This window comes from Sorex araneus, chromosome 5 (assembly GCF_027595985.1).
Source record: "Sorex araneus isolate mSorAra2 chromosome 5, mSorAra2.pri, whole genome shotgun sequence".
Taxonomy (NCBI): Eukaryota; Metazoa; Chordata; class Mammalia; order Eulipotyphla; family Soricidae; genus Sorex; species Sorex araneus.
The window spans coordinates 21,473,607-21,613,755 of NC_073306.1; the positions used below are offsets into that span (position 1 = coordinate 21,473,607).

The 140,149-nt window shown below is 59.2% G+C and overlaps 2 protein-coding genes across 4 annotated transcripts; one reads left to right on the forward strand and one right to left on the reverse strand.

Moving 5' to 3' along the window:
- Positions 1 to 27,950: 27,950 nt before the first annotated feature.
- FAM151A (family with sequence similarity 151 member A) lies at positions 27,951 to 40,740 on the forward strand. The gene is made up of 8 exons (XM_004607314.2): positions 27,951 to 28,044; positions 29,094 to 29,234; positions 34,358 to 34,510; positions 35,882 to 36,041; positions 37,868 to 38,092; positions 38,598 to 38,737; positions 39,474 to 39,611; positions 39,930 to 40,740. The coding sequence occupies exons 1-8, from the start codon at positions 27,951 to 27,953 to the stop codon at positions 40,604 to 40,606; spliced, it is 1,728 nt and encodes a 575-aa protein (XP_004607371.2). The 3' UTR covers positions 40,607 to 40,740.
- On the reverse strand, positions 40,606 to 89,209 carry ACOT11 (acyl-CoA thioesterase 11). 3 transcript variants are annotated; one of them, XM_055140213.1, is made up of 16 exons: positions 89,087 to 89,209; positions 64,200 to 64,410; positions 63,123 to 63,192; positions 55,917 to 55,977; positions 55,162 to 55,260; positions 54,734 to 54,869; positions 53,114 to 53,270; positions 51,696 to 51,815; positions 48,955 to 49,099; positions 47,358 to 47,413; positions 46,206 to 46,272; positions 45,993 to 46,076; positions 45,290 to 45,423; positions 42,349 to 42,480; positions 42,137 to 42,263; positions 40,606 to 40,895 (listed from the first exon to the last, which is right to left on the reverse strand). In XM_055140213.1, exons 1-16 carry the CDS (start codon positions 89,201 to 89,203, stop codon positions 40,740 to 40,742), a joined length of 1,872 nt encoding a protein of 623 aa, XP_054996188.1. In that variant the 5' UTR covers positions 89,204 to 89,209; the 3' UTR covers positions 40,606 to 40,739. The 3 variants fall into 3 exon arrangements, with proteins under 3 accessions (XP_054996188.1, XP_054996190.1, XP_054996191.1); XM_055140215.1 differs by lacking the exon at positions 89,087 to 89,209 and adding an exon at positions 84,317 to 84,435; XM_055140216.1 differs by lacking the exon at positions 89,087 to 89,209 and adding an exon at positions 64,696 to 64,976.
- Positions 89,210 to 140,149: the final 50,940 nt, after the last annotated feature.

The following is a 140,149-nucleotide window of genomic DNA, read 5'->3' on the forward strand; positions in this document are numbered from 1 at the left end:
TCTGTCAACTTTTGTTACAGTATTTCAATTTTAAATCATGTTTTGTTTTATTTTATGGGTCTTCTTTTCAATTTTGCCACATCTGGTTAAGTGCAGGGCTCACTCTTTACTCTGAACACAGAGATCACTCCTGGGGTGCTTAGGGCACCATCTGGGGTGCTGAGGATCAAACCTGGGTTGGCCGCATGCAAGAAAAGTGCCCTACCTGCAGTACTAGCTCTTCAGCTCTTAGATTTTTAATTTTTGGATAAAATGAGGAGAAATAGAAATTTTTTTTCAGACAGAAATAGAGTTTTGCCATTAGCAGAGTTCGTTAAAAAACATTTTCTAAAGAATGACTTGAGGGGATGGAACATAGCACAGGGGGTAGGGTGTTTGCCTTGCACACGGCTGACCCAGGTTTGATTCCCAGCATCCCATATGGTCCCCCTGAGCACCGCCAGGAGTAATTCCAGGAGTAACCCCTGTGCATCGCCAAGGTGTGACCCAAAAAGCAAAGAAAAAAAAAAGAATGATTCGAGGCTAAAGGAAACCAATTCCAAACGGAAGACCTGGATGCCGGAAGCAATCAAGTCAAAGAAAGAAGTGAATACAAGAATGCTGACAATCTAAAATAATGGGCTGAAGACACACAGGAGCTAAGCCTGCCTGAGGTCCAGCCAACCCAAGGTTGGTCCCTAGCACCGTATTTGGTCCACGAGTACTGCCAGGAGTCACCTGAGCACAGAGCCAAGAGTAGCCCCTGAGCACTTCCAGGTATGACCACTCCCTAAAAAGCAAACAAATGACTGAAGAAGATGATTTAGCATAAGAAAGGGGCTGGGGAGTTGGGGGGGAAGCGACTATGAAACAAAAACAGAAAAAAAAAGCAACAGGAAAAAGAACACAAGTATAAGCTAGATATTAAAATTATTCAGAATCTCATTAAATATAAATGGGCTATGGATTTCCCTGTAGGAAACACAGCACCATACAGGCCAGAGAGAGAGTCCGGATCTTAAGGCACTGGCCTGACATCACCAACCCCAGGCGGGACCCTGAAGCCAAAGACAGTGCCCTGAGCACCACCAGGAGTGAGCCCTGAGCTCTGGATCAGAAGAAAGCCCTGAACGCCCTCAGGTGTGACTCCAAAACCAAAACAATAACAGCAATAACAACACCAGCACCACACACACGAACACAGCATGGTGCAGAATGCAGTGCCACCTGAATGGATAGGTTGAGTCAGTAGAATGACAATGAAAATCTCAGCTTTTAATACTATCTTATGGGCCCTGCCTGGAAAGGTAAAGCCCCCCCCACACCCCCGCCCCCAGAGACCTTAAGAGAAGGCAAGTGGAGTACTAATATGATCAGGAACCAAGAGTTGTGTAAAACACAGTAACTCGGGTGGTGGCTCACACAACAGCCAAAGGAATAGAAGGAGTCCAGAAATAAGACTATGCATGTTCCAACAATCACTAAATCTGCCCCACTGGGCACACTGCGACTCAGATCTCTTAAGTCGATGGCTTGGAGCAAGTGGGTGTCCAGTGGATTTCCCGAAAAGTAATATCAAATGAATCATTTGGGGCCAGAGGGAGAATACAGTGGGTGAGGTGCTTGCCTTGCATGTAGCCAACCCGGCTTTGATCCCCAGCACCCCATATGGTCCTCCTGAGTCTACCAGGAGTGATCCCTGAACACAGAGTCAGGAGTCGGCCCTGAGCACTGCCAGGTGTGCTCCCCACCCCCCCAAAAAAGCATCTTTTATAAAAGACAAAACAGGAAAACAAGAGAGCTGTTTTCCTGCACACGTCACAGGCCCAGAAAAATTACTCAGAGTCCGTATAGATGACAAAGGATTCAAATCTGAATTTGAGAATTCTCCCAATTTGCTGAGGAAAAAAAAAAAAAGGCCTCTTTTTTTTTCTAATGTACAGAAGACTTAGAGACAGCTGACAAAGACAATAAACAAAATGGTCCATAATCCCATCAAAAGATGCTCAATATCAAGTCATCCAATTGAAATCTCAGTGAATCATTACTAGACACACATCATAATAGCTAGATTTTTTTTTTTTTTAGAAGTCAACAATTCCAAATGTTGGCAAGACTAAGGAGGCACTGTCATCCTTCGAGGAGGAAGGGTGAATGAATCCAGTCACTTTATTTTTCTCCTTGCTTGTTTGCTTGGGGCCCACACCCAGCTCAGGGCTTACTCCGGCTCTGCCTTCAGGGGGTCACTCCTGGCTGGGGGCTGGAGGGCTGTAAGCCAGGGCCAGCATCCCGCCAACCACTGTAAAAGACCGGGAATATCCACTTAGCCTAAACAAGGGTGTGTGCTCTGACCCAGAAATTCAAGTGCAGATATTTATCTGTGCATCCTCAAAGACACATACAAAAATATTCACAGTAACATTATTATAACAAATAAAACGGTCCTAATATTCATGGCCAGAGAATGCGTGGACAGTGTGACAAGCCCCTCAGGGGGATAGAACCGGCACGGAAGCCAAAAGAATCAAGCCCGCCCCCCCCGCCCCCCCCCCCCCCGTGTGTGCTGGGCTCTGCTGTGATGGACCTGAAGAAAACATGGTGCCAAGGGAAAGAAAAAAATCACTAGGATCGCATAGTGAGAGATCCTGTTTCTGTGATACATCAGATGGAAACAGAGAGTGCATTTTTAGGTGTCTAGGAGTTGGGGGGCAAGAGTGATATTGCTTGGGGGTTCTTTTTTTTAATGCTTTTTTAAAATTTTATAATGTATTTCACAATATTTGAAAGGAATTTGTCCTGAGCCACGCACCGGGCAGAGACCTAAGCACTAGAATGTACCTGCGGTGTACCACTGCCCGTGACCTCCTCCAGGCTCTGCCCTTGTCACTGCCCACCTCACCCCTCCCGGCCCATCCAGCCAGAACCCGTCTCTGGGACCATCCCCCTCGCCTTACCCTCTGGGATGCTTTGGAAGGCCTTGTCCATGGCGTCGCTGGCCGGGAATTCCAGGGGACAGTGGCCCACCTCTGCAGTGGCCGTCAGGTCCCAGGTGCCCAGAAACTTCCCCGAGAGCCCGGCGTAGGTGCTGTCCTCGAAGCCGGCCTTCTCACCGCTCAGTGTCGGCACGGAGGCGTTGCTGAGGACGAGGCCGGGGCCCAGGGCCTCGGTGGGCCCCAGGAGGAGGGGCAGGGAGGGGAGGCTGGCGTGGGGCGCGCGGCTGCTACCGCGCCTCCCAGGGCTGTTGCTGCAGGCGGGCAGCTGGCTCGGGCAGGAGGCCGGAGTGTTGGGCACGGTCAGATCAGGCTTGTCATGGCCGGGTCCCGGGGACGCGGCGTTCCAAGCCGCACTGAAGGCGCCTCCTGACCCAGACCCAGGGCTGTGGGGCGACACCAGAGAGATGGACTCCTCCGGGTCCGACACTGACGTCCGGCCGCCCCCCGGAGCCACGACCGGGCCCAGCTGGGAGAGGGCTCTCGAGTCAGGCCCCGGCTGTGGCGCGGACTCGGGTGCGAGGGAGGTGTCCGAGCCGGCCAGGAGCAGCGCTGTGGACCCGGGGTTGGACAGGCAGTGGCCCCAGATCAGCGTCTCTCCCAGGCGGTGCCCGAGATACGGAATGGGGTCGGGCCCCGAAGGGTTCGAGTTACACTGGCCCAAGTCTAAAGTCTTGTTTGTGAGGGAGGCCGCGGCCTGCTTGGTATTTGGCCCCGGATGGACCCCCGGACCAGGGGCGTCCGCAGAGCTGGGGCTCGGGCCGGAGCTGGCAGCTGGACTCACAGGTGCCTGGGGGGTCCGCCCGGAGTGGCCTTCTCCGGGGCGGGGCCCGAGGCGCTGCAGGGACCCCGGGCCTCCAGCCCTGTGGCCCCCTGGGCCAGGGGCGTCCTCGGACAAGGGGCTCAGCGCTGGTTCCGGGTCCACAGCGGAGCTCGGGGGTGGGCTCAAGACGCGCATCACCCCTGGGCTGGACCCCGGGGCCCTGTCCGAGCTGAGCCTCGGGGCCATCCTGGGTCCCAGGCGAGGCCCACACTAGCCCTGGGGCTCAGGCACAGGCCTGGCGGGCAGGGGTCTCAGAGCCGCGCCCCCCGTCTCTCTGGGTGCCGCCTGCTGTGCTCCCTGCCGGGTTCCTGGGGGAGAAAAGGCAGATGAGACCACCGGTCCTGGCTCCCCGCATCCCTGGGGAGAAGCTGGGGGTGACGCCCCAAGCCCCCTGTGACCACGCCCAGCGCCCTTCCAGCCCCTGCTCCTGCCCCATCACCCCCCACCCCACCCCGAGCTCCAGCCGTGTTCCCTGGTGACACTTCCACACTGACCCCTGGTGCTCTCGGCCCTAAACAGATGAGGGTCCCCCTGTCCTTCCCCAAGCCCCTCTCAGACCAACAGCCACCGCGTGCTAATCCAGTGCCCGTCTAGGCCTGGGCTTGGGCAGGCCAGGGACGCGGCAGGAAACAAGGGAGGGCAGCCCCTGGCAAAGATAAAAAGGAAGGGGGCTCCGCAGGGTCCCCCGCTTCCAGCCACCCCGACTTGGGGGTCCTCTGTGGTGCTAAGCCCCCGCCCCAGGCTCAGCCCTGGGTGCTGCCCCCTCATGGCGGGCCTGCCATGGCTGAGACAGATGCTGAAGAGAGAGAGAGCCACACGGAGCCTGCCTCCCTGAAGGGTGGGGTCTCCTCACCCACGACCCCCAGCCCCGGGCACCTCCTGCGGGAAGGGTGGGTCGCTCACCTGCACGCATGGTGTTCGTCCGTCCGCCGGAGTGGGCCTGGGAGGAGGCACAGCGGAGAGCCAGTGAGGCCAGGAGCGGGCGTTTGTCATACTTACCGCACGGAGTCTGCAGGCAAGCAGGCACGTGTGCACGCAGTCTCCAGTGATGGGCCCGCGCTCACACGCATACACGCACACACATGTGCACACACGCAGACATGCCAACCCAGAGACCTAGAACTTAGATATTACTGATTGCTCCCCACTTTCTCCCGGCCCCTCCCTGCCAGCCCCACCCTGCCAGAGGGTCGCCCACGTGGCGGCGGCCTCCCCGGGAGGGTGGGCGTGTGGGGGGCTGCCTCCACGCGGGCAGCTGCAGGAACTCGCCACGGGCTCCGCAGCCCCAACTGCGGCTGCCTCTGGCCTCCATCCTCCCGCGCTGAGCCCCAGAGGGGAGGGTGGTCTGCAAACAGCCAGAGCACTGCACCCCGATGCCCCCTTCTCGCCTCCTCTGCCGGCTCCCGGGGCTGTGGGTGCACAGAGGAGGAGCTCTCTCTGGGGCTTCCCGTTCTTCATGGTGAACGTGTTTAGCAGACTCGGGCCCAGGGTGTGCACACATGCATGCACACACGTGTGTATGCACATAAGCATGTGCCTGCATACGCACACAGACACACACACACAGACACACACACACACACACACACACACGCACATATCCATCCATGAGAGACTCCAAAACAGAACCTTCCATCTTTCCCCTGTCATTCCTTCCTAGTCTCTTCTATTCCAAGGGACTGGCACCATGACTATATAGAAACAGTAGCTACCCTGATATCTCTCGCTCCCTCCCTTTTCCTCCCTCTCTCTCCCCCTCTCTCCTTCTCTCTCTCCCTTCCTCCTTCCCTCCCTTTTCCTCCCTCTCCCGTCTCTCCCTCTCTCTTCTTCTCTCTCTCTCCCCTCCCCCACTCTCGCTCCATTGCTTCATCTAGTCTTAGCTAAGTTCTGGTCATTCTGGTTCCAGATTCTGCCCCCCTCTCATCACGGCTGCCACTCCTACTGACTTGGGACTGGGTCGTGGAATCGGCCTCCCGAGAGAGATGCCATATCTGGGGACAGCTCCTAGCAAAGCGTTTTCCCAACTGAACCTTAAAGATCTTCAAAAGCACATTGAGCCATGTTAATCCGGTACAGGAATGCGCAGAGAGACAAGCGGACTAAAACTGAGCCTAAAATCCATGTATGAAGGAGCTGGAGCCATTGTCCAGCGGGTAAGACACTTGCCTTGCATGTGGCCAAGTTGCAGTCAATCCCCGGCACCCCATGTGGTCCCCCAAGCCTGCCAGGAATGGCCCCTGAGCACAGAACCAAGAGTAAGCCCTGAGCCCTAAGCACTCTCAGGAATCCATGCATGGAAGAGTCAACTGGGTTTTGATATGGACTCCCAACTCCAAGCTCTTTGGTGGGAAAAGCGTGTCTGCAGATTGTGAGGCCCCGGGTTTGACCCTTGACACCACACACACACACACACACACACACACACACACACACACACACACACGGTTGTAAAATCCAATTGGTGGCAGGATACTTGGATATCAACACGCAAAGGAAGGAAGTTGGACTCTATCTACCTCACTTTAGACATGACCTCACTCCTCACTCGGAAGGGACTGAAGACCACAGACAGGAGCTAAAACGATAACACCCTCAGGTGAGAGCGAGAGCAAACCTGAAGTTTGCTGGCTGGGCTAGGGCCACGTGGGAAGACACCGCAGGAGAGGAGAAACAGTTTGCAACCCTGTGTCTCACTAGAATCTGCTGTCTAGTCCCCTCGACACCCTCTGGGACACTAGGAAAATGCAGATTTCAAACCCATTATTTTCTCAAAAGTGTCAACAACCATAAAGAGAAGACTCGGAATCCCACTGCCAGTGCTAGTGGGAAATGGGGTAGGCTCGGAAAAATCAACTGGTGCTTCCTCAAGAGTTAAATGGGAGGAGCCCCTGCTCTCCGCCGAGATGTGATCCCGGGGGGCCGCACATGTGCGGCCTCTCCGCAGCTGCACGAGCATGACTCCAGAGGCCAGCTAAACTGCTTTTGGTACCGGCAGCTCCTTGCAGAATGTCTCCAGACCGAGACTAAGCCGCGGCCCCATGCCTGCCCAGGAGGGAAAAGGTTTCTCTCTCTCTCTCTCTCTCTCTCTCTCTCTCTCTCTCTCTCTCTCTCTCTCTCTCTCTTTCCTCTCTCTCTCTCCTCTCTCTCCTTTCTCTCTCTCTCTCCTCTCTCTTTCCTCTCCTCTCTCTCTCCTTTCTCTCTCCCTCCCTCCCTCTCTCCTCCTTCTCCCCTCTCCCCCCCCCTCTCTCTCTCTCCTTTTCCTTGCGGGGGGGGGGGGGCGGGTGAAGGGCGTGGCGACCGCCATATTATGAGGACCACAGATGAGCGTTACAAGCTTGCAATGATCCAATATCTGGAAGAAATTTCCCTGGACTAGTTGCTAAAATACTGAAATCCAAAACCACGCTGCCGAGACAGCGACTGCGCGACCTCATATCTCTTCACAGCAGGTCTGACTCTAGTGGGGAACTCCTAACAATAATAGTGAGGTTTTTGTTGAAATATTGCGTGTAACCAAAGTAAAGAGAAAGTAAAGTGAAATTTATCAGTTGGGGGGTTGGGGGGGGCGGGATGGGAGGTGTACTTTTTTTTTTCTTTTTGGTGGTGGAATATGTGCACTGGTGAAGGGATGGTTGTTTCAGCATTGTATAACTGAGACTTAAGCCTGAAAGCATTGTAATTTTCCACATGGTGATTCAACAAAATAAAATTTTTTTAAAAAAGAATTAAATGGGGTCAGCCAGAGAGACAGTGCGGGGGGCAAGGTACTTGCCCTACAGGCATTCAATCCTGATTTGATTCTGGCACCCCATATAGTCCCCCACAAACAGAGAACCCATGAACACAGAGCCAGGAGCAAGCCCCACCCCCCCCCCCGCCCCGAGCGCCACTGAGTGTGGTCCAGAAACAAACCAAAAGGTCAGCGTGGCTGGGGAGATGCTCAAGGGCGAGAGCACATGCTCTGGTCACTGGAGGCCCAGGTCAGACCCCAGCACCCCACCAGCCCGGGCACCGCCAGGAGTGGCCTCAGAGCACCGCCAGGGTAGCACAAAGCAAAACAACAACCAAAGTGTTAAGCAGAGAACTAGAATATGACCCAGGAATTCTACTCGTAGGTCTATACCTAAAAGATGTGAAAACTGATGCTCTGGAAAAAACCTAGGTGCAAGTTATTATTATTATACTAGCACAACGTTCAAGAGCCAAAGACGGAAGCGCCTGGTGTTCTCTAACTGGTTGGTGAATATGCAAAATGTAGTTTGTCCATATGCTAGAATAACACTCAGCCGTGAGAAAGAATTCAATACTAATGTGTACTAAACATGGATAAATGAGAAACTATTGCATGAAGTGCAAAAACACAGACAAAAAAGGCCACATATTCTGATTCCGTTTATAGAAAGTATCTGGAGTAATCCGGTCTTCAGGGACTAAAATTAAACTACAGTGGACACAGTGACCTCCCCCCGACCCTGGGGTCGGGGGTTAAAGAGGGACAGTGCCACCTGGTGTGAACAGGGCTGTTCCTCCCTCCGTCCTACCTCTGGCCTCCCCTTCCTCCCCCTCCCTCTCTCCCCTTTCTTTCTTTTTGTTTTTGGGTCACACCCAACAGTGCTCAGTATTTACTCCTGGCTCTGTGTACGTGGATGCCAGGGACCTCACCTGGGTCAGCCATGAGTAAGGCAATACCCACTGCAGTATCTCTGCAGCCCTGGGCAGAGCTTCCTACTGCAGTGACAAAACTCATCTGAATGGTGGAGCTGGAGCAATAGTACAGCAGGTAGGTATCTGCCTTGCACGCTGCTGACCTGGTTGGATCCCAGGCATCCCGTATGAGCACCGCCAGGACTAATTTCTGAGTGCAGAGCCAAGAGTAACTCCTAACACTGCAGGGTGTGGCCCAAAGCACTGTAGCACTGTTGTCCCATTGTTCATCGACTTGCTCAGGTAACAGTCTCCATTGTGAGACTTGTTGTGACTGTTGTTGCCATATCGAATATGCCACAGGTAGCTTGCCAGGCTCTGCCATGTGGGTGGGATACTCTCAGTAGCTTGCCGGTCTCTCTGAGAGGGATGGAGGAATCGAACCCAGGTCGGCCGCATGCGAGGCAAATGCCCTACCCGCTGTGCTATCGCTCCAGCCCAGCCCAAAGCAAAAATTAAAAAATCTCTTCTGAATGGTGAGGATGACAATGCAGCAACATGCAGGTGCTATGTAGTTAATAGTGAATTTGTTTCGTATTGATTTTTTTCACACTATAACATCAACATCTAGGGGGCTCCCGGATAGCACCCAAGCAACCAGGGGCCACTCCCAGAAGTAGCCAGCTAACCAGGCCTGGCCACTCAATTCCCAAGCACGGTGATACAGTGCTGCTCAGAGCCGACAGTGCAGGGGGCCTCCAGGGCCCTGGGGTAGAAGCATGTGATGTTGACCCCTAAACAGTCTCCCGAGCCCACCAGTAGTTTTTTGTTTATTTTGGTTGCACCCAGTGGTGTTTAGGGGCTCCTCCTGACTCTATGTTTAGGGGTCACTCCTGGCAGTGCTCAAAGGACCACATGCAAGGTTGGATGGAATCAGTTGCATGCCCAGCAAGCACCAGAACCTGTGGGCTCTCTCTGGTACCGTTGATAGGAAATTTCATGCTAGATGTATTGTACTACAACTTTTTAAAATTTATTTTTGGGATTTTGGCAGGTGGGGTGGGGGACAGGCGGGTCACACCCAGCAGTGCTCAGGAATTACTCCTGGCAAGGCTTGGGGGATCATATGGGATACTAGGGATCAAACCCCGGTCAGATGCATGCAAGGCAAGCGACCTACCTACTGTACTATTGCTCCAGCCCGACAAAACAGCATTCTTGCGGGTAGGGCGTTTGCCTTGCACGCAGCCGGCCGACCCGGGTTCGATTCCCAGCATCCCATATGGTCCCCTGAGCATCCCCAGGAGTAATTCCTGAGTGCAGAGTCAGGAGTAACCCCTGTGCATCGCCGGGTATTACTCAAAAAGCAAAAATAAATAAGTAAAAATAAACAAAACAACATTCTTGTCATCAAACCCAAAAAGAGAAAAGAAAGTACTGGAAAAATGCTCAGGGGGCCATTGACTGAAAACATCCCTGACTTACAATGATTCAAGGTACTAAGAAAACTACATACTGGGGAAAAAACTCAAAGAAATCTATGCCAAAGTGCATCCTTTAAATTTTAATTCAGTCACAAATTATAAATTAAACTTCTGAAAACTAAGGACAGTAGGAAGGGAAAATCTTTTTGTTTGTTTGTGTTTTGGGCTCATACGGGTCCTTGCTCAAGGCTTAGTCCTGGTTCTGCACTCAGGAATCACTTCTGGCAGTACTGGGGGAACCAATAGACATTCTAACTGGGGTCATGCCACCAGGTGTCACCTTAGCACAGATCCCCAGGAGGCCCCAAGCTCAATCCCTCCTTCCCTTGGGTGAAAGGGGACTTTAAAAGACCCCATTCGTTCTTGCCGGGGGTGAAGGGCGTGGTGACCGCCATATTATGAGGACCACAGATGGGATTTACGACTGCAGCAATAGGACGAGAGGGTGCTTTTGGGAAGGTGGGAGGCACCGACCCCACCTGCCGGCAAGATGTGATCTGGGGGCCGCATGTGTGTGCGGCCTCTCCGCAGCTGCATGAGCATGACTCCAGATGCCAGCTAAATTTTTCGGCATGGGCAGCTCCTTACAGAATGTCTCCAGACTGAGAACTAAGCCGCGGCCCCATGCCCGCCCAGGAGGGGAAAGGTATTTCTCTCTCTCGCCTCTTCCTTGCCAGGGGTGAAGGGCGTGGGGACCGCCATATTATGACGACCACAGATGGGGTTTACAAGCTTGCAATGATCCAATATCTGGAAGAAATCTCCCTGGACTTAGTTGCTAAAGTATAGAAATCCAAAACCTCATATCTCTTCACAACAGGTCTGACTCTAGTGGGGTACTCTTAACAATAATAGTGAGGTTTGTGTTGAAATATTGAATGTAACAAGAGTAAATAGAAAGTAAAGTGAAATTTATCAGTTACATGGCGGGGGGGGGTGCGGGGGGGCGGGATGGGAGGTGTACTGTGTTTTTTTTGTTTGTTGTTTTTTTTTTGGGTTTTTTTTTTTTGTGGTGGTGGGATATGGGCACTGGTGAAGGGATGGTTGTTTCAGCATTGTGTAACTGAGACTTAAGCCTGAAAGCATTGTAATCTTCCACATGGTGATTCAATAAAATAAAATTCTTAAATAATAAATAAATAAATAAATAAATAAATAAATAAATAAATAAATAAATAAAAGACCCCATTCGGAGCAGGGACATTAGTTCGGTGGCCTGGAGCAAGCAGGAGGCCTGGGCTTCATCCCTGGCTCCACGTGACCCTCCAAATCCCACAAGGAATGACCCCTGAGCACCTCCGGGTGGGACCTAAACCCAAAATACAAAATAAAGCCCACATCTGGCTTCCAGAGCCTCTGCCTTCTCTACGCTCCCGCCTAGAGTGGTCCCTCCCCACATCCTCCCTCTTCCCCGCCACCACCCACCCCTCCGGTTCCCGACACCCCACTCTCAGAAGCTGAGAGCCCAAACTCTCTCCATTGGCTGCTAAAGTTATGTCTGATGTGTTCCCTCCACCCGGGGCGTCCACTGGCAACAGAAAATCCTCCTCGAAGCTGGAGAGTGACCGTTTAACAGGGATGTTGGCCAGAGAGGGGACACTTTTACCTGGGGAACCACCGGGTGTCACACTGTCTAGCAGACACGATGGAGCCACCCCCACCCCAGGGCCTGCCCAGAGCCACCATCAACTTACCCAGGCTGCTCCGGCCCCCGGCCAGGGTTCCTCTCTGTGAGGTCACGGGGCTCCGGAGTTCTCAGCGACACACCCACCTGCACCCGAGGTCGGTCAGTCGGGAGGAGCAGGGAGCATCCTCAGAGATGACCTTACCTGGAAGGCCAGGGCGGGGTCCCCAGGGATGACCTCATCCGATAAGCTCCTGCCACTCTTGATCCCAGGGCGACAAATCTGATCGTTGTCATGATCGGAACACCGTGGGGTCTGGGGCGGCTGGCTGCAGCGGAGGGCGGACTGGGAGGGATGGCCAAAGGGCCTTGGGACGCGGCCAGCGGCTCGAGAAAGCCGAACCCCACAAGGAAGAGGGCACCAAGGTCAGAATCGAGGACAGCGCTTTTATCTCTGCCCAGCCCGCCCTGTCCTGCACCCAGACACTGCGAGGAGCATCCTGTGACCAGGAAACAAACAAAAACAAAGACGTGGCTGTTTTCCTAAAAGAGATGTTTTTCAGCCAGAACCAAGCTCATTAAGATGACAGTGACAAGGGCTGGCAGATAACAGCCCCAAGGGCTGCAGCACGTGCTCTGCATGCAGCAGCCCAGGGGACTCGATGCCTGGACCCCCCCCACACACACACCCACTGGCAATAGCTCCCTGCTATGCCGGGTGTGGTCCCAAACCCAAATAAACAGAGACAGTGACGAGATGTCCCCTCTTAAGCCCTTTTTATTGTTTTGTTTTAGGGTCACGCCCAGCCATGCTCAGGGGTTACTCCTGGCTCAGCACTCAGAAATTACTACTGGCGGTGCTCAGGGGGCACCATGTGGGACATCGGGGGTTGAACCCTGGGTTGGGCATGTGCAAGGCGGTGCCTTCCCCACTGTGCTACGGCTTCAGCGCCCCCTGGAGTCTGTAACAAACTCATCGTGTGTGTAGGCCCAGCCCAGGGTCCCTCAGCCTCTCTGCGCCCGTGGCCGGCCCCTGTCCCCAGTCCTCGGCTGGCCGGCGGGAGCTAAGGCGGTAGGCTGTGGCTTTCAGCCCTTCCTGTAGCCAGCGGTTGAAGCGTGTGTGCTCGGGGTGCTCTGAGCTCAGGAAGCCCCCATCGCCCTCTTCCCTGCGCCTCAGCACTGCCGCGGCTCCTCGGACTCTCTCCCAAGTGCCTCCCTCCTCCCGCCCCCCAGCACCTCCTCTGGCCTCGCTCCTCAGGGCCCCTGCTCCTCGGAGCCCGGGCAGGTGGCCCTTCTCGGAGCAAGAACGTTCTCCCCCGCAGGCCCCTGCCTGCTCTCTAGGGGTGACAGGCAGCTCCCAAGACTCCTCGGAAGCCCCCCCCCATCCTCCCCCGGCCACAAACCCAGCTGACCACAAGGTCCCCACCGGTGGGGGGAACCTGCCACCTCAGACTCTCAGGCGTGAGGCTGGGTTCCCCAGTGTTCCTGAAACGGGGGCCACGTGAGGATATTCTCCTGCGCGGAGAAGGCGTCCGCCCGGGTGCACCCCTCCGTCCCGGAAGACCTGCTCTCTGTCTCGTCTCGGGGTGCCCGGGGGGGGGGCACTGCAACTTACTTTGTCTAGAACTGAAGTGACTTAAGGAGGTTAACTTGGGGCCAAGTACAGCGGGGAGACCGTTTGCTGACCCGGGTTCGATTCGGGACATCCCATAAGGTACCCCGAGCACCGCCAGGGATCCCTGAGTGCAGAGCCAGGAGTAACCCCTGAGCATCACCAGGTGTGACCCAAAAAGCAAAAAATTAATTAATGAAAAGTTAGTAGTACTGATGTGGGCTGGAGCAATAGCACAGCGGGTAGGGCGTTTGCCTTGCATGCTGCTGACCCGGGTTCGATTCCTCCGTCCCTCTCGGCAAGCCCAGCAAGCTGCCGAGAGTATCTCACCTGCACAGCATGGCCTGGCAAGCTACCCATGGCCTATTTGATAAGTCAAAAACTAACAACAAGTCTCACCATGGAGACGTTACTGGTGCCCGCTCAAGCAAATCGATGAACAATGGGACAACAGTGCTACAGTGACAGTACTGATGTAGGTGGGTCCCACGCGGCTCACGCAAGTCGGGAGGAGAGAAAGACTCACCTTCTCCCACTCCGCCTCTGCCACCCGGGACCCGCTGGGAAGACCAGGACAGGTCAAGTCTGCGATGAGCCCCTGCTGGGCACGGGCCTGAGCCCTGCCTGCCCCACCAGGTGGCTGTCGGGCCACACCTGGAGTCCGCTTGGTCTTCTCGGCACGGAAGTTGATCCCCGCCCCCTGATTTCTCGGGGAGCCACAGACTCAGGCTGGAGAGAGGATTCACTCTTTGCAGGAAAGGAGAGCCAGTCCCGGACTTTACACAGGGTTTCCAGGGTTCTTGTCTTGCTTGCAGAAAAGAATTTCAGCAGTAGACAGGCAGCGAAATAAACAGATTTTATTCGGAGGTTTGAAGGGAAGGAGGAAGAGAAAGTGATAGAGAGTGGAGAGCAAGAGCAGAGTAACGTGCACAAGAGAGAACGCGGGCTTCTCCAAGGCTGGAGAGCACCCCTTCACACACACACACACACACACACACACACACACACACACACACACACACCCCAGGGTAGGGCGTTTGCCTTGCACACAGCCGACCCGGGTTCGATTCCCAGCATCCTATATGGTCCCCTGAGCACCGCCAGGAGTAACTCCTGAGTGCAAAGCCAAGAGTAACCCCTGTGCATTGCCGGGTGTGACCCAAAAAGCAAAAAAAAAAAAAAAAGTGCACATCTCAAGAGGGGAGATGCGGGCGACACGTGCTCGGGCACCGCATGTGCTGGGCCACGCAGGCGCAAGCAGCCCACGGGCTCGGGCAGCATAGGCGTGCCCCTCCTTTGCTCCAGGTGTCTCTTACAGGCTCTTCGTGGGCTGTCTTGATCCGGGAGTTCTGGAGTCCTCCTGGGGCTGGATCACATTGTAATCAGATGAAGGCAGAGGTCCGAGTCGGCTGAAGGGCTTATCAGGCCTGTTTTCTGAATCCACAGGGCGGATCAGTTTTACGGCCGTCTACCTGCCTGTCTACCTGCTTACGTCAGTGCTGGGTTTCCCCTAAATGCCCAGGGCCTGTGTGTATGTCAGACTGGTGCTACTTTGATTTGATTTGATTTTTTTTTCCCCCAGCCTAGAAGAACAGGAGGGAAGGAGGAAAGGCCTCTCCTATAAGGAAAGTGTCTCCCTTGTCCTGGTTCTCACCTGGCAGTGCTCTTCAGGGGATGACACTGAGCCCCGTGCCTCTGCGCCCCTGCCTGGGTTCTCATGCTTTGCACACAGCACCCGTCCCTCCAGTGCAGGCCTTCTGCTGGTCTCCTCGCGGCTTGCTCTCTCCACAGTGCTCAGACTGTGGTTTCCATGTTTTGTTCAGAGTTCAGGACTCTTATCTCTAGGGCGGTGCTTCTGATAGGGACTCCTATCAGATGGGCACCTTATGAAGAAGAATCTCTCCTTTTTAGCTTCACCTTATACTTCTTCCTTCTGTTTTCTTTTTGTTTGTTCGGGGTTTTACCTGGGAGTGCTCAGGGCTTACTCTTGGCTCTTCACTCGGGGGTTACTCCTGTTTGTGCCCAGGGGACCGTATTTGGTGCCAGGGATGGAGCCCGCATTGGCCACATCAAAACAAGTGCCCTATTTACTAATTTTTTACAATTCTTTTACAATTTTTACTAATTTTACTAAGCTACTAAAACTTTCACTAACTTTTAATTTTTTACTATTTACTAATTTGCTATTTGCATGGCCCTGAAACAGACCTTGGCTTTGTTCTGTTAGGGGGTTATAGCCAGCAGTGCTCAGAGATCACTCCTGGCAGGGCTCAGGGACGAGATGGGGTTCCGGGTATTGAACCAAGGTTGGCCATGTGCAAGGCAAGTGCCCTGTCTGCTGTATTATCTCTCTGGCACCAGTCTTCTATTCTTACTTTGCTTTTGTCTTGGGGCCACACCAAGTGGTGCTCAGGGCTTCCTCCTGATCTGCACTCAGGAATTGAACTAGAGTCGGCCATAGGTTAGCATGGCAAGTGCCCTACCCACTGTACTATCTCTTTGGCCCTTATTTCTTACTTCCTTTAGGATCACTGACTCTGCCTTCCTTCTCTCCTTTTGCCCCTTTTCCATTTGTTTGGCGCTTACACTTCTGTGCCTATTATTTAGGGCTACTCTCACATACTTTACAAAGCAAGACCTGTAACACTGTAGCACTGTCCTCCCATTGTTCATCGATCTGCTTGAGCGGGGCTGGAGGATAGCACAGTGGGTAGGGTGTTTGCCTTGCACGCAGCCGACCCGGGTTCGATTCCTCCCTCCCTCTTGGAGAGCCCGGCAAGCTACTGAGAATATCCTGCCCGCACGGCAGAGCCTGGCAAGCTACCCGTGGCGTATTCGATATGCCAAAAACAGTAACAACAAGTCTCACGATGGAGACGCAAAGCAAGACCTACCATCCATATTGTTATCCTTCAAGAAAAAAGTTTCACAGAGGGCCAGAGAGAGAGCTCAACTGGTTGGAGCACATTCTTTGCATGCAGGAAGCCTGCGTTTGACCCCCGGCACTGTATGGCTCCCCAAGCACTTCCAGGAGTGATCCCTGAGCACAGAGCCAGGAGCAGCCCTGAGCACTGCCAGGTGTGCCCCCAGCATAAAGAGATAAATACATAATAACAACGAAAGGCCACAAGGATCTTAAAATGTGGGGCTGGATCGATAGCACAGCGGGTAGGGCGTTTGCCTTGCACGCGGCCGACCCGGGTTCGAATCCCAGCATCCCATATGGTCCCCTGAGCACCGCCAGGGGTGATTCCTGAGTGCATGAGCCAGGAGTGACCCCTGTGCATAGCCGGGTGTGACCCAAAAAGCAAAATAAAATAAAATAAAATAAAATGTGCTTGGCTACATATAATCAGTCACTTCCCAACTTAAATGCTAGTAATACACTTTATCTTAGTCCTCTTCTGTTTCTTTTCTTTTTTTAAGCCTTTCCAATTTTTTTAAACCACTCCAAAGACAGGATTGTCTTTGTGGATGGAAGTACAGTTTGGGCCACCCCTTTTGATGCTCTGGGACAGCAGGGGCCACACGTGGTGCTGGGGATTGAAACGGGTCAGCTGCATGCAGGACTAGTGCTTTAACCCCTCTACTCTCTCTCGATCCCTTAAACATTTCTTTAAATCTTATTTCATGCCTGCAGATTTTGAATTCCAAAGACATTACAGGTTGAATTCTGCCACTTCCCCCTTGAATTAGTTTTCATTCATGGGTCTTCTTTTCTTTTCTTATCTTTTCTTTTAATTTTTTATTAATTCACCGTGAGGCTCCGGAGGTCTTCAGTGGGACCCAGGGCTGAGACCTCCAAACCTGCTCGGATCGGGACTGGGCCTCTTCTGCCCAGATTCCCCATTTTCCAGCAGGTAGGTGGTCACACCCAGGGACTGCCCCCAGTGCCATGTAATCCCACCAACATCCAGAGACATCCAATAACATCCAGAGACTAAAAAACCAAGCTCCTGGAAGGGCGGCCACGGACATCTTATAACCTAGTCCTCCCTCTGGGTAAATCTGGCAAGCTTCCGAGAGTTTCCTGCCCATACGGGAGAGGCTCGCAAACTCCCCATGATGTATTTATACGCCAAAACCAGTAACAATGATGGGTCTCATTCCCCTGACCCTGAAAGAGCTTCCAATGCGGCATCGTTGGGAAGGACGAGTAAAGAGAGGCTTCTAAAATCTCAGGGCTTGGACAAATGGAGACATTACTGAGACCGCTCGAGAAATTCGACAATCAGCGGAATGATGATGATGATGATGATGATGATGATGATGATGATGATGATGATGATGATCACCGTGAGGTACAATAACAAAAATTTCATGTTTGAACTTCGATCATATGGTCATCAAATACCCATCCCTTCACCAGTGCACGTTTTCCACCAGCAAAATCCCCAGTATCCTCCGCCCCCCCTTCCATACCTCCCTCTGCCAGTGTGGCAGACAATTTGCAGAATATTCTTTCTCTACTTTAGTTATCCTCAATATTTCAAAACCAGTCCTACCACCCCTCATACCTGTCAAAAATGAAATTGATACAGTGTGTTTTGTATTGTTTGTTATGGATATAATATAATGTCACGTGTCCGCTCCTGTGGCCAAGCACTCTAGGAATTCTAAAACTTTAATAATTAGAGTCTGAAGACATCATTGCTGCAAGTTGCTCAGGTCCAAGACTCATTTGTGTGTCTCTGGATCGTGGCCATGTGGGAGCTTAAGTAGACGGTGGGTGGATGTGGCATCATCTCAGCATCCCATCAGGGTGGCAGTGGGGAGGGGGAGGAGAGTTGGGGGGCAGGAGAAGGGCCTGCTCCTCCCCTGTCCCTCAAAACTTGGGATTTACCGTCACCGCGACTCATACCTGGTGCTTCTCGCTGGCTTCTAGAAAATGGCGACCACTGGAGCTCTTAGAGGGCAGGCGGAGGGACAGCACCTTCCCCCATTGGGAGCAGCCCAGCGGAAAAGGCCTTTGCAAAGTCCCAGGCCATCTCTGTCGCAAGTTGCTTGGGTCCGAGACTCGTTTGTGTGTCAGTCCTTATTTTCTTAAGTTTTGTAGATGGGGGCCAGAGAGAGAGTACAGAGGGTAGGGCAGTTTTGCCTTGCACATGGCCAACCCAGATTCAATCCCTGCCATCCCGTATGGTCCCCTGAGTACCACCAGGAGTGATCCCTGAGAACAGAGCTAGGAGTTAGCCCTGAGCACTGCCAAGTATGGCCTTAACTCCCTTCCCCCCACACACACTCTAAAAATAAGTTTTTATAACTATTGTTGGATCTGAGAGATAGTATAGTGGTTAGGATAGTAGGGCGCTTGCCTTGCATGTGGCTGACCTAAGTTTGATTCCCAGCATCCCATATGGCTCCCTAAACCCCCCCAGAGTGATTCCTGAGTGGGCTGCAAGGATAAAATTTATCTGGGATGCCAGGCATTGAGCCCCAGTCAGCTGCATGCAAAGCAAACGCCCTGCCCCCTGCTCTGTGCCTGTGGCCCCTCCCCCACCTCTCTGAGGCAGATCCTGCCTCTGTGTCTTTCCACTCGTCCGTGTTCCCTTCATCCATTGCAACCCACATCTTTTAGAATGTTCTTTTATTTTTTTCCCCTGGCTTCTTGGGTCACACCTTGCATTGCTCAGGGGCTATTCCTGACTCTGCACTCAGGAATCACTCCTGGAGTTGCTCAGGGGACCATATGGAATGCCGGGGATTGAACCTGTGTTCAGTCCTACTCGCTGTACTATCACTCCGGCCCCAAATTTTTTAGAATAAAATTTAGGGGCCAGGTAGTACAGGGGTTAAGGCTCTTGCCTTGCATGCAGCCCACCCAGACTTGATCCCTGGCACCCCATATGTGCCGGGATCCAAAAGGTCAGTATAGCCTGACCTGCAATTAAGGACACAACCCTTTTTTGGAAAAATGTCCTTACACTAAGAAATTAACCTCTTCTCAGGAAAATGTTAGAACACATCGTGTAAAGTTTCTGAGCAACTCCCGAGATAACTGTCATGCGCCCCCTGTTAGGGCTTGCACCCTGTGTCACTGAAAACATGCATGTATTGTTACTTCCCCATTTTGCCTACTTCCTCACGTAATCAATTATAAAAATAAAGAGCTTTTGCTTTTGCCTGCTTGATCAAAGCCTTGTCTTGCTCCCATTCTTCTCTTTCTCTCTTTTACCACTCGCGCACCCTCTCCTGGTTACCCACGTAGACTAGTCCCGCGGGACCGGACACATGGTTCCCTGCACCCCGCCAGGAGTGGTCCCTTTGCACTGCTAGGTAGGGCGCCCAAACAAAAACAAAACAGAAAGAATAAAATTTAGGGTGGAAGAAAGCTCGAGGACTAGACTGTTGGCCTCCCCCCACCCCCCAGCAGGGACTGGGAGCGGACCCTAAACATTGCTGGGTGTGACCCTGAAACAAAGCCAAAAGCAAACGAAAAGGGTAACAATCAGCAAAATCTGAAAAACGTGCTTCTGAGGATAGTGAGACAGGGGAAGGGGCCAGGGGGCAGAGCCTGACTTCATCCCGGGCACCACAGTGTCCCCCGAGCACTGCTAGGTGCAGCCTTCGGGGCCCCAGGGGCTCCTCAGACCCCAAGCAGTACCGCATCCTCGGTCCCTCACATTGAACCACCAGCCCATGTGGTCAAGAGTTGCTGACAGTGGCCTTGAGGGCACCCAGGTACTTCTTGGGAAGCCTCCCCCACCACCTCCCCCACCAAAATATGCGCTTACATAGATTCAGGGATGGCCCGAAAGCACCTGCCTTAGAGGCATTAGGTTATGAGTCCGATCCCCAGTGCCACCCACATGTGCCCGAGTGCATGTCCCGGGCAACTCTGCCGTGTCCAATCTCCAGCACCAGGTATAAAAGCTGTGGGCTCTGGGGCCGGGATTCACCCCCAGGGAGCACTGTGTAAGCACCAGCATGGCCCGGGGAAGCATGAGAGCCAGAATGTGGGTGAGCACCAGCAGTGGGAGGAGGGAGAGCGGGCAGGAGGTGTGGGAGCACCCCCAGCAAGCACCGCCATGAAAGTGCAGGACCCCCAGCACCCCAGGAGCAGGTGTGAGCACTGCCACAGACCTGCACAACCAAGCACATGCAGCCTGGCCACCACCCCAGTGGCAAAGGCAGAGAGAGAGAGAGGGGCTGGAGTGAGAGCACAGAGGGGAGGGCGTTTGCCTTGCACGCAGCTGACCCAGGTTCGATTCCCAGCTTCCCATAGGGTCCCCCGAGCACTGTCAGGAGTAATTCCTGAGTGCATGAGCCAGGAGTGACCCCTGAGCATCACCGGGTGTGACCCAAAAAGCAAAAACAAAACAAAACAAAACAAAAAAACAAAGGCAGCAGGAGAGGGAGGGAGGGGAGAGGGGCCACGCGCATCCTCCTCCCTGCTGTGGCCCCTCGGTGAGGAGCTGGCAGGGACACGCCCTGGAGCAATGAACATGAAGAAGCTGAAACATGGAAGCACGGCGCCATGGACCGTGGAAATGCTCATTGCGTGATTTCAAGGCGTCCGTTCAAGGTGAAAGTCACAATCACCCGGGACGAGGCTCGCATTCCATACGTGGGGGGAGCAGACTATAAACTCACGTATGGGGGGAAGGGAGGGAAGTTGGCGATCAGGGTCAGTCCTGGCAGTGCTTGAGGGGGACCATTAAGGGGTGCTGGGGATCAAACCCGTGCTGGCGGGACACAGGGCAAGTGCATTGCCGCTGTTCTGTCTCTAACACACACACACACACACACACACACACACACACACACTTTATCTAAACACTGTAATTTGCAAAGTTGTTTGTGATGATTTGTTCTCGAATTCAATATTCCAGCCCCCATCCCACAACCACTGCCGCCTTCCCTCCACCACTGTCTCCCCTTTCCCAACACCCCTCAAGCCTGCGCCCTGAGGAGGGCCACGATCATTTATTTTATACTGCTCGTTACCATCAAATGGCAACAACAAAGAGAGCAATCTAAAAGTATTCCCGTAGAAAAAGTGTTGTATCTCACCGTAAGTCCTTGTCAGAGGGATCGCTAAGCTCTGGTTGCAAGTTAAGCCTTCCGTGTTAATGTTTTTGTTTTTTTGTTTTTGTTTTCTTGTTTTGTTTTGTTTTGTTTTGTTTTTTGCTTTTTGGGTCACACCCAGCGATGCTCAGGGTTTACTCCTGGCTCTGCACTCAGGAATTACTCCTGGCAAATGCCTTACCCGCTGAATGATCACTCCGCTCCTAATGTTTTTGTTAGTTGAGAACACTTGTGTATGTTTGTTTGTTTGAGCTTTTAGGGTCACACCCAGCAATGCTCAGGGGTTACTCCCTAGTGCTTTACTAAGGAATTATTCCTGGTGTTGCTCGAGAACCATATGAGATGCCAGGGATCGAACCTGGGTTGGCTGCACACAAGGAAAACGCCGTCTCTGCTGAGCTCCCACTCCAGTACCGACATGCATGTTTTTGTTTTGTTTTGTTTTGTTTTTGCGTCACACCCGGTGATGCTCAGGGGTTACTCCTGGCTCTGTACTCAGGAATCACTCCTGGCAGTGCTTGGGGGACCATATGGGATGCTGGGAATTGAACACCGGGTCGGCCGCGTGCAAGGCAAATGCCCTACCTGCTGTGCTATTGCTCCAGCCCCGACACGCATGTTTTTAAATGGCACATATATGGACAACAACAGTTCATCTTCCCAAGCCTGGTACTTCTTTCCCAAGCTGAGGATGCGCGGCCGGAATGGGGTGTAGGTAGCCCCAGTGCTGTGCATCCAACCCAAGCCTGCCCTGAGCAGCATGACCCGGGCCACTCGAAAGGGACGCCCCGACTGGGGAGGGCTCAGGGGCATGGCAGAGACCTGGCCCCTTCATGGCACCACATGCTCCCTAGGGCACTGAGCCCTGAGCCAGAAGCAGCCCCTGGACCCTGCTCACCCCACACCCAAATAAACCACTGGATGTGTGGTTCAAAAATTAAAAAGGAAACTTCAAAGGAGAATGAAAACATCATCCCTCACTGTGGGCAGTCAAATAACAAATCCCCCCACCCCGGGGTGTTACACCCGAGTCCCAGAGACCTGTGACGATGGAACCCCCAGAACCGGCAGATGCTGCTTTGTGTGAGAAGGGAATTAACTGGACACGGGATCCCGTTGGGAATTCCAAGACACTCATCACTGGGGGGGGGGGGGCAGGACAGAGAGGACAGGTCCCACCTGGCTTAACTTGAAGATGGAGAAAAGCGGCCACAAACCAAGGAACGTGCAGACTCGAAGCTGCAAGACCAGGCTTTGTGGCCTCTGGAAGACAGCCCTGGACTCCTCCTCAGGGAGCCGTGAAATCTCTTCCTTCCTGCCCCTACAGGTCAGGTAAGAAATGTGCCCTGCAGGTACTTGCCTTGTACCTGGATAACCCCAGTTAATTCCTGGTACCACATACGTTCTCCCAAACACCACCAGGAGTGGTCCCTGAGCACAGAACCAGGAGTCAACCCTGAGCATCTCTGGCCCAATAACCACCCACACATGCATGCATACGCGCACACACACACACAATAATATATATATATATATATATATATATATATATATTGTTTAACACACTGATAACTGCTGCAAACGGTGTTGATTAAACCACAGGTGGTACACATGGGCATCCATGTGCTAAGCCACGAAATTCACTTACCAAAAGAAAAACAAACAAAAAATACCAATAACAAATGTAATCATTGAAAAAGATGAGGGCGACAGTGATAAATAAAGCCAGCAAGCCAGCTTCAGGGACCCCATTCTGTTCCTTATGCATGGCTTTCTTTTTCTTTGCTATTTGGGTCACACCCAGAGGTGCTCAGGGCTGACTCCTGGCTCAGGACACCCTATGGGATGCAGGGGATCAAACCAAGGATGGGCACACTTAAGGCAAGCCCCCTCCCCGCTGCACTGTGGCTCTGGCCCCACGTGTTTTTTTTTTTTTGGGGGGGGTGCTTTTTGGCTCACACCCAGCAATGCTCAGGGTTTGGGGAACCATCTGGGGTGCTGGGGATTGATCCTGGGTTGGCCGTGTGCAAAGCAAAGGCCCTACCCGCTGGAGTATTGCATCGCCTCCCCCCGCCCCACCCCGCTTCTCTCTTTCCCCTGTCTTGGCTCTGCCCTTCAGCCCTGAGCTGTCCTTCTCTTGTTGAACCAGGCCCGGTCTGGAAGTCCTCTGGGACCTGTCACAGCAAATGCCTCTCCCCTGGAGAAGGGTCAAGGACCTCTCTCTGGAAGGACTCTGGCCTGGTTACTGCCCCTCCCGGAGCACCATGGCGATAGCTGAAGCCAGTGCGAGCTGCCACACCCGCCCTCCTCGGCGTGTCGAGAACGATGATGTCGATGTCGGTGGGCCCCATGGGCGGCTCAGAGGAGGTGGGGAGGAGAAAGACGGTCACTCTCTCCCGATCTGCCTCTGCCTCTCAGGACCCAGCGTTACTGGGTTCCTGTCTCGCTCACAGAGAGGAATTTCAGGAGTAGACAAGCAGTGACGTAGAACAGATTTTATTTGGAGGTTTTGAAGGGAAGGCGGGAGAAAAAGTGGGACTGGAGAGTCACGGCGGGAGAAAAAGTGGGACTGGAGAGTCACGTGCTCAAGAGAGAATGTGGGCTGAGAGAGAGAGAGAAAGAGAGGGAGAGAGAGAGGGAGGGAGGGAGAGATAGGGAGAGAGGGAGAGAGAGGGAGAGAGAGAGAGGGAGAGGAGGGAGAGAGGGAGAGAGGGAGAGAGAGAGAGGGAGAGAAAGAGGGGGAGAGAGAGAGAGAGGGAGAGAGAGAGAGGGAGGGAGAGAGAGAGGGGGGAGAGAGAGAGAGGGAGAGAGAGGGAGGGAGAGAGGGGGGGAGAGAGAGAGAGAGAAAGAGAGAGAGGGGGAGAGAGAGAGAGGGAGAGAGAGAGAGGGAGAGAGGGGGGGAGAGAGAGAGAGGGGGAGAGAGAGAGAGGGAGAGAGAGGGAGGGAGAGAGGGGGGAGAGAGAGAGAGAGAGAGAGAGAGAGAGAGAGAGAGAGAGAGAGAGAGAGAGAGCCCCTACGCACACCCCAGCACCCCGGCATTAGATAGGAAGGCAGGAAAGTGCACATCTCAAGAGGGGAGATGCGGGTGACACATGTGCTCAGGCACCACATGTGCTTGGCCATGTGGGCGCCAGCAGCACACGGGTGCAGGCGGCACATGCGCGCCCTTCCTTTGTTCAAGATGGCTTTTATAGCCTCTTCTCAGGTTGTCTTGGTTGGGAAGTTCTGGAGTCTTCTCGGGGGGAATCTAAGTTTGACCTAAATTTTCTTTTTCTTTCCTTCTTTCTTTCTTTCTTTTTCTTTCTTTCTTTCTTTCTTTCTTTCTTTCTTTCTTTCTTTCTTTCTTTCTTTCTTTCTTTCTTTCTTTCTTTCTTTCTTTCTTTCTTTCTTTCTTTCTTTTTGGGTCACATCGGGCGATGCTCAGGGGTCACTCCTGGCTCTGCACTCAGGAACAACCCCTGGCAGTGCTCAGGGGACCATAAGGGATGCTGGGAATTGAACCCGGGTCTACCACATGCAAGGCAAATGCCCTCCCCGCTGTACTATCGCTCTAGCCCCTAACTTAAATTTTCTTGCCATGGGTTTTCCCTGTCTCCCTGCCTATATCTTGTTCCCCTCGCCTGCTCAGGCCCCAGTTCTATGGGCCAGGCCTCAGGGTTGGTTCAGAAAGGTTCCCGAGGGGCTGGAGTGATAGCACAGCAGGCAGGGAGTTTGTCTTGCACGTGGCCAACCCGGGTTCGTATCCCAGCATCCCATATGGTCCCCCGAGCACCGCCAGGAGTTATTCTTGAGTGCAGAGCCAGGAGTAAGCCCTGTGCATTGCCGGGTGTGACCCAAAAAACAAACAAAAAAAAAAAAACAAAGGCTCCTGAAGGCCATCAGCAGACCCTAGAGAAGGACGGTGTCCCCCGTGTCATGAGGAGCCGACTCCGCCCTCCAGGGGTCCACTCACCATGCAGCCAGCCGGGACGCCAGAGGGGACACCCAACTCCGCCCACCACCATCCACTCCTCATTTGTTTGGTGTGGGTTGTATTTGCTTGCTTATTTAGGCCACACCCAGCATGCTCAGGGCTTACTCCCGGCTCTGCACTCGGAAATTATTTCGGGTGGTGCTCTGGGGCCTGTATGGGATGCCGGGGATTGAACCCGATTCCCTGAATGCAAGGCAAACGCCCTCCCCACTGTACCGTCTCCAGCCTCAATAACGAAACGGTCACCGAAGCAGCCCATCGAGCCCCCAGCCCCAGTCGGAGAGGGCGGGGCGTTGGGGGCTGAGTCCACCCCCTTCTCAGAGCAGGGCCCTCAGTAAGGTTTTCCCCCCAAATCAACACTCATCTCCCGGGAGAGCAACAGGATGAACATAAGGTATAACTGCTTAGTGCATTTTAAAATAATGACCGGGGGGGCTGGAGTGATAGCACAGCGGGTGGGGCGTTTGCCTTGCATGAGGCTGACCCGGGTTCAAATCCCAGCATCCCATATGGTCCCCTGAGCACCGCCAGGGGTGATTCCTGAGTGCATGAGCCAGGAGTGACCCCTGTGTGTTGCTGGGTGTGACCCCCAAAAAATAATAATAATGACCAGGGGGCTGGAGCCATAGCACAGCGGGTAGGCGTTTGCCTTGCACGTGGCCAACCCGGGTTCGTATCCCAGCATCCCATATGGTCCCCTGAGCACCGCCAGGAGTAATTTCTGAGTGCATGAGCCAGGAGTAACCCTGAGCATCGCCAGTTGTGACCCAAAAAGCCTAAATAAATAAATGAATAATAAGAATAATGACCATTTTCTGTTCCCATGTTTCCAAATGTCTCAATCATCCTTTTTCTTTCTTTCTTTCTTTCTTTCTTTCTTTCTTTCTTTCTTTCTTTCTTTCTTTCTTTCTTTCTTTCTTTCTTTCTTTCTTTCTTTCTTTTTTTCCTTTTCATCCTTCAGAAAATAAGTCCCTTTTCCCCCGAGTCTCCCGCGTTCTTCCAGGGACAGTTCGCCATCCCTGAACACCTTGGCCTGGCCCGGGGCTCCTCGGCAAGGCCCAGCCCCAGCAGGACACTCTGGCCAGGGGCTGCTCTCTGAGTCCAGCAGGCCGCAGCTCACGTGTGCTGAGTGCTCGTGCTGAGTGCTCGTGCTGGGTGCTCGTGAACACAGTCCATCGCTTTTCTCACAGCGACTTCAAGGCCGCGTTCCTCCTCCCTCTGACCGACTCCTCTGTGCAGCCTCACAGAGCCCCGGGCCCCCCAGAGAGGGGTGCAGAGCTCCCACCAGCTCGATACAGCACCAGTGTCGGGGCTTCCTGAGGCCCCGTGGGGCTGGGGGCCCGGGTGCCAGGGCAGCCTCCCCAGGGCTTCACACGCCCCTCCCAACCCACAGCCTGTGTCTCTGGCCAGGGGGCTCTTGGCTGGTCCCCCCCGACCTCCGCTCGTGGCCTCCCTCAATGTCCTTCCGGAAGCCCGGCCCTCACGTCACAGCTCTGAGGGTCCTCCTGGGATCCCTGGGGACACGGGAGCTAGGGGCTCTGCCCTGGAGGCTGACAGCTCCTGCTGGGGGGCGAGGGCCCCACATGAGGACGCCCGCTGGACCTGGGGAGCCTTTGCTCAATGCTGGGGTGAAATATAGTGACCAGAAAGTGGCCAACCCTTGGTCAGTGGCCTGTGTCATGTCCCTCAGTCTTCTTTTTTTTTGGGGGGGGGGGCACACCTGGTGATACTCAGGGCTCACTCCCGGCTTTGCACCCAGGGGTCACTCTGGGCAGGCTCAAGGGACCATCTGGGATGCCAGGGATGGAACTTGGGTTGGCCACAGTGCAAGGCAAATGGCCTACCCGCCGGGTGTCTCTCTGGCCCCCTGCCCTTCCCATCATTCGCCCTGGTGGCACCGCAGCCCTCGGGGGCAGCCTCCCTAGCACAGACAGTCCCCTTCTTCTGTTCTGTCTTGGGGCCACACCTGGCTCTGCTCAGGCAGTGCTCAGGGCTGACTCCCGGCTCTGTGCTCAGGGAGCACTCCTGAGGGGGCCCATAGGTGGTGCCAGGGATGAAACCAGGACAGCTGCGTGCAAGGCCAGAACCTCACCCCTGCAGTCTGACCCCAGCCCCTCCCTGTCACTGGGCCCCTCACTCCTCTCTTCCTCCACGGTCCCTCCCGTCAGCCGTCTCCAAGGTTGCCAGTTCTCTGTGCCTCAGCCCCGGTGTTCGGTCCAGAACCCAGACGTGTGCATCCAGCCTGCTCCCGAGGCCGGGGGACACCACCGGGATGGCTCCGGGGGCTGACTCAGACGCCCCGAGCAGGCCCCGGGGCCCGGGCGAGCCCTTTCAGTCCTAGATAGTTTATCTGGGCCCAGATCTGCCCCGGTGATTGGAGCTGCTCTTTCCGACAGCCTGGGCAGGGCAGAAGGAGCAGTGGGTGGGTCTCCACTCCTTTTATACGGGGGAGAGCCCAGCCCGGCACGGGAGACAGTCACTCCATTCTCTGGGGGCTAGAGGACTCGGGCGCCACGATCATCCCGGCCACACCACTCGAATCCTGCTCGCTTCTCTCGGTGCTCAAAGGTCATCTGGGGGGAAGGGGGCAGGATTTTCCGCTTGATCGGTTTAGGTTCCGAAAGGGGAGGAGAGGGTGGGGAGGGAGGAGTGGCCACAGGGGCCTCCCCGTAGGGACCTTTGAACAGGCTCGTGCCCGGGGCGCCCGGGGCACCCGGGGCACTGAGGGTCCGGCATCTCCCCCACCCCGCCGCAGGAGGCCGCACAGACGCCAGCGCGGGGGGATAACTCGCCATGGGCTGCAGGAACAAGTGGGCCCTCATCGGCGGCGGCTCTGTGGTGCTGGTCATCGCCCTCGGACTCATCCTGGGCCTCACTCTGCAGCCAGGTAGGGGCCTCCCCCACCCCCGGCTCAGACCTGGCGCTGCCCAGTGCTCATCCCCTGCTAGGGCCCCCCCAGCCCCAGGCCCCTGGGACTGATCCCCAGGACCTTCCCTGGTCCTTCCTCCTGGCTTCACTCCCTGAGGGACCCGTCCGGGGCGGGCAATGCCGCTGAGGACACACACACGGGCATCCTTCCTTTGGGACTAGGGGCCCAGTCCATGCACGGTGCTCAGGAGACCCCCGCAGCGCTGGGGGTGGGCCCCGGGTTCCCGCCTGCAACGTGCATGCCCCATTGCACGGACCGCCTGGGCAGGGCAGAAAGAGCAGTGGGGGGGGTCCCCGCGAGCTGCACTCAGCCCCAGCGCTGAGAGCGGCCCCCACCGTGCCCGAGTAGACACCCACGGAGCCGCCCGTTCCGTCCCCAGCCCTGCACCCACCCCTGTGGCTGTCCCGCCCTCTCCTGCACCCCCCGCAGTCACGTCCTGCCCCGACTCTGCCCCAGGCTCTTTCTGAGCAAAGCCACCTGCGCCCTTGGCACCACCAGCTCCGCTGAGGCCGGGCAGCCCAGGCGCCCCCTGTCCCCGTGACCCCGTGGCCCTGCTCTTTCCTCGGCTGCCTTCTGCTGTTCGGGTGCCAGAGCTCCGAGCCCTCCTCACTCCAGCCCCCAGCGCTAGTGCTCCCCTTCCACTTCTTCATCTCCACGGGGCCTGTCCGGAGGCCCTGGGCTCCCATCCTCTGCCGCCCTAGCCACGCCCCCACTGACCCCCTCTCTGGAGCAGCCTCCCCGCTTCTCTGTCTAGTCACCCCATCTCCGGATCTCTCTCCTCCACGCACTTCCTGCCTGGCCCCAGCTAGTTCGGGCTTCCTGGTGTCTCCACTCAGGAATTTCCTTTCGTGAAACGCGGTGGAGTCCAGGGGGTGCCCTGGTCTCTGCGGTCGCTGCTGGGAGGCGTGCTGGCTGCTCCCGGGGGCCCAGGGAGGAAGGAGGAGGGAGGAAGGGGGGCGTGGGGGCCCGGGGGAGCCACACTAACAGCCCCGCAGATGCCCGACGAGGTTGCCAAGAGACCTGCAGCCCCAAGGGCGACATGCTGGACTACCTGAAGGAGCTGGGCCACATCAGCCGGAAGGACGGCCTGCTGGTCACCTGGTATCACGCGGCCAACAGCCGGCAGGAGATGGAGGAGGCTCTGAACAGTGAGTGAGGGAGGGGCCGGGAGCACGGAGGGACCCCGAGGGGAAGGGACACACCCCCAGGTCTCCACCAGGAAGGAGGGCTCGGAGCGGGAAAGCGACCGTCCCCACTGACCCCAAGTCCAGTCTTCCAGTCCACCACCTCCAGGGGGCCTTGGCCCTCAAGACCTTAGGAAGCCAGAAGATGGGAGCTCAAGCGCCCCAAATCTGAGCTATGTATAAAACCATGTTTATGAGAGAGAGAGAGAGAGAGTGTGTGTGTGTGTGTGTGTGTGTGTGTGTGTGTGTATGAGCCTGTGTGTGAATGAATGTGTATGTGACTATATATGTGAGTGTGTATGAGTCTGTGAGTGTTTATGAGTGAACATGTGTGAGTGAATTAATGAGCGAATGTCTGTGACTGAGTGTGAGTGAATGTGAGTATTTGTGTGAGTTAGTGTGTGCGCATGAGTGTGTGGACTGAACATGTATGAGTTTATGAGTATGTGTGTGAATGTGAGTGTGTTTGAGTGTTTGAGTGAGTGTGAGGTAATGTGTGTGCATTTGTGTGTGTGAGTGGCTGAGAGTGTTTGAGTGAATGTCTGAGTGTGAGTGAATGTATTTGTGAGTGTGAGTTAGTATGTGAGTTGTGTGTGTGAGTGGATGTCTGTGAGTGAATGTGTGTATTTGTGAGTGTGAGTGTGTGTGCATGAGTGTGGAGTAAATGAGTATGAGCATGTGAGTGAATACATGAGTATGCATAGTGTTTATGAGTACACTTGTGTGAGTGTGAGTTATTGTGTATGAGTTAATGTGTGTGTGTGACTGAATGTGTGAATGAGTGTGTGTGATGTCTGACTGAGTGACTGTAAGTAGGGCGTGGATTTGTGTGTGTGACTGAGTGTGTGTGTGTGACTGAATGTGTGTGTGACTAAATGTGAGTGACTGAATGTGTGAGTGTGTGACTGAATGTGTGTCTGAGTGTGTGACTGAATGTGTATCTGAGTGTGTGACTGAATGTGTGTCTGACTGTGTGACTGAATGTGTGTGAGTGTGTGTGTGAGTGTGAGGGGGAAGAGAACCCTCTGGTGGGGACGCTGGAGACGATGTTCTCCACTGGATTTGGCAGCCCTAGGGCAGCGGCTGACAGGGCCTTGCGCAGACACATGGCCTGGCCTTGCCCCGCTTCTGGCTCAGGCCTAGGACTAGATTTGTGGGCTCCCAGCACAGTTAAGAACCAGGCTCTGGGGCTGGAGCAATAGCACAGCGGGGAGGGCATTTTCCTTGCACGCGGCTGACTCAGGTTCGATTCCCAGCATCCCATATGGTCCCCCGAGCACCGCCAGGAGTGATTCCTGAGTTGCAAAGCCAGGAGGTAATCCCTGTGCATCGTCGGGTGTGACCCAAAAAGCAAAAAATAAATAATTTTTTTTTTTTAAAAAAAGAACCAGGCTCAGCCAGGCCTCCCCTTTCACATGTGGAAGGGCGGCCAGGGGCCTGTCTGAGGTGGTACAGTAGGTTCTTGGAGCAGAGCCAGGGTGGGGGGCGCAGCCTCTGCACTTACTACTTCTGTTCACCGTGTCAAAGGGTCTATGTGTGTGAGGGAGACAGCGGCAGGAAGGGCTTCCTGGAATTATTAGCCAAGACTGGGTGGGTCCTTTCCAAGGGGTGAAAGGTCATTAGTAATGACACCAAGATGTAGTAATGATACCAAGGCCAGCACCCTGGCTGATAGGAGCGTAATTAATGACAAGTGATAAGCTTAGGAGTTTGATTTCTTGGGAATGAGGCTAAAGATGCACAAGAAGGACAAGGAAGGCCCCAGAGAGAAGGAGCCCTTCTGATTTCCCTCCAGTGCTCGCTTAACCCCTCCCCCGCCCCCCGGGTGGGGATGGGCTCGCGAGTGACTGAAGGCAGACGCTCAAGGCGGACACTGATGCGAGGGGTCTGTAAGGCGGAACGCAGTGTCCACGGCACAGGGCACACGGCAGTGCAGGCAGGAGGACGTCCTGGCCCTGGGCAGGATGGGGACAGGATGGGGCATGCTACAAACTGTCCACACCCTCCTAGAACCCACACGCTTGGTTGTAGGGAAATCTTCAACATTCCTCTGGCCTTTTTGGTCTGGGTGGGGGGCGACACCCGGTTGATGCCGGGGGTGGACCCGGGACTCCTCCATGCTCAGCCCTCCGAGTCATTTCCCCACTGACTCTGGGACTTCAGACTGATCTTCTACCTTTGAGGACCTGTGACTCATGGCAGTGCTGCAGGAGGGTGTGCGATGCTGGGGCTTGGACCCGGGCTGGACCCTTCCCTCTGACCTGTCTGTCCAACCCCATCAACAGCCGTCTTCTCTAATTAATAAACCTGGAACCGCACCCGGGCTCAGGGCTGCGCCCAGTGCCGGGCAGCACAAGGTGGCTGGGAGCTGCATGCAAGGCAAGCACCTCTGGCCCTTGACAGTCCTTTTTTTTTGGGGGGGGGGGGTGTCAGGTTACACCGGGCAGAGCTCAGGGGCTATTCCTGGCTCTGTTTAGGAGCGAACCCTGGCAGTGCTTGGGGGGGACCATATATGGAGTCAGGGATTTGAACTGGGGCCAACCATATGCAAGGCAAGTGCCCTTTTTTTTTTTCTTTTTGGGTCACACCCAGCAACGCTCAGGGGTTAGTCCTGCCTCTGCACTCAGGAATAATCACTCCTGGCGGTGCTTGGGGGACCGTCTGGGATGCTGGGGACAGAACCCTGGTCGGCCGTGTGCAAGGCAAATGCCCTGCCTGCTGTACTTTCACTCCAGCCCCAAGTGCCTTATTTCTGAAGTTCCTCTCCAGCCTGGGACCAGGGAGGTACCAGGGACCCCCCGGTGGTCGCTTGAGCCTCTGGAACCCTCTGGAGCCCAGACCCAGGGGCCACCAGTCAGTGAGCACTTGCGGGGTGCGGGGGTGGGTTCTCTGTGCTGACTCAGACGGCCTGGGGGAGTCGGCAGCCGCCCGAGAAAGTGGTATTTTAAGCCAACCCTCACAGATGAGAAGGAGGTGGCCTCCGAAAGCTGTGGAGGCAAGAGCGTTGCCATGGCAACCGCAGTGTGTAAGAGCCAGAGAAGGGCGGGGGAGACGAATTCCAGCTACGCAAAGTGGTCCCTGGACCGGCTGTACGGTTGGCCAACACCAGGAAGGCGGCTTCTGAAAAACAGTTTATGGGCCTGATGGCAGAGCCTTGGATCAGAACTTGCACTTGAACCCTTCTGGATTTTGAATTTGTTTTTGTTTCGGTTTTGTGGCCACTCCCAGCGATGCTCAGGGGTCCTGGTTTGGGTTTTTCAGCCAGAAGGTACTTGATCAAGTCTGTGTTTAGGGCACCCTCTACTGGTGGTGCAGAGAATGGGTGCGAGGGGAGCAAGGCTCCACCCCAGAGGCCAAGTGGCCGAGAAAGGCGTCCCAGCATCGCCCCCTGCTGGCACACAGCAGCGCTCCTAAAGGGGCAGGGTCGGAGGACAGCCAGCCAGCCAGAGCCACGTGGCGTGAACTGCAGGAATCAAACTGCAAGGCTCGATGCTGGAGAGGGGTTAGGAACGGGGCAAACACGTGAATCACTTTTTTTTTTTTGCTTTTTGGGTCACACCCAGCGATGCTCAGGGGTCAATCGTTGCTCTGCACTCAGGAATTACTCCCGGCTGTGCTCAGGGAACCATATGGGATGCTGGAAATCGAACCCGGGTCGGCCGCGTGCAAGGCCAACGCCCTACCCGCTGTGCTGTCACTCCAGCCCCGTGAATCACTTTTTTTTAAGAATCTAATTCAACAAGGTGGCTTCCAAGAGCATTTCTGAATCCCCCTGCATCACTCTAACTCCATGCCAGGAATCGGAAATGATCAGAAAATCAAGGTCAAATCAACATTATTATTTATTAGTAACCCACAAATTACTTTTTGGTTTTGGGGCCCAAACTTAGCGATGCTCAGGGTTTACTCCTGGCTCAGCACTGAGGAATCACTCCTGGCAGCGCTCAGGAAACCATACGGGGTGCCGGGGATAGAAACTGAGGGCATGGCAGCATGCAGGCAAGCACCCTACCTGCTGCACCCCCCACCCCCGCCAAAAAAACCCCAAACGTTAAGTCACCTAAATGTCTCAGGAATGAATGAGTAGCAGAGTAGCGAGAGCACTCAGAGCCAGGGCTCTGGCCTTTGGGGGCGGGGGGGGTGGGATTCCACATTCGCCAGCGGTCAGGTTGCGCCCAGCAGTATTTGGGAGGTCTCTGGGTGCTGGGGATCGACTCTGGGGCTCCCACATGCAAACCTGAGCCCAGACCTTTGAGCCATCTCCGGCACCACACAGCTTTTTATTTTTTTCATGAGATGTAGAGATGATGATTTGCAAATGTGTCATAAAGTTAAAGGGGAAAAAAAGATTTTTAAGGCGACACATGGAGCGTGATCTCAACTGTGTAGAACTCTCCGGGGTCAGAAATGGAAGTAAGGGGGCTGGAGCCATAGGACAGGGGGGACGGCATTTGCCTTGCACGCAGCCAACCCAGGTTCGATCCCCGGCGTCCTATATGGTCCTTCTCTGCACTACCAGGAGTAATTTCTGAGTGCAGAGCCAGGAGTAACCTCAGAGCACCTCCAGGTGTGAACCTAAAAGAAAAAAAGAAAAGAAAAAGGAAAAAATTGGAAGTAAACACAGAGCGGGTGACGCGTGATGGGATGGGGGTCCTTGGAGCTTCTGGCTTTCCCGGCTGCTCCGCCCCCACATGTGCTATTTGGGTGATGAGCAATGCTACCTTTAAGAAGCTGCATTCTGGGGCTGGAGCGATAGCACAGCGGGTAGGGCGGCTGCCTTGCATGCGGTCCACCCGGGTTCGATTCCCAGCATCCCAGATGGTCCCCCAAGCACTGCCAGGGGTGATTCCTGAGTGCATGAGCCAGGAGTATCATGACGATGACCCTGTGCATAGTCAGGTGTGACCCAAAAAAAAAGAAGTTGCATTCTGGGGGCCTAGGGCCCCCCTCCGTGGGTGAGTCAATGCCATGTGGTCCTCTGAGCCCACCAGAGCACAGAGCCACGAGTCAGCCCTGAACTCAGCTGGGTGTGACCCAAGAACCAAAGGGCAGATACGAAGCTGAGTTCTGGCGGGTTCCTGCCGCAGGCGAGGCCATGGTCCTGGAGGCCGACGTCAACATCGAAGGGCTCAACACAGCCAACGAGACCGGGGTCCCCATCATGGCACACCCCCCGGCCATCTTCAGCGACAACACCTTGAAGCAGTGGCTGGAGGCCGTGCTGAACACTTCGAAGAAGGGTGAGGACCTTCCCCGAGGCGCACACCCCTTCCTCGGTGGGGCGGGAAGGAGCGGGGTTAGGCGCCAAGCACCGCACAGCTTGGTGACTGAGTCCCGTCCCGAGTCTGCGGACCAGCCTCCTGGCCCCTCCCAAGGCCCGTCACAAGGCCTGGCCCAAAACAAGGCATCTCCCAGCCACCGGCCCCTCCACACAGTTGTCACTCAAACCCCCTCTCTGCGCCCCTGGTCCAGCCTGGTCACAGCATCTCTCCCAGACCTTCCCCCTTGGCTTCCTGCCCTCAGGCTCCGCCCCTGGAAGCTTCCCCCCACCTCACACCAGTCCCTGGGGGGGCTCCCTAAACGTACCCTGTCAGGCTTTCACCCTCCCTGGCTCCCCGTTGTCCTCGGGCACGTCAGTTCCTTGGCCTGTCTTTCCTGGTCTGGTCTGGTCCAGTCCTCTGACTGGTCAGCTTTACCTCGGCCACACCTGCCTCTCCAGCCTCACCTCTACCTCAGCCTCCCTCCCTCCTCCCTTGCCCTTCCTCTGGCCCAGACGCCTGAGCCTGCCCAGTCACCAGCGGCCCAGCCACCCACCCGTCCCTGTCCTGGCTGGCCGGACGCTAACCAAAGCCTCGAGCTTGTGGTGGGGGCCCAGCGCCCTGCCTGTCCCAGTGCTCCTTCCCATCGGCCCCCGCTGGGTTTGGGTTTGGGTTTGCTCATGGCTACTCCTGACTCTGCTCGGGTCCCTTGGACCCACACACCATGCAGTGCTGGGGGGCGAGACCAGCCCTCTTTTTTTTTTATGGTTCCTCAACTTTTAATCTAAACAAATACGTATCATCCCCTCATGAAGACATTCGTGCATTTGTGATGAAACAATGATAAAGCTCATTGTTAAACTTTCCATGTGCACTAATATAAAAGTGACCATTTATTATATTTTCAAAGGAAATTAAAAAAAAACCACTTTCTTTCTCAAAAGATCCCCATGATGGTAGAGTTTTAGCTAGCTGACCCAGTCAGTGGCCAGCCACACACTCTTCATTCCCAGCTAGGGATGACCATGCGCCAACACAGAGCGAGAAAGGAAGCTCCTAGCACAGCCCCTTCTCAGAGTCCAACCCTCTGCAGAACTAGGTCTCCGCCTTACTGTCTATTATTCATTTCACGGAGGTAGGTAGTAGAAAGACTGATTTCTAGACTGCCTTTGTACTTAAAGGCAACAAATGGAAGATAGAGGCAGGACAGCAGAAGACCGGGAGGGGAGAGAGAGCAGCACGCAGAGCTGGCACCGGCGGCTCAGCCCACAGCTCTGTCTGCAAACCTTCCCGCTGCCCGCTGCCTGGCACACAGAGCCCCTCCCCCACGCCTCGCCCCACCCCTCTCCACAGGCATCAAGCTGGACTTCAAGAGCATCAAGGCGGTGGGCCCCTCCCTGGACCTCCTGCGGGAGCTGACAGCCCAGGGCCGGATCCAGAGGCCCGTGTGGATCAATGCTGACATCCAGAAGGGCCCCAACGTGCCCATCTCCGTGGAGGTCAACGCCACCCAGTGAGTGGTCACTTCCCCTCCCGCCGGGCAGCGGCCAGCCCTCTCCCCCACACCGGCTCTCTGTGGCCGCCCTCTGAGCCTGGGCCCATGCCGTTCCCTTTGGCCCCGATGCCTTTCTCCCCTTCCCGACGAGCCTCAGCCCCAGTGACTGGGGACTCCTGGAGGGAGAAAGGCCCCAGACCTCTCTGTCCCCGCAGTGACCGGGCAGGGTGGCTCCTTCTCTGCCCCCGGGCCCCAGCACTCACGTAAACCAGCCGTCTGGTGCAGGGTCGCAGACTGCGGGCGAGAAAAGAACCAGGCCCAGGAACTAGCAGGGCCATCCCTACACCCTCCCATCCCTGCACCTTCCCATCCCTACACCCTCCCATCCCTGCACCCTCCCATCCCTGCACCCTCCCATCCATCCCTACACCCTCCCATCCCTGCACCCTCCCATCCCTACCCCCTCCCATCCCTGCACCCTCCCATCCATCCCTGCACCCTCCCATCCCTACACCCTCCCATCCCTGCACCCTCCCATCCCTGCACCCTCCCATCCCTGCACCCTCCCATCCCTGCACCCTCCCATCCCTACACCCTCCCATCCCTGCACCTCCCATCCCTACACCCTCCCATCCCTGCACCCTCCCATCCCTGCACCCTCCCATCCCTACACCCTCCCATCCCTGCACCCTCCCATCCCTACACCCTCCCATCCCTGCACCCTCCCATCCCTGCACCCTCCCATCCCTGCACCCTCCCATCCCTACACCCTCCCATCCCTGCACCTCCCATCCCTACACCCTGAGCCCGCTGGGCATCCGGCTGCCTTGGTAACGCCTGGTGGTGCTCGGCCAGGTGCTCAGGAGTCACTCATGGCAGGTGTGCCTGCTTCCCGTGCACCCCACCCCCACCCCCGCCCCGAAGAAGAGAGAACATATCGGAGTTGAGACCCACCCGGCAGTGCTGGGCGAGGCACCCCCCACCCCCAGGGCTGCAGATGACACTGACAGGCATGAGGTCCAGTTGGTTTATTATGTGTCCCAGGCACTGGTGTTAAGAACTTGGCCACTGAACATTCACAGGGAGGATGAGGTAGGTAGTGATTTTCTTCACCTAGGAGCTAGCGCGTCTGAGTTAGTGGCCTGCCTGGCTGGAGGTTAGCAGAGTGAAGACGCAGGTTCAAAGCTGCCCTTGGCGGGTCCCAGGCCTTTTGCGGATCCAACTCTCTGGGCCGCCCCCCACGCCCAAGCCCAGACCTGTCCCGCCTCTTTCTGTCGCTGCATTTGCAACGCGGTGGTTTAAAGACTCCGAGGCTGCCTCTTGGAGCGTTGGCCTGGCTCAGTATTGGGGGGGAGGAGGAGATCTTGTGATGCTTAGAAATGAAATCTGAAACTTCGAGAGGCTCGCAGCTGGCACGGCTCAGGTGCCCGCCCAGAGAGGCCGCCAGTGCCCGGCCACTCGGGAACCGTGGGGAGGCCCTGCCCTGCCCTGCCTGAAGGGCACTGTACTGAGTCAGGGAGACAAGGGGTTAAGGGAGCTGGCCACGGTCACCAAAGTCTGGGCCCCGGAGCCATAGTACAGCGGGGAGGGCGCTTGCCTTGCCCACAGCCAAACCCAGTTCATTCCCCGGCACCCCGTATGGTCCCGTGAGCACTGCCAGGAGTGATTCCCGAGTGCAGAGCCAGGAGTAACCCCTGAGCATCACTGGTGGGTGGCCAAAACAAAGAGTCTGGGCCCTACTTCTGGGCCTGGCCGGACGGACAGTCCATCTCCCTGCTCCCGGGCACGGTGCTGAGGGCCCCGGGACACAGCCCTGAGAGCCCGGCCTCTCTGACCCCCCGCAGGTTCCTGGCCTTGGTCCAGGAGAAGTACCCCGAGGTCACCCTGTCTCCGGGCTGGACCACCCTGTACCTGCCCTCGCCCCAGAGCCAGACCTACAGCCGAGCCATGGTGGAGAACATGCAGGCGCTGGTGGGCCCGCTGCCCCAGAGGGTCACCTTCCCCGTGAGGGCCTGCATGCTGCGCGCCGCCTGGCCACACTTCAGCTGGCTGCTGGGCCAGTCCGAGAGGTGAGCGCCTCCCCGCCCCCTGGCCCCCGGGCCCCAGCCGCCACAGCCGGGAGGGTCCTAACAGTCATCCGCCTGCCCCTCACCCACTCTGTGCCACGGCCCTGCTTCCTACTTAGGCGCCTCTGAGGATGGGCGGCTCAGCCCCTCCCTCGCCCACCGCTCTCTGCCCATGGGGGGGGGGGGATTTACACAGAGCCAGGCTGGTTCCCCAACGCTTCTGCCCGTGGCAGTGCTCAGTGCCCAGAGGGGGAGCCCGAGAGCTCAGTAGAGAGGGAGACACGCCCTCCCTGCGCTTGGTCTCTCTGCCCACCCCCTCTATTCCTGACCCTCTCCTAAGGGGGGGGCCCAGAAATACACCCCCCAAAGGAGGGGGCTGGGCAGGGCTCCCCCACCGCCGGCCTCTCTGGGGCTTGCGGCCGTTGTTTCTGGAGCCCCCGCGGCAGCTCTGCAGAGCCCGGCCGCCCGGCCAGGCTGGGGGGTGCTGAGGCTGCTCTCTGGGCCCCAGGTACAGCCTGACGCTGTGGCAGGCGGCCTCGGACCCCGTGAAGCTGGATGACCTCCTGTACATCCGGGACAACTCTGCCCCGCACCAAGTGTACTACGACCTCTTCGAGCCCATCCTGTCTGAGTTCAAGAAGCTAGCCCGTACGGAGCGGCTGGGGCGGCGGGGTGGGGGGCGGGGGCCTTGTCCTGGAGAGGGGCTGGGGGGACCCTCTTAGGCACCTACTGCGGGCCGGACCTGGGTCCGCGCTGTGTCTCTCCACCCTAGGGAACTGCATTTTATTTTATTTTATTTTATTTTTTGCTTTTTGGGTCACACCCAGCGATGCACAGGGGTTACTCCTGGCTCTGCACTCAGGAATCATCCCTGGTGGTGCTCAGGGGACCATATGGGATGCTGGGATTCAAACCCGGGTCGGCCACGTGCAAGGCAAACGCCCTACCCGCTGTGCTATTGCTCCAGCCCCAGAACTGCATTTTACTCGTGGGGAAACCAGGTTCAGAACCATCGGGGACTTTGCACAGAGCTTGGGGGCGGCAGGTCTACCCTGACGCTGTCCCTCAGAGCGGCCCGCCCGCAGGACCCCTAATCTATAGTCCTGGTGCTGGCCGCCCCCTGTCCAGGCCCCTCGGTCCCTTGACCCTGAAAACGAGGCGAGCCGCAGGGGTCCCGCCCACATTCCTGCCCTGAGAGTGGGGGGTTCGGGGTGCGGGGACTGCTTGGGGCCAGCAGCTCCACACCCCACGTGCAGGGTCCTGAGCGGGTCACTTCTTGGCCTTTACCAAGCAGGCGTGGGCGCTGCAGGCCCCCGGGAGGGGGAGGGGCGGCGGGCGAGGGGCGCACGCGCAGGCACTGCAGCCTCCCCGTCTCGGCCCACAGTGAGCACCACACGGAAGCGCGTCTACTACACGGGGGGCAGCCTGGTCCCTCTCCTCCAGGCCCCCGGGGGCGACGCTCTGGAGGTCCAGTGGCTGGTTCCTGAAATCCAGGGCGACACAAAGACCATCCGGCTCCCAGGTAAGGGCCCCCAGGGCCGAACCTCCCTCCACCGCTGTCGTCGGCTTGGGGCGGGGACCCCCATCTGTGACTGGGGCAACGAAGCTGGCGTGGCGGGGGTGGGGGGTGGAGGGGGCAGTGGACAGCAGCGTTAAGGGCACGGGGCTCACGGCCACACAGGGGTGCAGGGGCAGGACCAACGGGCAAGCGCCGAGGGCCGAGCACCCACCGAGCCCTCGCCCCGCCCTGCCCCACGGTCTTCCTTCCTGGGGCCCCGTTCCACCCCCTGCCCCTAGCCCCGGGGTCCCGGGCCCCGGACTCAGCCGCTGTTTCTTGCAGACGAGAAAGGCATGATCCTGCTGACCGTCACCCAGCAGGCGCCCGAGGGCAGGGCCCAGGGGCCCACGGTGATCACCCCGGACGGCGCCAGCCTGCCGCTGGAGAACTACCTGGAGCAGCTCGACTCCCACCCCAGGTCCTGGGGCGTCCACATACACATCGCAGACGCCAAGGCGCTGTGGCCGACCGTGGCCGTGCTGGCCCGCCTGTCCGCCCTGGGCCAGCTGTCTCTGCCCGTGTGGGTGGGCGCCACCATCTCCCACGGGAGCTTTGCCACCCATGCCACCCAGGGCCACGTGGTTGGCACGGAGCTGCTCAGGGCTGTGACCGAGGCCTTCCCCGACGTGACCTTGGCGCCCAGATGGCCGAAGGAGGCACTGGACGCCAGCTACGAGGAGTGGGCGCTCTCGGACATGCTGGAGCTGTGCCGGGGCCTCCGGCAGCCCGTGTCCTTCCAGCTGGACGCCAGGCTGCTGAGCCGGAGCGGGGCTGCTGGCGTCGTGACCAGGCTGCTGGCGGCCTCCCCGCGGGCCACCGTCACGGTGGTGCTGGACACCGAGCGAGGGGACAGCAGAGCACTGCGGGCGGCGCTGCAGGCGGCCAGGAATGTGGACAGGACTCGAGTCTACTTCAGGCTGCCCCGGGCTCTCCGCCAGGAATTGCTGAATGAACACTGACCCCTCGGGCGGCCCCCGCCTGGGTCCCCGCTCCAGGGCGGGGCGGTGGGGGGAGGGGGAGGAATAAACGCCTTCACCTACATTCACGTGCTGTCTTGAGTGTCCTGGGGGGCGGGAGGGGTCCCCAGGGCGGCTAGAGGGTCTGGAGGCTGGGGGCCAGGTCGCTGCGGTTGTCCAGGAGAAACTGCTCGCAGGCCTTGAAGGTGGAGTAGAACTCGGAGGAGAGGCCGGACACGTTGGTGGTCAGGTAGTTGAGGAAGCCCGTGGTGGCCTGGTTGTAGTAAGACACCTGCAGGCAGGGGGCGCCATTCAGGGAGGCTGCGGCCCAGGGAGGGGGGGGGACCTCCACACCCCCCACAGCCCGGGGGTCCCTGCACGCTGGACAGTCAGCATGAGTGTCCACGGCCAGCCAGGAGCCCGGCAGGACCGTGCAGAATCCCACCAGCCCCGCCTAGAACCCGCCCCCAGCTCGGAAAGGCCCAGATGATCCCCACAGGGCGTCTCTTCCCTGTTGGTGTGGGCCACACCCGGCGGGCCCAGGGCTGACTCCTGGCTCTGCACTCCGGGACCCCTCCTGGCAGGCACGGGGGCCAAATGGGGGGCCGGGGATGAACCACCGCTCCGACACAGTGAACTAAGTCAGGTCCCGAAGGCAGCTCTGAACCGAGAAGGGAGCCTGGGCCACCCCCCCACTGGCTCCCCAGACTCCCCGTGTTTCCCTGCCTCAGGCCTGCCCTCGGGGCTGGCCATCCCCTGGAGGGGAAGGGGGCCGAGTACCTGAGACAGGCTTTGGCTTCCTTCTCCCTCCCTCTCCCTCTCCCTCTCCCTCTCTCTCTCTCTCTCTCTCTCTCCCCCTCTCTCTCTCTCTCCCTCTCTCTCTCTCCCTCTCCCTCTCTCTCCTCTCTCTCTCCCTCCGCTCTCCTCTCTCTCCTTTCTCTCTCCTCTCTCTCCCCTCTCCCCTCTCCCCTCTCTCTCCTCTCTCTCTCCCTCCTCTCTTCTCTCTTTCTCTCCCCTCTCTCCTCTCTCTCCTCTCCCTCCTCTCCTCCCTCTCTCTCCTCTCTCTCTCCCTCCTCTCTCCTCTCTCTCCTTTCTCTCTCCTCTCTCTCCCCTCTCCCCTCTCTCTCTTCTCTCTCTCTCTCTCATTTTCGGGCAGGGGCTGGGAGGCCTCTTTGGGTCACCCCTGGCGATGCTCAGGGTTACTCCTGGCTCTGCACTCAGGAATCACTCCTGACCATATTAATGACCGGGGTTGAACCCGGTCAGCGGGTGCAAGGCAACCGTCCTACCCGCCGTGTTATCTCTGCAGCCCAGAGCCTCCTTTGTTTTTCTGGTGCCGGGATGGAACCCGGGGCCTCACACTCAAAGTGGGTGCTGCACCGCGGAGTCACCCCGCTGGGGGTGGAGAGTCTGAGCCAGGCCCTGCCCCCCGGGCCGAATCTTCTTCTGAGGCCCTGCAGGGCCTGGCGCTCAGTGTGCAGGCTGTGTGGAGGGTGGCTCGGGGGGCCGGCGGGGGGCCGGCGGGCACCTCACCTTGGTCAGCTGGTCCCCCTCGCGCCAGAAGCAGAAGCCGGAGCACAGGGTCTCGCCCCGCCTGTAGTCCGGTGTCTCCCCGTGCGAGGGCAGCACGACGGACCTCACCGCGATGATGTAGGGGTCCCTGGGGGGGAGACGGTCAGGGCCTGTCCCGGGCGCCGGAGTCCCCAGTGCGCTGCCCCTCCCTGGGGAGGAGGACCCCCCCCTACCTGTTGTCGCAAGGCTTCCTCCGCGAGGCCAGGATCACGAAGTCCTGTGGCTTGGCGTCGCTGCCCAGGGCGGGGCTGACCACGTGGTAGATGCTGTCGTCCTCGTCCACCTGCTGGACGAGCTCCACGCTCCTGCGGGGACACAGAGCTCAGGGCCCGGCACCCAGCAGGTGCCCGGGGCAGCTCACCTGCGCCCACTGCCGGAAAGGCGGGCACCCCGGTTGGGGGGAAGGCCCCAGACAGACACGTGCCGGAGCAGATGGACCACAGGACAGACACCGGCAGGCACACGCATGCAGACACGTGGAGAGACACGTCCACACACCATGGGTGACCCATACACATGTGCCCAGGGGCAGACACGTGCACAGCCATGCACTGGCACACACACACACCGTGTGTGGCTGGTCACACATGTACTACACATACACATGGAGAGTCACACGTTCAGGCACAGACACGCACCAACCACATAGAGGCCATGCACATCTGTCCATACATATATGCTCAGACACAGGCAGACATGATCTGTCATGTGCAGACCCTATGTATCTATCAAACATGTGCATAGGTACAGACACATACATGTCACATGTGTGAGATATATGGACAGACGTGTGCGGACTCCGGGGTAGTCATGCATGCACACACATGGGCTAGACATGCACCAATACATATAGACCATATGTGTCCATTTATACATACAGCACCAATTATGCATATCCGTCTATACATACATGTACAGACATGATCGGGCACACCCTGGCATGCACCACGCGTGTCTACAGGTGTATGAGCCGTGCATGTGGCTCATGCAGTTGTGTGACGGTGGCCGGGTTGTGCTGACATTTCCCGAGTGCCCACCCTGGGCCAGACGCCGTTCATCCCCACGGCAGCCAGGCGAGAGGCGCCCTCGGTCTCCCCAGCTAATGGACGGGGCTGTGGAGGCCCGGTCAGGCCCACAGAGCCAAGAGGAAAGCAGGGCCGGCAGGTGCCCAGAGCCTGGCCCTGGGGTTGGGCACCCGCCCATGGGTACCAGGTATGTGCCCTAGGCTGACACAGCTCACATGCATGCACGCACACACACTCACACACACACACACACGCAACAATAACGTGTGCGTGACCTGTTCCGGCTCTCCGGAGCAGGTGGGAGGCTGGGGAGTCTGCTAGGGGCTGTGCCTCCACTCAAGATACCCCCCTGGGGCTGGAGCGACAGCACAGTGGGTAGGGCGTTTGCCTTGCACGCGGCCGACCCAGGTTCGATTCCCAGCATCCCATATGGTCCCCTGAGCACTGCCAGGGTTGATTCCTGAGCGCAGAGCCAGGAGTAACCCCTGTGCATCGCTGGGTGTGACCCAAAAAGCAAAATATATATATATATATACATATATATATACATATATATATATATATATGCCTCTGAAGTTCCCGTCAAGAATCAACATACAACCCAGATGTCAAGGTTCACACCAGCCCACTTCCTCCAAGGAGCCTTCCTTCCTCACACCTGGCGTACAGCCAACCCACTGAGGAGCCACTCCCCAGGCCTGCACATGGCCCTGCCCACGCGGGGCCCAGCCCAGAGCTCTCCAGAGCAGCACGGCCCTGGCGGCCAGAACCCTTCCGCAGAGGGCTGGGGGAGACAGCGGGGGAAGGAGGGAGAGGTTCCCATCACCCCAGCTCAGGCTTTGCCAGTGCTCACTCCTCCCAGAGGCCCGGGACAGACGCCCCTCAGCGAAGAGCCACGGGAGAAAGGACCAGGAGAAGCCCACCGGGCATGGGCCCTGCAGGCAGCGAGAGGAGTCGGGGGAGCTCCACGGAAGGCTCCCCTGACTCGCGGGACCGAGGCTTTCCCCGGGGCTGGACTGTCTTCCTCCACTCGCTCAGGGCCACGTTCCTGGTGTTCCGGTGGGGAAGCAGAACTCCAGGGAACCAGCCATACACACTCTCAGGAGCACCCCCGGGTGCACAGCAGGTGGATGGTCCCACCCTCTGCTGTCAACTCCGGCAGAACGCAAAAGCCACTGACCGGGCTGAGCACAGATCTAAGACTCGACCCTGACGCAGCTTTCTCCAAAAAAAAGGGTCTGGTCCCCCCCACCCCCGTGTGCTCAGGGTTTGTTCCTGGCTCAGGGATCACGCGTGGGGGTGCTCGGGGGACCGTATGGGGTGCAGGGACGGAAACTGGGAGTGAGTGGCAGCAAGCAAGCACTTTGTTGGGACGGGGTGGGGGGTGAGCAGTGATTGGGGCACAGCTGGTGGTGCCCAGGATCTACTCCTGCTCTGCCCTTAAGGGTCAGTCCGGATGGGCTCGGGGAGCAAACCCAGGCTGTGTGTGAGTGTGTGAGTGTGTGTGAATGTGTGAGTGTGTATGAGTGTGTATGTGTGTGTGAGTAGTGTGGGGTGTGTGTGTGGGTGTGTTTATGTGTGAGTGTGTGAGTATGTGTGTGAGTGTGTGAGTATGTGTGAGGGCGTGTGTGAGTGTGTGTTTACAAGTGTGTGTGTGTGTGAGTGTGATTATGTGAGTGGGGGGGTGTGGGGGTGTGTGAGTGTGTGTGAGTGAGTGTGTATGAGTGAGTGTGGGTGAGTGTGACTGTGTATGAGAGTGTGTGTGGGTGTGGGGGGTGTGGGTATGTGTGTGTGTGAGTGTGTATGTATGAGTGAGTGTGTGTGAGTGAATGTGTGTGAGTGTGAGTGTACAAGTGAGTGTGTGAGAGTGTGTGTGTGCACATGCACACACACACATGCTCACACATATGACAGGCACCCTGCCCACTGTGCTCCCATCCCAGCCCCAAGGCAAACGCTTTAATCCATCTCTCTGGTCCCTCAAGCACCCATTTTAAGAGGAAGTAAAACTGAGGCCCAGGCTAGGGCGGCCAGACACAGGCCGGGAGCCCAGCAGTGTTCCCCCCCAATGCCTCCCGGCTGTCCTCACCGGTAGTGCTTGTCCCACTCGGGCCGCCGGCGCAGGTCCGAGAGCAGCTGGAAGACCTGGGCAGCGTCCAGCTGCACCATCATCTCCATTTGGAAGGAGAGGAACTTGTCGTCCTCCAGGGTGTACAGGCGCACCTGCAAGGGACAGAGCCGCTCGCTCCCGTGTCCCCCACCCGGAGCCGGGCCCCCGGGGTCGCCACTGACTCGCTGTGTGACTATGGGGAAGCAGCTCGACCTCCCTGAGCTCGGGGCACTAGAGAGAGGATTCGCACAAGTGGACGGACGGCAGCAGGGCTGGCAGGTGCCAGGCTGCGAGCTCAGAGCCCCCTGTGGCCCCGGGTGGGGTCCCGAGGGAGAAGGACCCGGAAGGAGGCTCAGGGACCAGTGTGAGCCCGGAGTGTCCCCCGCACAGGGCCGGTGCCACGGGCTGGGGGTGGGGGGCTGTGAGGGACGTGTCCAAGGAGGAGAGGCTCAGCTCACATCTCCCCTCGCCCCTGCTCGGCCCCCAGTCCTGCAGGGGTGAAGATCTGGGGAGGGGAGGGCTGGCCCCGGGGGCAGCTCTCCTTCTCTGGTCGTGCCATGATGTGCTCGGACCCCCAAGGGAACCTCTGGACCAGAGGGATGTGAGGGTTCGGGCGCCCTTGTCAGCCCCCTGGTCGCCCAGAGAAAGGAAAGGGGCACGGGGGGGGGGGGGGAGCAGCCACCTGGTTGATCTCCGAGGACAGCACCCAGTTGTCCTTGGCCGCGAGCGTCTTCAGGGCAGAGACGTTGTTGTAACTCAGGTACACCTGGGCGGGCAGGGGGGAAGCTCAGGCGGGCGGGAGCACAGGGCGGGCGCTGGGCCCTGAACAGGGCATCTGCGGTCAGCCTCAGCCCAGCCCCCTGGGCAGCGGGGCGGGGCGGGAGGGAGCCCCTACCTGGTTGCTGGGGTCCCAGGGCACCGAGAGCGGCATCTCTGTCTGCTTACAGGACACGATGTACTTCCTGGGGGCAGGGACAGAAGGAGCTGGGGGCCCATCTCTGCGGACGGGCCTCCGGGGGACAGGGACACCGGTGTGGGCAGGCGACTGAAAGCTCAGTTTCCGAGAAAGGACAGGCTAGGGGAGGGTGTGGGTGGGCGCAGACATTCCCCCCCCCAGAGCACAGGACCCAGGGCACAGGCCCCCTAGAATGAAGAGCCCCCAAAACGAGAAACCCCCAGGACAAGGGCCCCTCGGATGCAACATCCCCTGGACACAGAACCCCCAGGATGCAGAACCCCAAGGATTAGAACCCCCTGGACAGAACCCCCAGGGCACTGAACCCCAAAGTGTAGAACCCCCAGGATGCAGAACCCCCAGGATGCAGAACCCCCAGGATGCAGAACCCCCAGAGTGTAGAACCCCCAGAGTACAGAACCCCTTGGACAGAACCCCCAGAGTGAAGAACTCCAAGAGTGTAGAACCCCTAGGGGTGTAGGACCCCCCTGGACAGAACCCCTAGAGTGTAGAACCCCAGGGTGTAGAACCCCAGAATGTATAACCTCCAGAGTATAGAACCCCTAGAGTGTAGAACCCCTAGGGCATAGAACCCCCGAATAGAACCCCCAGAGTGTAGAACCCCCTGGACAGAAGCCCCAAGGTGTAGAACCCCAGAGTGTAGAACCCCAAGGATGTAGAACCTCAAGGATGTAGAACCCCCAGAGTGTAGAACCCTCAGAGTGTAGAACCCCAAGGATGTAGAACCCCCAGAGTGTAGAACCTCCAGAGTGTAGAACCCCCATGGTGTAGAACCCCCTGGACAGAAGCCCCAGGGTATAGAACCTCCAGAGTGTAGAACCCCAAGGATGTAGAACCGCAAGGATGTAGAACCCCCAGAGTGTAGAACCCCCAGTGTGTAGAACCCCCAGGGTGTAGAACCCCCGGCCGCAGAAGCCCTGGGCCAGGCCTTTGTAACAGTTTAGGAGCCCAGCTGTGCTCTCAGCTCTCTCAACCTTCGCGGCCAAGTCCTGCGCCCCGGGTCCTACCCCGAGGTCCTGCTGCCCGCGCCCCCAGCCCCGAGCCCTGCCCAGGCCCGCCCAGCGCACTTGCCTGTCCAGGCGGATCTTCCTCCGGGCACTGGCCTCCCGGTATCGCCGCTCGCCGTCCTGGGGGAGAAGCAGGGGCGGGCAGCGGTGTCGGGTGGGGGAGGTCGCCGACACCCAGAACACTCTGCCCGCAGGGGCACCCCTGCAGGCTCCGGGAGATACCACACGGCCACAGGAGTCCACGAAGCCCCCTGGGAAAGCGGGGGCCCGACGTGCGCCCCAGCGTCGCCGCCTGCCCAGGGCCCTGTTTGCGCCTCTGTCAGGGGTCCCCTCAAAGGCTCTTACCACACCAAGAACCCTCATTTTGGCTGTTGTTTGGGGGCCACACCTGATGGTGCTCAGAGCTTGGCTCTGCACTCAGGCATCACCCTGACAGTGCTCAGGAGACCATACGATACTGGGGATCGATCCCGGGTCGGCTGTGTGCAAGGCAAGTGCCTACCCGCTGTGCCATGGCTCCCCCGAGAGCCCTCCTAGGCCGAGCACCGCTTACTCCCCGGATGCATCTCTAAAGCCGCAGACACACGCAGCTCACACCCTGTTCAGTCTGAACCAATGGATAAACAGCCGTGCTACCACACTACAGCTATCAAAAAAGAAGGAAAAACGCTCTTCCCCATCACTCTGGCTTCACAGGGAGGCCACCCTCAGCAGGTGCCACGGGTGCCGGGGATCACGCTTGGGGTCTCATACATGCACGGTTCCACAGGTTCATACATGCCCTGGCTCTCCTTGGCAGGGGGCGGGGGCCCCCCAAGTCGTGCACAGACTGAACCGAGATGGGTGCTCCTGCCCTGAGTGCTCTCTGGCCCCCAGAGGCTCTGCTGAAGTGCTCTCCAGGGGACAGCCCCCCCCCCCCATAAGCCTCTGCGGGGGTCTAGCCCAGCCGCTGCAGAGAGGGACTGAGGGCAGGAAGGTCAGGGGGCTCGCCCAGGGTCAGGGGGTGAGGGGAGGAGCGTCAGGAACAGGCCCCGAGGACCCCCCGGGTCTGCCCTACACCCACTGCTCCTAACACCCCTCGGCTCCCGGGCGCTGCGTGGACGGTCCCCAAAGCCCTTCAGAGACCCTCCGCCTGCAGGCCCCCTGCTCCCGCACGCCGCCCAGCTGCCCGGCAGGGATCTCTCACAGAAGGGGCCCCCCTGGGCCCCGAGAAGGGAGACGGCGAGGAAGGAGGAGTTTCCTCTCTACGTCTGTCTGTTTTCTGCAGAGCAGGAGCCGGAACCCGGGGCCCCACACACGACGGCCGTGCACCAGCCCCGGGAGCGGCGACATTGCAGGGAGCCTGGGGGGCCAGTCCTGACACCCGTCCCTGCCACTGGGCTCTCCTGTCTCCATGGGAACATCCCCACCTCGAGGACTCAGACGAGCCCTTTTATACCCAGAAATGGAAAGTCTGCGGGCAGGGGGGGGCAGTTTCTGACCTACACGGACTCCACAGGCAGTGCTCACCCGACTCTGCGGGCTGGGGGCACCCACAGTCAGGAGCCGAGTCCTTCCAGGTAGAACAAAGTGCCCACTTACACAGGTGTCCCCCCCCCCGGCCTGGCAGGGGCTGGCAGAGAGGGCGGAGAGCGGGCGGGGGCGGGGGCAGCCCCACTCACCCCGGGCTGGGGCTGGATCAGCGGCAGCGTGCGAGGCTGGTTGTCTGCGTCCAGGACGACGAAGGTCATGAAGGCGCTGTTGATGTGGCGGCGCTGGGTCTCGGCCTCCTGGCGATAGGCCTCCACGCACACGCCCACCTCCATGCTGCGGGGACGGGGGCTGTGTCCAGGCGGGGCCCTTCCGGGGCCACAGCACCCGGACACCCACGCACACACCACCCTGCACACACGAGCAAGTTCCCGGGCACTCGGGCCCGACCACGTGCACCACCGGCCAGCACGCGTGTGCACACTCACGTTCGTACAGCTCGGAGCAAGTGACGCCCCCCGCCCGCAGACTCACAGGCCCCCGGCCATCGGCGCCTGCTCCAACACCTCGCTGTCCTGCACGACGAAGGAAGCAGCAGGAAGCCGAGAGCCCAGGACACAGTCCTACTCCGGGGGCCACCAAGGCCGAAAGTGGACAGTAGCCTGCTGAGGGGCCAAACTGTCGAAGGAGAACCCAAGCTAGAACCCAGAGGCTGGGCCTCATGGCCCCTCACGCAGGGCTGCCAGGCCCAGCAAGGGAGAGTGCCAACAACAACAACAACAACAGTAGTAGTAATAATCACTGTAGCACTGTCGTCCCGTTGCTCATCGATTTGCTCGAGCGAGCACCAGTAACGTCTCCATGGTGAGACTTGTTGTTACTGTTTTTGGCATATTGAATAGGCCATGGGTAGCTTGCCAGACTCTGCCGTACGGGCAGAATACTCTCGGTAGCTTGCCGGGCTCTCCGAGAGGGGCGGAGGAATCGAACCCGGGTCGGCCGAGTGCAAGGCAAACGCCCTACCCGCTGTGCTATCACTCCAGCCCATCAGGTGGGTAGTGGGTAAATATTCTTTCCCACTCTGTGGGCTCTCTCTGTGTTTTGGTCACTGCTTCTTTTGAGGTGCAGAAGTTCTTAGTTTGGTGTAGTCCCATTTGTTTATGCTTGTTTCCACTTGCTTGGTCAGTGTTTCATCCTTAAAGATGCTTTTAGCTTCAATGTCATGGAGGGTTCTGCCTGCATTTTCCTCTATGTACCTTATGGATTCAGGTCTGATATTGAAGTCTTTAATCCACTTTGTTCTGATTTTTGTGCCTGGTGTTAGACAAAAGTCAGAGTTCACTTTTTTTGCAGGAAGCTGTCCAGTTTTCCCAGCACTTCTTGTTGAAGAGATTTTCCTTGTTCCAGATAAGGAATAACTTGTACTCTTGAAAGCAGATGCGTGGAGAGTTGCCTACCAAAAGGCAGAGGCTGGAGGTCCTATACTACGTAACTTCTGCTAAGCTTTCCCCAGTTCCGGGAATGCAAACTTTTCACATCCAGCATCACGGAGCTCATCTGTTGACACTCTTCTGCAGAAAGACTAGGGTGTTTCTTCTTTTCCACATGAGAACATGACTTGTTTGGCAAGGCTACTTGCTTCACTGGGAATATATCTCAGTGGGGTGGGGGGAGGAGTAATAATAGTAGAAAAAAAATCATAGTAATGGGGTTGGAGCAAGAATACAGTGAGCAGGGGCTGGAGTGATAGCACAGCGGGGAGGGCGTTTGCCTTGCACGTGGCTGACCCGGGTTCGATTCCCAGCATCCCATATGGTCCCCTGAGCACCGCCAGGAGAGCAGAGCCAGGAGTAACCCCTGTGCATTGCCGGGTGTGACCCAAAAAGAAAAAAAAAAGAATACAGTGAGCAGAGCGCTTGCCTTGCACGCGGCGGATGTGGTGCAACCCTTGGCGCCCCGTCCTTCCCCGAGCCTTGCCAAGAGTGATCCCTGAGCACAGAGCCTGGAGTAAGCCCTGAGCACCACTAGGTGCGGCCCAAAGACAGAAAGGAAGAAACCCACAAAAAAGTAATAATCGTCATGATGATAATATTAATAATGAAGAGTGATAATGGCAACAACGGCGCCACAAGGCTGGCCCTTATGGAACATTTACTAGAACCTCCTCACTGAGTCCTCACAGTGACTGGCTGGCATGAGCCCATTTCACAGGTGAGAGCACTGAGGTCCAGAGTCACACAGCCAGGCAGCCTGCCTGGAGCATTCAGTGATGAGCCCACAAGCTCTGTAAACACTGAGAAGATCCTGGCCTGAAGTCAGCATGGGTGGCCGGGGACTGGGGCGCCTCCAAAGGGACGGGTTCTGGGGATACCCCAATCTTAGGCAGTGGGGGAGGGGAGAGATGGAGCCCGAGAGTCCCCAGACAGGAGGGGAGGTAGAGGCACTGGGTTGGTGGGGGCAGAGAGGGACAGCTGGGCCATTCACAGGCCGCCTGCCCCAACCCCTCACCTGTTCTTTTATTTATTTTTTAACCTTTTTATTGAATCACTGCGAGACAGACCCTTACAAAGCTGTCCGGGATTGAGCTTCAGTCATACAGCGTTCCAGCACCCAGCCCCCACCAGCCTCCACTTCCCAGAGTCCCTGTCCCCAGGTCCCCCCATCACCCCCCCCCACCCCCAGCCTGCCTCTGTGGCTTTTCTCCCCTCTCCCTCTCTCTCTCTCCCTCCCCCTCTCACTCTCTCTGCCCCTCTCCCTCTCTCCCTCTCTCTCCCTGTCTCTCTCTCCCTCTCTTTCTCTCTCCCTCTCTCTCCCTCTCTCTCTCTCCCTCTCTCATTCTCTCCCTCTCTCTCCCCTCTCTCCCCCCTCCCCCTCTCTCCCCCCCTCTCTCCCCGCCTCCCTCCCCCCACTCTCCCCGGTCCAGCGCCCTCACCTGTTCTTGAAGGTGTTGTTCACGATGGCCTTGAGCACCAGGCGGTCCCCCACCTGGGATGGGCCCCGGAAGTGGAACATCTCAATGGCCTTCAGCGTAGGGTGGGCCCGGCACAGCCGGCTAGAGGAGGCAGAAGTGGGGAACAGAAGAAATGCACCCCAATACTTCAGCCCCCCAATACTAGCGTGGGGCAACCGCCTCCCCAAGCCATCCAGGCCCCGTCCGTCCAGAGCCATTGGTCCTGCCCTCTGGGCCACCCGCACCCACTGACCCGCTGGCAATCCTGCCCAGGACAGAACTAACGCCCAACCCAGAGGTGAGAAACTGAGGTCCAGTGTGGGGCTGGGAAGCAGTTTGGGGGTGACAGGAGAGAGCTCAGGGCTGGTCTCCCCCATCTCCCATCCGAGCCCTAGACTGCACTTATTTATTTATTTATTTATTTATTTATTTATTTATTTATTTATTCTTTTTGGGTCACACCCGGCGATGCACAGGGGTTACTCCTGGCTCTGCACTCAGGAATCACCCCTGGCGGTGCTCAGGGACCATACAGGATGCTGGGAATTGAACCCGGGTCAGCCACGTGCAAGGCAAACGCCCTACCCGCTGTGCTATCACTCCAGCCCCGTAGACTCCACTTATTTAAATAGGGGGAGGACTAGACACAGTGCTCAGGGGCACTACCAAATCTGTGCTCGGGGGCATTCCTGGCAGTGTTCACGGGACAATGTGGTGGGGGGGGGATCAAACCAAGGTCAGCGGCGTGATCTCTCTGGCCCGAGCCTTTGTGCCTTAGCACGTGGTGTTCCACTACTGCAAGCCCCTTTCCTGAAAGCTACTCAAGGCCCAGAGAAGTGCTCCTCTTCCAGGAAGACCTCCCTGACCAGCCAGGCTCTGCTCTTCCTCAGAGGGTTTCTCACACTCTTGGCCGGGCAGCGCCAGGGGCACGGCTTACACGCCGTGTCCCACGGGTCACAGCCAGCGGTGGGGCCACTTGTCCCCAGAACTGAAAGGTGCGGGAGATTTCCCCTAGCTCAGGGGGCGCGGTCGGGCAGGCGCTCCTGGCCGAGGCCGTGAGTGCCAGCTCCCGGGAGCACACACTGTCCGTGAGTGACCAACAGGGCTGTGGCCACCACCCCGAGCTGGAGGGGGAGGGCCCCGCAGGCACAGGTCACGGGGAAGGAAGGAGCGCTTTCCCCTCCCCAGGGCACAGCCCAGAGGCCGTGGGGAGGAGGGGAGGAGGGTCGGGTCTGGGGAGAAGGAGCCAGGGCTGCGGGCGGCCGTGGGCACGCGGAGGACAAAGCCCGGCTGGAGAGAGACACTGCCGTTCCCAGCAGACAGCTCGCAGCCAACAGCTGTCCTCTCGCGCCGGGGCCGGGCCCTGGGCCACCCGGCAGCATGCCGGGCAGCGCCCCCACCTGGCGGCGATGGTGGCCACGTTCTCCATCCAGGCCATGATCTGCCCCCCGAAGGTGTTGCCCTGGTGGTTGGCGTGCGGGGGCAGGACCAGCTCCACGCTCTCCACGAAGGTCTTCTCGGCCGGCACCCGGTGGCTGCAGTCCCTGCTCTCCAGGTCTGCGCGGCCGGACACGGAGACGCGGGCGTGAGCTGGGGCCCGGGGGCCTCCCCCCCGACCCCCACGCCACGCCCAGCCGGGTCTCCCGCCTGCCCAGGCCCACGTGTGCCGGGACCCAAATCCCGGGGGCAACAGCAACGTGGAGGCACGGCACAGGCCAGGGGGACCCTCAGCGCCCAGCCCACATGGGCGGGTGACCGAGGGCAGGTCAAGGGGCCCCTCAGTGTCCTCACCCACAAGGAACAGCTGTCACACCCACTGGACAGAACTGAGAGATGACAGCCCAGCTGGGGCCCCATCTCGGTGCTGCCCAGCTGAGACAGGGCCCAGAAGCACACAGGCCGCAGAGCTGACCCTCCCCGTGACCACTCTGCAACAGTCCCTCGCCACCACAGGCACCCACAACAGTCACCCACAACAGTCTCCCACAAGTCTCCCACAGCAGTCTCCCACAGCAGTCACACACAACAGTCTCCCACAACAGTCTCACACAACAGTCATACACAACAGTCACACACAACAATCTCTCACAACAGTCACACACAACAGCCTCCCACAACAGTCACACACAACAGTCTCCCACAGCAGTCATACACAACAGTCTCCCACAACAGTCACCCACAACAGTCGCACACAACAGTCGCACACAACAGTCGCACACAACAGTCGCACACAACAGTCGCACACAAGTCTCCCACAACAGTCACACACAAGTCTCCCACAGCAGTCTCCCACAACAGTCACACACAACAGTCTCACACAACAGTCACATATAACAGTCTCCCGCAACAGTCTCCCACAACAGTCACACACAACAGCCTCATACAACAGCCTCACACAAGTCTCACACACCAGCCTCACACAACAATCTCACACAACAGTCACCCACCAGAACAGTCACCCACCACCATGATCATCCATCACAATTACCCACCATAGTCACCCATCACAACAGTCACCCACAACAGTCACTCACTACCACAGTCACCCACCACCACGTCCACCCCCCACCAATCACCTGCCACCACAGTCACCCACCAGTCACCCACTGCAATAGTTACCCACAACAGTCACCCACCACCAGTCACTTACCATCATAGTCACTCACCAGTCACTCACCACCAGTCACAACAGTTACCCCCACAGTCACCCACCACAGTCACCCACCACAACAGTTACCTACCACAGTCACCTAAAATAGTCCCCACCATCACAGTCACCTGCCACCAGAGTCACCCATGACAGTCACCCACCACCACAGTCACCCACCACAACAGTTACCCATCACAGTCACCCACCACCAGTCACTTACCATCATAGTCACCCACCAGGGTCACCTACCACCGCAATCATGCACCACAGTCATTCAAGATAGTCACCTCACAGTCACCCCACAGTCACTCCACAGTCACCACACGGCAGTCACCCCAGTCACCCCACAGTCCCCCGCAGTGTCACCCACCGTCCTGAATGGGGAAGCTGGTCAGGAGGTCCTGGATGGTGTCGGCGTAGACCAGCCGCATGCGCCTGCGCTCGGCCGCCACGCCGTGCTCCGTCTTCTCCTCCTCCGTGTGCGGCGTGATCTGCTTCAGCTTCACCTGGGGCAGGCGGGCGGGTCCCTGAGCGAGCACAGGGCCTGGCCCCGCCGGGGGCTCCCTGTCCTGTCCCTCCGTCCCCTCTCCCTGCCTCCGTGTGCCACATTCCCCCTGCAAATGTGCCCGGGTCCCCACCCCCTTCGTGCAAGGGCTGAGGACTCTGGAGACAAGGGGGGCCTCGGGGAGCTGCCTGGCAGAGGTGGGCGCTGGCGAGGGGGCCGCGGCGGGGTCCTCCCTCTGTGGGCCGTGCACTTCCTGCCGAGACCCCAGGCCCCACACCGGGTGCGGCCCCCACCTTGGAGAGCTCGCGATGTGCCACGAAGGTGGCCAAGGCCTTGCACACGGTCCACTGCTTCTCCGAGCACATGTCCTCCGAGGTCACCTGGATGCCCACCTGGGGGGGAGGGGGAGAAGATTCAGGCTTGCAGGACGCCGTCCGCAGGCCCCACGGCGAGGGACCCAGCAGGTCCTTCCCCTTCTTGTCCCGGCTGGGACCGGCTGGCCGCCCTCCCGGGAGACAGGAAGAGAGAAACTGGCCCAGAAAGGGCCTCGGTGTCCGAGCACCCGCGACGCTGAAGACAGACACACGCCATGCGGCTGGGGGGCCTCGGGGGCCCAAACACAGCCAGGCCCGGCCACTCCCAGTGTCCCCCAGGCCCTGCTCCCGGCACCGGTGGCGGTGAGCAATCTCCCCCCAGCACCCAGCACCCCCAGGCCCCCGGACGCCCCCGTGGCCCCAACAGCCGGCAGCACAAGAATCGGCCCCTCTGGCCCGCGGGGGGACGGAGTCCGTGCAGGGGACAAGCCTGGGGCAGAGCACCCGTCTGAGAGGACCCGGGAGGCTGGAAGTCGGGGCCAGCGTCAAAATTCCGTGTCTGTGCCCAGAGGCCAGTCCCTGTCCGCCCAAGTGGACAGGACGCCCCTCATGGTGCTCCCGGACATTCCAGAAGGGTCCGAAGCAGCTGGACGCCCAGCGCGAGGGGTCTGGGTGCCGAGACTGGAGAGGAGCTGGCGCCCGCCCCCCGCCCGCCGGGCAGGCCCCCCACATACCTCCATACTGGAGTTGAAGGCCCGGTTCACTTTGGCCTTGATGTTCACCACGTGTCCAACGCTGCGGAGAGAAAAGCAGGGGTGAGCTTTCCTGGGGGCAGGGGAGGGCGGGGCTGAGATCCCGGCAGGACGGCCCCTGGCAGGACGGTCACGCGCTGGCCACGCTGCGACCGAGTGTGCAGACCTCAGGCTGGGCTGTGCCCGCTGCCGGGCCAAGCATGGATGAGAGAAGGCTGGGGGGCACTCGCCTCCCCTGCTCCGTCCAGCCAAGGCGATGCTCTCAGACCCTCGGGTCCACCTCCTGGGCCTCCTTCGCCCCCCCATATCCAACTCCCCCTGCACCCTTCCGGCAGACCCGTCAGTCACGGCATTTCATAGCAGCAAAACCACCTGCTCTTGACTCGGGGCGGGTCCCCAGCACCCCAGGGGGTGGCTGCACCCCACATTCAACCACATTTGGGGGCCAAGGCCCGACGCAGAGGGTGAGGACGGAGGCCACACTCCAAGGACGCCTGCCGTGGGCCAGGCAGGCCTCCCTGGGGCCTTGTGTCTGGTTAGTTTGGGGGGAACACGGCTGGTGGTCAGTTTGGGGGGCACACGGCTGGTGGTCAGTTTGGGGGCACGCAGCTGGTGGTCAGTTTGGGGGGCACGCGCTGGTGGTCAGTTTGGGGAGCATACGGCTGGTGGTCAGTTTGGGGGCACGCGGCTGGTGGTCAGTTTGGGGGCACGCAGCTGGTGGTCAGTTTGGGGGGCACGCGGCTGGTGGTCAGTTTGGGGAGCATACGGCTGGTGGTCAGTTTGGGGGCACGCGGCTGGTGGTCAGTTTGGGGGCACGCGGCTGGTGGTTAGTTTGGGGGCACACGGCTGGTGGTTAGTTTGGGGGCACACGGCTGGTGGTGTGCAGGGGTCACTCCTGGCTCTGCATTCCGGGGTCACTCCGGCAGTGCCCAGAGGACAGTATGGGATGCTGAGGGTCAAACCTGGCTGGCCACAGGCAAGGCGAAGGCCACATCCACTGTGCTAAGGCTGCAGCCCCTCAGGCGAGACTGGAGTCACACTGGGGAGGCAGCGTGGGGGGCGGGGCCTCAGAGTCTGGTCCCCACTGCACAGTCAGCACCGGGGAGCCACCACTGCCCCTGGCGGCAGGAGGCGGGGGACCCGCTGGCAGAGGCGGGAAGGAGGTGGGGCAGAGGCGCCACCCCTGTCCCTCACCGCCCACCCCAGTGCAAGGCCCTCCTGCTCCTCCCCCTGCTGTTCCTGCTCCTCCTCTTCCCACTCCTCCTCCTCCCGTTCCTCCCCTCCTCCTCCTGCCCCTCCTCTCTCAAACGCCCCTACAAACCAGGCCACACCCCTTGGACCTCTGGCCCCTTCCCTCCGTGCCACAGCTCAGGCCCCAGCTGGCTCGTCCCCGGGTTCCTGCACCGGGCGGGGAGGTGGTGCCCACACAGCACACGCTGCTGTGTGCAGGGGACGGAGGACACCGCGAATGGCACCACAGGGACGCGGACAGCACACCAGCAGATGAGCATCCAGATGGCCAGGGACTGGGACCCTCACAGAGCGCAAGTGAAGAGAGAGATGGGGTCAGAGGCAGAGAGACAGAGACGAGAGTGACAGAGACAGACAGAGACAGAGACAGAGAGAGACAGAGAAAGACGAGAGAGACAAAGACAGAATGACAGAGACAGAGACAAGAGTGACAGAGGCTGAGAGAGACAGAGACCAAGAGACAGAGACAGAGACGAGAGTGACAGAGACAGAGAGTGACAGAGACAGAGAGACAAGAGTGACAGAGACAGAGAGACAGAGACAAGAGTGACAGAGACCGAGAGACAGAGACAGACGAGAGTGACAGAGACAGAGAGACAGAGACAGAGACGAGAGTGACAGAGACCGAGAGACAGAGACAAGAGTGACAGAGACCGAGAGACAGAGACAGAAATGAGAGTGACAGAGACAGAGAGACAGAGACAGAGACGAGAGTGACAGAGACCGAGAGACAGAGACAGAGTGGCAGAGACAGAGAGACAGAGAGAGAGTGACAGAGACAGAGACCGAGAGACAGAGACAGAGTGGCAGAGACAGAGAGACAGAGAGAGAGTGACAGAGACAGAGACGAGAGTGACAGAGACCGAGAGACAGAGACAGAGAGAGTGGCAGAGACAGAGGCAGATGAAGTGAGACGAGAGGGCAGCGGCGGAGAGAGCTGGGCTGAGGCGGCGCCCGGGCAGGGGTCAGAGAAGCGGGGGAGACCCCGGCCCGCCCTGACTCACGGCAGGGCAGACTCGGGACAAGCCCTCTCGGCGCTGACGGGCTGACGGGAGCGGAAGGCGCTGGTGTTCCCGAGCACTAAGGCTATGGTAAGGGAGTCCCCACCCGTCCAGAGAGGGGGACCGTGAGCAGCAGACTGTAAAGTCTCCTCAGGTGTGACTCCGCCTCCTTCCCGGGCCTTCACGCTCCCCCTTCCACGCCCAGCCCGGTCCTGCAGCAGAGCCCCCATCACAGACCGTCTCCCCACCCCCTCCCCTGTCTATCCCTCACCCCTCCGGGCACCAGAACCTACAGGCTCCACAGAGAGCGCGAGTGAAGAGAGAAATGGAGGCTTCAAAGCATCATCTCACAATGTTGACAGTGCTGGAGCTAGCTCAAACACCTCCTCCAGGAAGCCTCTATGGACTACCCTCTGTGTCACTACACCTACCTCAGACATACAGAAATGTAGCCCACTGGTTAGCTCCAGAGCCAGACTGCCTGCCGGGCCATATGTTCTGGGTCCTCCACTGGCTGTGTGCCCTTAAGCAAGTCATTTCCTATCCGTGTGCCTCCATGTTCTCTTCTGTACATGACACTGGCAGCCACGACCTCACAGGATTGTTCTGAGGAGCAAGGACGTGAATGGCCGGGAAGACAGTACAGTGGGTGAGGCGTTGCCCAGGTTCAAAGCAGGTTGTCCCCTAGCATGCCGAGTGTGACCCCTGAGCACAGCTGGGTGTGGCATCCCAACTTTTTTTTTCCGCTTTTTGGGTCACGCCTGGCGATGCACAGGGGTCACTCCTGTCTCTGCACTCAGGAATTACTCCTGGCAGTGCTCAGGGGACCATATGGGATGCTAGGAATCAAACCCAGGTCGGCCGCATACAAGAAAAACGCCCTCCCCGCTGTGCTATCACTCCAGCCCCGTCCCCTAACATTTTTTAAAGTATTCTAAGATTGGGGTGGCAACCCGGCTGGCAGAGGGACGACAGCTCTCTGGGGGCCATAAAACTTCTGCTGAGTGAGTGTGGGCACCCCTGGGTAATTCTGTCTCAGGGGGGGGCGCCACTGAGCAAAGCCAGCTGGTTCCCTGGGGCGGCGCGCCAGCCTGCAGTGGGACTGGGAAGGATGGTGGCACGGCCACCAGCGGGCAGAGCCCCCGCAGCTCCTGGCCTCTGGCATACGGGCAGTGGCAGGGGTTTTTTGTTTGTTTGTTTTTACTGAATCACCGTGAGAGCAGTTACAAAGCTTTTGGTTTAAGGCTCGGTCATCACTGTCACTGTCACTGTCGTCCCGTTGCTCATCGATTTGCTTGAGCGGGCACCAGTAACGCCTCCATTGTGAGACTCGTTGTTGCTGATTTTGGCATATTGAATATGCTGCGGGGAGCTTGCCAGGCTCTGCCGTGCGGGTGGGATACTCTTGCCAGGCTCTCCGAGAGGGGCGGAGGAATCGAACCCGGGTCAGCCGCAAGCAAGGCAGACGCCCTACCGCTGTGCTATCGCTCCAGCCCATAAGACTCGGTCATACAATGATGAAACACCCGTCCCTTCCCCAGTGCACAGTTCCCACCACCAGCAACCCCATATCCCCCCACCCCACGCCCTCCCCCTGCCCGTGTGGCAGGTGGTGTCCACATTACTCTTTCTCTACTTGGATCACACTCAACATTTCGACACCGGGCCCACCACTGTGATTTGAGGTTTCTCCCCAACACTTAGATCTGCCGAAAAGGCAACAGTAGACACTATGTTTTCTGCTCCTGATTATGAATAGCAGAGGACGCCGCCACGGCGCCCGTGCCATTCTGGAATGCTGGAATTTTAGTAATTAAACCTGGAGGGATTTCTGCCCAAAGCCGCTGGGCTCCGGTGCTTGCTTGTGAGTCTCTGGGCTCACGGCCGGCCAGCACCTCCATCAGGAGTCAGAGAGGCCGTTTGTGGGCGGAGACTCGAGGTCTCTTTCGGGCAGGGGAGAAAAAGGCCGGGACCACCCCCATCCCGTGAGACCCCGCGCGCCTCCTCACTGAGGGCCCAAACCTGTCTGTCCACTGGCCTCTGGAAGACGGCGGCCCCTGAGCCGCCAGGGGGAAAAGGCGGTGGATTGGCACCTTTTACCACCTGGGTTGGGCCGGGGCTGAAAACTTAATTCAGAATCCGCGCACATTTTTGCCAAAAGCCGCTGGGTTCCAGTACTTGTTTCTGAGTCTCTGGGCTCATGGCCGTCCAGCACCTCGGTCAGGAGTCAGAGAGGCTGTTCGTGGGCGGCAACTCCAGTGGCAGGGTTGTTTTTGGTTTTTTTTTTGTTGTTTTTCTTTTTGGGTCACACCCGGCGATGCACAGGGGTTACTCCTGGCTTTGCACTCAGGAATTACTCCTGGCAGTGCTTGGGGGACCATATGGGATGCTGGGAATCGAACCTACATCGGCTGCGTGCAAAGCAAATGCCCTCCCCGCTGTGCTATGGCTCCGGCCCCCTCCAGTGGCAGGGTTTTAAAGCGACTGAATAGGGCTCCTGGGGTCCAACTCGCGCCACAGCAGAGAGCGGGCTCCGGGGTTGAGGGGAACGCTGGGTTCCCACCATGAGCCCCAGCGGTGAGTGGCCGGCGGGCAGCCCTGCCACCGTTTCTTCCCTGGACCAGCCTGCACCACCGCAGCACATCATGGGGGACCTCCCTGAGCACCAACTGAGGGAGCCCCAGGATGGGGGCCTGTGCCCCTGGCCAGGCTCTGCTGGACTGGAGGCTGCGGCCCACCCAGAGTGCCCGAGTTGCGAATGGCAGCAGCCCTGGGCCCGGCCTGGTCCCCGTGGGGCCACTGCTGCCATTGCCACTGGGGCCCAGGAAGAGCGGCCACACCAGCAGGTTAACCTGGACCCGAGGGGCGAGGGCATCGGCAGCCTGATGGTGCCCTCGGGCCCCTGAGGCCCCCAAAGCACTGCTATGCCTCTGGTCAAACTCCAACAACTCAGGACCAAGTGTTCCAGGAAACCAAGCCACCAAACGTAAGTTGAGGCAGCCACACCCACAAACCACCTCCGGCTCAGCCACACAAGCTCATTTATCGGCCCTGCTTCAGAGACCCATAAAGAAATCTCGAAAGAGATCAAAAGCCACAGTTAATCTCGGACCCGCGCAAGGCTAACTAACCTGGGGAACATCAGAGGGGGGCAGGTTAGTCCAGTGCCCGCCCAAACAGAGCTCCCAGCAGCCGCTTGCTCCCCAAGCCAAAATCACCACCATGGTCCTGGATGGACGCCACCGTCTCAGGATGGACCTCACCAAAATATTAATCTGCTGAAAATTCGGGTATGCGGGTTTTGTCACTGAAATCTCCAGGCTTTCAGGAATAATTCCTGAGTGCATGAGCCAGGAGTAACCCCTATGCATTGCTGGGTGTGACCCAAAAAGAAAAAGCAAAAAACTACAGACTTTCTCAGGGTCAGGATAGGCTACCTCCCCCACCTTCCTGTACTGCCAGAAGCCCCAGCAGTCACGTCCACAGCCCAAAGTCACCACATAGTTAAAAAAAAAAAAAAGCTACTCCAGCTGTGCCTTCCTGATAAAAATACTGAATGCCCTGAACAAACATGACGACTTCTTCTACCTGTACTGCAAGCCATAATGCACAAAAGGTGAGAGAGGAAGAAGAAAGGTGCCTGCCATAGAGGCAGGTGGGGAGGTGGAGGGATGGAAACTGAGCACATTGGTGGTAGGAAATAAATGTACAGTGGTTAAGGGATGGAGTTGGAATATTTATGACTGAAATACAATGATAAATAGCTTTGTAATGGTCTATCTCATGGTGATTCAATAAAAAAATTTTTTTTAATTGGGGGAGTATTCTATAATGAAAGATTAGAAAAAAGTACCAGGAGCTGGAGAGAGAGAGAGAGAGAGAGAGAGAGAGAGAAAGAGAGAGAGAGAGAGAACAACAGGGAGGATACTTGCCTTGCAAGCAGCCAACCCAAGTTTGATCCCCAGCATCCCATACAGACCCTGAGCACCACCAGGAATAATTCCTGAATGCCGAGCCAGGAGTGACCCCTGAGCATTGCTGGGTGGTCCAAAAACAAACAAGAAACAAACAAGAAGGAAGGAAGGAAGGAAGGAAGGAAGGAAGGAAGGAAGGAAGGAAGGAAGGAAGGAAGGAAGGAAGGAAGGAAGGAAGGAAGGAAGGAAGGAAAGAAGGAAGGAAGGAGGGAAGGAGGGAAGGAAGGAAGGAAAGAAGCAAGGAGTGAGGAAGGAAGGAGGGAAGGAGGGAAGGAGTGAGGAAGGAAGAAAGGAAGGAGGGAAGGAGTGAGGAAGGACGGACGCCAGGGCACCCATGAGTCACAGGGCATTCCCTGCCCACTGTAGCTCCTCCGGGGGCTGGAGAGGTACGATGGGCAGGTCTCGCCCTGCACACAGCCGACCTGGGTTCAAACCCCGGTATCCTGTACTGTCTCCCAAGTTCCGCCAGGAATGATCCCTGATCGCAGAGCCAGGAAGGAACAAGCCCTGATGTGGCCCCCAAACAAAACAAACGTGGTTCTTCGAAGGAAAGTCCCGTAGCTGCCTCCCCACGGAGGGCCTCCAGGTCAGCTCGGCGCCACCTGCTGGCACCGGGAGTCCTGAGTCACCCTACACTGGGCCTGGGGGCAAGGGCCTGTTTGCAGCCCTGAGCCACAGCCCCTGCTCCTGGCCCTGCTCTGGCCGGAGGGAGCCCCCCAGCCCCCGGGGGTGAGATCAGCCCCTCAACCAGCCCTGCTCCAGAGCCCCTGCAGGGAGACGCGGCAGCTTGGGGGACCGGCAGCGCTGGGCGACACGCAGAGACACGCAGAGACATGCAGAGACACGCAGAGACATGCAGAGACACGCGGATCCCGGCGCACGCTGAGCCCGGCCCCTGGGTCAGGGCAGGGAGTAGCGAGGAGGGGAGTGTGAGGAGGAAGCAGGGGGAGGCGAGCGCTCACCTGATGGTGTGCTCAAAGTAGATGTCGTCCATGGAGGCGGTGACGCACGGGCAGCCCGCGTGCCGCTCGGCTGGTGTCGGAGGAGAGAGCTGGCATCACCACCCGCCACCCGAGCACCGAGGCCTGCGTAAACACCAGGGGCCCCGACCCCAGCACCCAGCCCTCCTGCTCCCACGGGAGTCCCCCCCCAGCCCATCCCGGTTTCCTTTCTGGGGCCCCTCCCTCCTGCTTCACTCCAGGGCAGGGCGCTGGGCCTGGCGCCCCGGGCACGGGCCGGCATGTGGGCCTGGGGCACCCGCGCGGAGGGTGGACTGCAGCCGCGCTCACACAGGCCCGCGGCCTCCTGGGGCGCCCAGATGTCCTCTGGGGCACCTGCACCACCTTCGCACCCTGGCCTGGGTGGACCCGGCCCTCCGACTTGGCTCACGAAGCCCCTCTAAGAGGCCTTCCTGGCAACCAGAGTGAGTCTGGGCCGCCGGCTCTGCCCCCCCACCGGCGAGCCCCCCAAACAGGGCTGGGGCGGAGAGCAGGCCGGCACACGGTCCCCGCCCACAGTGCTCTCCAAGCCAATCTGGCTTCCAGCAGGACCATGGCTGGGAGCCGAAGGTGGGAATGGTAAGAGGGTAAGGGGGGGACCAGTTTGGGGGGGGGACCGGCTTGGGGGAGGGGCAGCCACTATCTGGGATCACGTCTGAAAGGAGGCTCTGGGCCGGGGCGATAGTGCAGCGGGGAGGGCACTTGCCTTGCACTCGGCTGCCCGGGACTCGGTCCCCAGCACCTCACATGGTCCCCCAACCCCTTCCAGGAGTGACCTCCACGTGCAGAGCCAGGAGTAAGGCGGGTGTGGCCCCCAAACCAAACTAAACTGAGAGGGAGGGGCCAGAGCAATAGTCCAGCGGGGAGGGCGTTTGCCTGGCACGCAGCTGACCCGGGTTCGATCCCCGAGCACCACCAGGAGTCACATAACCCCTGAGCATCACTGGGTGTGACCCAAAAAGAAAAAAAAAAACAACGGAGAGGGAGGGGCTGCCTCCTCCAGGCGTGCGGGCAGGTGCCCCCGCCCGCCCCCAGCCTCACCCGACAGGCAGGCCGTCGTGTCGATCCACTTGAGCAGCTGCCCGATGCTCAGCTCGCCGCGCTGGCTGGTGTGACAGGGCAGCACCAGCTGGCTCATCTGCACCTCCGTGGGATTCCGGTACCCCTGGCCGTCCGCCATGGCGCCGCCCGCGTCCTCCGCCCTCGAGGTCGACTTGCGGGAAGAGCGGCTGGAGAACACCGAGGCGATGCTCTGGGGACAGGCGGGGACAGAGAGGTCAGTTCACACAAGGCTCCTGTGATCCGAAAGCCACCACCCAGCACCCCAAGTGGCCACAGCCCGGCCCAGGACCGCAGCATGCCCCGGGGGCCCCCGTGTCCTTCTGGCCAACACCAGCGTCACACTGGCACAACCTCAGAGACAGGGGTGGGGCCAGGAGAGAGGAACCGTTGGTCCCCCCCTCCGCTGGAAGACCAGCCTGGCCTGAGTGGGCCCCCCACCCCCCACCCTTCTGGAACATCTCCGAGTACATCTAACCCATGTGAGCCTCAAGCAGCCAAGCCCGGGGGCAGCAGCCCCGATAAAATGCCTCCAGAGGCAGCGCCTTCCTCCACAGACGCCCCCTCTGAGGCGGCCGGCAGGAGCTGTGTCCGGCAGCTGGCTCTGCGGCTGGCCAGGGCCCTGGGGAGCCACCGAGCAGCTGTCCGGTCCAGGCAGGGCTGCGGCCACTGCCAGCTGGAGGGCCGGCAGAGAAAATCCTCAGCGCTGTGAATTGGCGGTGGCGGTGGCACCAGGGCGCGCGTGGCTCAATCCCTGGCAGAAGCGCCGGGTGTGCCCGGCCGGCCCTGGGCACGGGGGGTGGGGAAGGGGCGCCACCCGGCCAACCCTGCCGGAGCAGGCGGAGTCTGAGCTGGCTCGGCTGCAGATGGAGGGAAACCGCAGAGGGGCTGGCACCGGGGCCCCGGCTCTCCCGCCACACCCCCTGCTCCCAGAGCAGCCGAGAGTGTGCACGCTTCCTGCCCGGTTGCAGGGACTCGGGCGTGCGTTCACACACGTGAATCCAACTTTGCCCACACAAGAAACCTCGGAGTCGGGGATGGAACGCCCCCCATTGGACAGCGGAGGAAACGGAGGCACAAGTCAGCCTCGAAGCCTGATCCTGGCGGCCAGTCTGAGCTACACACACACACACGCACGCACGCACGCACGCACGCACGCACACACGCACACACGCACGCATGCACATACACAGCCCACCCAGGAAAACCCAAGCAGAGATGAGCAGAAACCCAGGCCAGGGCTCTGGCCCCGTCACCGGAGAGACTGCGGGGGACCCTGCCCCGTGCATAACTGTGCCCATAGCTAATTCATTCCATTCAAAACACCCCAAGGTGACGGGCTCAAGGTCACCCCTCCCCCCCCAGGTAGAACCGAGACGGGAGCCAGGCCTGTCCCACCCAGAACAGCAGCACGTCCCTGAGACCCTCTGGAGACCCGCAGAGCTCAGGGCTCCTGGCAGAAAGGAAGGCAGTCCCCCAGACACCTCCGCCTGCCGCCTGCCAGGAGGGAGGCCTGCGGGGTGCCAGGCTCTTGCAGGGGGCACGGCCACTGCAGCCTAAACAGCAGGACCGGTTACCATGGTAACCACTGCCAAGGCATTTCCGGCTGGGTGTACACTGGTGGGGAGGGGGGTGCTCTTGGACAGGGAAGCGAGTGTGGGAGACGGCGGAGGGGGGAGGCGGTGGACTGTTCAACCACTGTCTTCTCAAAGCTTCCCGCAGCCAAGGGCTCTGGGCAGAACATTCCAGAAAGAGGCCCAGGGAAAGCTAGGGAAGGGAGGGAGGCAGGGAACAAAGGAAGCGGAGGTAGAAAGGGGTCAGCGCTAGAGGGCCTTCTGGGCGCGTCTGGGCGGCCCCACCCCCACTGCACAGGATCCTGGGGCAGGGGGAAGGCAGAGGGGGAGGCCAGGCTGGAGACCCCCAGGCCAGCAGCCTGGTCCTCTCTGGGCCGTGCCTCACCTGGCCAACCCCATCCCACCCCATCCTGGTCCCGTCCCCCTCAGCCTCCATATGCTGGGAAGCAGGAAGTCTGCCCTTACATGCATTCACTCACGCCCTCGGGGCCTCACCTGGGGATGTGGAGGCCACCCCAGGGGTACTCCTGCTCAAGTGCTCATGCCTAGCAGGCACGCACATGACGCTGCTCCCAAAGGTTTCTGCACAGGGTCTGGGTTCAGACCCCAGCCCGAGCAAGCCCCCTTCCCCTCCCGATGCTGTCACGCACTATGCTGGTTGGGGACTGGGAAGGGGACAGCGCCTGTCAAACCCCCAAGACCACCACGCCAGGATTCAGGGCGGGGGGGGGGGGGGGGCGGGTCTGAGCCTGTCTGCTGGCCTCCGCCGGTCCCGCCACGATTTCCCCTGCTAGGCCCCACGGTGGTGTCCCTCCCCCCACCCCCACCCTAACCCTCCAGAAAAGTCCCTGTGTCGAGGCCAGGGGCAGCTGACTCACGCGCCAGCCTCCCCGTCCATCCCAGGTGGGCGGGCCGCCAGCAGGCCTCCAGCCAATCAGAGGCAGGGGCGTGCTCAGCTCGGCGGCACCTGGCCAATAGCAGCACAAGGCCGGGCCACGCCTCCCCGGGCCGTGCAGCTTGGAGTCCCGGGCCTGGGCTGGCCAGGAGGGCTAACCAGGAAGGCGGAGCCAGCTGGGCAGCCGGGAGGGCACCTGGGGGTCAGAGCTGTGCCCTCTCGGCCGGCTGCAGGCCAGGCACCGCTCCCCGGCCGCAGCAGACCTGGCCAGATCGGCTAATCCCAGCCAAAGCCTCAGCTGGCCGAGCTGCTCGCTGGGCCCGAGGCCTGCCCCGGTCCTGCCGGGTCAGAGCCAACCCCTTCAGCGCTGGGGACAGCGAGGCAGGAAACGCCGGGTCCAGGTGGGCCCAGCTGGGGATCCAGGGTGAGTGCTGCGGCCAGGGCTGTGCAGGCCACACTAACGGCCAGAACCTGCAGTTCCTCCCTCCCGCCCCAACCCCCAGGGCCAGCCCCCCAGCCCCCCACTGTTTCCCACGCTGCCCAGAGCAGAGTGTTCCTGCAGGCCACGGCTCTGTTCCACCCTGTTTCCATAGCTACCTCTCCCCACCAGAGGGTGGGCAGGACTGGGAGGGGGGCCCCCGAGTGCCGGAGAAACAGGCTCTGTCTCACTGTGAGCCGCCAGCCCAGCCCCACGAAAAGCCTGACTGTCCAAGCCAGACCACTCTGAGAAGTTGGGGGGACTGCCCAAACCAAGACCCAGACCCTGTGTGGCCGCGCCAGCCTCTCGGAGACCTGGCAGCTGCCCACGGGCTTGCAGGCAGGAGGAGCCTCTGCCAACAGCCTAGACTCCCCCAGGCCTGCTGCGTCTCCTGCTTCCCTAAAAGGCCGGGAGGCAGCGGCCCGCACGCACGCCCAGGGTGCCCGGAGACGGAGCCGGAGATGCACGCACACTCGCACACGTGCACGCCTGCGGAATGCAAACAGAGTCAAATGAGGAGGAGAGCCTGCTGGCAATCCAGCAGCACGGAGCCTAGTACTAGGGGGTCAGAGTGCCAGCACAGCAGGCCGGGCGCTTGCCTTGCACACAGCCAACCTGGGTTCGAGCCCCAGCACGCATATGGTCCCAAATGCCCGCCAGGAGTAACCCACCAGGGGTGGCCCCAAAACAAAACCAAAATCTTAAAAATAAAAAGTGGGGGCTGGAGTGATAGCACAGCGGGTAGGGCGTTTGCCTTGCACGCGGCTGACCCAGGTTCGATTCCCAACATCCCATATGGTCCCCCAGCACCGTCAGAAGTAATTCCTGAGTGCAGAGCGAGGAGTAACCCCTGTGCATCGCCGGGTGTCGCCCGAAAAGCAAAACAAAACAAAATAAATAAATAAAAAGTGTAGTTGAGGGCCGGAGCGATAGCACAACGGGTAGGGTGCTTGCCTTGCACACGGCCAACCCGGGTTCAAATCCCAGCATTCCATAGGGTCCCCCGAGCACCGCCAGGAGTAATTCCTGAGTGCAAAGCCAGGAGAAAGCCCTGGGCATCGCCGGGTGTGACCAAAAAAGCAAAATAAATAAATAAATAAAAATGAAAAGTGTAGTTGAGTCGGGGATGTGGCCCCAGAGTACAAGTTGGTCTTTGTTGTCTGCAGGGACTCGGGGAGTCCCTCCTGCCAGTGCTCAGAGGATGATTCGGTGCCAGGCCCGAGCCCAGGCCTCCTGCATGCAACAGCGCCCCCCAGCCACTGAGTCACATTTCTGGCCCTAAAGGGTACGTCTTATTATTACTTCTCTGGGCCCCAGTGTCCTCCGTGAGACGGGGCATGGAGCTAGAGCGTCTCTGAGACCCGTCCACCATGACATGGGGTTGCCTGACGGGACAGACTCCTGAACGAGGCCCCCAAGGCCAGGTGCAGACCACCCAGCACTCACGGCTCACTCATACCCTCACCCAGCCACCCGACTTCTGCCCTCACACTCAGATGCCACCCTCTGGTCCCTCTGCCCAAGCCCGTCCTGCTGCCTACAGCACACCCCCTCCCCCCTCCTCATCCCTGCCGTGCCTCCTGGTCTCCATGCTCCGGGCACCCACCTCTGGAACCCCCCAGCACAGCCATGTCCATTTCGCCTGGACACCCCACTCACTGCCAGGCATACGCCCTCTCTCATCCCCCCCGGCCCAGGGGGTCCCGCAGAGCCTGGCTCTGGGGGAATCTGTTTGGTAGGTCCCCAATTCCCACTCGTGTCACCCACTGTAGGCAGAGGGAACACAGGCCAGGGGTTCAGGTGAGGGGCCCGTGCCCCCCTGCCCCCTCACCCCACGCCGGGATGTGGAGTCAGAGCATCACCTGTCTCCCTCCAGCCTCACGGGCAAAAATAACCTCCTCTGAAACCCAACACCAGACCTCCCCTGGCCCTCTTGGGAGCCCGCCAGGGGACAGAGGCAGAGGGACAGAGGGAAGGCGGTTCCTGAACGCCGCCCATCCCCCCACGGGCAGGCAACCAACCATTCACGGGGTCACTGTCGAGGTGCTCAGGGAACGGGGCCCAGAGGAGCGCAGGACCACAGAGCCAGGACCCAGCCCGGGTCCTGTCCCCTCGCTGCTGTCCTCCTCCTGCCCGCCGTGGGGGCAGGAAACCAGGGCTGAGAGTGGGGCCTGGAGCCGAGCTGGGCCAGCTACTGAGGAGCGGACAGACCCCGCATCCCGTCTCCTCGAGAGGAGCGTGAGGGGCAGACAGACGCCAGCAGGAGGAGCAGGCCGGCCTTTTCTGGGCCCCACAGGGTCCCTCTGCCTTGCTTCTCACTTGGGGAAATGGCATGGCGGCACCGGGAGGAAAAGTGGGACTGGGGGTTCTGAAGTTGGGGAGACCCCAGAAGACACAGCCACACGTGCACACACATGGTCACACATGCACAGCTGCACAGCTGCATGTGTGCAGACAGAGACACAGCCACACGCATGCACACCTACACAGCTGCATGTGTGCAGGCAGAGACACAGTCACATGCATGCACATATACACAGCTATATGTGTGCAGGCAGAGATACAGCCACATGCATGCATGCCTACACAGCTGCATGTGTGCAGACACAGCCACACACGTGCACACCTACACAGGTACATGTGTGCAGGCAGAGATACAGCCACACATGTGCACACCTACACAGCTGCATGTGGCGGGCAGAGCCACAAACAGGGAAATAAGAGTGGGGCTCGCATCAAGTATGTTTCACTCAGAGTCTGTTACTGCTGCACCCCTGGCCATTTGCACCAGACATCCAGCTCCTCCTTCCAGTACACAGCAGGCCAGGGCCCCTCAAAGTCCTTAGTGTCCCACCTGTGTGCCCGCCCCCACCCCGCTGCCCAGTCCCCGCCTCGCCAGAGCCCAGCTGCCTGGGAGGGGCGAGGGTGCAGCCAGTCCGGAAACCGGCAGAGCTGAAGGTGGCTGGGTGAATCCCTGCCGGCAAAGGGGGAAGGGAAAGCAGAGGAAAACCAGGAGGGGAAAGAACCAGGGCTGGGCGTTCCAGCGGAGGAGAAGAGAGACAGACAGACAGACACGCACACATGCAAACAGACGCACATACACAGGCACGCACATGCATGCAAACAGGCAAACACATACAATGTACACACACACACAGGCACACACATGCACGTATACTCTCGGGCACACTCCCGCCGAGCAGGAGAGAGGCGGGGCGGGGCAGGAAGAGGCCCTCCCTTCCCCGCACACATTCCTCACCCCGCGCGTGCAGGTGGCAGCTGGGACTTCCTGTCCCGGAAGCTGGAGGCCGGTGGCCCCTTCCAGGCGCCCTGGCTCCTCCCCTCAGTTCCCCACTGCAGAGAGCCAGAGCCAGCTGGGCGTCCCCTACCCTTCGGACGCCCCAGAGGGTCCCGTCCTCCTGACCTCCCTTCCCCTCTCCCCCCCCCCCACCCGGCTCCTGTCCCCAGAGCACGCAAGACGGGCTCTTCATCAGGGCAGGAGGGCAGGAGGCGGGCGGGGACCCGATTTGGGAATTCAGACCCGGGCATCGCGGGCCAGGCCTCAGCAGGGGCTCCCCGCCTCAGCCCCGTTTCTGCAGCCCAGCGGGGCCAGGGCCCTCCCACCCCGGCCCGGGGGCGTCCTGGTCCCCCCCGCCCCAGGGCAGAGGTTTGTTGAAAAGTGATGAGTCGGCAGGGAAGAGGAAGGCGAGGAAGCCGCAGGGCCCTCCTCAGGCTGCGCTGGGGACTGTCTCCGTGTCTCCCCAGTGACCTCGCACCCTCGGAACCCACTTTCCCACATCCGTCCCGTGAGCGCGCAGCCTCGTGGCCTCGCGGACGCAGCTCGCGCTCTGGCCTGCAGGAAGTGCTCTGAGAGGGCCGAGACGGCGTCTCCCCTCATCCCGGCGTTCCAGACGCCGCGCACGGGGGGCACCGTGCTGTGCTGTGGGGGCTGCAATACTCTGTCTGAAACCGTGAGTGTCCTTGTAAATCACAGCTTTAATTTCAAGATGTGGAAAGAAAAAGTAAAAGCTGAGGCTGATTTAACCACACTAGCGGGTGGGCGCGGGGGGACCCTCGGCCCCAGGAGAGTGCGGGGAACACAGCAGTGGGGGGGGGTTAGGGGGGACACACAGGACTTTGTGTCCTGTTCTGCACCAGTCACATCCCACGTGCCTGTCCAGCAGGCCACCCGCCGGCCACCAGGGTCAGAGGCTGTTCCCCAGAAGCCCCCAGACGTCTGCACACCGGCCTGAGCCTGCCGGGCCCTGAGAGGTCAGGCCCCCACAGGGGCCGGGGGCTGTGGAACAGAGCCACCAGCTTGGGCACCCCGGGCCTTGTGCTCGGCAGGGCAGGATCAAATCGGTGGCATTTGCAGCCACGCAGACCAGTGCCAGCACTAAGGTGCCACACACGAGCCACGTCTCCCACGCTAACCACCCACACGCTGACCGCATGCCCTGCGCTCACCAAGTGGCACTCACCCCCCCAGAGGGCCACCTGGTCCGCTCTGCTCGGCATCTGATCCGAGGCCTGCAAGGGTCGCCATGGGTCCTCCCTGGCCTCCCAAAAGACACAGCTCAGCGTCAGAGCCCGGCGGCTGGGACCCGGCGAGCGGCCTGCTATTGGCCTGGTTCGAGTTGTCACCGTAGCTCTTGCTCGGTCCCCAGTTACACAAGTGCCGGGGCGGCTCTAGCCCCGTGGCCGTTTATGCACAAAAGGCCTCCATGATTCCATCTGTCCACAGCTCAGCGGTGGTGACCTCGCCTGCCGTGACCAACCGGGCCCCCTGGGGCTCGGGTGGGGGGGGGTGATGAGGGACTCACGAGGCCAGCCACGACGCCCTGGCCTGCAGCAGGGGGACAGCGGGGAGAGGGGCGGCCCCAGACAAACACACCAACCCCTAGGAGAGACAGCAAGGGGGCCCGACTCCGCGTGGCCTAGGGCCGGGCCCCAGGAGACAGATCTGAGCGCTGGAGAGGACAGGACGCGTCTGGGAAGAGGCAAACACAGAGCAGACGGGTGAGGAGGCCAGAGAAGAGGCGGATTCTGAGTCTGACCAGGTCAGGCACGGACACCTCCCAGGCGCTGGAGACACAGCAGCAAACAGGACAGACGGTGCACGGAGGAACGCGATCACTTTAGAGTGAAGAGCGCCGCGAGGCAGCCCAGAGGGTAAGGACACAGCTCCAGAGCACTGCACATGCCCTGCTTCCACCCGCCCTAAGCTCGATTCCCCAGGAGCATACGCCCCACAGCCAGCCCTGCGCGACACTGGGGACCTCCCCTTGCCCCTCCCTCCCGAGAGAGAGAGAGAGAGAGAGAGAGAGAGAGAGAGAGAGAGAGAGAGAGAGAGAGAGAGAGAGAGAGAGAGACCAAACTCCACCTGGGCTGGGCTCCCGGCACCGTAGAGCGTCCCCGAGACCACCATGAGTGATCCCTGAGCACAGCTGATGGTGGCCCCCAGAAAAGACCAAACCGGCCAAAGGGCGTGTGGGTGCAGGACAGGAAGGACAGGACCCCAGGCCCACGGCGCCTGCAGCCTTCAGAGAGGTCAGGGCGCGCTGCCACGCTTTGCAGGTCACGCTCAGTGCCGTCCTCTTGAATCGGTCACCTTCAATGACCTTCCCGCTGGTCACTGCTACACCTGGGCCTGGAGAGGCCTGGCCGTCCAGCGGGCCCTGGGACTCCTGCTCCGGTGGCCAGGGGACCCGCAGACGTGCAGGGAGATCCCTTGAGTGCTCAGAGGTCAGGCCCGCCCTGGCTATTCCCCAATGGTCGGCCGAGACTCTGAAGCCCGCTCGGACCCTGGCCCAGCCTGATGCCGGCTGAATGCCATCAACGCCAGCTCAGGGCCAGGCAGAGCCCCTGTCCCCCCTGTCCCGGGGGGCGAGAACCACTGGAGACCCTCCAGGAGCTCTGCGGAGAGGGACCCCCGTTACAGCCACAGGAACTGAACATACGGACAGAGCCTCTCAGGGGTGGGGCATGGGGGGTCCTGCAAAGACCCCTGGAAGGAGCCGCCTGGACACGGCAAAGGACTCGGGGACGGAGCTGCCTGGACACTTCTCATTCTGAAGCCCCCTTTGAGGCAGGAGCCTCAGTTCACAGCTGGGCTAAAGGGAACTGGCAGAAGGGGCTGGGGTGGGGGTTGGGGGGTTGGGAGGGTCCCTGAGAACAATGACCAGTGAAAGGCAGCGGGGTGGGGGTGCCCGGAGGAAGGTAGGGGTGCCCTGGGGGCACGGGGTGCCCAGGGATAGGGGGTGCTGGTGGGGTGCCCACCCCGGGGCTCTGACACGGTGCCTGGCACTTCGGGGCCCTCCAGCCTCCCCCCTCCTGGGGCGTCAGAGCAGAGCTGGGGCGAGGCGGGCTCTGGGCTCTGGCTCGGCTCTCCTCCATGGTGGGGGTCTCTGCAGGAGCCAGCCCCCCTGACTCTCAGAACCAGTGTGGGCTCCGGAACCAGCACCATTGCCCCCGCACAGCCCCACATGCTCGGGTCCCTCCGGCCTCAGTCTACCCCGCTGAGCCACCCGTGCCCCTGCTGTCCGCAAACTGCTTCACCTCCAAAAGCGGGTATAGGAGCGGGGTGTGGGGGGGGCGGCTCCCTCAGCCATGGGTGCCAGGGACGGCTCCCCGCGGAGTTAGGAGTCCAGGGGCCCTGACTCTCGCCCCGTCCTTCCCAGGGACCCCCTGCCTCAAAGCTGGGGACTCGGCCCTTCAGTTTTAAAGAGCAGGGTTTTTTTGTTTTTTTTGGTTTTTTTTTTTTTGTTTGTTTGTTTTTTTGCTTTTTGGGTCACACCCGGCGATGCACGGGAGTTACTCCTGGTTCTGCACTCAGGAATCACCACCTGGCAGTGCTCAGGGGACCATATGGAATGCTGGGAATCGAACCCGGGTCGGCCACGTGCAAGGCAAACGCCCTACCCGCTGTGCTATCGCTCCAGTCCCTTAAAGAGCAGTTTTAAGCCCTTTAAAACTGCTCCAGGTGAAGGCCAGCCTGTCACTGACCTGCTGGACAGAGGCCACACAGCAGGATGCCCCCCCCCACCCCTCCCAGCCACACATAGCAGGATGCCCCGCCCCTCCCAGCCACACACAGCAGGACGCCCCCAGCCCTCCCAGCCACACACAGCAGGACGCCCCCAGCCCCCCCCCCCCCCCCCCCCCCCCCCCCCCCCCGGTTACAGAGGAAGCCTCCAGTCCCGGCCCAGAGCCAGGACAGGGAGCTGGGGCCAGCAGCTGGGCACTCACCTGCGCCTCAGCCCTGAGGTGCTGCCCGCGCTGCCTGAGGCCCCAGGACCACTCCCTGGCGACCTCTGCCCGCTTCCAGGCCCTGCAGCGCCACACCCCCGGGGCGGCCCAGAGTCCGTTCTAGAGGTCACACTCAGGACAGCGCCAAGGAGTGGAGAGGCGGGGCACAGCACCACGCATCACATCCCAAGTGACCAGGTGCTGCCAGAGACGGAAAGGCGGAACACGGCCAAGCTCGGGGCCCGAGACGTGAACCCGGGGAGCTCTCCCGGCCCCACCGGGACGCGCCTGACAAGGAAAGTTGTGTACCAGGCCGGGAGCTCAGCGGAGCACACGCACCCACATGCGTGAGGTGCTGGGCTTTGCATTCCGAGAGTGACGTGGCATCTGTGCTCCAGGGCTATTCCCAGCTCTGCTTAGGGGTGACCCTTACATCAATAAATTACATTGACTTTTTTTTTTCCCGGTTGGGGGCCACACCCGGCAATGCTCAGGAATCAGTCTAGGCTCTGCACACCGGGATCACTCCTGGTGGGGCTCAGGGGACCATGCAGGATGCCGGAGATCAAACCCGGGTCAGCCACATGCCAGCAAGCAGTCCTCCCCGCTGTGCTGCAATCTCTCCGGCCCCAAATTTCATTTAGTTTTATCTTGTACTGGCTGTACTATACATCTTGTACTGTACCTAGCACAGCGGGTAGGGCGTCTGCCTTACACGTGGCTGACTCAGGTTCGATTCCTCCATCCCTCTGGGAGAGCCCGGCAAGCTACTGAGAGTATCCCGCCTGCATGGCAGAGCCTGGCAAGCTCCCCGTGGTGTCTTTGATACAGTAACAACAAGTCTCACAATGGAGACGTTACTGGTGCCCGCTCGAGCAAATCGAGAGTAATGGGGTAACAGTGACATCTGCGGAGATTGTCCCACAACGAGGTTTCTGTTTTGATTTCTGTTTGGGGGGCCACACCAGCAGTGCTCTGGAGTCACTCCTGGCTCTGCACCGGGAATCACTCCTGGCTATGCTCAGGGGACCACATGGGACGCCGTGTGCAAGGCCAGCGCCCTCCCCCAGGATGCTCCGGGCATGACTGGCCCCGGGCCTGATCTGCGCAGGATGGGGTGGGGGTGGCGAGTGCTGGGCTCTGCCTTCTCCTCTCCTCAGGCTCATTCTGCCCGGGCTCCTCAGAGGAGACGCATGATGGGTTTTGGGTTTTGTTGGGGGCCACACCTTGAGAGCTCAGGGCTTACTCCTGGGGGTGCTCAGGGGACCATAAGGGATGCGTCGACCAAACCCAGGCCAGCCCCGTGTAAACACCCCGCCCGCTCCAGAGATGCCGGACTCCTCACAGATAAATGTCTGATTAGCCAAAGGCCATTGTTGTTATTAAAGAAGCCCCGGGCATGAGTTATATATTACTCGGACGCAGTGGTCCTCCAGGGCTCCTCTAAATCCCCTCACCACCCCCACCCCACCCTGGATGCTGCTTTCTCTCCATCTCTTAAGGGCCTCTAACCCCATTGCCTCCTCCAGGCAGCCCGCCCTGCCCCCATCAGCCATGAGGGGCCCCCAGGCTTCCCTCTGTCCCGGCCTGGGGGCACTTGAGGACAAGTCCAGCTGGTGTCCCCAAATCACGGGGCCCAGGTCCTTTTGCTCCCGGCCTGACACTGCTTCCTCCCCGCTGGGAGGCTGTCGGGGAGAAGGGCAGCACCAGGCCCGTGGCCAGGGAGCTGGCAGAGGACCCAGCCGGCAGTACCCGCTGTCCCAGGAGCAAGGGACAGAGAAGCACAAGGCAGAGAAGTCGGCCCCATGGCCCGACAGGTCGGCCCAGGACACGGGCCCTGCCCCCTTGTAACTTGGGGTCCGACGAGGGTTTGCTCTTGAATGAGTTCCCAGAGGCCCCGCACCCGGGCCTCTGTGTCCTCGTCCTTGACACCACACGCATAGAGGCCGGGAGCCTGGAAGGGTCAAGATGGCTCACACTCAGTGCCTGATGAGAAGTTGGCTTTGTCCACCTCATCTGACTCCCTCCTGCCCCCGCCCCCTCAGCGGGCCCCCGAGGAAACTCTGAGGAGGCCAGAGAGGGCAAGGGTAGAGCCTGGCCTGGAGGAATAGCACAGGGACTGAGAGTGCCGCCTGGCAAGCATCTGGTCATGAGTTCAAATCCCCGGTGTCCCACATGCACCGAGCATGATCTGCCACTTAAGCCTGGCAGATCCCTGGCACCACAACTGACTTCTGGCTGCTCGACAGCCAGGTTTGTGTGAACATCACAAAAAGGGTTGAGGACCTGCAAGCCCAGCACCCCAAATGCAAGATGTATTAGCACCCTGGCCAGGAAGCGTGTCCTCTGGCTCACACGTGTTAGCCCTGCAGGACCTCAGTGCTCACTGGCACCATAGTTTGTGTGTCTCAACTAAAAGAGCTGTTCCCAAGAGCCTGCAGAGGCACCACGGCAAAAGGGGGCACAACCACAGTGAGCAGACGGCCAAGGGTGTCGGCACCAGGGATAAAACTGCGCCAGCTCATCTGGGTCCCCAAGCACCATGGGTGCGACCCCTGAGCACTGAGCCAGGAGTAGCTGTGGAGCACGGCTGGGTGTGACCCCCAAATAAAAACAACAAAAGGGAGAGCTCTACGGGCAGGCCAGTCCTCACAACGCCAAGAACAGAGAGAAGGGGAGGAGGAGTGGTACCACCCGCGGGTCAACCTGCACCTGCAGGGCGAGTGCATCAGCAGCCCGATGGTGCCTTCAGGCTTCCCGATACCCCCAAATTGCCACTGTGCCTTTGGCCGGACCCCAACAACTTGGGACCAAGTTTGCCAAGAAATTAAACAGCCAAAGTTAGGTTGTAGGAACCACGCCCACAAACCACCTCCGGCTCAGCTGTTCAAGCTCAGGTACAAGCTTATGTGTTGGCCCTATTTCAGAGACCCATAAATTAACCTCAAAAGAGATCAAAAGTCGCAATTGATCTCTGACTTGCACACGGCTAAACAGACTGGGGTAAATCGCAGGGGGGCAGTCAGCCTGGAGCCTACCTAAGCAAAGCCCCCCGCAGCCGCTTGCTTCCACAATCCAAAATTGTCGCCATACCCCCGGCCTGACTCCACCATCTCTGGTCAGACCTCATCAAGATATAATCTGCCGAAAATTTGAGGATGCAGTTGTGTGACTGAAATCTCCAGGCTTTCTCGGAGTTGGGGTGGGCTACCTCCCCCCACTTCCCGATACTCCTGGAAGCACCGGCAGTCACCCCTGTGAACCAACTCCAGCACCACCATGTAAGCTCTACCACCAGCCTTGCTTCAGAGACCCATAAATAAATCTTGAAAGAGATCAAAAGCCACAGTTAATCGAGGACCCGAGCAAGGCTGAACAGACTGGGGTAAATTGGGGGGACGGCGGGTCAGCCTGGTGCCCACCCAATCAGAGCCCCCGGCAGCTGCTTGCTTCCACAATCCAAAATCACCGCCATACCCCCAGCCTGAGTCCACGGTCTCAGGACAGATCTCACCAGGACATAATCTGCTGAAAATTCAGGTATGTGGGCTTTGTGACTGAAGTCTCCAGGCTTTCTCGGGGTCAGATGGGCTAACCCTGCAACTCCCTGTACTTCCGGAAGCCTCGGCAGTCACTTCCGAAGTGGCCACCCAACTGAAAAGCTACCCCAGCCTTACTGTCTGGAGAGAAATACCGAATGCCCTGAACAAACGCCATGACCTCTTAGCACCTGTACTGCAAACCATAATGCACAAAAGGAAAAGGAGAGAGAGAGCAAGAAGGAAAGTGTCTCCCATAGAGGGAGGCTGGGGTGGGGGTGGCGGGTTGGGGGATGGTGGTAGGGAAACAGGGGACATTGGTGGTGGGAAATGGTCACTGGTGGAGGGATGGGGGCTGCATCACTGTATGACTAAAACCCATGATGAACAGCTTTGTAAAGGGCTATCTCACGAATATTCAATTAAAAATTTTTTTAAAAAAGTAATGTGGAGTTCATGCCCACTTCAAGCAGCTTAATCAATAGTTGAATAAACAGCAGTACTCCTACAGTTAAAAAAAGAAAGAAGGGGAGGGCACGAGGAATAAAAAAGGACTCGGGTGGGTCACTTTTACAAAGAGGAGGAGAGCTGGAGAGAGATTGGAGGTTCGCCTTGCATGAAGCTGACCTGGGTTCAATCTCCGGCACCCCAGATGGTCTCCCCGAGCCCCAGCGGGAGTGAGCCCTGTGCGCAGAGCCAAGAGTAAGCCCTGAGCACTACTGGGTATGGCTCAAAAGCAGGAAACTAAAGTTAAAAAGAAATTAAATCTAGGGCTGGAGCGATGGCACAGCGGGTAGGGCATTTGCCTTGCATGTGGCCGACCCAGGTTCGATCCTCAGCATCCCATAGGGTCCCCCGAGCACTGCCGGGAGTAATTCCTCAGTGCAGATCCAGGAGGAACCCCTGAGCATCGCCGGTGTGACCCAAAATGCAAAAGAAAAAAAAAAACTAATTCTAAAAAAAGAAAAGGTGAACTGGAGAGATAGTACGCGGGTGAAGGCTCTTGCCTTGCAGGAGGCTGACCCCAGTGCAGACCCTGACACCACATATGGGTCCCCTGAGCACCGCCAGGAGTGATCTCTGAGCACAGCATCAGGGGAAGGAAGGAAGGAAGGAGGAAGGAAGGAAGGAAGGAAGGAAGGAAGGAAGGAAGGAAGGAAGGAAGGAAGGAAGGAAGGAAGGAAGGAGGGAGGGAGGGAGGGAGGGAGGGAAGGTGGAAGGAAGGAAGGAAGGAAGGAAGGAAGGAAGGAAGGAAGGAAGGAAGGAAGGAAGGAAGGAAGGAAGGAAGGAAGGAAGGGAGGGAGGAAGGAAGGAAGGGAGGGAGGGAGGGAGGGTAGGTGGAAGGATAGAAGGAAGGAAGGAAGGAAGGAAGGAAGGAAGGAAGGAAGGAAGGAAGGAAGGAAGGAAGGAAGGAAGGAAGGAAGGAAGGAAGGAAGGGAGGGAGGGAGGGAGGGAGGGAGGGAGGAAGGGAGGGAGGGAGGGTAGGTGGAAGGATGGAAGGAAGGAAGGAAGGAAGGAAGGAAGGAAGGAAGGAAGGAAGGAAGGAAGGAAGGAAGGAAGGAAGGAAGGAAGGGAGGGAGGGAGGAAGGGAGGGAGGGAGGGTAGGTGGAAGGATGGAAGGAAGGAAGGAAGGAAGGAAGGAAGGAAGGAAGGAAGGAAGGAAGGAAGGAAGGAAGGAAGGAAGGAAGAAAGGAAGGAAGGAAGGGAGGGAGGGAGGGAAAGAGGGAGGGAGGGAGGGTAGGTGGAAGGAAGGAAGGAAGGAAGGAAGGAAGGAAGGAAGGAAGAGAGGGAGGGAGCGAAGGAGGAAGGAAGGAAGGAAGGAAGGAAGGAAGGAAGGAAGGAAGGAAGGAAGGAAGGAAGGAAGGAAGGAAGGAAGGAAGGAAGACCCAGTTCTCCATCCTACAAAGTCTTCCATCTGCCGACGATCAAGTGAGAGCCACAGGAAGAGACTTGGGTTCCCAGTGGGGAAACTGAGGCCATGGGGGGCAGTAGGTGGAGTCTCTGAGCTGAGGGTGCTGCCTGCCAGGGGGGCCGGGCTCTGAGCTGGACAGGGCCCAGCCGGGAGCGGGGACGGCACCAGCGTCCCGTCAGCGTGATGTGTGCAGTGCCTGCCCTGGGCCCCCCCTGCCCAGCCAGCCGGGCCCGTGTGAGGGGGTGGACGGGCAGAAGCGGGACGCCCTCCCTGCCGGCCACACGAGCCCACCAGGATGACATGAGGTCCTGGGGGCTGAGCTCGGGAGCAGGGGTTGTGCCTGGGACCCGAGCACCCCCAAGGGCCACAGGGGCTGGGAGGGAGGACCCCACAGCCCCCAGCACTGTGACCCCAGCCCACCCCCAGGGCACCCGCAGCACATTCCCGCTCACCCCAGACCTGCAGCTGCTGTGCCCGCCCTCCTTCCTAGCCAGGCTGGTCCCCACCACCAGGCAACCCACCTGAACTGCAGAGAGCTGCCCACGGGCCCGGCTCCTCCCCTCTCCCCCACTGCAGACCATCCGCACCCACTCACAAGCAGTTAATACCACTTAATCACTGTGTGACCTCAGGCAAATTACTTAACCTCTCTGTTTCCATTTCATCTTCAATATGAGCATGACATTACGACCCACTTCACAGACGTGTAAGAAGTAGCAAATGCGTCCGGGCACGCTCGGCACACTCAGACGTCCTTTGCTCATCATTGTTCCCACCGGATGGATTTTCAGGGTGCATTTATGTGGCTCCCTGTTCACTGCGTCTCTGCCCCCACCCAGCCCTCCGGCAGCTCACAGTGCTCTCTTCTCGACAGGCTCCCAAGGAGGCGGGGTTCGGGCCGGAGCAGGCAGGCCGGGGGCTCTCTGAAGGAGGGAGAAGAGGCACGAGGGGCAGACACCCAAGGGCTGCCTGTGGCTTCCCAACAGGCTGAAGCCCAGGGCCTGGCGGAGCCTCTCCCAGGAAGCTCCCGGAGTCGCCTCTGGGCCCCTGGGAGCTGAGCCGGTCACTCGCCCACTCAGCCAGCTCGCTGGGGCAGCAGCTCTGCAGCCAAGGCCCCCCTGCCTCCCTCCTCCACCACAGGCTGCGCGTCCCCTCGGAACCAGCCTCCAGAACTCCTCACAAACACCCGGCTCTCAGGAGTCTCCCCCGGGAGCACCCAGAGGGCGAGGGGGAGCAGCTGGGTCTGGGTCCCAGGGACCCGTGGTAGACAATGGAGTGGAAATGTGATTCTAACCCAAGGGCTGTCGAGGCACTGACCTTCACACCCCTACCCTAACAGAGACCCTCAGAAGGGGTGGGCCTCGGGGCCAGAGCCATAGCACAGCAGGTAGGCCGACCCAGGTTCAATCCCCAGCATCCCACATGGTCCCCCAAGCACCACCAGGAGTAATTCCTGAGCACAGAGCCAGGAGTAACCCCTGAGCATTGCAGGGTGTGATGCAAAAAAAAAAAAAAAAGGGGAGGTCTCAAAATGAGAGACAGAGACAGAGACAGAGAACAGAGAGACAGAGAGAGGCGGAGAGAGGCAGAGAGAGTCGGAGAGAGACAGAGAGAGACAGAGAGAGATGAAGAGAGACAGAGAGAGACGGAGAGAGACAGAGAGAGACAGAGAGAGACAGAGAGAGAGAGAGAGACAGAGAGAGAGGCCGGGGGGAGGTAGGGGTGATGGGAGGGAAATGGGGACGCTGGCGCTGGGAGATGCACACTGCACGGATGGGGGATGGGTGCTGGAACACTGTATGACTGAGACCCCATCATGAGCAGCTCCGTAATGCTCCATCTCACGGGTACTCAGTTTAAAAAGAGAGAAAAGAAGGGGGTCGGCTAAGGGAGCACCCGCAGCCGTACGCAGGTTGGGGAGAAACAGGGGGCACGGTCGGTGGGTACCTGAACCCCGATGCTCCTGGCAGTTTCCCGTCCAACAGCCTGTGGCAATGGTGCCCGGGCCAGGGGCTTCCCGGGGGCGCAGTAGACGTCACCTGCCCAGCCCTGCCACTGCCCGGCTCTCTGTGCCAGCGTGGGACTCACACCGGGCGCAGACACGGCACGTGCTCGAGGAGAAAGGGCTCCGGACGAGACGCAAAGGCTGGCATGGGGCAGGGCGACCTTCCCAGCACCCCAGACGGGCACACAGCTCCCCTCCACCCTCTGCCCTCAGCATGGCAGCCGCGTGCCCCCCCTCCATTTCTCACGTGGACACGGTGCTGAGTGCCCGCGGGCCTCGTGGTGGGAGGAGCCAGGCCGTCCTCTCCAAGTGCTCATGCTCTGTCCTGCCCAGATACTGGCCAGGACCCCACTCACCCTGAGAGGTGGGCAGAGGGGGTACTCAAAGGGCTGGAGCGTGTGCTGGGCGGGCAGGCGCCCCCAGTTTGATTCCTGCCGGCACGTATTGCCCTGAGCCCTCCAGAAGTGATCCTAAGCACTGTAGGGGGAGTCTATGTACACAGCAGTGTGGCCCCGGCCCCTAAAGCCAAGTTTGTGTGCTGAGGAGCCCCTCCCGCCCCGTTCAGCCCAGCTCACTTGACTCCGGTGAAGAGCGTTTAGAGGGGTTGGGAATTTTCTCACTTTTCATTCAAAACAGCTTTAGGGACAACCCGGAAACCGGCTCCAAACCCTGCGCTCTCGGGGAGCCCTGGGAATTCCGAAGCTGCCCCGGGAGCTTGCCACGCAGCGGCGATCCCAAGGTGGCGGCCAAGGGCAGAGCGCTCTCTGCTGGCTCGGGGTCACCTCTGTCACCCAGTGGGCCCCACTTCCAGGCCCCACACCCCCTGCTCCCGAGGCGCCACGGCAGGGCGTCAGCCGGGCTGCGTCAGGACAGCGCGGGTTCAAATCCCGCAGGGCCACCTGCCACCCCTGGCATACAGGGCCAGTACGTGACCTCTTGGAGCCTCGGTTTCCTCTCTGGGACCTGGGCGTGACCACGGTGCTGTCTATCCCAGGGAACTTGGGCCTGTCCCAGAGCACTCGGTGAGAGCACTCAGTCCTGGAGCACTCCGCAGTTCGTGCGGGGCTTCGGTTTGGCAGTCAGCACGAGCAACACGGGCGGGCTCTCGGCAGCTACAGCCCGACCCAAACGCACGCGCGGCATAGAAGCAAGCGCTCAATGTTTCAGACAGTGCTCCCTGCCCCGCGCCCCTCCCCCTCTGTCTCATGGGGTCCACCTGGTGGTGCTCAGGACTGACTCGGGTAACTGTAAGGGGCGCCGTGAAGCCCGTGCCTCCCACCCCACTGCCTCCCTGCTCCTTTACGGCGAGATGATGGGACCCAGGGCCTGTACTGTCCTTGGTCCTGTAGTACAACGGTGACAGGGATTAAGTCCCTTTCCCATCCCCCCCACCCCCCCAGTCACTGGCGAGGATCAGTGGGGAAGAGTTGTGGGGCAGAAGACCCCCCTACAGCACAGCCCCTCCTGGAAGACGCTCTCCCCAGCTGCTCAGTCCTGCCCAGTCTCCAGAGGAGTGCCCGGGGTGGGGGGGGGGCATTTATTCAGGATGCATTTCTGGGGACTCGGGGCAGGAAGCGCTAAGATGGGCTTCATGCAACTCCCTGGCTGGGGAGAGACGGACAGGCGAGAAGGGGATCTCTGTACTGAAGGAATTCAGGGAAGACTGCCTGAAGGAGGTGGCACCAGAGCTGAGACCCGGATGACAGGAAGTAGGGTCCACTCCTAGCAGAGATACGCTGTGTGTTGCAGTAGAGGGGAGAGCACAGGTGGGAACTGACACAACAGCAGGGGTTAAATGTGCGCACACACACACACACACACACACACACACACACCACGGGAGTGGAGATTGAGGAGGTGCTGCCAACCTGGTGTGGAGCAGAGAGCGGGGAGAAAGCTGCGTAAACCCCTGAGGCTTCCCCCATCGGGAACCTTCTCCAGATCAAAGGCCCGGCCGGGCACCTAGCGCTGGGTCTATCTTATGCCTCATCTTCTAATCTCAGCTCCAAAGTCCCTGAGAAGAGGCTCCGGGGCAGCGTCCTCTGCGGAGTCACCTCGGGGACACCTGTCTGGCACCCGCCGTCTGTAGGGAGGACTGTCCCCGCCGCCCTGGACTCCCCCCATCTATGCGCACGCGCGCGCGCACACACGGGCCCTGCGCGCCTCTGAGTCCCCGCTCGAGAGTTACACCCCGGCACCCCCGCGCGCCCCGGGACAGGAGAAAACTCGCCGACCTCCGGGAGGTCAGCCAGGGCTTGCTGGGCGGGACTGTCCCGATCCAAAGCAGCCCCCTCCCCGTGCGGCGCGCTCTCCTTGCGGACAGGGCTCCAGGGGTCCCCCGGGAAACGGAGTTGCAGCCTAGAAGTGCAAACTGCAATCTTCTCCCGGGAGCCCCGTCCCCTGCAGCCCCGCCCCGCTGCCTGCCGCGCCCCCGCCCACCCTCCTTACCTTCCGCAGCTGCGTCCCCACATTTTGGATCATTGCTGCGAGCCCCCCGCCGGCCGGCTGAGACGCGCGCGGGTCACCTGAGCAGGCTCCGGAGGAAGCCGCGGCCACCCCGGCCTCCCCGCCCGCTGCTCCGCCCCCCGCGCCCGCCCCTCCCGCGCCAGCTGTTATCACCCCGTCCTGACCTCTCCCCACACTGCCCTCTGCCCCCCTTCTCCCGGAGCCCCCACACTTGTGCCGCCGCTGCAGCTGGACCGCGGCCACATAAGGGCCCAGTGCCCGCCTGCCAGCCACAGCCAAGATTCCCGTCTCCCCCACCCCACCGGTCCAGCCCTGTCGCCCCCCCCCCCCCCACGGGCTCTCTTGGCTCTGGGGAGCTTCTCAGGGCCCCAGAGCCTCCAGTTCACGCGGGCAGCGAGTCACTGGCTTTCAAGCGTCCTCGCGTTCTCAAGGGGTCAGGCCAGAAGGTGGCAGGAGGCCAGGGAGCTGCCAGCGGCCTCGCAGAGACAGGACAGGCCCACCTGCTCCGACAGATCACTGGTGTCCAGGGGGTGGGGCAGGGAGCTGGAGCTCGGCTGTGCACCAGATCCAAGACCCGGGAGTGGCCCCAGACCTAAATGAATAAATACATAAAGTGGGCCCTGCCCACCCCACAGGGCTCGCCCTGGACCCTCCCTGGGAGCCCCCCAGGACTGCCTTCTCCTGTTCTCCCAGTCAGAGGCTTCACCAGACTGAACTGATGGCGTCCACCTGGCTGGGGGGGGCACCTGGCTGAGGGGGGGACGGTGAGACAAAAGGCACTGGGTGGTTGGAGGGGGGAAATCAGGGGTCCCCAGCAGGGGCTGGGAAGGGCATGTGGGTTGGGGAGAAGGAGCACTCACAATGGAGAACCTCAAATGACCAAGCACCCACCCAGTGCATGGGGGCTGGTACTGGTCCACGCGGTGACTCTGGCAGGTGGGGCCTAGCTGGAGGGATGCCCGACTGTGATGCCCGCCCTGGCCTCTGTCCCATGCGGCTTCAGGCCCCCCACCAGCACCCAGGCCTGTGTCTGCTCTGGCTGATGCTCTGTGAGTGCCACGGCCGAGCCCGCACTCCGCCCCTGCAGGGCGTCTGTCCTCATTCTCCAGAAGTGCTCCCTTCAGGCTGCGTGAGTGAGAGGTGGACGGAGGGTGGTGGTGACAGTGGGGCAGGGGCTCCCAGGGCTGGGGCAGCAGGGCTGGGGTGTGGCGGGGCTGAGCCGGGTGCAGCCAGATGCCCGCGGAGCCTCCTCCTGCCAGAGAGAAGCCCCAGGGGAAGCCCCTGAGACTCAGAGTGAGGAACTCCCTGGGTGAACACTGAGGGCGACACGACAGGCAGGAGGGCCTCGGACCCGCGCGCGCTGGTCAGGAGACAACGCGCGTGGGATCAGCTCGCGGTCTCCGAGACAAATGCCCTTCAGTGGCCGGGACCCCGTCAGGGGCTCGCCCCAGCCCCACTCACGCAGCGGGCTGGCGTCTCACAGAGGGAAGGCCAGGGAGCCGGGGTGAGAAGAGACCCCCACAGCCGGACAAGGAGAGGCGAGGGACCTTTCCTGGGGCAGCGAGGACACTGCTTCCTGTGGGCGCCAGGCTCCACCCCCAGCACCGCGTGCTCCCCCAGCATCTTCAGGAGTGCTCCTCCCGGCACCACTGACTGCGACCCCAAAAAAGAAAAGGAGGGGGCGGTCTCTCGGGAGCACATGCTGTGCATGCAGAGGCCGAGTGTGACCCCGACACCCCCGCCCCCAGCACAGAGCAGAGGTAGGCCCTGGGCACCCGCAGGCGTGGCCCCAAACAGAACAGCCTCCTGATACTTCTCTGCCGGCTGCAGGGTCCCTCCTGCGGCTGTGGGGCCTGGTACCCCAGTGTTCCCTGGCGGCCTGCTCCCCCTCACCCGGACCCCCCACAGGTGTCCACCCCTTGCGCTGGCCCCCTGACCAGGAGGCAGGAGGTGTGACACCCAGCCCTCACCCCGGCCGGGAAGGGGCCTCCGGAAGGCTGAGAGGCAGCACAGCGAGACCTGCTCACTCGGCCAGTGGGGGCCCTGGGGGCCTGGGGCAGGCCAGTGTCGGGTCGGGTCGGGACCCCCGTCTCCGCAGAGCTCAGACTGTGCACCCTGCGGGCCCAGGGACCATCCCCCAGGAGCCAGCAAGCAGCAGCTGGGGCGGAGGCCAGGGCATCCTCACCGTCCCTGTCACGGTCACCCTGCCCCGCCCAGGCGCCCTGCCAGCACCTCCTGCCCCTCGCGTGTGGGCCTCGCCCTGAGAACACGCCAAGGCAAGGCCAAGGCGCGCTGCTGATAAGGCAGCGCTGGGATTTGAACCTTGAGCCGGCCCTCGGCGCGACCCGCTGCCAGCGTACGCTGACCAAGGGTCCTCTGGGTGTTCCCAAGCCTGCGGGCTCGCTTCTGAGCCGGGGTGAGCCCCAAGGCGCTGGTCCTCGCTTTCTGAGCATCTGCAGAGAGCCTGACTCGTGAGCACTGAATATTTTCTCCCGAATATATTTGCCCTCCATCCTTCTTTCTCTTTCCCCCTCCCTTCTTTCTCCCCCCCCTTTTTTCTTTCCTCATTGTTCTGTTTTATTTACTGGGTGGGGGCCACACCCAGCTGTGTTCAGGAGCTATTCAGTGTTCAGGGGTCTCTCCCCGCAGTGCTCTGGGGAACACGTGGTGCGGGGAACCAAATCCAGGCCTCACAGGTGCAAGGCAAATGCTCCGCCACTGACCCACACCCCTGCATCTCTGACTAGCTTTGCTTTTCCATTCTTTTTTTTTTTTTAATGGGGTCACACTTGGTGGTGCTCAGGGGCCGCTCCTGGCTCTATTATGCCCCAGAGTAACCCCGGGTGGAACTCAGGAAAACATGTGCAGTGCCGGGGTTGAACGGGGTCAACTGAAGGGCTAAGCAAAGGAAGTGCCTCTCCTCCTGGGCAATCTCTTCCAGCCAAGCTCTTCTTTTGTATGTGTGTAGGGGGGAGGGGCCACCACTGGCTCTGCACTCAGGGGGCTCAGGGGGCCATAGGGGGTGCCAGGATTGAACCCAGGTCAGTCACATGCCCTACCCGCTGTGCCCTCGCAGGCCCCCAGCTCTTTCTATTTGGTGAAGTGTTTTTGGGGGAGCCACCCCTGGCAATACTCTGGGCTTACTCCTGGCTCTGTACTCAGGAATCATTCCTGGGGGTGCATGGGGGACCATAGGGATGCCGGGGGTCAAAACCAGGTCAGTCATGTGCAAGGCAAGCACCCTCCCTGCTGTACTATGGCTCCAGCCCCCAAACTCTTTTTATTTATTTATTTGCTTTTTTGGGTCACACCCAGCGATGCTCAGGGGTTACTCCTGGCTTTGCACTCAGGAATTACTCCTGGCGGTGCTTGGGGGATCCTATGGGATGCCGGAGATCGAACCCAGGTCGGCCTCGTGCAAGGCAAATGCCCTACCCGCTGTGCTATCAATCCGGCCCCCCCAAACTCTTTTTAAATGGGGCTGATCTGTGCTTCATCTTTCCTGGTGTGGACTAAGCCAGCACTAGGGTCAACACTGATTCATCAGCACATCACACACACACACACACACACACACACACACACACACACACACAGAGTAAAATGCCGAGGGCCTTGAACACAAAAGATGTTCGGAAAGCGTCCAGGGAATGAGTGAATATGCTCTGGTCTTCCACAGAACAAAGGCGCGTGGGAGGGAGTAAACAGAGGTAGACACACGTGTAACTAGATAATCAAGCAATGAAGCAAAACCCTTGCCCTTCTCACCTCCGTCCCAAGTTAAATACTTCTATGGGGTCAGAGCTACAGGACAGTGGGTAGGACTTTTGCCTTGTATGCCGCTGACCTGGATTCCATCCCCATGTGGTCCCCAGAGCGCCACCAGGAGTGATTCCTGAATGCAGAGCCAGGAGCAACCCCTGAGCACTGCCAGCTGTGCCCCTTCACCAGACTCTCAGTTGCTTTTGGGCAGAGTAAAACAGTGCATGGGGTTAGTGGGGGTGGGGGCAGGGCGAGGACAGGACAGAGAGGGGATGGCAGTGAATTCAGAGCTGTCTCACAGGAGCTGTAAGAGGTGGGTGACTGGAGAGAGAGAGAGAGAGAGAGAGAGAGAGAGAGAGAGAGAGAGAGAGAGAGAGAGAGAGAGAAACAGAGAGAAGAGAAAGAGAGGGGACAGAGGAGAGAGAAGTGAAAAAGAGAAAGGGAGAGAGAGCGAAAGGGAGAGAAGAGAGAGAGGGAGAAAAGAGAGAGAGAGAGAGAGAGGGAGAGAGAGGGAGGGAGAGGGAGAGAGAGTGAGAGAGAGGGAGGGAGAGAGGGAGCACAGTGGCCCAGAGCCCTGCAGGCAGACTCAGGGTGCCTGGTCCTGGTCCTGCTCCATCCTGCCTCGCCCCCACACAAGCCTCCCGCCACTTCCTGTGCTGGCTGGAAGCCACCCTGGTGGACTCCTGGGGGTCTGACTGGGGGTCACACCTGGGCTGGTTCCCTCCCCTCCGCAAGCCCAGCTCCGAGTCAGCACAGCTTCACTCTCTGGACTCCGGTTCCCCAGGGCCAGCTGCCTGAGGGTGACCCCAAGCCCCCGCGGTGCCCTCCCCGCCCCCCAGGCCCGCCCATCCTGCTGGGGGCCAGGAGGCCACAGGCCCCTGCCTGCCCGCGCAAGACGGTGCCTGCCAGGTCCCAGGCGGCCGGGCTGGAGGGGGGAAAGGCGGGAGCTCGGCTTCCGGAGGCCTGCGGGGGCGGTGGGGACGGCCTTACCGCTGCGTTGACGTTGACGGCGGCTGACTCGGGCCAGGCGGACTCCAGCCCCGCCCGCAGCACGGGCGAGTTGGGGGGGACTGACGGGCAGCGCGCGAGAGGCCAGGGGCTCAGCATGGCCTGTCCCCGTCGTCGGCGGGGTTGCTGAGGGTGGTGCAGGAAGCACGGGGCGGGCAGAGGCGAGCCAGTTCCTGGGCGAGTCAGTCCCCTCCCTGCGGGCCACGGTGGCGGTCTGGGGCACCCGGCACGCCCGGCTCTGCCCTGCCAGGCCCCTGTCAACCCCGGGCCGAGGTGGGGCGGACGCCAACGGTTCCCCTCTGGGCATGCTAGGCCAGCGCCCTGCACGCTGGAAAGGATGCCCCGCTCCCCCTTGGACCCTCACTGCAGTGACCCCCGCCCCACCCCGCTCCCCCTTCGTCCCTCACTGCAGTGCCCCCCCCCCCGCCCCCTCTCCCTTCATCCCTCACTGCAGTGCCCCCCCCCCCCCCCCGCTCCCCCTTCGACCCTCACTGCAGTGCCATTGTGTGCCAGCGCAGGGCAGCACGGGACTGGGCTGGCAGGGGTGCACCCCGCACCCTCGCTGGTCTGGGAAAAAATTGTGGTTTTGTTTTGGGGGTTTGGGGGGAGGGTCGGTTGCTGTTGTTTTGCTTGCAGGGTCACGCCCCGCAGTGCTCAGGACCTGCTCCTGGCTCTGCACTGGGGAGTTACTCCTGAAGGGGCCGTATGGGAGGAACCCGGTTGGTGGTGTGCAAGGCCAGCATTGTTGTTGTGCTAGCGCTCCGGCCCCAGAATGTTCTCTCTCCAACGGCCAGGTGGGAAAATAAATACCTTCCTCCATCTCTTCCTTGGAGAGTCAGTTAAATGCTGTGGGGAGGGGAGGGAGGAGGCCTCCAGCTGGGGCGGGAAGGGCAGGGGACGGCTGCCCCTGGCACTTACCTGGGCAGGGCAACAGTGAGCTGCACAGCAAAGGGCCCCAGGCACTCAGGGGCCACCAGTGTCCAGGCCAGGATCCGGCCTCTCGTGGCCAATTCCAACCTGATGGGTGGTGATGCCCCTCGCTGAGAGACCACCCGTCTCAGAAGGAGGGATTCGAGATGGGGACCTGGGGGCTCCCTCCCTCCCTCCCAGCTGCTCATCGTGGCTGGTGTCCCTCCAGTCTCTGAATAAAGCAGCTTGGGCATGGAGCTGGCCACAGGGACCCCTGGCTAGTCCTTTGGCTCTGGCCAGGCCCCATCAGGTGGGATGCTGGACCCCCCAAATGGTGGCCTGCTAGTGGCCTCGAGGCAGAGGCCCCATGCGTTAGCAGCTAGCAGTGACCCCGAAACTGCCTCCCCAGGAGATGGTTTGGGGGCCCACAAACAGGGAGACAGCTGGACAGTTGAGGGAACAGGAATTCCCTAAGGGCAGGGCAGCTGTCCAGGAGAAAGCCTAATTTCATTCTATTACAATATTTACGATAATTGATTGTAATTGTGTTCATTACAATATTTATGATATTTGTAATTGGGGAATCCTGGAGATTTCCAGAAAGGCTGTTTTGTTTGTTTGTTTGTTTGTTTTTGCTTTGGACCCACATCCTTGGTCTGGGCTTAGTCCTGGCTCTGCACTCAGGGATCACTCCTGGCAGGCTCAGGGGACCCTAGGGGTGCTGGGGATCGAACCCGGGTTGGCTGTGTGTAAGGCAAGCACCCGACCTGCCATACTATGGCTCTGGCCCCTAGATTGTTGTTTTTTTTTTTTAAGTGACACAGCTTCGGTATTTCCTTCCCCACCCTCAAAAATTATCATAAATATCTTTCCATAATTTTCTTTCCTACATACTATTTCTCCTCATGGAACTATTCAAATTTATCTCATCAACAGGCTTCCTCCTGGCTCTGTGTTCAGGGATTGGCTCAGGGGACCATACGCAGTGTCGAACCCAGGCCAGCTGTGTGCAAGGCTAGCACCTCACCCCATCTCGCCAGTACTTGCTTCTATAACTTTCTTAGTTGAAAATCATCACTCAAGGATCTCAGAGAGGTTCCGGCAGCTGAGTTATTCCAGGAGGGCCCAGACCTCCTCTCGTGTCTTAGCGGAATGGGACAGTCCCCACCCTGCCCAGGCCCACTGCCCCCCTCCACACCCACTCACACTGGGCTCCCGCCACTGCCAGAAACAGCCCAGCTTCAGGACTGATCAGAGAGGCCAGAGAGACGCCTGCCGCTGACCACTGACCGCTGACCGTTCAGCTCCAATCCCCCGGGAGCGGGCTGCCACTGCTCCAGAACTGAGGGCCCCGGGGAAACAAGAAAATGAGATGGGGAAACTGAGTAGCAGCCCACTAAGCTCAGTGAGTGGAAACAGTGTAACACAGACAGCCCAACTCGCACCCACAGCTCCTCAAATCCTCAGGCGCGACTTTAGCCAGAGCTTTGCTAGACTCTTGTTAGTGCCTGCAAGGGAGCAGCAGGCTTGGGGGGGGGGGGGGAGCTAGGGACAGTGGCAGAGGGAAGGCCACAGTGGGGTGGAACATTGAATCCGTGAAACAACCATTGTGAACAACTTTGTAAAGCACAGTGTTTAAATAAAAGTTTGCTCAAGGCAAAAAAAAAAAAAAACGATCTCAGTAGAGACACTAGATTGCATAGATTTAAAGTAGGAAGATTTCTGGAAAAAACCCGAGTGCCCTAGAACAGATCACTGGTTGAAGAAACTTTGGTACATCTATACAATGGAATACTATGTAGCTGTTAGAAAAAATGAGGTCATGAACTTTGCATATAAGTGGATCGGCATGGAAAGTATCTTGCTAAGTGAAATGAGTCAGAAAGAGAGAGACAGACATAGAAAGATTGCACTCATCTGTGGAATATAAAATAACAGAGTAGGAGATTAACTCCCAAGAATAGTAGAAATAAGTACCAGGAGGTTGACTCCATGGCTTGGAAGCTGGTCTCTCATTCTGGGAAAAAGGCAGCTCAGATAGAGAAGGGAACACCAAGCAAAATGTTGTTGGAGGCCACACGGGGGAAGGGTGATGCATGCTGAATGTAGACTAGAGACTGAACACAATGGCCACTCAACACCTTTATTGCAAACCACAACACCTAATTAGAGAGAGAGAACAAAAGGGAATATCCTGCCACAGTGGCAGGGTGGGGTCGGGGGAGATGGGATTGTGGGGGTGGGAGGGATGCTGGGTTTATTTGTGCTGCAGAATGGGCACTGGTGAAGGGATGGGTTCTCGAACTTTGTTTTTTTTTTTTTTTTTTTGCTTTTTTTGGGGTCACACCCGGCGATGCACAGGGGTTACTCCTGGCTCATGCACTCAGGAATTACTCCTGGCAGTGCTCGGGGGACCATATGGGATGCTGGGAATCGAACCCGGGTCGGCCGCATGCAAGGCAAACGCCCTACCCGCTGTGCTATTGCTCCAGCCCCAACTCTCTCGAACTTTGTATGAGGGAAACATGAGCACGAAAATGTATAAATCTGTAACTGTACCCTCACTGTGACTCACTAATAAATAAATTAAAAATAAATAAATAAATAAATAAATAAAGTAGGAAGATTTCTGGGGCTGGAGCGATAGTACAGCGGGTAGGGTGTTGGCCTTGCACGCAGCTGACCCGGGTTCGATTCCCTGCGTCCCATACATATACGGTCCTTCAAGCAGGGTGCAGAGTAACCCCTGTGCATCGCCGGGTGTGACCCAAAAAGCAAAACAAATAAAACTAAAGCGGAGGATTTCTGACTGACATGTGCACATCCGTGAGGGTCTCAGCACAGTCCTGCCATGAGCATGGTCATGGCCCTGGTGTTTCTCAGCCCTGGGAGCCCCTCGCCTCTGCCAAAAGCCTCTCTCCCACATTTCCAGGCAAATAACCCTCTTCCCTCTATTGCTTTAGGTTCGTTTACTTTGGGCCAAGCCTGGCAATGCTCGGGGGGGTTCTTCTGGTTCTGTGCTCAGGGATCACTCCTGACTCGGGGGACCACATGTGGTGCTGGGAAGGAAACCTGGGTTGGCTGCACACAAGCTAAGTGCCTGACCCACTCTGTCGTCTCTCCACTCCCTCGCCGGCAGTTCCTACAGAAGGGGAATTGTGTAGCATGTGCCTCGGTGCTGTTGCTGTCTGGCTTCACTCAGGACACACAATTATTTTTCAACAATACATATTTTGCATTTATATTACTGCACACATTGATACTTTCTTCCTTTGTATCGCTAAGCACCAATGCTAAACTGTATATACCCTAGTTGGGTTATTCATTCACCTCTTCGTGAACTTTGGGTTACTTCTTCTTACTGATTGTTGAACAAATGAAACTGATACGAACGTGGCCTCCAAGTGTAGGTGTGATCCTACACTTTCATTTCTAGGTAAACTCCTGGGGGTGGAATGCGCAGGGCATTTGACAGATGTGCATTTAATTCACTCCCATTATATTGTATTTTATTTGGGGGACCCACACCTGGCAGTGCTCAGGAGCCATGCTCGGTGGTGCCAGGATTCAGACCAGAGTCAGGGCTGTGGCCCAATTCTAGGCAAACACCTTGGCCCTTGCACTACTTCTCTGGTCCGCCTGCATTTTCACATGATCTAAGTTGCAGTGTGTGTCACTGTAAACCAATAAAATGGTGGTGAGCCTAATGGATACACAGAGAATCCCATCCTTCACCATATAATTGACTCCATTTACCCAACATACCCACTGCTTCCTTTCTGGGAAGCACAAATTTAATCTTATAATCCAAAAGTTTGTTTTTGTTCTGTTTGCCGAGGATCAAGCCCGGTTCTCGTGTGTGCAGGCATGCGCTTTCCCACTAAGCCACACTCCTGCCCCATGGTTAGCTTTGGTTCCTGTGTTTGTTTTCTTCCTTGAGGAACCACAGAGGAGTAAAATCACCCTGTTCGTCTTTCTCCAACTGACTTATTTCACTAACTACCGTCCCTGCTAGCTTCATCTACGCTGTGGAAAATGGCAGGATTTTCTTCTCTTCCTATGGAGCTGAGCAGTGGGTCCCGTTGTGTATATCCCTCATCTGTCCATGGACGGCCCTGCTCTTGGCAATTACAAATAGAGCCACAATGAATCAAACAGTGTGTCTATCTCTTCAAACTAGAGTTCTGGTTTGGTTTGCTTTTGGGACACACCCCAGAATGTTCAAGGGAGACTCCCAGTTCCATGCCTGGTGAGATGGGGTGCACTTGGTGCCAGGGATCAGACCCAGGGCTCCCGCATGCAAACACAGGCTCCAAACCTTTGAACCATCTCCACATCCCTCACATTGGTGCTCTGTATTTTGGGAGTAAACCCTGAAGTGGGCTAGCTCTGGAATCATGCTGATTTCTATGTTTATTTTATTGTTGGGGGGCACCCCTGTGGCCACTAGGACCATAACTGGAGGTGCGGGAGGCAGCTTGCAGTGCCGGGATTACTCTCAAGACTGGGACCATGTGTGGGGCTGGAGTGATAGCACAGCGGGTAGGGCGTTTGCCTTGCACATGGCCGACCCGGGTTCAAATCCCAGCATCCCATATGGTCCCCTGAGCACCGCCAGGAGTAACTCCTGAGTGCAGAGCCAGGAGTAACCCCTGTGCATCTTTCCTGGTCCTATTTTGCATTTTTTGAGGATTCTCCAACCTGCTCTCCACAGCGGCCGGGCCGGCTCGTTCCCACCCTGTGTGCAAGTTCTCTTCTCTCCAGACGTTCCACATCTTTGAAACCGCCAACCTCCCCCACAGTGGTGTCACGTCTCTCCCCACCAGCAGTACCTGAGAATTCTGATTTCCACATCCTCTCCAGCACTTGGTAGGTCAATAAATTTAATCGTAGGCAATTTAAGCGTTGCATAGCACTTTATCATTGGGAGTTTGATTTGTTTTTTCTTTTTCACCAATGTCAGCAGGCATCTTTCCATATGGTTGCTTGCCATGATATGAGTATTTTTAATTTTTTTTTTACAGTGGTGGGAGATGTTAGGAATAACCCTGGCTCTGGTCCAGTGCTCAGGAGTGATCCCCCCTTGTAGCACTCAGAGGCCTTATACAAGGTTGGGGCTGGAACCTGGGTGAGTTACATATAGGGCTAGGACCAGGATCCCTGTACTATCTCTCCATCTCCACATCCATATAATTTATTTTGATAAACTCCCTGTTCAAATCTTGCCCCATTTTGTATTAGACAGAAATGGGATTATTTGTAGTCTTGTGGCCCAAAAACAGTAACAACAACAACAAAAAAAAATGGTGGATGTTTTACCACCATTAAAACTTTTATAAATAAATGGGTTCTCTATACATCTAAGTACAAGTCTCTTGTTGGGTATATGTTTTGCAAATATTTTCTCCAAATCGATGGTTCATCTCTTTGTTCTCCTAACAGTGCCTTTTGAAGAGAAAATATTCAAAGTCTGGATGAAGTCCAACACTCTCACAAGTCTTGCGCATCTTCTGTCAAATGTATTACTGGCTCATATATTTTTACAGCTATAAATATGCTCTTAAACATTTCCTTTCCATCAGAAATCTGCCAATGTGTAGGAACATAATTGTTGCAGGGGGGCTGAAGCCATAGCACGGCAGGTAGGACGTTTGCCTTGCATGCAGCTGAACCCGGTTCGATCCCTGGCATCCCATATGGTCCCCTGAGGCCCGCCAGGAGTCATTCCCGAGTACAGAACCCTTGAGCATCACCAGGTGTGACCCAAAAATCCAAAAATACATACATACATACATACATATTATTTTCAGGGCTGGGAGATGGTATGTCAGGTAGGGCATATGCCCAGCATGTGCTCAAAGCAGGTTCAATCACCCACACCATGTGGTCCCCGAAGCATCACTGGGGGTCCCAGCACCCTAGGATGGTCCATGTACCCCCAGCACTGCAGAGACCAAATAAAAGCAGGTTCATCTTTTCTGTTTCCTTTTATTTCTTTTTCATGCATTATTGCCCTGATAAGAAATTTTAGCTTATTGGGGCTGGAGTGATAGCATAGCGGGTAGGGTGTTTGCCTTGCATGTGGCTGACCCAGGTTCAATTCCCAGCATCCCATATAGCCCCCGAGCACCACCAGGAGTAATTCCTGAGCGCAGAGCCAGGAGTGACCCCTGAGCATCGCCAGGTGTGACCCAAAAAAGAAAAAAAAAGAAAGAAAGAAATTCTAGCTTGTTAATGGAGGTCTTCATCTCAAGGAGAGGGCGTCTGGGATAGGACAACATGTAATGACGTCTTTTATGTACTGTTGGTTTTGATTTATAAAATTTAGTCCAAGGGCCTGAGAGATAGTACAGGGGTCGAGGTGCTCCCTGGCACACAACCAGCCCTGGTCCCATCCCCAGCACCACACATGATCCCAAACCACCACTAGGAGTGATCCCTGCGAACAGCACAAAACTAAACAACAGGGGCCAGAGGTATACTACAGCAGGTAGGGCATTTTCCTTGCATGCAGCCAACCCGGGTCAATCCCCAACACCCCATATAGTCCCCTGAGCCCTGGCAGGAGTGATTCCTGAGTGCAGAGCCAGGAATAACCCCTGAGCACTGCCGTGTGTGACCCAAAAATAAAAATGTAAGAACGTTTGCATTTATGTTCATTATGGATAATTATTGTTTAGACGTCTTCCCTTGCATCACCTTTACCTGGTTTGGATGTCAAGAAATACTGGTCTCATGGCATAATAGTTAGGAAAAAATAGCTGCAATGTATACATGTAGTGTGTGTGTGTGTGTGTTTTTTTAAAGGAATTGTAGCCTGGGTCTGTATGGTGAGGGCATAACAACTATTAGGAAATAAAGTATTCAGAAGTAGGGGGAGAGACTAGTGAAGAGAGAGGAGAATCCTGAGAGCGGGAAGGAGTGAGGAGCTAGGAAGGAAGAGTGCGTGAGATGAGAGAGGTGAAAGAGTGAATAAACAGTAACTAATCAGCAATCAGCTTGGTCCTCGTTCTTCCTTCGCCTGTCCTTGGCCAACAGCCGACCCGGTCCAGCCCATACACAGTGGCTCGAGAGCACTGAATGCTGGTGGTGAGACAGATCCACCCAGAGAGCCCACGAGCACACACCCTTTGGTGTGCTTAGTTTTTTACAGAGTCTCTTGCCCCCGTGCCTGGCTGTCTTCACCAGGGCACCTCGGAGGGGGTGGATTGAGACTCCCTCCCCACCCCGAGCAGGGCCCTGGCAGCTGAAGACCTCCGGAGCCCAGCCACAGCCATGCACAAGGCCACTCTTCACATGTTTGGATGAGCCTCACGTATGAAGGAACCAGCAGAGGAACCCAGGTGTATGGGACCCGAGGCTGAGGTCTCCAAGCCTGCTCAGATCGGGACTGGGCCTCTTCTACACAGATCCCCAATTTTCCAGTAGCTAGGCAGTCACACCCACAAACTGACCTTGTATTGCCTAGTTCTTCCTCTAGGAGAACCTGGCAAGATACTGAACTTCCTGCCCACATGGGAGAGCCTGGCAAACTCCCTGTGACATATTTATATGCCAAATACAGTAACAGTGATGGGTCTCATTCTCCTGACCCTGAACGAGCCTCTAATGCAGCACTGTTGGGAAGGACCAGTAAAGAGAGGCTGCTAAAATCTTAGGGCTAGGATGAATGGAGACATTACTGGGCCTGCTCGAGCAAATCAACGATCAACGGGATGATAGTGATAGTGATAGTGTTTCACAAAAAAATGCCATTAAAAATAAACAGATTAGGTAGATATATATCAGAATTGGCCAGATTCATGAGCATGGTCTGATACAGAATCTTAATGTCAATGAGGTACATAGCAAACCAAATTGTAGGCTTGATTTGGGTTACGATTACACCAAAGAACATGCAGGATGATGTTTAGTTAGTAAATAATGTCAAGACCAGATTTTTTTCAATTAGAACAACTGTAAAATCAATCGGATCAATATAGTAAATAAAACCTTCTATAAAATAAATAAATAAAGTATTCATAACAAACAAAAAAAGAAATACTGGTCTCATACAGTGAGTTAGGAAGAGTGCCTGCCTATTACCTTTTCCACAGGAAGTGAATCCACAGTTTAGTAAAGCTAGCTTTGTAGTAAGTTTACTTTCTTCCTTCCTTTCTTTCTTTCTTTCTTTCTTTCTTTCTTTCTTTCTTTCTTTCTTTCTTTCTTTCTTTCTTTCTTTCTTTCTTTCTCTCTCTCTCTTTCTTTCTTTTTTCTTTCTTTCTTTCCTTCCTTCTTTCCTTCTTTCTTTCTTTCTCTCTTTCTTTCTCTCTTTCTCTCTTTCTCTCTTTCTCTCTTTCTCTCTTTCTCTCTTTCTTTCTTTCTTTCATTTTTGCTCTCTGAATTACATCCAATGATACTCAGGGGTTACTCCTGGCTCTGCACTCAGGAATTACGCCTGATGGTGCTGGGGAACCATAAGAGATGTCAGGGATCGAACCCAGGTGGGTCAGATCAGTGAGACACCCTGCCTGCTATCCTATCACTCTGGCCCTGTAGGAAGCTTTTTAACTATACATACCACTAACTTAAACTACAGAAAGATTTAAGTTTCTATTTCTTCTTGAATGGGTTGGTACTTAATATTTATTTCCACTTCATGAAAAAAATTAATTTGTTGGCATGTAGTAATTCATAATATACCTTTATTATCTGGCTGACCCCTCTGGGCTCTGTGGAGGTCTCCCCTTATTATTTCTGGGATGGTTTTTATCAGTTTGGGGGCCACACCTGGCGATGTTTAGGGCTTTCTCCTGGCTCTGCACTCAAAATTTACTTCTGTCAAGTCTTGGGGGACCCCATGGGATGCCATGCATCACAATCGGGCCAGCCAGGTACCAGGCAAATGCCCTCCCTGCTGTACTGTTGCTCCAGCCCCCTTCCCTTACTACTTCTGAGTTTGGTAACTTGCTCTTCTCTCTCGTTTTCTTTCCCTGGTCAGACTACCTAGAGGTTGATTAATTTCATCAATCTTCTCAAAGTATCAGATTTTTGTGCCATTGTTTTTCCTGTTTTTCTTTTTCTATTTATTAATTTCTGTCCTTATCTTTTTTTATATTCTCTCTCCTTGCTTGGGTCTCATTTGTCTTTACTTTCTGAATTCATAAAGGCAAATGTTTAGGCAATTTATGAAACACATTTACTGTGTTTCTTTTATTTGTTTATTCATTTATTTATAGGAGAGGGCCCAAACCTAGCGATACTCAGGGGTTACTCCTGGCTCTGCACTCAGAAATTGCTCCTGATGGTTCTCTGGGGACCATATGGGATGCTGGGATTGAACAAGGGTCAGGCACATACCAGGGAAACGCCCCACCTGCTGTCCTATCACACCGGCTGCTTCGTCCTCCTTCTCAGCCTCGGGCCGACCCGGCTCCCGGCTCTCTCCACGTCCCCTGGACTTGCTTTGTCTGTTTGTCTTTCGCTGTACCCTCCCTCTCCGTCCCTCCCGTTATAAACGCATCACGAGGGTAGGGCCCCTACTAATTTGCTCTTAATAGTTTCTCAGTGCAAGGAGAAAGAATGAGCTCGGGCCAGGGAGACAGTCCAAAGGGCTGAAACAGGCTTTGTACTGGGAGACTCGGGTTCAGTCACAAGCACTGCAAACCCCTGAACGCCCGGAGCGACCCCTGAGCACTGAGCTGGCCATAGCCTCTGAGCACCACCGAGGTGCTCTGAAGCCAGAGAGAAGAAAAAGGAAGAATGAGTGAGGGGCTGGAAAGATAGTATGGCGGGTAGGGTGCTGGCCTTGCACACAGCCCACCCGAGCTTGACCCCTGCACCCCAGGTGGCCCCCTGAGTCTGTCAGGAGTGATCCCTGAGCACGGCCGGTGTGTCTCCCACCCCACCAAATAGAAAGGTGAACAAGGGGCTGGAGCGATAGCACAGCAGGTAGGGTGTTTGTTTGCCTTGCACACGGCCGACCTGGGTTTGATTCCCAGCATTCCATATGATCCCCCGGGTACTGCCAGGAGTAATTCCTGAGTGCAGAGCCAGGAGTAAGAGTAATCCCTGTGCATCGCTGGGTGTGATGCAAAAAGCAAAGGAAAAAAAAAAGGAATGAAGAAAGGAATGAATGACACAGATCTTAAAGGATCTAGAACCTGCGCTGCCCAAGGCCATGGCCTCTAGCTGCCTTACACGGCTATTGAATGTCAAACAGATCACGAATCCACTGACACCCAGGTCCTCCGTAACGCTGCCCCGTGTCCAGGGTCCTGCCACTGCACGTGGCCAGCGGCCGACACTGACTGGCATGCGGCCTTTAAATCCGGAAGCCCAGAGCTGGGAGAGATCCTGAGACTGGCCAGTCCCACTCACGCCCCAGGGAGATGGCCGTGGGTGGCGGGGGACAGGGTCCTGCCCATGGTCACCAAGAGTGGCCTGAACAGGAAGGAGCCCGTCTCTTGACTCCCAGGGCGGGGCCCCTCCCTGCTCCTCCCCAGGGCTCGCCCCCAGGATCGGGCCAGGAGCTCACAGCACCCTCACTCCAGAGCCAGTCCTGGGCTCTTACGCTGTCCACTCGTCCTCCCCCAGCATCCGACCCCTGGAAACCTTGAGCATCCCAAGGAGAACGGCTGCTTAGAGCCGTTTGCTAATTACACGTGTGGATGTCAATTAATTCATTTAGCTAATTAGCCACTCGACGAGCAGCACGCACCAGAGAACTGTAAAGACGGGCATATGGAGCGGGCGCTCTGCAGCCTGCGCGAGGGGGCGGGCGCGTGGCTGCGGCCCAGGGAGCGAGAGGGGCAGCTCCACGGCGGCGGGAACAACCGGGCTGCCGCCGCCTCCGGGAAACATAATTACGGCTGCGCGCTAATGGTGCTGGGAAGGCAGAGAGGCACGTGCAGACACGGGCACCCACCCTGCGCCCTGTTTACACACACACTCACACTCACACACTCACACACACTCACACACGCACTCACACTCACTCATACACACTCACACACTCACACTCACACGCTCACACACACTCACACTCATACATATTCACACACTCATACTCACACACTCATACTCACATACACTCACACTCATACACACTCACATACTCACACACTCATACACACTCACATACTCATACTCACACTCACACACACACTCACACTCATACACACTCATACACACTCACACACTCATACACACACTCACACACTCACATTCATACACACTCACACACTCACACACTCATACTCACACTCACACACTCATACACGCTCACACACTCATACTCACACACTCACATACACACTCACACACTCACACTCATGTGCTTGCAAACAGCCGGCACATGCCCATCCAGAGCATGCACACACACACACTCACACACATATACTCACACACTCACATACACATTCACACACTCACACACATTCACACACACCCACGTGCTTGCAAACAGAGCCGCACATGCCCATCCAGAGCATGTGCACACACACATTAACACACACTCACACGCATACACACACTCACACACATATTCACACACACACACACGCTCACATACTCACACTCATGTGCTTGCAAACGGAGCCGGCATATGCCCATCCAGAGCATGTACACACACACTCACACACTCACACACACACACATACTCATACACTCACGCACATACTCACACACTCACACACATACTCACACACACACTCACATGCTTGTAGAGCTGGCACATGCCCATCCAGAGCATGCACACACACAATCACATACACACTTACGCACACTCACACATGCTCACACACACACACTCACATGTTTGCAAACAGAGCTGGCATATGCCCATCCAGAGCACACACACACACACACACACACACACACACACACATCCCTCTGGAGATGCAGGCCACACAGCAGACACGCCATCTTTGGGGTTTGCCGGGTTTGGGTTTAGGCGCAGCAGCCGGCAGTGCTCAGTGCTCAGTACTCCCAGCTCATCACTCAGAGTTTGCTCCAGCAGTGGTGGACATGGAACCCGAAGGCTCACACATGCAAGGCCGGGGGGCCACCACAAGGCCACGGGCCGTACCCCAAGAAAAGGTCTGAACTGAGGGTTCAGTAGCAGACCTCGTACTACAGCAAGCCCGTCCCCACCACTTTCCCACGCCTCTCCTCGAGTCTACTCTTCACACCCCCCCACAGCGAGGCTCAGGGAAGACACGACCCTTGCCCACGGCCACACAGCCGCTCAGGAGCAGGGGCGGGGCTGACCCCATGCCGCCAGGACCCCACCTGCAGCGGTGCCCAGCTGTGCACCGCTGGGCTTCGGGGGAGTGAGGCCAACGGGCCTCCCAACAGCCCAGTGGGCCCAGGCCGCACGGGGACAAGAAGGAAATGCCGCACCGACAAGACCTTCCCTCGCCGCCCCCCAGAACCCCCACAACCTGGGAATATGGTTTGGTTTTTGGATTTTGCTCTTGGGGTGACACTCGGTGATGCTCAGGGCTCACTCCTGGCTCTGCACTCAGGAATCACTCCTGGGGGCGCTCAGAGAACCCATACCGGGTGCTGGAGATGGAAACTGAGTCTGCCCTTCCCGCTAGACAAAAACTCTGGCCCCATTCTTTGACTTTGAAGGGAAAGAACTGCAAGGAAGGGGGCTGGAGCGATAGCACAGCGGGTAGGGCGTTTGCCTTGCATGCGGCTGACCCAGGTTCTATTCCCAGCATCCCATATGGTCCCCTGAGCACTGCCAGGAGTGATTCCTGAGTGCAGAGCCAGGAGTAACCCCTGTGCACTGCTGTGTGTGACCCAAAAAGGAAAAAAAAAAAAAAGAACTGCAAGGAAAAGCATCAAACTGCTCTGAAGGAAAACAGGATTTCTGGGCACTCACCTGGACGGCCTCAGGTGGGCATCTCAGGAGCACTGGGTGCAGGGCGGACCCATCAGTCAAACGTGAAACAACGCTGCCGTCGAGGGGTCGGCACCGTGAGACATAGCCCCCTCCCACCGGCTGCTCAATGATCACGCACAATCAGCAGTGACACATGTTCCTCAGTCAGGGAAAAGGCTTTGAAGCCAGGAGGCGCATGGCTGGAGCCCCTCAGCCTCTGCTCCCCGCTGCCCTGCTCAGAGCCCTGGGGAGCCACCTCTGGACCTTTCCAGAGTGGGGGCTGGGGGGTGGCGAGTGGGCACAGTACCACACCTGCCCTGCAAGCACGAAACCTAGGCACCATCCTCAGAAACGCAACTCCTATTTCCAAGTTGGTCTTTTTCCACTCTGATCTGTGGTTGGAAAGTGAAGTCGGCCCCGCCCTCTCTCCAGGGCCTCCCCCCGCACCCAGGAGCAGAGGCCCGGCACCTCTCCATCTCCCACCCGCTGATGAAGGGCCAGCCTTCCCCGTGAGCTCAGCTTCGGGCCCATCCGTCAGCGGCCCAGCCGGCGCTCGGAGTTTAATGATGTCACCACTAGAGTGATTACAGCTGTTAATTACCTCCCGGCCCTCGGTGGCCTGCACAGTCCCTCAGCCATGTGGCGGCTGCCACGGCCACTGCGGCCTGAGCCAGCGCCACCGAGCTGGCATGCTGAGGACCTGAGTTTCTGGCCGCCATCCTGCAGCGTGACACTGACCCTGGAACTCACAGTGGGAGGCCCCCACTGCGGCCACATCGTCCAGGCCTTGGTGTGGCGTTTACAACATCCCCCGGGGAGACAGTCTGCTCACCTGCCCTACCTGTGCCAACCTCAGCTCAGGCGCTGGCCCCACACAGGGTCCCCCAGGCACCACCGACAGTGTCCCCTGCACACAGAGCCAGGAGTAAGCCCTGAGCACCGTCACCATGACCCTTACCTCCCCTGCAAAATGAATGAATGACTCATTCCACGACGGGCAGGGGAGATGGCCCACGGGGCTGGAGCACGTGCTTCCGAAGCGGGAAGCCCAGGATCAATTCCGATTCCTGGTTTCTGCACGGTCCCCCGAGTGCCACCAGGAATGACCTCTGAGCACCAGTGCCCCTCAGCACCTCAAACATAAATAAGTTCCACGAGGGGCCCAGAGGAGAGCTCCGTGGCTTAGAACGCCTCTCGCCTTGCAAGCGTAAGGTCTCGAGTTCCATCCCTGGCACCACCACATACACCAAGCACAAATCTGGCAGCTCTGCTGATGGGATTCCTGGTGCCACAAGCCCAATTCCAGCACCACCACCAAGAGGTGGGGTCCCTGCTCACATCCGAAAGAGCTGCAGGCACCGTGCCCAGGAGTGCAGCTGTCACCACGAATCTGAGATCCCCAACTGGTAGCCCTTCGTGAGCACTGTGCTAAACGCGTGAGCACCTCAACCCTAGAGCCACCCCCACCGCTACCACAGCTGGGTCTGTGTTCAATCCCCAAACAAGTGCCTGCCAAGGGGCTGAAGAGATAGCACAGCAGGTAGGGCACAAGCCTTGCATGCAGCAGACCCAGGTTCGATCCCCGACATCCCATATGGTCCCCTGAGCACCGCCTGGAATCATTCCTGAGTGCAGAGCCAGGAGTGACCCCTGAGCACCACCAGACGTGGCCCCAAACCAGAAATAAGTCAATGAAACACCACGGAGGGCGGTGCCTGCCCGGTACGGTCACAGCTCACGCCTCACCTTCTCTGTGCTGCCTGTGCCCACAGTGGCCTCAGTGTCCTCGCCCAGGGGCCAGCCCCTTCCAGGCCGACATGGGCACCAACTATAGACTGAGCCCAGGGCTTCCGCCCACCGGAAGTTGGTTCCTCTGCAGCCCGGAGGGGCCCGGCCAGGCTGCCAGCTCAGGGCCTGGCATTGAACATCTGCTTAGGGCCGCTGGCTGGAGACAAACCCATGCAGCCAGACAGGAGAGGCGTGGACCATCAGTCCCTCGAGGTCCCGTCAGACAGGAGACGGTGTGGACCGTCGCCCCCTACACCCCGCCCTCCTCACCCTCCACAAGGGAGGGACGGTCTCCCGCAGCCTAGCCCCCTGTGGGACCGCCCTGGAGACTGCGTGGGGTGCCAATGCCCCAGCCGTCCACCCTGCAGGTGAGGCTGGTGTGTGCCCCCATCCAGCATTGCTGGGTGGGGCATGTGTCTCACGGTATTCCCAGGAGGCCACAGGTGAAAAGTGCGACCGTGGAGACCCCACATGAGGCTGGGGGGCCAAAGGCAGGGCGGGCTGGGGGCAGCAGGAAACAAGCCAGAGGCTCCCAGTTGGGAAAAGGTTGCGTTGCGATGCCCCAGGGTGCGGCCTGCAGACTCACAGCCCCTCAGGGGGCCCCTCCCACACCCTCACCCCAGAACCTGCAAGGAACCTCCACAGGGCGGCCGGGTCCCAGCGCGGCCACTTAGGGCCTGTCCCGCCCGCTGGAACTGGATTTCCAGAAGTGGCACCGAGGGCAGTCAGGCACTGAGGAGCTGGGGGGAGGGTTATCCTGCACCCAGAGAGGACAAATGCCAGGGAGGGAAGGGGCTGAGAAGGCGACACAGAGGTGGTGCCACCCCCCCCCCCGCAGTACACAGTACACACTCACCATCCCCCTTCCCCTCCTTCTCCCCCTCTCTGCCTCTCTCTCTCTCCCTCCCTCTCCCTTTCTCACTCTCACTCTCTCTCACTCTCTCTCCCCCTCTGCCTCTCTCTCCCTCTCTCCTCTCTCCACTCTCTTCTCCCTCTCTCTCTGCCTCTCTCTCCCTCTCTCCTCTCTCCTCTCTCCCTCTCCCTCTCACTCCCTCTCCCTCTCTCCCTCTCCCTCTCTCACCCTCTCTTCCTCTCTCTCCCTCTCTCCTCTCTCTTCTCCCTCTCACTCCCTCTCCCTCTCTCTCTCCCTCTCTCTCTCTCCCTCTTTCCCTCTCTCTCTCCCTCTCTCTCCCTTTCTCTCTCCCTCCCTTTCCCTTTCTCCCTCCCTCTCTGTCCCTCTCCCTCTCCCTCTCCCTCTCTCTCTCTCTCTTTCTCTCCTCTCCCCCCTCTGCAGAGAGCCACACCGGGCGATGCTCAGGGCTGACTCCTGGCTCTGCACTCGGCATCACTGCTGGTGTGCCCAGGGAACCCTGTGGGATGCCAGGCTGGAATCCGTGTGCAAGGCCAGCGCCCTCCCCGCTGTGCTGTGTTTGCTCCCCTCTCTCTTTTTTCTTTCTGTCTCTGGGCAGCACCCACAGTGCTCAGGGTTCACTCCTGGCTCTGTGCTCAGGAATCGCTGCTGGAGGGTGCAGAGGATGGTACGTGGGGCCGGGGATCAAACCGGGGCCGGCCGTGTGCACGGCAAACGCCCTCCCCGCTCCGGCCCTCAGAGACGGTCTCTCCAGCTGGTGCCGGGTCAGTGGGTAACAAGTGCTGCTCATCCCAGTGTGAACCCTCAGGATCGGACCACACCTGTGTTGGGAGCAGGGTGCTATGCGGGAGTGAGTGCCGAGGGCTGCTTCTCCCGCCACGAGCTGGTGGGCAGGCGAGAGCCTGGAGCTGCTTCCAGAAGCGTCTGACCTGGAGGCTCCTGACCCCTCGCTGACAGGGCGCCCCGGCGAGCTCCTTCTCCGTGAAAAACCCACAGGAGCACCGAGGAGCTGAAGCGGGAACTGGGCGCTGTCACAGTGGGGCCACAGCAAACGCCAGCAGGTGTCTGGGGGCTGGAGCGACAGCACAGTGGGGACGGCGCTTGCCTTGCATGCGGCCGACCCGGGTTCGATTCCCAGCATCCCATAGGGTCCCCTGAGCACCGCCAGGAGTAATTCCTGAGTGCAGAGCCAGGAGTAACCCCTGAGCATCGCCGGGTGTGACCCAAAAAGCAAAAAGAAGAAAACACCTCCAGCATGTGTGGTCCAGAGCAGCCAAGTAGATGTGGGGCGTGTGGTCCCCGCAACCCGGGTGCCAAGGTCAGGAGGCACATTGGGAGCCAGGAGCTGCCTGACAAGGAACTGAAAGCGGCTCCCTGACCGCTGCCCTCCCGAGGCCTCTGGGCACAGGGCGACCGAGACCTCAGCATCTCGAGGGGACCCCGGAAAGGCAACGGGGCGTGGGGGGCCTCTCTGCCAGGCATGGAGGGGGGCGGGCAGCAGGGGTGGAGAACGCCCACCCAGCCTGGCCGTGCAGCGAGGCTCGGCCTCAGACCCCGCTCTCTCCTGCCTGCCTGGGGACCCTTCGCCGGCTCAGGGGAGGTCTGAGTTCCACCAGGAACAAAAGTCCAGACGACCCAGCAGCCAGCGGGGGAGAGAGTACAGCAGGCAGGGCAAAAGCCTGGCACATGTGGCCAACCCAGGGCTGACCCCTGGAACCCCATAGCCCCGTGTCCCGGGAGTGAGCCCTGAGCACACAGCCAGGAGTCAGCCCCGAGCAACACCGGGTGAGGCCCCCAAACAAACAAGGAAGATGACCAGCAGCACCCCGCCCCACCCCCTCCGGTTCCTGGAGCCCACCAGGAGTGATGCCTGAGCACTGCCAGGTCCAGCCCAGAACCAAACAAGATAAGGAGGTGGCCAGGATCTGGACAGAGACCCCTGCAGGGTCAGCTGGCACAGCCGGCCCCTGCAGCAGAATCCTGGGGGTCCGGGGGGCTTGGGGAGGAGGCCGCCGGGGGTCTCCGGCGGGCGCTGGGCTTGGTGGGTCACCGGACGGAGCGGGGGCTGCAGGCTGCAGAGGCAGGACTAGGCGGCTATCCCCTCAGGTACCCACCCTCGGGTGGGGGCGACCTCCCGGCCCACTCTCCCCGTCCTCCCCCTCCCCCAGACCACCCGCCAGCCCGCCTGGCCTCCCCCGGAGCCGCCGGAAGCCCGAGGCGGCCCCGCAGACACCCCCCGGTGGAAAGAGCTCATTACGGGGCGGGAAAATGTGCTAGAACATTAGCTTAATAAATCAAGCGCTCGCAGCCCCGCTCCGGCGAGGCGGAGGCGCCCGTCCTCCCTCCCCCCTGCCCGCCTCTGCACGCCCGGGGCCGGGCGGCCCCCGCCCTGCGTGGGCCCGGGAGCCCCGTCCCGGGTTTGAATCCCAGCGCCGCGACTTGCCAGCCCGCGACCCCGGGCGGGCGCCCCCTCCAGGGCTGGGGGTGGCTCCCAGGCACAGGCAGCAGCAAATACTTGCGGGGGTGCCTTGGTTGCCGCCCCCTGCACACCCCCCCCCCCGCAGTCCACGCCTCTACCCTCCAGCGCCCTCTGCCGGCGCTGCCCGCTCCCAGCCGCAGGGACCACCACCGACGCCCCTCACCTCCCCGCTGGACCCCAGACCGGCCCAGTCCCCGACACGGCCGCCCCCTGGTGGCCCTTCCCTTTCGGTCCTGACTCCTAAGGCGCTGGCCCGCAGTAGATGCCCCGCCCCCCGCCCCCACCTCCCGACCTCAGTTTCCTCCTCTGCGCCAGGCTGGGTCCCAGGACCCTCGGGGGGGCTCCCGCTCACCACCCCCGTCTTCCCTGCTGGTCTCAGCAACAGCCACGACACACAGCAGCTCTCCTGAGCTGGGAAAAGCCACAGTCTAAAGAGCTCATTCCTCGTGCTCTCTGGGGGGTGGAGAGAAGGCTGGAGGGGAAAAAATTCAATTACCAGACCGTCTATTTGTCAACTCCACCCTCCCCATTGACTTAATTTTCTCCAGCCAGACCCGGAGTCAGAGGAGGCAGGAGGAGTACGAGCTGCAGGGAGGGGACCGAGCAGGAGCAGGGAGAGGGGAGGGGGGGACCCTAAAACAGACGCGTGCATAGACTTGTCGGACTCGAATCGAGGCAAGAAGCCAGCAGTTGGAGCAAGAACAAGCCAGCAGCTTCCAGCAAAAGAGAACAGATGCTCCTGTGTGCCGCGCCATGCCCAGGAGCTCTGAGCAAACATCACCTCCTCCACGAAGACTTCCTGGGTCTCCCGGCTGCGTTCGGAGGCTCCTGAGGGCTCCCATAGCTCCTCTGGTTCCCTCAGCACCGACCGTGCTGATTTGGTCGGTTACTGCGCGGAGTGCTGGGAATCAAGCGGAAACCGAAGCAAGCAGAGGTCTGCCAGGAAAAATTGATAATAAACTGGCTTATAACCCCTCGTGAACTCCCGACGGCCGTGTGAACAAATCCTCTCAGATCTCTGTGGCCAGCCGGGGGCTGGAGCGACAGTCCAGCGGGGCGGGCACAATTGCCATCCTAGGTTCGAGCTCCGGCCTCACATAGCACCACCAGGAATGATCTCTGAGCAGAGCCAAGAGAAAGCCCTGAGCATCAGTGGTCCCCCCCCAAAAAAAAGTAAATAAAATGTATCATCATCATCATCATCATCATCATCCCGTTGATCATCGAATTTCTCGAGTGGTCTCAGTAATGTCTCCATTCGTCCTAGCCCTGAGATTTTAGAAATCTCTTTTTACTCGTCCTTTCCAATGATGCCACATTGGAGGCTCTTTCAGGGTCAGGGGAATGAGACCCAGCATTGTTACTGGTTTTGGCATATGAATACGCCATGGGGAGTTTTCGAGGCTCTCCCATGTGGGCAGGAAACTCTCAGTAGCTTGCCAGTTTCTCTCAGAGGCCCAGTCCCAATCTGAGCAGGCTTGGAGGTCTCAGCCCCGGGTCCCACACACCTGGGTCCCTCTGCCGGTTCCTTCATGTGTGAGGTTCGTCCGAACATGTGGAGAGGGGCCTTGAGCATGGCTGTGGCTAGACTCTGGAGGTCTTTGCCTGCTCGGGACGGAGAGGGAAGCTGGAGCCCACCCCCTCCGAGGGGCCCCGGGGAAGACAGCCAGGCACGCGGGCAAGAGACTCTCTGCAAAATAAAATATAACAAAGGACACGTCAAGCCGGGGTGCGTCTCCGCACGGATCAAGGCTTTGCGTGCCTAAGGCCCCAGGTTCTATCCATGGCACAAAATCGATACAGAAAGGACAGAGAGACAAAGACATGCCCAGCCTTGATTTGACGAGGGAGTAGCATGTCACACGGGAAGAAGCGCGTGGGGCGTGATGGGGGAGGCAGCCCCGCCAGCCCCTCCAGGCTCAGCCATCACGCCCTCACGGCCCTCGCGCTAACTCCCCCCTCCTTCCCGGCCGGCCGCAAAGGTGGGCTTTCGTCCCCACCTTCCCCTCTGCTGGCCCGGAGCCCCAGAGCTGGTTTCTGTGAACGTGGACACTGTCCGCCAGCCTGGCGCTGCTGAGTCTGCGACAGAAACTCCAACCCCTCACCCCAGTTTCCACAAAACACCGGCCCGAGGGGAGTGAGTTCATGGTGGGCAGTGCTCAGGATCCAGACTGAGCGTCGGGGCCAGCAGCAGAGCACGGGGACGAGCCGCTGGCCTTGCACACATCTGACCCGAGTTCAACCCCCCGCACCACAGATGGTCCTGTGAGCACCTCCAGGAGTGGGCCCTGAGCACAGAGCAGGAACAGCAGAAATCCTGAGCATCACCCCCCAAAAATAAGGAAAGGAAGCTAGAAATGGAGGGTCGGATATTGGGGTGTCCAGGCCTGGGCCTCTGCAACCTCCACACCTCACCCGGGTGCTTGTTCTTAGTTGTGTCTGGCTCGAGGGTCACAGTGGATGGTGCCAGGGGATCACTCCCAGTGTTTGGTGGGCCCGGAGGTGCCGGGACTCAGACCCCGCAAGCGGAGTCCACACTTGGCCTTTGGGCATCTCCCCGTCCCTCCCATCTCCCCCCTCTCCCAGCATCCCCGCCGCCCCCCTACAGGTGCAACCCCCACCCACCCTGCCCTGTCTCTCTCCCGGCCCCTGGGGGGCAGCCGACTCTAAGGGCCTGCCAGGTTCTGAGCCAGTGGCCTTTCCAGGAAGGTGGGTGGGGAGCCCTGGGCTTCCCACCTGTGCACCTGCTGCCCGAGCCATGGCCCCCGGGGCCCCTGGGAAGGGTGTGGGTGACTCTGTCTGGTCCCAGGAGGATGGAGCCATTCCCTGCCTCAGGCTGGGCAGCCTGACAGATCTGGCCCAAAGCCGGTGAGCTCCAGGCAAACGCTTAGGAAATGGCAGCAGCGCAGATGCTAACGACATCAGGGACCCATGGGGTCCTGCACCAGAGCCAGTCTGTCCCCAGGGGCTGGGGGGCACGGCGCTTCCCGGGGGCTCCTCCCTGGCCACAGCACAGCACCCAGGACAGACAACGGGCCCCAGGTAGCCACAGCACAGCAGGCAGGGTTTGCGCTGCACGCAGCCGACCCAGGTTGACCCCCAGCATCCCACACGGTCCCCTGAGGAGTAATTCCTGAGCACAGAAGCAGGAGTAACCCCTGCGCATGGCCAGTGTGTCCCGGTCCCCCAAAATTAAATTGAGTCGAGGACCTCCCCCACGGCAACGGCTAATAGCACGTGAAGGGCTGCTGGTACCATGCCAAGCCCAGAGAGCCACACTTGGGTGCCAACTCGTCACAAGCGTCATTGCTGCAGAGAGGGCGGGGCCAGAGCCGGCGGTGCCCGGGTGGGGGGCAGGGGGGCCGGGGACTCTTTCCACGGGAGTCAGTCCTCCCGGAAAGGAACCCAGGGACAGGAAATGAGATGAACCCTGGGCCGCCCCTCAAACACCCCAGGGAATTCTCACAGGTCCACAACGCTGTGTGTTTTATCAGGAACAGTCTGGGCTGGGCCAGAGAGGCGGCTCCGAGGGCAGAGCACATGTTTTGCATGCAGGGGCCCCAGAGTTCGATCCCTAGCACCATCTGAGCACTGCTGGGAGTAACCCCTAAGCACCAGCCCAGGAATAGTCCCTGAGCACTGTCACGTATAGCCTCAAAACACACACATGGGGCCCAGAGCGATGGTACGGCTAACCCGGGTCCATCCCCAGCCTTCCATATGGTCCTCTGGGGCAGGGGCAATTCCTGGGTACAGAGCCAGGAGCAACTGCTGAGCAACGCCGGGCATGATCCAAAAAGCGAAACACACACACACACATATTGGAGCAGGAGAGGTAGTACAGTCTGTAAAGCACTTGCCTTGAACACGTCCAGCTCAGGTTTGATCCCCAGCATCCCATATGGGCCCCAAGCGCTGCCAGTAGTGGTCCCTGAGCAAAGCCGGGTGTAAGTCCCCTGCCCCCCAACAAAAATCCTAAAACTTAACCATACATATACACCTGGTAACTCAAAAACACACACGCACATACACACGTACACACACACATGCAAACATACACATGCACACACACACGCACACACATGCACACACATGCACACCCACATATGCACACACACCCACATGCACACACACGCACACACGCATGTGCACATCCACCCACATGCGCACACACACACCACATGCACACACGCACACACACGCACAGGCACGCATGCACACACACGCACAGGCACGCATGCATGTACAGGAACTGCCCATGAGAGGAGCAGACGCCCATGATGGGAGAGAGCGTGAGTGAGACGCACACAGGCGCCTGCAGGAAACAATCCGTAGCAGGAAGCGGCAGAGACCGCCGAACACCAGAGGGATGAGGGGAAAAGGGAAAGCTACAAATGCAACCTCGAGCCCCCAAGCCACACTCGTTTTCTTACAAAGGTATTTAGGGACGTATCTGGGATTCGGCTGCTCACGGAAAGGAGACAGGAAGAGGCAACAGAAAGTTGGGGGGTGGGGGAGAGCATGAAAAAAGAAAAAAAAAAAAGGAGCTAGGGAGCTGCTTCATGGCAGAAAGCCTCGAAGCGTGAAACCCGGAGTCAAATCCCCAGCACTGGCTACGTTGGCAGAGCCCTTGCTGGGAGGGATGAGGTCACACACACACACACACACACACACACACACACACACACACACGCAGAAGCGCAACAATGCGACTTCACTGCAGGGATGTAACCGATGTTACGTCCAAAGGGGAAGACAGAGACTCCTGGCCCCGCTCAGGGATGGGTGGAGGAAGCCCTACGCAGTGCCGGGATCGAACCCGGATCAGCCACGTGCAAGGCAAATCCAGCCCCAAGATTCGTTTTTAAAAAACTTCCTGCCACGGACCCTGCTGCCTCATCTGTTACAGCTCCACACACCTCCCCGCTGGCACTGTGTCTGCCCTGCCCCTCCTCTTGGCGTGTGTGCCGGGGGACCCCCTCAGCCTGGAAGAGCCCCCTGCTCCCCAGCCATCTCGGTGGCAGGCCCCCGGGCCGAGCTCCGGCCGCCTCTCACACCCCCTCTTCATTTTCCTCGCAGCCACAAGAACAGAACAATTCCTGCTCCTCTGTTCCCTCTGCTCCTCAGGGTGAGACGCGCCGGGCTAGCCTGCGGCAGTCCTCGCGAGGGCTGGAGCACGCGCTCAGGAGCTCCGCTTCCCTCCTGTCACCCACCCTCCCTCAAGCACCCCAGAAGTGGCCCTCAATAAGGAAACAGATTTCTTGTGTTTTTGATTATTTTCAACCGAGATAAAATTTACACACACAGATTTTTCTTTCTTTTTTTTTTTTTATTCTGGGGGCACCCCTGGTGGTGCTCAGTGCTCCAAGACTAGTCCTGGTGGCACCCAAAAGGACACCGAGAGAGCCGGGAAGGAGCCCAGGGCTTCAGTCTGCAGGCAGGCGCCCTGCCCGCTGGGCTCTCTCTGGTCCCACTCCCACAGATCTTAGCATCAAGGGGTTGGGGGTGGGGGGGCGGGAGTGATAGCACAGCAGGGAGGGCAGTTGCCTCGCACGCGGGCCGACCTGGGTTTGATTCCCAGCATCCCACATGGTCCCCGAAGCACCGCCAGGGGGAATTCCTGTGCATCGCTGGGTGTGACTCCAAAAGCAAAATAAATAAATAAATAAATAGATAAATAAGGCGTTCCCTGGGGGTAGGTACATACACGTGTCATCGGAGAGTGTTCTTTGCTGCACGGCAACCCCCCCCCCGTGTCCCCTCCCCAACACCGTAAGCTGCGGCTGCTGTTAAAATGATGGGGGTGGGGCTGGAGCAATAGCACAGCGGGTAGGGCGTTTACCTTGCACGTGGCCGACCCAGGTTCGAATCCCAGCATCCCATATGGTCCCCTGAGCACCGCCAGGAGTAATTCCTGAGTGCAGAGCCAGGAGTAACCCCTGAGCATCGCCAGGTGTGACCCAAAAAGCAATAAATAAATAAATAAATAAATAAATAAATAAATAAATAAAATGATGGGGGTGCACTTTTGTCACAGCGTACGCACTCTTGGTTGTGACACACGAGGTCACACGCTTTGCTGAGCACACAGCCTGGGCCCCTCGCTGGCTGGCAGTGGGGCTGGAAGTCATGGCCTCGCTCCACCCTTGGGTCGTCGGGGTCGATCTGCCGGCCACCGTCCCCGTAAGGCCATCCCTCAGTCAAGGAAGAGCACGAGGGCGATTTGTAGGTTACTGTACCCGGTGAGGAGCGGTCAGCACAGTGGAGGCCCAGACTGTCCCATTCTGACACGGGGACCTGCTGGGAGAAAGCAGGAGGAGAAGCACACCAGGAGAGCCCTGGAAATCCGGGAGGGCTTCCAAGAGGCAGTGAGGCCTGAGCAGTGGCTGGCAAACACCAGCGCAGAATGGAGAAAGGCTTTGAGACAGTGGGGCGGGGGGTGGGGGGGACCCGTGGACCCCCGACTCCAGGAGGGAGAGGCCAGCCTGCCCACGGCAGGAACCTGGAACGCACGCACAGCAGAGGGGTCCAGGGGGAGGGTGAACGCCCGGAGCACACGGGCTCCGAGGAGGCATTCCAGAAAGTTCCCTCTATGCTTTCCTCGTGGCCTGGACCCACTTTATTCCTCACCTCCGTCGGTCTACGTGGCGCTCAGAAGGCAGAGCCGGCAGGCCCTCCGAGGCGGGGCGTAGGCTGGTCTGGCCAGTGACACAAACCCACACTTCTTGGTGTGGTTTTGTTTGAGGGTCACACCCGGGGAGGCTCAGGGGAGGCTCAAGGGGCCCTATCGGATGCCAGGGATTGAACCCGGGGTGGCTACTTGCAAGGCAAGTGCCCTCCTGGCTGTACTGTGGCTCTAACTCTCCCCTCCACACACACACCAAATCTTTATTTCTGGATCCCCAGGGAAGGTTGCAGGGGGGCAGGGGCCTCCCCACGGCGGCTGAGACTCCTGCACTCTGCCCACCCCCCACTGCAGGCCCTCTTCTCCCTGTCTTCTCCCTTTGCGTCTGGCCGGCAGACCGAGTCCCAGTCTTCCCGGGAGCTCAGGTAAGCATCACTGCCTACAGGGAGCCTTCCCTGATTTCTCAGTGCAGACCCAGCATCCAAGGTCCCCTTCTTGTGGACGCTGCTGACCGTCTTACTTAGTCCTGCTCTGTGAGCTCTCGGCAGGGCGAGGTGCTCTTTGTCACCTCAGCCTCCGCTGGCCTGGCAGGGCCCCAGGGAGCCGTGGGGTCAGGAAGTCACATCCCTGTCTCCTGGAAACAAAGGGTGTCCGTGGCCAGGCCACAAGGGGGTCTGCAAGGCCCCGCGGGCTGAGACCGCAGGGTCACCGGCCCAGTGGGGAACAGAAGGCGGGCAGGGTGGCGCATATGTGGGCACGGGGGCAGCAGGCTGGGGGCAGCCAGCCGGCAGGTCAGGCGGTGGCTGTGGGGGGAGGAGACGCCTGGTTTGCTCAGGGGCGGGAAGGGGGGCGGGAGGCCCCAGCCAGCCCCGTCCACAGCTCCCGCGGACACAAATCATCCCCAGGGCCCCAGCCCCCTGCCTGCGCGGGCGGCAGCCTCTGACGGCGCCCCTCCTGCTCCCCGGGGACTTGCCGCTCTGCTGGCTCCAAGCCCACCGCTCCCGCCCTCCTGCAGTCTGGCCTGCCTGCCGGCAGGGGAGGGGGCAGCGGCTGCGGGGAGCAGAGAGCAGCAGGGAGAGGGAGGGACAAAGAGGGGGAACAGACCCCGGCCCTGGCAGGACCAGGTACCTCCTCTTGTCTCACAATAACACCCACCCCCATTTTAGAGGTGGGGAAACTGAGGCCCAGAGAAGCCCAGGTTTCAGCTGACCCATACCCTTGGCTGCAGCCCCTCAGCCTACAGTGTCCCAGCTCTCGCCGGCCTCCACCCCCCTCCCCGGGGTGGCCAGTCAGCTCCTCTGGTCCAGCAGGGGACTGGCCTCCGCACTCAGCCCATGCCCAACCACTCCAGACTCCCCCGGCTCCTCACTCTGAAATGCAAATGCCCGAGCAGGAGCCACCAAGGTCAGGGATGAAAGAGCCGCTAAGAATCCCCCCAAAGCCACAAGACTGGCAGGGGGACGGGGCTGCGCTCAAACCCGGTCCCCCTGGAGCCCCTCCAGCCCGGGCCCTAAAGGGGTCCCCCCCACCCCCGACTCCCCGGGCCTCCCGCCGCAAGCACGAGCGGCCCGCGCGCACCCCGGGCCCTCGGGGCCGCCGCGCCGTCGCCCACCGCCCGGCTCCTGCAGGGCAAGTGCGAGACCCCCACCCTCCAGACCCCCGGCGGCCCCGGCTGCGAGCCTCGGCCGGCGGCCCCTAGGGGGCAGTGTTGGCCCGGCCTTGCGCCGCCGCCGCCGCCGCCGCTGCCCCCCGCCCGGCAGGCGCCCCGAGGACCCGCGAGTTCTGGGAATGTTGGACGCCCCCCGCGCGCGCGCGCGCGCCGCCCCCCGCGCCGCGTGCAGCCCGCCCGGCCCCGCCGCCCCGGCCCCGGGACCGCGCTTTTGTTCGGCTCTGGGGTGGGGGGCTCGGGCGCGGGGGGCGTCCGCGGGGAGAGCCGCCCGGCCCCTCGCCCCCCTCGGCCCAGGGCGCGCGCCCCCGCCTCCGGGGACCCCCGGGGGCCTGCAGGGCACACGGGGCGCACCCCCGACGGGGCTCGCGGGGGAGGGAGTGGGGGGCTGCGAGTTGGGAGAAACGTTGAAGCCCCGACCCCACAAAGCCGACTTTTTTTCTTTTTTTTTCCCTAACAAAATCCTAATTGAAAACATCTCGGAGTCCGGGGCGGCCAGGCGCGGGCCGCTCCCCAGCCCCCACCCCCGGCCCCCCGAGTCCGATGAAGTCATGATAAGTAGGCTGCAAAAATTAAAAAAAAAAAAAAATTTTCCGAGTGGGGGTGGGGGCGCCGGGGGCAGCGGGGTCCCGGGCCGGGGCCCCGCGCGCGCGCGCCCAGTTTGGGTACTATGGTTACGCGCTCCGACCCAAACAGCCCCCGCGGACAACAATAGCGGCCGCCCGAGGAGGAAATTCCTTCCGGGGTGGACGGCGCGGGGGAGGGGCGCGCGGCCGGAGCGCCCGGCGCGGGCTCGGCCAATCAGCGCGCGGCCCCGGCGGTTTCAAGGCGCCCCGCGCCCCGCGCCGCGCGCCCCCACCCCCCGCGCGCCGCGCTCGGGCCCCGGGATTGCGGAGACGCTTCCCCGCACGCGCGCGGCTCGCCCTGCGGGGGCCGCCGCCGCCGCCGCCGCCGCTGCCCGGGCCGACCCCCTCCCCCCGCCCCGCCCCCGGAGCCCACCGCCCCGGGAGGGCCGAGGCGCGGCCGCAGGACTGGCTTGCACTTGAGAGAGGTGGGGAGGGGGGCGGGGGGCCGTGGGGAGTGCGGCGGGGGGCGGGGGTCGCTCCTTCCCAACCACCGCGTCCTGCCGGCTGGCTTCCTGCGCGAGCCTGTTTTCTATTTCCATGCAGGTCTGAGTGAGGAGGAAGGGAGGGAAGTGCAGCAGGGAGCGGAGTGGAGGTCCGGCCGGGCTGTTGCAGAATGGAAGTTGGGGGGATTGAGCTGGGGGGTCCCGCACCCCCCGGGCAAGAGCTGGCCCTGGGAACCCGCGCCGCCCCCCTCCCTCGGCCCTGTCCTGCAGGTAGCGTTACCTGCCGGGTGTGGGCACGAGAAACCAGGGGCGCCCCTCCACCTGCGTCTGAGTCACTCGTGTACCCTCCCCACCGAGCAGGAGCCCTGCGCCCAGCTGCCCCTCCAGTGGGCACCCCGGGGCGGGGGGCTCCCCAGGGTCCTTCCCCGGGGCCAGGGAACTCGAGTTGGTCCCTTTTTCGGCTCAGGTCTCTGCTCTCTGCCGCCTCCCCGGCACAGAGCGCCCTTCTTACTCGGTGCATTTGAAGAGAGTCTCCTCTCTGCAGGCATCTAACGTTCAGAAAAGTACTTGCCTCTCCCCTGCTCGCTCCCTCTTCATATATAATGGGGATAGCCCTAATTCTCCGATTCCTCGCGTGTCTATAAATAAATAATGAGATTTTATTAATTATGCACGTACAGTATCTGCAGGCACATTGCTATGTCTCGATGCTTAATAAAAAAATTGTTTTAAAGGAAAAACCCTTCCACACTGAAGCTTTCTTTTTTTTTTTTCTTTCTCTCCCTTGCAGGCAAACAGAAACTTCAAGGGGCCATATGTCCTCCCGGGGAAGGGAGGAAGGAGAAGTTGGAGGGGATGGCGGGGTAGGAAGGGAGAGATTCCGAGGGGCTTCTGCAGCTCTCCAGGGCTGTTGGGGGGCGTTTCGAGCCCGTGCCGCAGGTCTGCGATGGGCTGCAGGTCTGGTTGGTTGGGGCGTTTGTGCGCTGGGCGGCGGGATGGGCAGTGCTACTAGTAAACAGGAAACCAGGGGGAGCGGAGAGCTGGCCAGGCCCCTCTCTCCATCCAGGGCCCCTCCTCGGAGCCCCCGCGCCCAGCTCTCCAAACACCCTCGGTTTCTGGGCATTTTGTCATCAGCTATTTCCTGAGTGCCCAACACAATTCCTGGCACATAGTGAGGGCTGGGCAAATATTTGCAGACTGAAGGCATGGAGCTGGCGGCAGGGGTGTGGGAGGGTCGGCTGCCAGCAGAAGGGGCCAGGGGCCAGGTCCCGGCGGGCGCCCCCATGCCTCGGAGGAGCCAGAGATGGGGCATTCGGAGGAGCCAGAGATGGGGCATTCGCCAGCAGACAATGGAGGGAGGGGAGTGGCCCTCAAGTTTGCTGCCCGAGGAAGACCCAGCAGAGCCGCGCTTTGGGAAACAACTCCAGGAGGAGGGGAGAGGGGAGGGGAGCTTTGATACAAGGACACTGGCAGCCTGTGCTGCCTGGAGAAACGACTCTGGCAGTGACCTGGAGGCCCCGGGAGCCCTCCCCCACTGCCAGAACTGAGAGGTGGGGGGCCAGGGGCTAGCTGGGATTCAGAACATTCTAGTCCCAGCCCATAACGGCATGTCTGCGTGGAAATAAGAGACTGGTGAGCTGCAGAGATGCGGGACTCCTGCAGAACAGACCCCCCTCCTGCAGAACAGACCCCCCAGCTGACATTTTAAGAAAGGGGGGGAGGGGAAAGGCAGAGACCCCCAGAGGACACACAATGCCTGTTGTTATGACTCCAGGAAGTGGTGGCCGAGGACCCAGAAAACCTCAAGAGAATAGGGGAGGGGGTCCCCCAGCAAGGCAGAGCCAAGCTGACATAACAATGCTCCCCCCCACCTCCTGAGTGCTTCACCTCCCCCCCTCCGCGGGCCGCCCAGGGGTGAAGCATTTTTCTCCCCAGACCCCAGACACCCCCCCCAACCTTAACAAAAAAGGCTCATTAAACTGCGCGTGCGCTGCCCAAATTCAGAAATAATTTTTTAAGGGCTTTTGGTTGCCATTTCTCCTGCCTCTGCGAGGTCTATATATCACTGAGGAATTAAAACATAAAAATACAAGTGGCTGAGGTTCCCACAAAGCTATCAAGCTGGGTCTTGTTGCTGAGCCCTGGCATGTGCTGTGTAATTTGGGGAGCACCTTGTCTCCCAACGGCGGGTGGGGGCGGCTGTCTGACTTCTCCCTTTGTATCCTCCTAATTAAACAGGAGAGCGATTCCCTTCCGCCTGCGGTGGTGTGGCTCTCGCACCAGGGCCTCTGAGCAGGCAGCCCCAGAGGGCTGGGGTGCGGGGGACCTGGCGTGACTCTCCACTCACACCCCTGCAGAAATCCTGCCCTGTGAGGTAAACTTGGGCGAGACCCTGTTTCCCCCAAACAGAAGGGGGCAGGGCAGGCCGGCTGGAGATGGAGGGGCTTCTGGTACTGGGGCACTGAGCCCCGGTCCACACAGGCCCAGCGGGACCGAGACCGCCCTGTCCCTCAGGGCCTGTCGGGACAGAGCAGCTGTCTCTGCACACACACATGCCTGTATCCTGGGGGTACCCCAGTTCGGGCCAAGGTTCCAGAACATGAACGACTGGGGGAGCAGGGTTTGGAGCCACACCCCGTGATGCTCAGGGGTTTACTCCGGGCTCTGCACTCAGAAATCCCTCTGGGTGGTGCTCAGGGGCCCACATGGGATGGTGGGGATTGAACCTGGGCCGGCCACACTCCACAAAGGCCTGTTTCTCTGCCCCTTCCTCCCAGGGCCTTCAGAAGACCAGTCCCATTCCTTCAAAACTTGAAACTTCCAGGGGGCTGGAGCAATAGCATAGCGGGTAGGGCATTTGCCTTGCACGCGGCCAACCCGGGTTCGAATCAGCATCCCATATGGTCCCCTGAGCACCGCCAGGAGTAATTCCTGAGTGCAAAGCCAGGAGTAACCCCTGTGCATTGCCGGGGTTTTTGGGTTGTGACCCAAAAAGCAAAAAAAAAAAAAAAACAACTTGAAACTTCCAGGTTTGGTCGACCCTCTTCCCGTCCGTTGCCCCACCGATTGGTCTCACCTCCGGGTCCCCTCACCTGCACGGTGGGTGACACACGTTTCCTAACTCAACTTCCCGCCTCTTGATGAGTCCCCCACCCCACCCCCAGTCAACCTCCATACCAAGATCTAACGTCCGCACCACATCAGAGGGGCGCACTGCTCCCAGACCACCTTACTCTCAGTCCAGAGTGCCTGCCCAGGGCTGCCCTCTACCTCAGCACTGAAAAAAGCGCAGAAAAATCCAGGTTGCTGCCCAAGAGGAACCCACATTCTAGAAGTTGTGCCCTGCATTAGGTAACCGCTCCCCACAGGAACCATTTCAGCCCCTGAACTGGGGTTCAGTCCGCCTGAGGTGTGTTTCACGTGCCCACACACCCACACCAGCTCTCCAAGGCTAAGTACCAAAAATAACAAGGAAGCCCGTTCAGAACTGGTGCATGAGGGAGCCGGAGCAATAGCACAATGGAGAAGGCATTTGCCTTGCACACGGCCAACCTGGGTTCGATCCCAGGTTGGTCCCCTGAGCACTGCCAGGAGTCATTTCTGAGTGCAGAGCCAGGAGGAACCCCTGAGCATCACCAGGTGTGACCCAGAAAACAAACAAACAAACAAACAAACAAACCCAAAAAACTAGTGCAGGAGGGCTAGAGAGATGGGACCGCAGGTAAGACGCTTGCCTTGTACACAGCTGACCCCGGCCAGATCTCTGCGACCCAAATCCAGAGCACCGCCACAAGTGTCCCTAAGCACAGAGCCGGAAGTAAGCCCTGAGCATCACTGGCTGTGGCCTCACCCCACCCTCCAGCCAGTGACGGGCTGATGGTGGGCTGGAGAGAGAGCATAAGGGGGTCAGGTGCATGGCCCAGATTCGATTCCTGGCACCACATGGTGCCCTGAGCACTGCTCAGTGTGGCCCCCAGACCGAGAATAGTTTTTATTTTGTTCATAGTGATTACACATTTATACTCTTGTTTTCTGGGATCTGTTATGTTTAACACAACATTAAAGTAACTCCATCTGCTGCTTTAGACTTTTTTGAAAACGGAGCCACAGAGGCCGCAATATGGCTCAGCTGCAGCGCATGTGTCCGGCATGCCGGCGTCGCTGGGTTCAACCCCAGCACAAGAAAACCAAACCGAAACTTTGGCACATCGACACAATGGAATACTATGCAGTTGTTAGGAGAGATGAAGTCATGAAATTTGTTTCTAAGTGGATAGACATGGAGAGTATCATGCTAAGTGAAGTGAGTCAGAAAGAGAGGGACAGACATAGAAGGACTGCACTCATTTGTGGAGTATAAAACATAATATGAGACTGACACCCATGGACAGTAGACACAGGGGCAGGAATATTGCCCCATAGCTGGAAGCCTGTCTCATGAGCAGAGGGAGAAGGCAGCTGGACTAGAGAAGGGATCACTAAGACAATGATGGTTGGAGGGATCGGTCGGGATGGGAGATGTGTGCTGAAAGTAGATAAAGGATCAAACATGATGGCCTCTCAGTATCTACATTGCAAACCATAATGCCCAAAAGTAGAGAGAAAGTATGGAGAAAACTGTTTGCCATGGAGGAAGGGGGAGGGTGGGAAAGGGGGGGGGTATACTGGGGAGATTGGTGGTGAGGAATGTGCACTGGTGGAGGGATGGGTGTTTGATCATTGTGTGATTGTAACCCAAACATGAAAGCTTGTAACTGTATCTAACAGTGTTTCAATAAAAGAAGAAAGAAAGAAAGAAAGAAAGAAAGAAAGAAAGAAAGAAAGAAAGAAAGAAAGAAAGAAAGAAAGAAAGAAAGAAAGAAAGAAAGAAAGAAAGAAAGGGAAAGAAGAAAGAGAGAGGAAGAAAGGAAAAAAAGAAAGGAAGGAAGGAAGGAAGAAGAAAGGAAGGAAGAAAGGAAAGAAAGAAGAAAGAGAGAGAAAGGAAGGAAAGAAAGAAAGAAAGAAAGAAAGGGAAAGAAGAAAGAGAGAGGAAGGAAGAAAGGAAAAAAGAGGAAGGAAGGAAGGAAGGAAGGAAGGAAGGAAGGAAGGAAGGAAGGATGGAAGGAAGGAAGGAAGGAAGGAAGGAAGGAAGGAAGGAAGGAAGGAAGGAAGGAAGAAGGGAGGCAGGGAGGGAGGAAGGAAGGAAAGAAAGAAGAAAGAGAGAGAAAGGAAGGAAAGAAAGAGAAAGAAAGAAAGGAAGGAAGAAGAGAGAGAGAAAGAAAGAAAGAAAGAAAGAAAGAAAGAAAGAAAGAAAGAAAGAAAGAAAGAAAGAAAGAAAGAGAGAGAGAAAGAGAGAAAGAAAAGAAGGAAAGAAAAGAAAGAAAGAAAGAAAGAAAGAAAGAAAGAAAGAAAGAAAGAAAGAAAGAAAGAAAGAAAGAAAGAAAGAAAGAAAGAAAGAAAGAAAGAAAGAAAGAAAACTGGAGTGAGGGCTGGGGAGGAAGGCGAGGGCCGGAGTCAGGCCCGGCATGCAGAGACTCGGTTCCGGCTCCTCAGCGCGGTCGCGGTCGGGGGTGGCCTGGCCCGGCACCTACGTTCGTGTCGGTGCTGGTGACTGATGGCAGGAGCAGAGCCGTGGGCACAGCAGAGTGGCAGGAACGCGGGTGGAGGGGCAGGATGTCTGCTCCCCGAGGGGCCCCTCCAGCCTGGCCCCCCAGCTCCCGGCTGCTGCACGCCCTGCAGTGCTGGGCCCCTGGCATGTGGGTGCTCCAGGCAGGGGGGGGGCGGGGGGGCACATCCTGACCGCAGCTCCGCTCACCCCGGCCCCTCCTCTGAGAAGCCCGTCCTGGACCCCGGCCTGGGCCCGCGGCTCCCACACCACCATCTGCCTCCCTGTCACGGTACTGACCAGGCCGCAGCGCGGAGGGCCGTGGGCAGGGCTGTCTGTCCCCCTCTCAGACTCCGGACCCGATCCCCCAGAAACACAAACTCCGGCCTGGGACGAGGGGGCGGAGGGGTGGGGGCCGACGGGTTAGCAGTGAACTCTCTCCTGCAGTAAACACTGAGCAACCGTTCCCACCCGGGGGCCTCAGCCCCCCCGCCGGGCCTGTCCTGGGGACCTCCTGCTTGGGTCTCCCTGAGCCCCACAGGCCCGGGGCCTCGGCAGGTGGCCTGGCTTCCTCTTCTCCATCAGCGACCCACTGTCACTTGGCTCATCCGCCCTGGGACCTGAGCCACGAACCTCGCCCGGGCGGGTCCACCCAGAGCCAGCGGGCTGTCTTCACTCAGCCCCAGCCCAGGCCGCGGGCCCCAGACGGGGCACCCCCGGCACGGTCTCCCCTTCCCTCGCCTCCTCGCCCTTCCCCTCCGGGCCCTGAGCAGAGGCCGAGTTTGACTCAGAGCCGGGCGACTGGGAGGGCCCCTCGGCTCATGCAGGGGAAGTGCCTCCCCCCCCAAATGTTGCCTGGGGCCCCCGAGCACCCCCACCCCCAGCTGGGGGAGGGAGGAGGGAGGGAAAGAGAAACCCACGGGGGCCTCTGGGGCACAGCCCGTGAGGAGCCCCGGTGTTTGGTTTCAATTAGGAGGACAAATTCCAGGAAGCCCGGCCAGTGCAGGGGGTGGGGGTGCCGGGCGGCTCCTGGAATCCGGCTTCGGAAGGAGGCGGCCACGGGGAAGGGGGCCGGTCTGTCTGTGGGGTCCGGCTCTCCAGTCCCACCCGCACACAAGTGGTCAGCTACTGATGTCCAGCACGCGGGGGGCGGGGGCACTGCCCACATCCAGTGCCCGGGGGAAGTTGGGGGGGCTGCCCGTATCCCTCACATGGGGTCCCCCAGATCCAGCACGCGAGATGGACAAGGGGGGGCGGTCGGACGTGGGCCTGGCACGTTGTTGGCTTTGTGGGGGCTCCCGGGCGGTGGCCAGCGTGACTACTGAGCGTCCTCCCTTGGGGGACTGGCTCCTCGGGAGCAGCGGGGGTGACTCGGGTCCCTGAGAGTCCCCGCTGAAGCCACAGGCGCCAAGGCTGGGGCAGAGCGGCCTGCAGACCCCGCAGAGAGGGCGAGGTGCGAGGGGCACCCCTCTGTTCTGAGCATTCTCCTCTTTCCTCCTTTGGAGGGGTGGGCTGGCCACACCCCATGTGCTCGGGGCTTGGTGAGGGCCCACGCCTGGCTGTGTCCGGGGGACCACGAGGGGGGACAAGGGCTGAAGTGGGGCTGACCACCTGGAGGACGTGTGCCTTCACCCCTCTGTCCCTCCCTGCCCTTCTCTTCTTGGCCACACCTACTGTTGTTCTGGGCACCCTGTGCTGGCCGTGAGGATGCCAGCTGGGGGCTTCTACATGCCCCCCCCCGCCTGAGACACCTCCCCTCCGCCCCCCACCCCGGGTTGTTCACTCTCATCTCCGATTCCTCACTCCTGTGGAATTAGGAGTGATGAAATCTGCAAACCTCAGGGAAGCCACGTGGGACGGGGCCTCCGAGCGGGGTTTTGAGAAAGTAATCGGGCCAGAGAGACAGGGCAGCGGGGAGGGCGCTGGCCTGCATGGGTCAACCGGGGCGGGGGGGGGGCTCAACCCCCAGCACCCCATGTGGTCCCCCAAGGGGTGATCCCTGTGTGCAGAGCCAGGAGTCAGCCCTGAGCACCGCCGGGTGTGGCCCAAAAGCAAATGAACAGAAACAACCAGGTACCAGTAGAGCTCTGCCTCCGGGCTCGGCCCTCCTGGTCCATTAGTCTCAGAACCTGCCGCCCGGCCGGGCTCGGGGGAGGATGTGGGGTCCCTCTGCCTGCTCTCACACCGGGAGTTTTCCCAGAAAACTCACTTCCGGGCTGGGTGCTGGCGTTCGTGTCTTTCTTTGGACACACTGACAAGGGTGTGTGCCACCAGCAGCTCACATCTGTGGTCTAAGGAACGCCAACAGCAGCCTGGGCATCAGGGTGCCAGAGTGGGGGCTCGGGAAGCTGGGGGTGAGGCTCAAGCATGCAGGAACCCGGGCTCAATCCCTGCCCCACACGGTTCCCTGAGCACCACTGGGACTGGGCCTCCCTCCCGTGGAAGGCGGGAGGCAGGCATTCTGGGACAGCACACGGGGGTGGGGGTTGCTTGACTCTCCACCAAGAAATCTCCCTTTGCAGGGGCTGGAGCAATAGCACAGTGGGTAGGGCGTTTGCCTTGCACACAGCCAACCTGGGTTCGATTCCCATCCCTGAGCACCGCCTGGAGTGGTTCCTGAGTGCATGAGCCAGGAGTAACCCCTGTGCAGCGCCAGGTGTGACCCAAAAAGAAAAAAAAAAAAGAAATCTCCCTTTGCAAATACCACTGCCAGCCTTACAGCTACGGCCACAGACCCCAACCCTGAAGGACCCGGGCACTGGGCCACTGTCTCTGTCCTTTTTCTGATTCTGGGGCGCCCGAGGGAAGGGACTCGAGGATGACCCCCCTTTCTGAGTCCAGAGCCGCTCTCTGAAGGGCCCCTCATGGAAGGTAAGGTGTCAGGCCAGTGACACCACGAGTCAGAAGGGTCCTTCTTTGTCAGGATGCAGGTGTGGCACTTAGGGTTCCGCGGTGTCATCCCCACAGTGTCCTGCCGAGTGCCCGGTCTACCAGCCGGCTTCCGGCTCTCCCTTCCTAGGGAGGCCTCTGCATCTGTTCCCCCACCCCCTCACCCCTGCCTGGGTCAGGACCTGCCATGGACCCTGTCCTGGGCTGCTACATTCCCCACAGACAGAAGCTGGCATCCGTACCCCACTCCTTGCCGGGGTCTGGGCCCCAGAAGGGCTCAGCAAAGCTCAGTGAGGACGGGGGTGACAACAGCGCCCTTTCTTGCTCTTCTTTTTTCTAATTTTTCTTTTTCGACTTATGTGCTTGTTTTAGGGCTGGACCGATAGCACAGCGGGTAGGGCGTTTTGCCTGGCACACGGCCGACCCGGGTTCGATTCCTCCGCCCCTCTCGGAGAGCCCAGCAAGCTACTACTGAGAGTATTCCACCCGCACGGCAGAGCCTGGCAAGCTACCTGTGGCGTATTCAATATGCCAAAAACAGTAACAACAAGTCTCACAATGGAGATGTTACTGGTGCCTGCTTGAGCAAATCGATGAGCAACGGGACGACAGTGCTACAGTGCAGTGCTTGTTTTGGGATTGGGTGGGGGCACACCCAGTGATGCTCATGGCATATTCCTAGCTTGGTGCTCAGGAATTACTTCTGGAGGTGCTCAGGGGACCACCTGGGATGCCAGGGATTGAACTCGGGTGAGCTGCGTGCAAGGCAAACACTTTACCCACTGTCCTATCACTCCGGCCCCATTTGCTTATTTTGTGGTTTGGGAGCCACTCTCTGTGGTGCCTGGGGATCAGCCCCGGGAGGGTTTGGGGGGTCAGCGAGGGTCAGCTGTATGAAAGCCAAGTGCCTTAGTGCCCCGAGCTCTCTTCCTGCCCCCCCTTTTATTTTCCCTTTTGGATCACACCCAGGGTGCTCACACCCAGGATTTACTCCTGGCTCTGCACTCAGGAATTACTCCTGAGCAGGGGTAATTATGGTAATCAGGGAACATTATGGGATGCTGGGAATTGAACCCAGGTCGGCCACATGCAAGGCAAACGCCCTACCTGCTGGACTATTGCTCCAGCCCCCCAATCTTTTTCTTTTTTTTAATAGGGTCCTCAAGGGCCTGAGGACCACTCCTGGTGATAGACAGGGCCACGCCAGGGATACTTGTCAGATGGGCCTTTCCTAGCTTCCTCTTCTTGCAACACTCCCGTAGGGCTAGTGAGAGGCAGGAGAAAGGCCAAACCGTTAACACAGGCAGACATGGGGTCAAACCCTGTTAGCTGCTCAGCGGTTTAAGGCTGCCTGTGAAGGGGGATCCGAATCCCACTGCAGTATGACAAATGAGTGAGGTCACGTGAGAAAATCAACACCCACAGGTCAGGGACTTCCAGCTTGTTCCAGAGGCTGGGCTACGGAGAGCAGCAACCAGGCCAGGGGGCCGGCCCCCATTTGGCCTGCAGGTTTGGAACAGGTTTTTTTTTTTTTTTTTTTAACCTGCAGGGCCTCTGGGCTTGGAATAAATAGGAGTTGAGGGGGGGGGCCTGGGGCTAAGTCATAAAGCTGCAGGACCCCAGAAGGAAGGCAAGGCAGCAGTTAGAGTGCTGAGGCACTGGGTTGTGCCCTGGTGCTCAAAGCGGGTGACTGGGGCTGGAGTGATAGCACAGCGGGAGGGCGTTTGCCTTACATACGGCTGACCCGGGTTCAATTCCCAGCATCCCATATGGTCCCCTGAGCACCGCCAGGAGTAATTCCTGAGTGCGTGAGCCAGGAGTAACCCCTGTGCATTGCCAGGTGTGACCCAAAAAGAAAAAAAAAAAAAACCCAAAGCGGTGACTTCCACTGGAAGCTGCTGGGTCCCAAGAGGCAGCAGTGGTCTGGGGGCAACTGGGTTGGGGCTGTTGTTTTTTTTTTTTCTCAGTTTGCCTCTTTTTTGAGGGGGTGTGCTCTTTTGGGTCACACCGGCGATGTACAGGGGTTAGTCCTGGACCTGCACTCAGGAATCACTTTTGGCGGTGATTGGGGACCATACGGGATGCTGGGGCCCGAGCCCAGGTGGACTGAGTGCGACGAGGCAAATGCCCTCCCCCCCCCCCGCTGTGCTATCGCTCCAGCCCCCCTCCCCCCCACCCCCCCAACCGGTTTGCCTCTTAAAGAAGGTAGATTCCCAGGGTGGGTGCTGAGGGATCTGAGTTCTGAAAGGGGAGTGGTGCCCCCCCATAACCCCCGTGGCCAACGAGGTTCATTCCCCACCACCATCGAATACGGTCCTCGGAGCCCTGTCTTGAGCATTGCCATGTGTGGCTCCAAAGACAAAAGCCTAATAATTTTTTTTTAAACGTGATGGGCCAGGGTCCCTCTGGGAACCTCTGCTCTGGAGCAAGAAAGCAGGGTGCCCATGTCTGAGCCGGGGGCAGAACCCTCATAATTCTAAGCCACGAGCCACAGGCCGACGGTCCCCTGTGCCCTGAGTCCCACGGTCAGCTGGCCCACCGCTCCAGCTGCACCCCCCAAGGACGGCTGTCCTTCCAGGAGCTTCCTTTGTGTTCCAGGGAGTCCAGCCCTGAGCCAGGAGGGGAAGGGGGAGGCACCCCTGGTTCTTGGGTTTGTAGCCAACAGGCTGGGCCTGGGGCCAAGCTGCCCCTCCCTCCTGTGCGCTCAGCCTGTCCAGGGCTGCGGCCGGCCGCAGGGAGAGAGAGAAGGCCCTTCCTGGCCCGGTGGGCGCAGAAACAGGAGGTCCGCTGTGGGGCACAAACCCTCGCCTTTCTCACCCTGTGCTTTCAAAAGCAGGTCTTGGGAGAGTGGGTGCGGGAGCATGTGGAAGCGCACGTGTGTGTGTGTGTGTGTGTGTGTGTGTGTGTCTGTGTGGAGAGAGGGAGAGGGAGTGAGAAAGAGCAGAGCCTGGGAGTATGTGTGCAGTGTGTGTGTGTGTGTGTGTGTGTGAGGGTGACAGAGAGAGCAGAGAAGGGGGTGGGGGGAGAGAGAGAGAGAGAGGGAGAGGGAGAGGGAGAGGGAGAGGGAGCAGCCCCAAGGAGAGCCCTGGGGGAGGGAGCGCAGAGTCTGGGGGGGGGCTGCGTGGCTGGCTGCGTGGCCAGGCTCTGTGCAAAAGACTGGGAGGAGGCCCACGGGGGGGGGGGGAGAGGGGGAGGCTCGACTGCCCATGTGTGAGCATGTCCTGTGTGTGTGCCTGTGAGGACGCCGGTGTGTGTGTCTGAATGTATGAGCTTGTCTGACTGCCTGTGTGAGCATGTCTGTGTATTTCTATGCGCCTGTGTGAGCACTTGTATGTATGAGCATGTCTATGCTATGTGCCTGTGTGAGCTGGCTTCAGCATATGTGTGTGCACGTGTGCCTGTGTAAGCATGTATCAGCTAGTGTGCGCATGTGTGTCTGTGCATGCCTATGTGTGCATGCCTGTGGAAGCATGTCCCAGTGTGGGCACAGTGTATGGAAGCCTGTGTGGAAGCATGTCTCAGCACGTGTGCACATGTGACTGTGTGTGGCTGTGTGTGCACTTGTGTAAGCATGTCTCAGGGTTTGTGCATGCCTGTATAAGCATGTTTCAGCATGTGTGCACATGTGTCTGTGCATGCCAGTGTGTGCGCACATCTGTGTAATATATCTCGGCGTGTGTACACCTGTGTCTTGCATGCCTGTGTCTGCCTGTGTAAGTATGCCCATGTGTATTCATGTGTGTCTGTGCATGCCTATGTGTGCATGTATCTGTGTAAGCATGTCTCAGTGTGTATGCCTGTGTTTGTGCAGGCCTGTGCACATGTCTTAGAATGCCTGCATGTGCCCGTGTAGTCTGTAGCTGTATGTACAAGCAGGTGTGTGCCTGCCTGCGCGTGTGAGCACACGTGTCTGCCTATGTGTGGCTTATGTGCAACCCCCGCCATACTTAGAGGCACAGGGGGCCCTGCGTGCTCCCCTCCACCGCCCACGCAGACTGGGCATGGGCCCAGCCACGCCCCTCACAGGCCTGGCTCCCTGCTGGGGTGACAGCTCACTGGGTCCCCCCAGAGGAGGGGGGGCATCTGGTCCCAAGGACAGCAGGGCACAGTGGGGGAGGGGCAGAAGGGAGGAGGCAGCACCACCTGGCTGGGGTCCCAGGGCAGTCTAGGGTCGGGTGGCAGAAGTCACCCACCAACCCCTGCAACCACAAGGCTGGAGAGGAGCAGGGAGGGAGGAGAGGGTCTCACCCCAGGAAGGCCCTGCTGGGGTCTGCTCTCAGGGGCCTTCCTGCCATCTCTGCACTGGGAGCTGCAGGCCCAGAACCTAGAAGGGGGGAGTCTGCCCCCAACACACACACACACACACACACACACACACACACACACACGCCACCGCTTGTCTTCACTCCCTGTGTAACCCCAGGCAGGTCCCTCACCCTCTCTGGGCCTCCTGCTCTGTCCCTGTGAGGCTGGGTCGGACCCCTGGGTCGGGTGAGGAGCTGAGGATGAGAAGGGAGCCTTCGCCTTGGCAGGGACACGCAGAGTCAGGTGCACGAAGCGGCCCTGGCAATCGGGCCCAGCCGGTCCATTTCCCAGCTGGGGAAACTGAGGCTGGCAGAGGCAGGTGTGGGACCAACGGGACGCAGGAGGCGGGCGAGGAGCAGGAGGGGGCGCGCCCCCGCCCCGCGGGCCCCTTCCGGCCCCTCCCCCAGCCCGCGCCCCGGCCCGCCACCTGCTCCCCGCCCCCGTCTCCATGGCAACGCGCCGCCCCGGCGGGCCGCGCCGCCCATCTGGCCCCGAGCCCGCCCCAGCTGGGCCGCCCCGCCTCGCAGCCCCGCGTGCCCGCCGCACCCGGGCTCCGGGGGTCACTGCCCAGGGAGACCCGCCACCCCGAGTCCGCGCAGACGTGCCCACTGGCGCCCGCGCCCGGAGCATCCCGGGCCGCCTCCCCAGGAGCGCAGGAGCGCGGGGGTCGCGGGAGCTGCACCCCAGGGCGCCCGGGAAGCCCCAGCCGATGCCATTCCTGCGGGTCCCGGCTGGGGGGCCTGAGCCCCACTTCGGGGCGGTGTGGAAGCAGCAGCTGGCCCGGAGCCCGCCTGGCAGCCGCTCAGACGTCAGGTGGACAGGGGGTAGGGCCCGAGACCTGTCCAGCCCCCGTCGGGGGCTGCACTGTAGACAGACCTGGCCGACCTGGCCATTCCCGGACAGGGGCCACTGCGGCGGGGAGCAGAGGCACGACTCTCCCGGGGGCCACGTAGAATTTGTCCAGAAGAAATTCAGGAATTCTCTGGGCCAGCAGTAACAGCACAGGGCTAGTACACTGCCCCGCGTGCAGCCGCCCTAGGTTCAACCCCAGGTTCAATCCCGGCTGCCACAAACGGTCCCCTGAGCACAGAGCCAGGGTGTGTCCTGAGCACCACCAGGCGTGGCCCAAAAAGGAAACCGGGGCTGGAGCGATAGCACAGCAGGGAGGGCATTTGCCTTGCATGTGGACGACCTGGGTTCGGTTCCCAGCATCCCATAGTGTCCCCCAAGCACGGCCAGGAGTCATTCCTGAGTGCAGAGCCAGGAGTAACCCCTGAACATCGCAGGGTGTGACCCAAAAAGAAAAAAAAAAAAGCGAAACACCCGTGTAAGCCCCAGAAGCCGCCCCAGCTTCTCCCACACTCACCAGGGTGTGTTTGAGCACCACAGTGAAAAGTGTGGACAAGCATGGGTGTGACTCCCAGCGCTGGGCCGGAGAGGCAGGACGGCTGGACGGTGCTGGCTCTGCATGCGGCAACCCAGTTTGATCCCTGGCACTCCATCTGATCCCCTGAGCACCGCCAAGAGTGGTCCTTGAGGAGTCTGAGGGCGTTTGTCCCGGGTTCGATCCTCAGCACCCTCTATACTATATAGGCCCCCTGAGCGCCGCTCGGAGTGATCCGTAAGTGCAGAGCCAGAGTCAGCCCTGAGCACCGCCGGGTGTGGCCTAGTGACTGTGAGAGTCAGAGAAGACTCACTGATAGCCCACTGCCCTGTTTGTTGAACACAGAACTACCAGGGTCTTCTCCAGGACCTGGGATCTGCGCAGCTAAGGTGTGTCCGGGCGTCTGCGGTAAAACTGGCCCCTGGTTGGGTCGAGGGCTCCAGCGGCAACGGCCGGAGCCGTAGGACAGTGTTTGCCTCGCGCACGGCCAGCCCTGCCCGGCCTGACCCCCGACACCCCGCATGGTCTCCTGAGCCCCGCCAGGAGTGATCCCTGAGTGCAGAGCCAGGAGTAAGCTCTGAGCACTGCCGGGTGTGGCTCCCAAACAAAAGAGGACAAGGGAAAGGTCCCCAGTGGCTCGCCCTTGGGGCTGCCCGCCCTTTGGTTCAAGATGAGATTCCGGCCCCTCTCAGCCCGGCCCACTCAGCTTTCCTCCTCTTTAGCTTCTCCCTCCCCTGCATTACTTCCATTGCAAGAGGGTTTTTTTTCAACTTTTTTTTTCCTTTTTTTGGGTCACACCGGCGGTGCACAGGGGTTACTCCTGGCTCTGCACTCAGGAATTACCCCTGGCGGTGCTTGGGGGACCCTATGGGATGCTGGGAATCAAACCCGGGTCAGCTGCGTGCAAGGCAAACAAATGCCCTACCCGCTGTGCTATTGCTCCAACCCCCTCAACTTTCTTTTTGTGGGGGGGCGGTGGGTGGGAAGGGAGGGTGTCTCCCAAGCAGTGCTCTGGAGTCTGGGGACGACTCCCAGATAGTCAGTCAATAGGGCTGGCAGTTCCACAGGAGAAGCTGAGGCTGTGGTGATGCTACCCAGGATCCACCCAAGATGCTGGGGGACCAGCAGGACCACCTGGCAATGCCCAGGGATCAAACTGGGTCAGGTGCTGAGGCTGGAGAAATAGTACAGTGGGTAGGGCGTTTGCCTTGCACTCGGCCAACCTTGGTTCAATCCCTGGTATCCCATATGGTCCCCCCAGCACTGCCAGGAGTAACCCCTGAGCATCGCCAGATATGACACAGAAAGCAAAAACAAACAAACAAACAAAACCCCTCCAAAACTGGGTCAGGCGCACGCTAACCACTGAACTATCTTCCTGGCCCTTCACTGCAGGAGTTCTTGTGAGCAGAGTGTGTTCTAAGCTGCTAGGCCGACCTGCCCTTCCAAAGCTCTAGGTCCACTCCTTGGCCTCAGGCTGCATAGTCACAAGCACACCTGAAGGTTAACTGCAGGTCTCTTAACTGCAGGGGCCTGGAATATGATCCCGCTTGCTCCGTGGGTGAGTGGGTTTCTCCTCCTTGGCATCTCACCTGTCACGGTGAGTGGTGCTGGGAGATGACGGGGGTGGGAGGGGGCTGGGGGAGCCTCTGTCACAGGGCGGAGGGCCAGGAGAAGGCATGGAGAACTAGAATGCAGGGCTGCACCCTCCGCGCCCCAGGATGGATCCCAGCACCGCATGGCCGAGCAACGCTGAGCCCAAGGACTGAGCCTCAGACACCCCAGTGGCTGGAAAGGCCGCAGTGGCCCCCCACCCCCACGGTCCCCGAGACCTCTGGGGGATCCTCCGAAGTTCAGAACAGGAGCCCAGCTGCCCGGGGCTGAGGGCTGACCTGCCTCAGGTTCCAGCGGTTTCATCCCCTGAGGACTCTGGTCAGCCCTCGGGGCCTCTCCTGGCCCTGCAGGGGGTGGAGCCCGGTTTCCCACACAGCCCCCGGCACCCCGACTACCTGTCCCTTCCTGTCCTTGGAGACTATTTTACCTTTCACCTTGAAAAATCAGGAAAAGTCAGGGAATGTGGGATTGGAGCGATAGCACAGCAGGGAGGGCGTTTGCCTTGCACGTGGCCGACCCGGGTTCAATTCCCAGCATCCCATAGGGTCCCCCGAGCACCGCCAGGAGTATTTCCTGAGTGCAGAGCCAGGAGGAACCCCTGTGCATCACTAGGTGTGACCCAAAAAGAGAAAAAAAAAAACAGGAAGTAGGTAGGGCACTTGCTTTTGCATTGGGCCGACCCGGGTTCTATCCCCAGCATCTAATATGGTGCCCAGAGCACTGCCAGGAATAATTCCTCAGTGTAACCCCTGAGCATTGCCCCCCGTGGCCCAAACCCCACCCCCAAGTAAATAAATTAATGAATAAAAAGATCAGGAAATGAAGAGCCAGAGCAATACTTCAGGGGGTAGCCATCCCTCAGCACAGAGCCAGGAGTGAGTCTGAGCACTCTGCCAAGAGTGAAAAATAAAAATAAGCAAGCGAGGTGGGAGAGCGCACGCCACTGGCTGAGCACCGCAGGGTGTGGCCCCAGGTCCCCACTGCCCAGATAATAAAATAAGTTACAGGGGGCTGTCAGTTAGACCCCCCCCACACGCCCCAACCACCCCTGCGTGCCAGCCCAGAAGCACTGTGGCCGGGAGCCCCCCAGCGCCCCAGCTAAGGGCACCCATAGCAGAAACCACCTCCCAGAGAGCAGCGGGGTGCCAGGGAAACGGGGAGCAGGGCGGGACCCCCTACGTGCCCCCCACTGAGGCCAGTGCTTTTACGGACAAGCCAGCCAGGTGAGCGTGCAGAAAGGAGTGGGAAGGCTTGGGGGTCCCCCCCACCCCCTACCCCCACCCCCGCTGCTGGGAGGCCCCTGGAATTCCAGCCCTGCTCAGGGACTGTCTCCTGAGAGAGCGGGGCGGCTTGGAAAGCCCAGCCGCCATCTCCCGGGAAGCCGGGAATGCGAGGAATGTCCAGGAATGTCCATCCCCAGGGCAGGGCCTCGGGCAAGGCGACCTCTGGGGAGATAAAGTCAGATTCCAGGACTCAGAAGGAACCAGCAGGAGACCCGGGGTGGGGGGCGCGGGGTCTGCTCCAGCCTGGCGCCCGGAGCCCCTCCCTCAGCGCCCACCCAGCGCCCCTCCACTGGCCGCTCCCCTCCCCCTGCTCTGCCAGCCACCACCTGGCACCCTCCGGCCCGGTCTCTGCCCCCATGGCGCCTGGACGTTCCCACCCGGCGTGGGGGGGGCATGCTGGCCGGGAAGGCCACCCCTCCCTGACCTCCTCTCGGCCTCTCAGCCCTTTGGAATCTCGTCTGCCCTCCTTGCTGCCCGAGTCAGAGTGGACCTCATCCCTGCAAGCTGCGGAGGACACCCGGCCCATCTCCGGCCATCCTTCCATCACCTCCTCCCAGAAGCCTTCCGGACAGCCCCAGGCTGGGCGGCTTCCCGGGGGCAGCGCTTGAGAGACCGGAGCGGGTCTTCCTGTTTACAGCGTTCCCGTGCCTGGGCCCTGCCTCCCCTGCACTGTCTCTCCATCACGGAGAGGGACATCTAAGGCGTCCGTGAGGCACGGGCGATGGCTCCGAGGGCCGGGTGCAGGCTCTGCATGCAGAGGTGCCGGGGATTGCTCTGGTCCCCAGAGTGCCAACGGGAGCCGCCTGGGAGCACTAAGCCAGGAGCAGCCCCTGAACGTGCCCTGGAGTGACCCAAACACAAAACAAAATAAGCCGGAATGGGATCCCGGGAGCTAGCACAGCGAGGAAGGCCGAGGCCCAACCCCTCACACCCTGAGCCCCTCCCGGAGTCATCCCTGAGTCCCTCTGGTTGTGCTCCCCCCAGCCCCTCCCAGATAAGCAAAGATGGTCTCTGAGGTCCCTTGTGGCACCTTTTTGTTTTTGTGTTTTTTGGGTCACACCCGGCTATGCACAGGGGTTACTCAGGAATTACCCCTGGCGGTGCTCAGGGGACCCTATGGGATGCTGGGAATCGAACCCGGATCGGCCGCGTGCAAGGCCAACGCCCTCCCCGCTGTGCTATCGCTCCAGCCCCCCTTGTGGCACTTTGATTCTGTGTGTGGCGGGGAGGGGGGAGGTGGAGGAGGGGGAGAACTCGGACTCAGCGTGGAAGCCACAGGGCACAGGGCTGCCCCCTCTGCTACGAGTCTCGCCCACTTCTCCTCTGCCAGGCTCTGGCCCGGTGGGCGTCACTGCTCCTCGCGGGTCTGTGATGAGCTGTGGGGAGGGGCACGGGTTGCAGGGGCTGGCGGAGGAGGCGGGGGAGCCGGGCTGAGCACCCAGGCAAGACTTTAACTCTGCTCTGGCATTTATTTATTTATTTGTTTTTAAAGGGCCTGAGCCGATTCTCGGGAGTCACCTGGGGAGTCTGTCCAGCCTGCAGAGAGCTCCCCCTGCCCCCCCAACCCCCCCCACCCAGTCAGGCCGCCCTCACTGGAGGGGGCAGCGGTGGAGCAGATCAGGAGACCTGGGCCCAAGGGCCTGCCACCTCTCCAGTCCCCCGGGCGGCCTAATGAGAACCGAGTGTCCGTCACTGGCTTCAGGACACCCCCCCCCCCCGCGCCCCGGGCCTGTGGCTGGGGACCCCCGTAGTGGGGGCAAGCTGCAGGTCCCCGGGGCCGCCCTGCTCTGGGACCCTAGTCTCATGGGAAGTGCGCACACTCGGCCCATCACGGCCCTGTGGGGTCACCTGGTCACCTTTTCTGGACATCCGGGCAGGGCAGCGGCTGTGGCGAGCAGCCCCGAGGCAGTGGACTGGCCCCGGCCTCTGACCAGCAACCAGCACACAGGCCTTAGCTGAGCCTGTTCTCCCCCGCTCTTCCCATCCCCCTCCGGCCTCCCCCTGCCCCCCCACTATCTCGTGCCACCCCAAGGCCGCAGAGGCAAAGCGAGGGCTGGTTCCCCTCTGCCCCCACTGTCCCCAGGGCCCAGCGGTCTCTCCGCAGCATCTGTTCTTCAGGGGGCAAAGTCTCCCCCGGGGCACTTGGACATTCTGACAAAGGTCCCAGACAAAGGCCCAGGAGGGAGTTTTAACTGACCCCAGGGAGGCGGGCCTGGGCGGTCAGCGCAGGCAGGGCCCAGCTGTGTCATGGCAGGGATGGCTGGCCGTGTCCTCATGTCCCAGGGCTTCAGGGGACGGTCACTTTTCTCTTCTCTTCTGGTTGTTGGGCCCCACCCAGAGATGCTCAGGGGTTACTCCTGGCTCTGCACTCAGGATCTGCTCCCGAGGGGGCTCAGGGACCCGGACAGGGTGCCGGGGAATTGGGCCTTGGGGCTTTGAGCACGGCTAGATTTTGAGTCCTGGCTCTGCTCTGCCCTGTGGGCCCCGGGCCTCTCTGGGCCACTGGACAGGGGCGTGCTGGCGGCAGGGAGGGCAGGGTGGCTTTCCCACATCTGCAGACGGGGGTGGGGGCGGGGGATGGGGTCCAGAGACACCCCGCAGCCCGCAAGCAAGGAGGGGAGGACTCACACTCTGCAGCGGGAGCCAGGCCAGCGGCCGAGGCAGACAGTACCTCCTGTCCCTGACCTCCCTCCCTGGCCCCCCAGAGCAGCCCCAGGCCCCTTCCTGCCGCGTCCTGGCCCCACACCCGCCTCCGGCTCTGTCCGCCACTGCCAGGAGCGGGGCTCCATCGCCACCAGATCCCGGAACAAAAGGGTCCCTCGACAGCCTTTGTCCGAGGCAGCCATTCTCTGAGTCTGGGACCCACCAGGCCTGGCAGCTGGGACCCACTGCCACCCCCCAGTCACTGCCCAGAGGCCTACCCCGAGGTGGGGGCAGGGCAGGCGCCAAGGTCTTAAAGGAGCGGAACCTGCTCTCCTAAAGCAATCCGCCCCTCCAAGGAGACCCCAGGAGCCGGCTCCAAGGAGGTGCCCCCCAGAGACGGCACATGCTAGGCTCGCCTGAGGCTGGGGGACGATGCAGGGGCCACAAAGCAACTCTGCTCCAGGCTCAGGATGTTTGGAGGGCAGTTTGGGCCACCCCGACTTTGAGGGTAGGGTGGGTCACACCTGGCGATGCTCAGGGTTCCTCCTGGCTCTGCACTCAGAAATCACTCCTGGCGGTGCTCAGGGGACATATGAGATGCCGGGGATTGAACCTGGGTCAGCCACATGCAAGGCAAATGCCCTCCCAGCTGTGCTACTGCTCTGGGCCCAGCTGGCATCTTTTATGTTTGTCTGAGGCCACACCCAGCAGTGTTCAGAGGCTCTGTGCTCAGGGGTCACTCCTGGCAGAGATCAGGGGCCCTTGCAGTGCTGGGGACGGAACGCGGGCCTCCTGCGTGCACAGCCTGTGCCCCGGGAACTCACGCTCAGGCCCCCAGAGTATCTTTGTATATGTGTGTGTGTGTGTGTGTGTGTGTGTGTGTGTGTGTGTGTGTGTATGTGTGTGTGTGTGTGTATATGAACCGCTGCGATAGCATAGCAGTTGGGCATTCGCCTTTCACGCGGCCAACCTGGGTTCGATTCCTCCGCCCCTCTCCGAGAGCCCGGCAAGCTACCGAGAATATCGCACCCGCATGGCAGAGCCTGGCAAGCTACCCGTGGCGTATTCGATATGCAAAAAACAGTAACAATAAGTCTCTCAATGAGAGATGTTACTGGCGCCTGCTCAAACAAATCGATGAGGGACTATATATATATATATATATATATATATATATATTGTTTATTTATTTATTTATTTTGCATTTTGGGTCACACCCAGTGATGCACTCAGGAATTACCCCTGGCGTTGCTCAGGGGACCATATGGGATGTTGGGAATCAAACCCAGGTCGGCCATGTGCAAGGCAAATGCCCTACCCACTGCAGTATCACTCCAGCCCCCTAAAGTATCTTTAAAATGAACCTGGCCCAATGCTCTGTGACAGTCAGGAAGTTCCTCTCCCTCTCTGAGCCTTGATCTCCTTGTATAACATGAAGGGAAAGAACTGGAGGGTCTCAGATCCGAGTTTCTGAGTAACACGGGGCCAGTAACATGGAGCTTCCAGAGAAAAAGCCACGCTCCACGTCTGCCATCCGGGGCGAAGATCGGGGGCTGCTCAGGAGAGGGTGCAAAAGGCCTCCGGAGGGGTCAGACATCTATCCCCCTGGAAGCAGGACCCCCGCCTCAGAACTGGCAGTCCCCGAAGCCTCTACCATCCACAGGCCCGGTGGGCTCACAGGAGGGGGCAGCCACACTCACCTGGGTGCCCTTCAGCTGCAGGGGGGCGGGGGGGTTAGGGGGGCGGGTGATGCTGCTCCCCTCCTGGGTGGTGCAGGGAACGCCCCCCACCCCCACCGGGGCCTGGGAGCCGGACAGCTGTGCACACAGGCACCTTCTGACAAAGGGGCCTCCCCAGCCGTGGGGGAGGAGCGGGCGACTCCTCCCGGGAAAGCGGGCAGAGCGGGGAGACGAGGCCGGGAGAGGAAATGAAAGATTAAGTGCATAAAGGCCATAAAGCTCAGCGAAGGCCAGGCCGGATGGGGTCCCGTTTATAGAGACATTCACGTTCACAGGGCCTCCCCCGGCCTCGCAGCCCCGCCGAGCAGCCACCCAGGGCGCCCGCGGGGTGCTGGGCAGGAAGGGACCCCCGCAGGCCCCCCCCAGTATCCCCCCCACTCCTCCGGGCTGGCTGACAGCCCAGCTGGGAGCAATTGCAGGAGCCTCCATCCGGGAGAGCTGTGGCCCGCACCCCAGACGGCCCGCGGCACCCCCTCCCCGCAGCCCCCCGCCCGGAAATTTAAAACAACTGCTCGACACAGTCTGAAATCGTCCAGGAAGGGGCCCGGGCTGGCAGGCGGGAAGCATGAAGCTGGTGCGCCAGGCCCCCAACGCCCGCTCCCCTCCCCCGTGCCCCCTCTAGCTAGTGGGAACGTGGGAACTGCCAGGCGGACTGCCCCCCCCCCCCAACTCCTGGTCTCCCACGGAGACCCGGCACAGGTTCATACAGAGAAAGGAGCCCCAGGGACCCTGAGCCCCCTCTGGGCCCTTTGGGCCTCAGTGTCCTGGGCTGACCACCACTCGGGTCCCACCTGGCCCCCGGCTCACCACTTGTGGTGGTCTGAGCCTCAGTCTCCTTTGTCAAACGGGAGTGGGTGGGCACAGGAAATCCCAAGTGAGCTCTCCCAGGCTAGCTCCGGGGTGCCAGGCTGCTCTGCGGGGGCATGGTGTGATTCAGAGATGTGGCCCGGGGGTACGGCGGGCAGTCCTGAGGCCACATGCCGGGGACTGTATGTGTGTACGTGCATAGCAGTGTAGCTGTGTCTCCCCTGCCCGGGCTGCCTGCCTCTCCCCCCGTCTCCTGCTTTTATTCCTTTTATTATTGCCTGGGGAGGTCTGGAGTCACCCCACGCAGTGCGGGGGGCTGACCTGGGTGGGTGGCCTGCAAGGCGGGCACCTTAAGGCCTGTGCCAGCTCCTGGGCCCTCCCCTGCTCTTTAAAACTGAAGCTGCAGTTCAGGAACCGGCACTCTGGAAACACTTGCAAACGGTTTCCATGGTCTCCTCTGGACAGCCCTAGCTCTGGGCGCCTTCCACCTGGGCCACTGCTCATTACTAAGGTGTGATG

Coding starts and splice junctions, on each gene's coding strand:
- FAM151A (XM_004607314.2), top strand. CDS start 27,951: ATGGGCTGCAGGAACAAGTGGGCCCTCATCGGCGGCGGCTCTGTGGTG. Junction 28,045..29,093: donor GGGCCTCACTCTGCAGCCAG/GTAGGGGCCTCC, acceptor ATGCCCGACGAG/GTTGCCAAGAGACCTGCAGC. Junction 39,612..39,929: donor AAAGACCATCCGGCTCCCAG/GTAAGGGCCCCC, acceptor TGTTTCTTGCAG/ACGAGAAAGGCATGATCCTG.
- ACOT11 (XM_055140213.1), bottom strand. CDS start 89,203: ATGCTGAGCCCCTGGCCTCTCGCGCGCTGCCCGTCAGTCCCCCCCAAC. Junction 55,261..55,916: donor CCTTCAACTCCAGTATGGAG/GTATGTGGGGGG, acceptor CCTCCCCCCCAG/GTGGGCATCCAGGTGACCTC. Junction 49,100..51,695: donor AACAACACCTTCAAGAACAG/GTGAGGGCGCTG, acceptor CCGTCCCCGCAG/CATGGAGGTGGGCGTGTGCG.